Genomic DNA, 144,179 nt, shown 5'->3' with positions numbered 1-144,179 from the left:
AAAAAAAGAGAAGATGCAACTTATCTAAACCAAAAATGAGACTCAACAGAAATCAAAAGGAATAGTACAAACAACTTCATAACAATAAAAGTGTCTCAAGAAGAAACAGAAAATATGAAGAGATCTATATCAAGTAAATAAATGAAATTTTATTAAGAACTTTCCACAAAGAAAATCCTAGACCCAGAATACTTCACTGTTGGAGTCTATCAAACATTACAATAGAAATAACATCAGTCATATAGGAATTCTTTCATAAAGTAGCAGAGGAGGAACCGTTTCCCCAAACCATATTGTAAAGCCAGCATTATCCTAATAGTAAAGCCACATCACAAGAAAACCACAGACTAATATTTCTCATAAACATAGGCATAAAAATTCTTAATAGAATATCAGTAAACAGAATCTAGCAATGAATAGAAAAGATTATGCACCAAACCAAATAGAGTTTATCTCAGGCAAGTAAAATTGCTTTAACATTAAAAAAGTCAGTTAATGAAATATGTTACACTAATAGAATAAAGGATAACATTCATGTAATCATTTCAGTAGATATTGAAAAAGCAATTAACAAAATCCAACACCTTTTCATGACAGAAATACCAATAAACTAAGACCAAAAGGGAATATACTTATACCTATAGCTAACATGATACTTAATGGTGAAAGACTGAATGTTTTCACAGTAAAATCCATAGGTTTATAAAAAGGAAAGAAGGAAGGAAAAAAAAAAGAAATATACGAAGAAAAAAAGAAAGAAGTCTTTTGAGTCTAATCTAATGCCGTTGCTTGAAATAGAGATGGATAAGGAAGTTTGGGAGGGAGAAAAACTATCATCTTTGCAACCAAAGATTCTGTATTGATCCTCTAGGAAAGAACATGGTATATCTGAAGGGGAAAGTGGAAGTGACGGCTAAATGACCCTAAGAAATTCTCATACGCATGTTCATTCTTTTCCATGTGGAGACCTGACTCCATATTTGTTTGCATAAGTATGGTCAGCATTATAATGAGAAACTACACCAATTCTGTGCTGTCTTTCACATTTTGGCTGGTATATTTATACTGGAAAATGCTCAACATTGTTACTGATCCTATTGCATTAGCATCTACTCACACTAAGGAACTAAACCTTCTCATCTGAGTTTGAGCTTTGATGAAGGATGTATTAGAATTTGTTTTAGAAAAGGCTAAGACCACCTGATCTATCCCATAAGAAGGGTTATTGGGTCTCTTGTAACAGGTATTATTGGAATCTATCCCCTGAGAAGGGTTATTGGTTTAAGATCAACATTTTAATCAGCGTGCTGAGTGATGAAATAGTCCAGCAGCGCTCATGCCCACTGACACTGAACAAGGGACGAGGCTGGCACCATGTTAGATGGAATCTAAATTCACAGTGAGCTACTTGAACTGGAGAACTAGTCATAAACAGAAATAACTTAGATGGGTACTTTCTTGGACAGGTGAATACTAGCACAAATACAAAATGTAGCAGAAATGTTGGAGGGTTCCTGTACCTAAAACTTAAACACAGTTACACGGCATGCCAAGTGAGGATCCTCTCTCACATTTTTGTTCATTGAAACATTGAAGTTACCCTTAAAACTCATCTTTAAATTTTAGCTCCAGTCCTATTGCTAAAAACCACATCAACCATTACTTTTTAAAAGTTTGTCTATCTGAGAGATCTGGGGGACTTCCCCCGTGGTCCAGTGGTTAAGAATCTGCCCTCCAATGCAGGGGACACAGATCCCATCTCTAGCTGGGGAACTAAGATCCCACATGCTGTGGAGCAACTAAGCACACCTGCCACAACCACAGAGAAGCCCATGCACCGCAGCAAAAGACCCCACGTGCTGCAACTAAAACCCAGTGCAGACAAATCAATATTTAGAGACAGAGAGAGAGACCTGCACAGTGGTAACAATGCAGGCTAACATTTACTGAGCACTTACAATGTACCAGGCCCTGTTCTATGTGCTTTACAGGTATTAATTAACTGTCAGAATAGCCATAGAAGTAGTTGCTATTATTCCTCTCCATATTCCAGATGGGAAACTAAGGCACAAAGCGGATTAATAATTTGCCAATAGTTGACTAGCTAGTAAGTATCTAAACTCGTATTCAAATCCCATGGCCTGCTTCCAAAGCCTATGTGCTTGACCCCTATGTAATCAGCCTCTAGAAGCGCAGTTTGGTGTGAAAACTAGGGCTCTCAAACTGCTTATTCAAGGGTTTAAAATCTTTGCAGGAAAGAAGTTTAGATGTAGGAAAAACTCTGCTTTCCTTGCTGGTGAGCAGGACTCTGTGCTTGTGTGCGTGCGTGCATGCGTGTGTGTGTGTGTGTGTGTGTGTGTGTGTGTGTGTGTGTGTGAGTCAGATCCAGTAAGCATGCAGGTCTGTGAGTGATGAGTTGAGGATTTGGTAAAAATTGCTGGAAATGGTAGCTGAATTGTAGTGTTTGGGTTCAAAATACATCATTTTCTCTGCTTGGCAGCTGAGCTGAAAACAGGAGGCCATCCTCAAATAAGAAATTGGATTGTCCAAAAGAGGGTGTGTATTTTCAAACAGAAATAGAGAAGGGGTCTGCTTCTCATCGTTTGAGGGAGACAAAGCTCTAGGGGACAGTGGCCACCTAAGCCTCATGAGAGAAGCCCAGATGGTGACTTGGTGTAAAACGAAGAAATTGTGCTGTGTCACAGCCAAAGGTGAACCCAGTCCTAACTACCCACTTGAGACAAACCAAGCAGAAAGGACAGGATTAGAGCCAAAGTAAGATTTCCAAGGTCAGAGCCATAAACATGACCTGGAGTGCTAGAGCTAATTCCAAATGAATATTAGGGGCTGAATCTTTGCAATTCAGAGGGGAGGGGGTGTTTAACTTAGAAAGACAGAGAAACAAAACTGGGCCAAAAATTCTGGGATTTGTATGAAGGAAAATCAGTTGAGCCCAAGCTGGAACTGACAGTTAGAGAGCTGATCCCAGAGAACAGACACAGAAGCAAACCACAATCCTTCCCCAGATTCCACCAGAGATAGTTTGTTCCAAAGGAACGTGGGGCCAGAAATCCGAGGAGTTCAGTCTAGCCTCCACCCTATCAGGCCAGATAGTGAGGAGGCCAGGAAAAAGAGCTGGAGCTGGGTAAGCTCCACTAACCATGCCAATCTAACTAGGCTGTAGCTAAACCTTGGTGAGATTAGGATACAAAAAAATCTGGGTTTTGTAAACCTATCTGTTTCTCTGCTCTCATACTTGCTTTCTTTTCCTTCAGTTCTTCCCCCTCAAACTCCAACAAAGGCTCAGCTGAGCCCAGAGAAAAACTGATCTCTCACACCTGAATCAGGATAAATGAAATACTGCATAGGCAGCAGAGGCTGGGAATCGGAGGCAAAGAGAAAAGTAAGAAAGTAGGATGTGGAAGAGTTCTGAACAGCACGTTATTACCCCCTCCTTAGGGATTTTAACCTTATCTTTACGGTTTTCCTTGAAGCTTGTGCTTGCGCAATGACCTTGGGTAAGAAGTGAAAGAGGCTTTGTGACTTCCCATTGTCAGGGCCAGAGGAACAAATAAAGGATTGACTCCATGGAATTGTGGAATGTTTATTATCCTAAAGAAAAGCATTAGTCTTCGCTCACAGGGAAATCCTGTCATCTTATCTGAGAACTTCCTCTGAAATAAGTAGTTTTCAGTGCCCTTATTTTATCTTTCCCAGCTTTATTGAGCTCTAACTGACAATGTTGTCAGCTTAAGGTATACAATAGGATGATTTGATGTAAGTGTAAGAACTGACTCATTGGAAAAGACCCTGATGCTGGGAAAAATTGAAGGCAGGAGGAGAAGGGAACAACAGAGGATGAGATGGTTGGATGGCATCACCGACTCTTTGGACATGAGTATGAGTAAGCTCTGGGAGTTGGTGATGGACAGGGACTCCTGGCATCCTGCAGTCCATGGGGTTGCAATGAGTCGGACACAACTGAGCAACTGAACTGAACTGATGTTGTGACCACAATAAAGTTAGCACTTTAATGCAAAAGAAAAGCAGCATAGGAAGGTTTGGTGACCTACCTGTGGGCACCCATCCATGGACAGTGGCTAGATTTAAAGGAAACCCCCACTGCTGCTCAGGTCAAAAATGATCATGAAACTAAACCCTCTCCCCTGATCCCAGCAAGTTTCTGCCCTGTCCCTTCTTCCTCCTTCCTCCCCAGAGAGCAAGATCTGGGAGGCCATGGTCTCAAGCAGAGCATCAAGGCTTAACCCCAGAGATGAGAAATGGAACTCACTAACAAATATTGCTGTGATCTCTTGGTATGTTGAAAAACTTCAAGGAAGCCAGGAAAAGAGCAGGCAACCCCAGCTTGCCTTCTTGTTTACCCTGTCTTGCTGATAGAGAGTGCCTCTTACCCTTACAGGACACACAGCTGCTTTCATGATTCTGAAATTGCCCAGAATGTGAAAGACTTTTTAAAAATTTTATTTCTAGTTTAAAAAGCAAACAAACCTTTTTCTCCTTTGTGTTATAATTTATACATTTTTTTCTTAATCTCTTCTGTAGAATCTAAACAAATAAAATGTGACATTAACAGAAATCCATTATCATTTTCTGTAACCAATATGTAAATAATTTCCAGTCCTACTTTCTTTTTTACTTTTTTTTAATCCGTGCCACACAGCATGTGGGATCTTAGTTCCCTGACCCGGGATTGAACTCGTGTCCCCTATGTGGAAGTTCAGAGTCCTAACCATGCGATTGGCAGGGAATTCCCGACTTTTTCCTTTTCACTTTCTATTTCTGATGCTCACTTTTCAAAAATAGCTTTCCAAAGTGAATTTAGGAACTGAATGCAAGTTTTATGTCTTTGTCTTTCTGTTTTCATTGTCCTTTGCAGTCTGGCTTCCCAGGTGGCCCAGTGGTAAAGAACCTGCCTGCCAGTTCAGGAGACTCGAGTCTGATCCCGGGTTGGAAAGACCCCTTGGAGAAGGAAATGGAAACCCACTCCAGCATTCTTGACTGGAAAATCCCATGGATGGAGGAGCCTAGAGAGCTGCAGTCCCTGGGGTTGGAAAAGTCAGATACAACTTAATAACAAAATAACAACAAAGTATGTTACATACTCATGCACCCAAACCAAAAGTAGACACATTTATAAGTTTACCTAGAATAATATCTGAGCTGATGTCATCACTGTTTTATAAGTGCACAGTTAGAGATTTGTAAAATGGCAGTTTAGCAGATTCAGAGTCTAATTTACAAAAAATACTTTGTATTTCTAAAAAGGGCAGAACTGTAGGATTTTGTGCTTAAAATAGTAAGAAGAAATTTCAGCAAAATAACTATGAAATCAGGTCCCTTTTTGCTTTAAGGTTTTATAATTTTGTAACACTGTCACTAACTCTGTGTGCTGGAGTGTGTTATCTTACATTTTACCAAATAGACAATAGAAAACAATTTAAACAAGAAAAAAGTCTTATTTTAGTGAAATCTAAAATGATCCACTGTCAAATCAAAGAGTGGAGAAAATGCCTCTACCAAAGGTAAATGTAGCTGATTTTATAATTTTTCCTAAGGCAATATGGTTTTACACATTTTCTCTGTTTACAGTTTACCAGCCACATGTGAACCTTGCAAATATTATTAAATGTATGTTTATTAAACAAATGAATTGTTTCAGACAAGTAGAGAGACTTCTAAGCCTCAGACTTTTGATAAATGGCAGAAGCCGTCATAACTGCAGAGCACCAGTCTGACAGGAACTGGCAACGATAACACAGAGAACAATGAAGGTCGATTATCTCACCGTTCGCAGAAGAATGGCTTGGCATCTAGCCAGGTGTATAATAAGTCTATTTTAGTGTTTATCATACAAACCGATGGATTTTTCCAAGGAATAGTAAATTTGGTGTGGCTCTTTTCTTTCTTATTTTAAAAAGAGGATTTCCTGACAATCTGTCTAGAAGTTATGATAATATCTTTGTATATTTTCATAAAATGGTACATCATGCACCTGTGATAAGAAACAATGGGACTTTGGTATCAGCTTTTTGATTCTGAGTGTTTGAGGAATTTTATTTTGAATGGTTCTCTCTAGACTCTTGTTAGAGACTCTCTTGTTAGTCTCCATCAAGGCTGACTAAATGTTCCTGATCTAAATCCCTTAAAATATGTGCTTTGTGATGCCCCATTGCAATAAATAAGGGGAGTCACATTGCCTATAATGCAGCCAGGTCTGCACTCAGTCAAGAGGAGAGCAAAGCAAAAACAGCACTGCTACTCATACATTGCCTTCAGTGTGTAACTCTAGGGTCACATGTGTGTTTTTGAAACCAAATATCTGTATTTATTAGCACATTGCAGTAATTCCTGTGTAATTAACTTTCCTCACTGTTGCAACATATGGAACTAAAATTTAAATTGTTGATTGTGAAAAGAAAACTGCAGCCTCAAATCACTTAACATTCTATTTATTATTGAAGCTGCCAGAAAGAAGTCAAAATTTTGGTTTTTAATATTAATGAGAAAATTCCTCATTTTAGAAATTGGATATACTATAAATCCATTTGACAACAAACTGTGGAAAATTCTTAAAGAGGTGGGAATACCAGACCACCTTACCTGCCTCCTGAGAAATCTGTATGCAGGTCAAGAAGCAACAGTTAGAACTGGACATGGAATGACAGACTGGTTCCAAATCAGGAAAGGAGTACATCAAGGCTATATATTGTCACCCTGCTTATTTAACTTATATAAAGAGTACATCTTGCAAAATGCTGGACTGGATGAAACAGAAGCTGGAATCAAGATTGTTGGGAGAAATATCAATAATCTCTGATGTGCAGACACCACCCTTATGGCAGAAAGTGAAGAAGAACTAAAGAGCCTTTTGATGAAAGTGAAAGAGGAGAGTGAAAAAGTTGGCTTAAAACTCAACATTCAGAAAATTAAGATCATCACATCTGGTCCCATCACTTCATGGCAAATAGGTGGGGAAAACATGAAAACAGTGATAGACTTTATTTTCAGTTCAGTTCAGTTCATTTCAGTGGCTCAGTCGTGTCTGACTCTGTGCAACCCCATGAATCGCAGCACGCCAGGCCTCCCTGTCCATCACTCACTCCCAGAGTTCACTCAGACTCACATCCATTGAGTACGTGATGCCATCCAGCCATCTCATCCTCTGTCGTCCCCTTCTCCTCCTGCCCCCAATCCCTCCCAGCATCAGAGTCTTTTCCAATGAGTCAACTCTTCGCATGAGGTGGCCAAAGTACTGGAGTTTCAGCTTTAGCATCATTCCTTCTAAAGAAATCCCAGGGCTGATCTTCAGAATGGACTGGTTGGATCTCCTTGCAGTCCAAAGGACTCTCAAGAGTCTTCTCCAACACCACAGTTCAAAAGCATCAATTCTTCGGTGCTCAGCCTTCTTCACAGTCCGACTTTCACATCCATACATGACTTTATTTGGGGGGCACCAAAATCACTGCAGATGGTGATTGCAGCCATGAAATTAAAAGACGCTTGCTCCTTGGAAGAAAAGCTATGACCAACCTAGACAGTATATTAAAAAGCAGAGACATTAGTTTGCCAACAAAGATCCCTCTAGTCAAAGCTATGGTTTTCCAGTAGTCATGTATGGATGTGAGAGTTGGACTATACAAAAAGCTGAGTGCTGAAGAATTGATGCTTTTGAACTGTGGTACTGGAGAAGACTCTTGAGAGTCTCTTGGGCTGCAAGGAGATGCAACCAGTCCATCCCAAAGGCGATCAGTCCTGAGTGTTCATTGGAAGGACTGATGCTGAAGCTGAAACTCCAATACTCTGGCCATCTGATGCGAAGATCTGACTCATTGGAAAAAACTGTGATGCTGGAAAATATTGAGGGCAGGAGGAGAAGGGGACGACAGAGGATGAGATGATTGGATGGCATCATTGACTCGATGGACATGAGTTTGAATAAGCTCCGGGTGTTGGTGATGGACAGGGAAGCCTGATGTGCTGCAGTCCATGTGGTCACAAAGAGTTGGACACAACTGAGTGACTGAACTGAACTGAACTGATAAAGCCACTGCAAATTTTGTAAATAATATTAAAACATTACTCACTCTGGTATTTGGTGCAAAATTTAAAATTATTTTAAAATAATTGCTAACACTTCAAATAATGTTCAAAATGCTTAAAACTTCAACATCTATTAACAAAACTCTCAGCAAAATATGAATAGGAAGGAACTCCCTCAATCTTATAAAGGGCAACTATGAAAAACATAGAGTTAACATCATATTTCATGGTAAAGATTGAATGACTTTCCCCTAACACTGGGAGTGAGGCAAAAATTATCTATTCGTGTTACTTCTGTTCAAGATTGTATTGAAGGTCTTAGGTGGTGCAATAAACCAGAAACAAGAAATAAAAGGAAAGGAACAAATAAAGCTGTCTTTATTTGCAGATAACATAATCTCCTACAGGAAATCCTACAGAATTACAAAAAGCTACTAGAACTAATTATTGAGTTTAATGTTGCAGAATACAAGACCAATATAAAAATCAATTATATTTCTACATTCTAATGAAGATCTTAACTTGAAATTCAATCTCAACTTGAAATTTATAAAATCAATACCATTTATAATAGCATCAAAAAATATTTAGGAATAAATTTGACAAAACGTGTTAAGAGTGATACATTGAAAACCATGAAACATTTTTGAGACTAAAATTAATGGAGACATGCAGTATGTTTCTAAATTGGAAGACTCAGTATTTTTAAAATATCAATTATTTCCAAATTGATCATTAGATTCAGTGAAATTCCAATCAAAATATTAGCATTATTTTTTCTATAGTAATTCAAAAACTGATTCTAAAATGTGTATGAAAACATAACATACCTGGAATAGTTAAAACAATTTTTAAAACAAAGAATAAGGTTCACAGATATACACTACCTGGTTTCAAAATTACTATAAATCTACAGTAATCAAAGTTGTTTGGAATTCTCATAAAATAGATATTTAGATCTTAATGATCTAAATGTAATGGTAGATAGAGTCCAGAAATATATTTGACTGATTTTCCAGAAAGGTACTAAGGCAATTTAATGAAAAAGGGGAAATCTTTTCAATAAATAGTATGAGGAAAATAACGCCCAAATGAACTTCTAAACTTTCACATCACGTGTAAAACTTAACTCTGAATGTATTATAGACCTAAATATAAAAATTAAAACTATAATAGATCTAGAAGAAAACATAGAGAAAAATCTTAATGATGCTTAGTTTATTAAAGAGTTCTTAAATATGACACAAAAAGCATGAACTAGAAAAGAAATAAAATAGTATATGTAAAAGTAAAAATTTGTAAATTTCATCAAAATAAAAAGCATTTGCTCTTTAGACACTGCTATGAAAATGAAACAGCAGGCCACAAAGTGGGAGAAAATCTTTGCGAAACTTTTATCACGCAAGGGACTTTATTTAGAATTTTAAAATATCTCTTATAAACCAATGAGAAGGCAACCTTTGTTAAAAATGGGCAAAATAGGGCTCCCCTGGTGATCCAGTGGTTAAGAATCCACTTGACAATGTAGAAGACACAGGTTCAATTCCTGCTCAGGGAAGATTTCACATGCCCTGGGGCAACTAAGCTGGCGGGGCACAGCTATTGAACCAGCGCTCTAGAACCCAGCAGCCAAAACTGCTGAGGCCACGCACCACACATACTGAAGCCCAAGTGCCCAGAGCCCATGCTCCACAAGAAGCGAAGCCATGGCAGGGAGAAGCCCACACCCTGCAAGGAAGAGTAGTCCCGCTCGCCGGAACTGGAGAAAGCCTGCCTGCAGCAACAAAGACCCAGCACAGCCAAAACTAAATAAATAAATCTTTAAAAAAAGGAAAGAATTTCCAGGTCTGCAGAAAGCACTGCTCAAATAAAACTACCTTGCGTATGTGCGTGCATGCTCAGTCACTTCAGTTGTGTCTGACTTTGTGACCCTGTGGACTCTCAACCGCCAGGTTCCTCTGTCCATGGGATTTCCCAGGCAAGAACACTGGAGTGAGTTGCCATGCCCCTCTTCATGGGATCTTCCCAACCCAGGGATCGAACCTGCATCTCCTGTGGTGCCTGCATCGCAGGTGGATCCTTTACTGCTGAGCCACCAGGGACGCCCTGAAACTACTTTACCTATAAAAAAAAAAAGAACAAAATAATTGAACAGACACTTTAGCAAAGTAAACATATGGGTGACAAGCACATGAAAAGCTCATCATGAATCTTTAGAGAAATACAAATTAAAATCATAATGTAATATCACTATACAACCACTAAAATGCATACAATTTAAAAACTTAAAAAACTGACTATATCAAGTGTTAGTGAAAATATAAAGCAAGTATAATTTTCACACACTGGTGGTGGAAATATAAAGTGGTACACCACTTTGAAACTAGTTTGGCAATTTCTTAAAAAGTTATACATATACCTATAATTTGACCCAACCATTTCACTCCTGGGTATTTACTCAAGAGAAAAAAACTATATTCCACATAAGACTTATACACAAATGTTTATGGCAGCTTTAGCTGTAATAGCTCCAAACTGGAAATAATTCAAATGTTCATCAACAGCGGAAAAACAAATTACAACACATCCATACAGTGAAATACTATTCAACAATGAAAAACAACAAAGCACTGATACATGCAATAGCTTATATAAATCTCAAAATAATTATTCTAAAGTGAAAGAAAAATGACCAACAAGAAAAAATGACCCTCTGAATGATTCCATTTATATAAACTTCTAGTAAATGCAAGCTAACCTATAATAACAAAAATCAGATCCAGTGGTTGCCTGGGCCTGGGTTGGGAACAAGGAGGAATGGATGAAAAAAGGACATGAAACTTTTGCGGAGGGTGCATATTCATTACCTGAATTGTGGTGATGGTGATGGATTGTGAGAATAAAAATGTCAAAACTCATCAAATTTAAACATTAAATGAGTGCAATGTACTGTATGGAAAGTATAGCTCAATAAAGCTGGGAGGGAAATGCTTTTTAAATATTGCTCTTTTTACTCCTTTGTCTGTGACTTATGTAATGTTAGTGATTCAAGCACATGTGCTTGACACAACATTTGAAAATTTATACTTAGATAGAGTATACTTGTTATACTTAGATAGTTAAGCTAAAGTTATATATAAGTGTCTAAATGTGGTCTAATATATTATTATTAAAGTTACTTTTAAAATATAGAAAACAGAGGGAAAATATGAAATATATTTCTGACCACTCAGAAATAACAGCTGGCATTTTTATTCTCAGGCTTTTCATGCATAGACAAAAATAATAGTTTTTAAATTTGGGGTTATATGTAATGTTTTGTATCTTGATTTTAATTTAATATTACATTAAATTTCCCAAAATGCAATTTTTCTATTGTATAATAAATATTACAACATTACATTATTCATTGTATGGATATGCCATAATTTATTTAACATTTCTTATATAAGGACATAAGGACATTTAGATTGTTCTCAAGTTCACACTAACATATATAATGCTGTGTTGAATGTCTTCGAATGTGTGTATATTAAACCATGTCCTTATTTTTTAATATGGATTCTTAGAAATGGATTACTAATCAAATAGTATGAATGTTTTTAGGTCTCCTAATCCATGGTGCCAAACTATTTTTCAGGAATATTGTCCCAAGTTACATTCCACTGGAAGTATATAAAAGTATATGAAAGAAGAAATCTTACAATATTCTCCAAAGTACTTAATATTATAGAGCTTTTAAATTTTAACACCATACCCCCTTACCCATTGTCTAAGGAAAAGGAATTTCCTTCAAGGAAATTATTATTTTGATATGACATCCTATTTAAAAGACACAAGTCAGGTTTGCAGAAAAGCAAAAACTAAAGTATTATATTTGTATTTTGACACCATAGTGTCAAATTCATTAACATTGTACTACACTGTAATATATATATATATACATATATATAAAGCTTCTGATTTTGATATCAGTTCAGTTCAGTTCCTCAGTCATGTCCAACTCTTTGCCACCCTATGGACTGTAGGATGCCAGGCTTCCTTGGCCATCACCAACTCCTGGAGCTTACTCAAACTCATGTCCATTGAGTTGGTGATGCCATCCAATTATCTCATCCTCTGTTGTCCCCTTTTCCTCCTGCCTTCAATCTTTTCCAGCATCACAGTCTTTTCCAATGAGTCAATTCTCCACATTAGGTGACCAGAGTATTGGAGTTTCAGCTTCGGAATCAGTCCTTCCAATGAATATTCAGGACTGATTTCCTTTAGGATTGGCTGGTTTGATCTCCTTGCTGTCCAAGGGACTCTCAAGAGTCTTCTCCAACACCACAGCTCAAAAGCATCAATTCTTTGGCACTCAACTTTCTTTATGGTCCAATTCTCACATCCACATGACAGCTGGAAAAACCATAGCTTGACTATACAGACCTTTGTTGGCAAGTAATGTCTCTGCCTTTTAGTATGCTGTCTAGGTTGGTCCTAACTTTTCTTTCAAGGAGCAAATGTCTTTTAATTTCATGGCTCCAGTCACCATCTGCAGTGATTTTGGATCCCCTTAAAAATAAAGTCTCTCATTGTTTCCATTGTTTCACCATCTATTCATCATGAAGTGATGGGACCAGATGCCATGATCTTCATTTTCTGAATGTTGAGCTTTAAGTCAACTTTTTCACTCTCCTCTTTCACGTTCATCAAGAGGCTCTTTAGTTCTTCTTCGCTTTCTGCCACGAGGGTGGTATCATCTGCATATCTGAGGTTATTGATATTTCCCCCCAGCAATCTTGATTCCAGCTTGTGCTTCATCCAGCTCGGCACTTCATATGATGTACTCTGCATATAAGTTAAATAAGCAGGGTGACAATATACAGCATTGACTTACTCCTGTCTCGATTTGGAAACAAGTCTGTTGTTCCACGTCCAGTTCTAACTGTTGTTTCTTGAGCTGCATACAGATTTCTCCAGGGGCAGGTAAGGTGGTCTGATATTCCCATCTTCTGAAGAATTTTCCACAGTTTGTTGTGACCCACACAGTCAAAGGCTTGGACATAGTCAATAAAGCAGATGTTTTTCTGGAACTTTCTTGCTTTTTTGATGATCCAACAGATGTTGGCAATTTGCTCTCTGATTCCTCTGCCTTTTCTAAATCCAGCTTGAACATCTGGAAGTTCACAGTTCATGTATTGTTGAAGCCTGGCTTGGAGAATTTTGATCATTATTTTGCTAGCGTGTGAGATGAGTGTGATTTGTGTGGTAGTTAGAGCATTCTTTGGCATTGCCTTTCTTTGGGATTGGAATGAAAACTGACCTTTTCCAGTCCTGTGGCCACTAAAGAGTGCAGCACTTTCACAGCATCATCTTTCAGGATTTGAAATAGCTCAATTGGAATTCCATCACCTCCACTAGCTTTGTTTGTAGTGATGCTTCCTAAGGCCCACTTGACTTCACATTCCAGGATGTCTGGCTCTAGTTGAATAATCATACCATCAGGGTTATCTGGGCCTTTAAGATCTTTTTTTGTATAGTTCTTCCATGTATTGTTGCCACCTCTTCTTAATATCTTCTGCTTCTGTTAGGTCCATACAATTTCTGTCCTTTATTGTGCCCATCTTTGCATTAAATGTTCCCTTAGTATCTCTAATTGTCTTGAAGACATCTCTAGTCTTTCCCATTCTATTGTTTTCCTCTGTTTCTTTGCATTGATCACTGAGGAAGTCTTTCTTATCTCTCCTTGCTACTCTTTGGAACTCTGCATTCAAATAGGTATATCTTTCCTTTTCTCCTTTTCCTTTAGCTTTTCTTCTTTTTTCAGCTTTCTGATTCTGATATACAAACAAGTAAATTTTAAGGCATAATTTGTGAAATTATAAATTTATGTTTCTTTTATGTTTATTTTCCAGCAGAAAATTGTCATCTGGCAAGAAGTGACAATAACTTAGCTACAGATATCAAGTATAAATTTTATAGACTATGAATATGAATATAGACTATGAATAGTTAAAAACATGAAAAGTCATCCTTGGATCTACAATCTAGATGTCTTTCCTAGATCTAGATATATATCCTGTAACTTCACAGTTTCTTCAACTGTTAAATCAGGAAAAAAATTAAGACACAAATCAAGTGCTAGCGCTTTTTCACTTTTGTGTATTCTATAGACTGCTGAGTCTTTTGGGTCTTTGACAAATCTGACCTCACCCCAGTGATTGTCCTTGCTGGTCCAGCACTCAGAAAAGGTTATAACCTCAGTCTCTGGTGCTGCTGGGCCAGGATCACAAGAGAATCCAGTCCAGGCCAAGGTCCATAGGTTCAATGTCAGTTTTTGGTGGGGTATTCAGAAAGAAAAATGTTAAAGAAGCAGACAAAAAGTTACACCATTTGAGGCCAAAGAATGAATAAAGATACTATGAATGAGGTCTACAGGAACCTGCTTAGAGAAATTATCTAAAATGTGATTTGAAAGTAAATAATGTGCATGTTTATTAGAAATTGCAGTATGTTATAAAGTGTGCCGAAATGATGAAGGGTCATGTTGAAATGATAGGTGTAATTATCTTTCCCTGGTGCAGTTCATCGTGCTTTGCAATGCTTTACAAAAGTTTGTGGATGAACAAATGACTCCTATCTTGGAGTCAAGACAAAAGATAGAGAAGAAAACAACAATAAAGAAGATTGATATTATGCTCAGAACAGCCCTAGATGGTTTTCTGTGAGAAGGAAAAAAAGAGATGAATGTGAAGATGAGCAGTCTGGGTTTTCTACCAAGTTTAAATAAGTCACACTTGAGCCTTTGTCAACTTCTTCCTCTCGTCAGTATTTCTGTTTGTTTGTTTGTTTGTTTGTTTTTCCATACAGATTTATAGAGAGATTTGGTGGAGTGGAAAAAATGATGACTTCCTTAGCAAAGGAAGGAGGTCTCAGAGGCTTCAGTCCTAAGAGTAGATAAGAGATCAAGGAATTGGATTGTCTAGACCCAGTTTTTACCAAAATGATGGGTCAGAGAGAAGAAGGTTGTCTTCTTATATAGTTTGACCTAGTTAGTTTGCATTCTAAGAAAAAATGAGTGAGTATTATAGCTATCAAGTTTTAAGACTTGTAAGTTTTTGAAATTTCTCTGAGGTGCTATTTTAACTGCTCCCCCCAACCAAATGCCTTTCTTCTTTTGAAAGCTGTAAAACTCAGAAACACTCTTCTGAGTCATTTTCTGGCATTTGGACAAGGAAGGGAGGAAATAAACAATTACATTGTTTTCAGAGGAAGAGGGAAGAAACCTCAGGTTGAGAAATGGGGGGTGATGCCAGAAGAAAGCTAGGGTCAGACTTGGATCATCTGGGAGAAAAGGATGAATGAGGGGCCAGGCCTGGCAAGGAGACATGTCTTCAGGAGTTATCACTAGGAGGAGAACTTTGCCACCAAAGGCACTGCTCGTTTCTGGGTAGGAATAGATGGGTGTACCCTGCAGCGGAAAAGAAAAATCATTAGCATTTTTTTCCACCAGATACTGACATGGTTTTTAAGATTATGAGGTTTCCATTACTGAAAATATCTTCTTTTAATCCCACACTGATTTTGCAATTTTCTCATTATTTATGCCCTACCTCAGAGTATCATGCAAACAAGTCTGAGTGATTTCCTGAGTATTTATCCTGGCCCCACTGATTACTAGCTATGTTAATACGCCTGTTCATTTCCTCCTATAGAAAATTAAGAGGAAAAAAAAAAAAAGAAGAAGAAGAAAAGGATAGTACCCACCATCTGGATCTTTTGTGAGAATTCAAAGAAATAGCACATACAAAACTCAGCAGACTACCTGGCCTAGAGCAGGTGGTTGCTCAATGCAACTGCTGCTGCAAAGTCGTTTCAGTTGTGTCCGACTCTGTGCGACCCCATAGATGGCAGCCTACCAGGCTCCACTGTCCCTGGGATTCACCAGGCAAGAATACTGGAGTGGGTTGCCGTTTCTTTCTCCAATGCATGCATGCATGCTAAGTCACTTCAGTCATGTCCAACTCTGTGTGACCCTATGGACAGCAGCCCATCAGGCTCCTCTGTCCACGGGATTTTCTAAGCAAGAATACTGGAGTGGGTTGCCATTTCCTCCTCCAGCTCAATGCAACTGCTGTTACCATTCCCGTTTTATAAGTATCTCAGTTTTGGCTATATAGTACCAGTGGCTCACTGACTGGTAGACCCCAATTTAGAGTGGTGTGGCAGAAAGACCACTGGATGTTTGTTGCATCAGGTGTTCCTTGAGATTTGTCAGCCTCACCTGTCTCCAGGGCTTCAGCCTCTTGGTTGGGCCCAGCTGATGCTGCAGTACCGACTCTGACTTCATACAGATGCCGTGTGATGTGATGGTGACTCCCCTCACGCCCATGCACATGCCTACTGACTCTCTTGCTGAAGCTTCTCTATGGATGCTGCTGATGAGATGCCATGGGACCCATGCAGCACTCAAGGCAAACAGCTGGAATTGCAAGGAAGTTAATGCCTGATGGGATGAACCTCAGCTGACCAGAGATAGGAACCAGTGGTTGAATTTCTCCTCCTTTCTCACTGGGCAGAATGCTCTGCGATACAGTCATTTACACTCCTCTCTGAGACCTACTATAAAATCAGGTGGTTACTTGTGCTTGATACCAAGTGATGCCAGTTCAATAAAGACCCTGACATTGGCTCTCCCTCCTTCCCTGACTCTGCTGCTGCTGCTGCTAAGTCGCTTCAGTCGTGTCCAACTCTGTGCGACCTCATAGACGGCAGCCCACCAGGCTCCCCCGTCCCTGGGATTCTCCAGGCAAGAACACTGGAGTGGGTTGCCATTTCCTTCTCCAATACATGAAACTGAAAAGTGAAAGTGAAGTCGCTCAGTCGTGTCCGACTCTTCGTGACCCCATGGACTGCAGCCTACCAGGCTCCTCCATCCATGGGATTTTCCAGGTAAGAGTACTGGAGTGGGGTGCCATCACCTTCTCCATTCCCTGACTCACTTGCCTTCTTTTCACTCTTTTCTCCTGGTTTTGTCCTGTATGGTAAATAGGAGCACATTTACTTCTGCCTCAGCTTCTGCTTTCTGGGAACCCACACTAAGACATTTATTATATCCACTGTTACTTATTTTATATAAGATGGTATTTTTAATTTGTAGCTAAGCACATCAGAGAACGCAATGGCACCCCACTCCAGTACTCTTGCCTGGAAAATCCCATGGATGGAGGAGCCTAGTGGGCTGCAGTTCATGGGGTTGCTAAGAGTCGGACACGACTGAGCGACTTAACTTTCACTTTTCAGTTTCATATATTGGAGAAGGAAATGGCAACCCACTCCAGTGTTCTTGTCTGGAGAATACCAGGAACGGGGGAGCCTGGTGGGCTGCCGTTTATGAGGTCGCAGAGTTGGACACGACTGAACCGACTTAGCAGCAGCAGCAGCTAAGCACATGGTTATCCAGAGTAAACACTATAGTATCCAAATTTTCTTGCAGCTACACTTGGTCATTTGACTAAGTTCTGATCACTGAATGCAGTTATTTACATCAGTTCAGTTCAGTAGCTAAGTCGTGTCTGACTCGTGCAACCCCATGGACTGCAGCATGCCAAGCCTCCCTGTCCATCACCAACTCCTGGAGCTTGCTCAAACTTATGTCCATTGAGTCGCTGATGCCATCCAACCATCTCATCTTCTGTCCTCCCCTTCTCCCCCTGGCTTCAATCTTTCCCAGCATCAGGGTCTTTTCCAATGAGTCAGTTCTTTACATCAGGTGGCCAAAGTATTGGTTTCAGCTTCAGCATCAGTCCTTCCAATGAATAGTCGGGAGTGATTTCCTTTAGGATTGATATTATTATTATACAATATTATATAATACAATATACAATATTATATATTATTACATATTACTATATGTAATAATAATATATTACATTTTAATAAGACATAATGTATATAATAAGACACACACACACTTTGGGAAATGTCTTTAAAATAATGGGAGTGGTTTTTTCCTTTTCTTTAGTTCTGCCTCCTGGTTTTAATGTAAGTATGATGGCTGGAGCTGAGGCAGCCATATTTTACCATGAGGTGGAAGCCACATATTGAAAATGGTGGAACATAAAGGTCACAGGGCTGGGGCTGGGGCTCCTGAAGATTGCACAGGTACCACACCAGCTCTAGAATGCCTTCCTGGATATCATTTATAAGAGAGAACTTTCTGCCTTTCCAAAGTCACTATTATTTTGGGCTTCTGTAAATTTCTGCTGAGCTTAATCTTAGCAAGTAAAAATTTGACTTTCCATATGGATAAAATGAAGAAAAAGAAAGAACAAATAGCATCTATATGCTTTACATGGCAGCACTTGATGCAAAGGCCAATGTTTTTGTCCTTACATTATACTTCCTCTCACAAATTTAGATTATATAAGCTAGATGTCCAGTGACCTGAACACCTTTGAGTTACCAGAATGTTGACATTCCAGACTAACATAAAACAAACAAAACACTCCCCCCCCTTCAGAAATCTGGCCTGTCAGTATTTCTCATCAGCATTAATACATGGCATTAATTACAATAGTGTTTACTATGGGTCAGGCCCTGTGCTAAGCTCTCTAGTTAGAAAACTTAAGAAATAGCACTCTATATCAGACAAAATAGACCTTAAAATAAAGAATATTATAGGAGGTAAGGAAGGACACTACATAATGATCAAGGGATCAATCCAAGAGGAAGAATAGCAGTTGCAAATATCTATGCACCCAACATAGGAGCACCTCAAAACATAAGACAAACAGACATAAAAGGAGAAATTGACAGCAACACAATAATGGTAGGAGAATTTAACACCCCACTCACACCAATGGATAGGTCATCAAAACAGAAAATTAATAAGGAAACACAAGTCTTAAATGATACACTAGATGAGATGGATCTCATTGATACCTTAAGGACATTCCATCCAAATGCAGAAGAACACACCTTCTTCTCAAGTACACATGGAACATTCTCCAAGATAGACCACATCTTGGGTCACAAAAAAGACATCAGTAAATTAAGAAAATTGAAATTATATCAAGCATCTTTTCCAAACACAACGCTATGAGACTAGATATCAGTTACAAGAAAAAAGCTGTAAAAAACTCAAACACATGGAGATTAAACAATACGTTTCTAAATAACCAACAGGTTACTGAGGAAATCAAAAGGGAAATAAAAACTTTCTAGAAACAAAAAACAATGAAAACACAACTCAAAACCTATGGCATACAGCAAAAGCAGTTCTAACAAGGGAGTTTACAGCAATACAATCCTACCTCAAGAAACAAGAAAAGCATCGAATAGACAACCTAACTTTACACCTAAAACAACTGGAAAAAGAAGAACAGAAAAAACAAAATTAGTAGAAGGAAAGGAATAATAAAGATCTGAGCAGAAATAAATGAAAAAGAAATGAAAGAAACAAGAGTGAAGATTAATAAAACCAAAAGCTGGTTCTTTGAGAAGATAAACAAAATTGACAAGCCTTTAGCCAGATTCATCAAGAAAAAAAGAGAGAAGAATCAAATCAACAAAATTAGAAATGAAGAAGGAGAGGTTACAACAGACAATGCAGAAATACAAAGGATTATAAGAGACGAAACTCCAGTCCTTTGGCCACCTCATGCGAAGAGTTGACTCACTGGAAAAGACCCTGATGCCGGGAGGGATTGGGGGCAGGAGGAGAAGGGGATGACCGAGGGTGAGATGGCTGGATGGCATCACTGACTCGATGGACCCGAGTCTGAGTGAACTCCGGGAGTTGGTGATGGACAGAGAGGCCTGGCGTGCTGCGATTCATGAGGTCACAAAGAGTCGGACATGACTGAGCGACTGAACTGAATTGAACTGAACTGATTATGAACAACTATATGGCAATAAAATGGATAACCTGGAAGAAATGGACAGATTCTTAGAAAAGTTCAATTCTTCCAAGGCTGAACCAGGAAGAAATAGAAATTATGAACAACCCAATTACAAGCACTGAAATTGAAGCTGTGATAGGAAAATCTCCCCCAAAAACAAAAGCCCAGGACCAGATGGCTTCACAGGAGAATTCTATCAAACATTTAGAGAAGAGCTAATGCCTATCCTTCTAAAACTCTTCCAAAAAATTGCAGAGGAAGGAACACTTCCAAATTCATTCTATGAGGCCACCATCACCCTGATACCAAAACCAGACAAAGACAAGACAAAAAAAGAAAACTACAGGCCAATATCACTGATGAGAATAGATGCAAAAATCCTCAAAAAAATGTTAGCAAACAATTCAACAACACATTAGAAAGCTCATATACCATGATCAAGTTGAGTTTATCCCAGGGAATATAGGACATAGAGAATAGACTTATGGACATGAGGAGAGGGGAGGAGAGATTGAGATATAAGGAAAGAGTAACATGGAAACTTACATTACCATATGTAAAATAGACAGCCAATGGGAATTTACTGTATGTCTCAACCTAGAGGGGTGGGATGGGGAGAGAGATGGGAGGGAGGTTCAAAAGGGAGGGGCTATATGTATACCTATGGCTGATTCATGTTGAGGTTTGACAGAAAACAACAACACTGTGTAAAGCAATCATCCTTCAATTTAAAAATGAATAAATTAAAAAAAAAAGAATCTACCTAACTACTCAAATAATCCTATTAAAAATAACTTAAAAAAAATAGCTCTCTATGAAGGATTTTTTGAGAGAGACAGAACACTGTTCTGGGATTTCAGTTGGGAGACTTACCAGCATCCTAGATTAAGAAAGTCGTAGGTAGCAGAGTTAGAGAGGAAGAGTGGGCTAGAAGACTCTTTTAAGAGATGTTAGTAAGACTTGATGACTGAGAGAATGTGGGGGTTGAATGAATTCAGGATTATTCTCAGGTTTCTATGATGGATGGCTCATCAGAAGATGGTTTCACAAATTGGGGTGAACATATACAGAAGGAAGAAGAGGAGAAGAGGGAGGAGGGAGAAGAGAGAGTTTAATGAAGAAGATGATGGGTTCAGCTCTGCATGTTGAATTTGAGATATTCATGAGTACCAAGTACAGACGCTAAGTAGAAAATAAATATATCAGCCTGGAGCTCAGGGAAGACAACTTACCTAGAGTACTTTTCAAATTATCTAGAGTACTTCTCAAATTATTAATTTTATAATTATCTGCTGTAACATTGCTCCTTCCAGTAGACTGAGTTTCTTAGGGGAAAAGTAGTCGTATTTAATCTTGGATTCCCAACACCTAGAACAGAGCTTGCAGCATAGCCAATGCTCAAGAAATGTTTGTTCAGTGGTTGAGCGACAGATTAAATGAATGAAAGCATGAATTTCAATCAGTCAAAAAAGGGACATATTTTTTCATTTCAAGTTGAATCCCCAACATACATTACAGTGGAAACATGATTACATACTTCAGTTGGTTGCACAGTACTGTGGGTACAGGTACATCATGTTTTAATAAACTTCTGAAGACCAGCTTCAAATTGAAACCCCTTCCAAACCGTTTTCATGGGGATGGGGAGGGGGACATCTTTCAAATATCAAATTAGTTTATAGCTTAACTTTGAACCAAAAGGTCCTTCACTAGGTGGGAATGTCATTCTTTCATGTTTCTCCTGAAGAACTTACATAAGGCCTTGTACCTGCACTCTGGAAGCCATCATATTTTCTCTCCACCTGAGGGTCAGCCAGAGCATTGAGTGGTCATTAACTCAACCCTTCAGCACCACGTTGGGCACCCTCTTTTGGAATCAGGTCACTACAATGCCTATAGAAGAAGTCTTGAGGGAGGGGACAGAGACACAACCCCATGACTTGACAGAACTCCATAGACTAATAACTGGACTAGATCAAGGACTCCAGGGGATTTGCAGAGGGTTTGTCCCCTTTCTTCACACGCAGCTGTCAGTAGCAGTTAGATATTTATCAGCAATACCATCTCTGATTCAGACAGCCCCTCCAATTTTTCTGTAATCATTACCTTATATTGTATATCAGCTGCTTGTGTAAAAAAGTATCCTTACTTTTATTTACTAACTTAAATCTCATTTTGTGTAAAGCAATTTATAGGGCAAGTTGTTTTTTAGTTATTTTAAGTAATGATTGTATCATTCTGTGTTCTCAGGATACAGAACCAATAGGATATACAGAGATATGTATGAGAGAGTTTTTTCACATGGAAATTGGCTCACATGTAATAACAGAGATAAAGAAGACCCATGGTCTGCCACCTGCAAGCTGGAGAATCAGGAAAGTTAGTGTTGTAACTCAACCCGAAGGCCTGGAGACCAGGGGCCTGCTGGTAAAAGGTCCAGAGTCTAAAGGCCTGAGAACCAGGAGCTCTGAGGTCCAAGGGCAGGAGAATGTGCATCCCCCAGTTAGAAAGAAAGTGACATATATAGAGAGAAAAGTCACCCTTCTTTCATATTTTTGTTCTCTTTGGACCCGCAGTGGGTTGGATGATTCACCAACTTTGATGAGAGTGGATCCCTTCACTCAGTCTATTCAATCAAATGCCAACCTCTTCCAGAAACACCTGCACAGACACACCAAGAAATAATTTTTTACCAGCTATCTAGGCTTCAAGTTAACACATAAAATTAACCATCACAGTTATATTTCAGGAAACAAGTGGCAAAGTCACAAAGTAAACAAGTCTACGTGACAGCTTTGTCATAATACAATAACTATGCCTAGATATTGTATACCACTAGTGTTGCCAAAAACAATATTTGAGGAATGTCAATGATTTTCTTTCCACTTAATAAATGCATTGTATTGTGCTTAGAGTTGAGTACATCAAATTGAGAGCAGCAGATGGGTGATAAATAACACTAAATTCAGAGTCGAGAAACCTAGATTTTAGTCCTACACTAATTTCGTGGGTAATTTCATTCATTCTTACAACAAATATTTCTTGGCCACCTTATGATATTGTGGACACTGTGCTAAGTGCTAGGGCACAAGAGTAAAAAGAAATTGGCATTGTATCTACATTTATAGACTTGTAGTCTAAAGGAGGGGCTTCCCTGGTAGCTCAGCTGGAAAGAATTTGCCTGCAATGCAGGAGACCCTGGTTTGAATCCTGGGTTGGGAAGATCCCGAGGAGAAGGGATAGGCTACCCACTCCAGTATTCATGGCCTTCCCTGGTGGATCAGATGGTAAAGACTCTGCCTGAAATGAAGGAGACCTGGGTTCGATACCTGGGTTGGGAAGATCTCCTAGAGTAGGTCATGGCAACCCACCCCACTATTCTTGCCTGGAGAATACCCCTAGAGGAGCTTGGCAGGCTATGGTCCATGGGGTTGCAAAGAGTTAGACATGACTGAGTGACTAAGCACAGCACAGCATAGCACAGTCTAAAGAAGAGGACAGACATCAATTTTGAAAAAATCTATCTGTTAACAATGCACCTGCTACTAAATACTACATGGAGATTTTACCAGGGTGGTAGGGTGGTCAGTACAGGCTTGACTGTGACTGAGATCTAAAGATGGGTAGGTGTCAACTAGATGAATGGGCAGAAGGAACTGCATAGGCAAATTGCCGGTACCCTGAGTGGGACATCAGGCATGCGTGCTGTGCTAAGTTGCTCAGTTGTGTCTAACTCTTTGCAAACCCATGGACTCTAGGCCACCAGACTCCTTTGTCCATGGGATTCTCCAGGCTAGAATACTGGAGTAGGTTGCCATTTCCTTCTCCAACTGATCACTTACGATCACTTACTGATCACCTCTCCTTGCTATTCTTTGGAACTCTGCATTCATATGGATGTATCTTTCCTTTTTTCCTTTGCCTTTCACTTCTCTTCTTTTTTCAGCTTTATGAAAGGCCTCCTCAGACAAGCATTTTGCCTTTTTTTTTTTTTTGCATTTCTTTTTCTTGGGGATGGTCTTGATCACTGCCTTCTATACAAGGTCACGAACCCCCATCTATAGTTCTTCAGGCACTCTATCAGATCTAATCCCTTGAATCTATTTATCACTTCCATTGTATAATCATAAGGGATTTGATTTAAGTCATACCTGAATGGCCTAGTGGCTTTCCCTACTTTCTTCAATTTAAGTCTGAATTTTGCAATAAAGAATTCATTGATCTGAGCCACAGTCAGCTCCCGGTCTTGTTTTTGCTGACTGTATAGAGCTTCTCCATCTTTGGCTGCAAAGAATATAATCAGTCTGATTTCAGTATTGGCCATCTGTTGATGTTCCTGTGTAGAGTCGTCTCTTGTGTCCTTGGAAGAGAGTGTTTGCTATGACCAGTGCATTCTCTTGGCAAAACTCTGTTAGCCTTTGCCCTGCTTCATTTTATACTCCAAGGTCAAACTTGCCTATTACTCTAGATATCTCCCGACTTCCTACTTTTCATCCCAGTCCCCTATGATAAAAAGGACATCTGCTTTTGGTGTTAGTTATAGAAGGTCTTGTAGGAACTATTCAACCTCAGCTTCTTCAGCACTGGTGGTTGGGCATAGACTTGGATTACTTTTATTTTTAATGGTTTTCCTTGGAAACAAACTGGGGTCATTCTGTCATTTGTGAGATTGAGCCCAAGTACTGCATTTTGGACTCTTTTGTTGACTATGTGGGCTACTCCATTTCTTCTAAGGGATTCTTGCCCTCAGTAGTAGATATAATGATCATCTGAATTAAATTCACCCATTCCAGTCCATTTTAGTTCATTGATTCCTAAACTGTCAGTGTTCACTCTTGCCATCTCCTGTTTGACCACTTCCATTTACCTTGATTCATGGACCTAACATTCCAGGTTCCTATGCAATATTGTTGTTTACAGCATCTGAATTCAGTTTCTCCACCAGACACATCCACAACTGAGCACTGCATCCGCTTTGGCTCAGCCTCTTCATTCCTTCTGGAGCTATTTCTCTGCTCTTCTCCAGTAGCATATGGACACCTATGGACCTGGGGAGTTCATGTTTCAGTGTCATACCTTTTTGCCTTTTCATACCATGGTGGCTCAGATGTTAAAGATTATGCCTGCAATGCAGGAGACCTGGGTTTGATCTCTGGGTTGGGATGATTCCCTGGAGGAAGGCATGGCAACCCACTCTAGTATTCTTGCCTAGAGAATCCCCGTGGACAGAGGAGCCTGGTCAGCTACAGTCCATGGGTTTGCAGAGTGGGATGTGACTGAGTGACTAAGCATGCACTGTTCATGGGGTTCTCAAGGCAAGAATGCTGAAGTACATCATGGGAAATGCCAGGCAGGATGAAGCACAAGCTGGAATTAAGATTGCCAGGAGAGATATCAGATATGCAGATAATACCATTTTAATGGCATAAAGTGAAAAGGAACTAAAGAACGTCTTGATGAAGGTGCAAGAGAAGAGTGAAAAAGCTGGCTTAAAACTGGACGTTCAAAAAATGAAGATCATAAAAAAATTTTTTTTAAAATGAAGATCATGGCATTTAGTCCCTTCACTTCATGGCAAATAGATGTGGAAACAATGGAAGCAGTGACAGACTTTATTTTCTTGGGCTCCAAAATCACTGCAGATGGTGACTGCAGCCATGAAATTAAAAGAGGTTTACTCCTTGGAAGAGAAGTTATGACAAACCTAGATAGCATATTAAAAAGCAGAGACATCACTCTGCCGACAAAAGTTTATACAGTCAAAGTTGTGGTCCGCCCCCCCCCAAGTAGTCATGTATGGATGTGAGAGTTGGACAATAAAGAAGGCTGAGCTTCAAAGAATTGATGTTTTCCAACTGTGGTGCTGGAGAAGACTTTTGAGAGGCATTTTGACAGCTAGGAGATTAAACCAGTCAGTCCTAAAGGATACCAACCCTGAATATTCATTGGAAGGACTGATGTTGCAGCTGAAAGTCGAATACTTTGGCTACCTGACGTGAAGAACTGAGTCATTAGAAAATACCCTGATGCTGGGAAAGACTGAAGTCAGGAAGAGAAGTGGATGACAGAGGACGAGATGGTTAGATGGTATCACTGACTCAATGGACTAGAGTTTGAGCAAACTCAGGGAGATAGTGAAGGACAGGGAAGCGTGTTGTTCTGTAGTTCATGGGGTCTCAGAGAGTCAGACATGACTTAGTGAAGCAAGCAACCACATACGAAGTGTAATAGACCATAAAGTAGTGGATATTTGAGTCAAAAATTATGAAATATCATGTTAAGTGACCCTTTAAGTAAATGCTTTATGTTGTAAAATAGTTAATTCTAGAAATTACACTTTGTTATGTATATACGCATGCATGCTCAGCTGTGTCTTCTTACAACCCTACAGACTGTAACCCATGGGAATTTTCAGGCAAGAATACTGAAGTGGTTTGTCATTTCCTCCCCCAGGGGATCTTCCCAACCCAAGGATAGAACTCAAGTCTCCTGCATCTCCTGCATAGGCAGGCAGATTTTTTACCACTGTGTTACCTGGGAGTCAAATATTTTATATGTGAATCAGAGTCAGAGTTGAAGAATTTTAGAACTTGAAAATTTACAGATGGTCCGTCGAATCCAGCTCCCTTGTTTAGTAGATGAGAAAGCTGAGTCTATTTTAAAAAAAGAAAAAAGATGTTCCTAGAGTCTCACACAATTAGCGGCAGGAAGCCACTGTTGATGGGATGGATGGCCATTTCACAGTAATACCGGTAAGGGAATTACTGCTCTTTGAGCTCCTCTTCTAGTTCTGAAAAACTACAATGTCTTAAAACAATCTCTGGGACATGCTCAAAAGGTATATGTAATGTTCTCCTTCTTTTAACATTGTTTGCAGGTAAATTACAGTCTAGTCCATTTGATCTTTCAGGGTTACCTAGCAACTTGTTAGAAAGAACTGGGAAGAAAGCCAAGGCTATAGATTTCCTCACTCGGACCCTTTCCACTTCATTTACTACTTACCTCTGAAATGTTGTTGTTTATCATGAATTAAATTGGCTTTACTATCTAACCAGAGAGGATTAAGCAATAACTTTTACCTTGTCATTGTTGAAGACTACCTGCTCATATCTCTGAGGACATTATGAAGTGTGTACTTATGTAATTTAATCTTAGATAGAAAGAGAATAAAGATATGAAAATACCTGTGGTTTCTTGACTCTTAGTTTAGGCACATTGGACATCAAACCTCTATTGACTGTACTGAAATTTTATAGCTTATATCAGCAGTTAAATTTGTATGGCTTACTAGACATACAAAGAGATGATAAGATAGTTTTATTTATCTTGCCTGTTTTTAATGAGGTCTATTATATTGGTGAACACATTGTGAATATGTACTTGAATGTGTAAGATAGTGTGAATGGCATGAAATATCACAGTTACAACAGAAGACTCTCATTTGTTTTTTTTTTTTTTTTCTAGGTATAGGTTTTAAAAATAGTGACTTTGCTGAAGCTTTTTAAAATTGTGAATAAAAATTTTTGATGGAAAAAATGTTTTAGTTTGTTATGCTGCTTCAGATAAACTTAATTCTAATATTGTTGTATTAAGTTCAGTTCAGTTGCTCAGTAGTGCACAACTCTTTGAGACCCCACGGCCTGCACCAATCCAGGCCTCCCTGTCCATCACCAAGTCCCAGAGCTTGCTCAAACTCATGTATATCGAGTCTGTGATACCATCCAACCATCTCATCCTCTGTTGTCCCCTTTTCCCCCTGCCTTCAATCTTTCCCAGCATCAGGGTCTTTTTTAATGGTCAGGTCTTTACATCAGGTGGCCAAAGTATTGGAGCTTCAGCTTCAGTATCAGCTCTTCCAATGAATATTCAGGACTGATTTCCTTTAGAATTGACTGGTTTGATCTCCTTGCTGTCCAAGTGACTCTCAAGAGTCTTCTGCAACACCTCAGTTCAAAGCATCAACTCTTTGGTGCTCAGCTTTCTTTACAGTCCCACTCACATCCATATGTGACTACTGGAAAAACAATAATTTTGACTATATGGACCTTTGTTGGCAAAGTAATGTCTCTGCTTTTTAACACACTGTCTACTTTTGTCATAACTTTCCTTCCAAGGAGCAAGGGTCTTTTAATTTTATGGCTGTAGTCACCATCTGCAGTGATTTTGGAGCCCAGAAAAATAAAGTCTGTTATCATTTCCATTGTTTCCTCATCTATTTGCCATGAAGTGATAAGACTCGATGCCATGATCTTAGTCTATTGAATGTTCAGTTGGAAACCAGCTCTTTCACTCTCCTTTTTTACCATCATCAAGAGGCTCCTTAGTTCCACTTCACATTTGGCCATAAGGGTGGTGTCATTTGGATATCTGAGGTTATTGAAATTTCTCTCCAGCAACCTGGTCCAGCATTTTGCATGATGTACTCTGCACAGAAGTTAAACAAGCAGGGTGACAATAGACAGCCTTGACGTACTCCTCTCCCAATTTGGAATCAGTCTGTTGTTTTATTGTTCCATATCTGGTTCTAACTGTTGCTTCTTGACCTGCATACAGAATTCTTAGGAGGCAGGTAAGTGGTCTGGTATTCCCAGCTCTTTAAGAATTTTCCAGTTTGTTGTGATCCACAGAATCAAAGACTAGCGTAGTCAAGGAAGCAGAAGTAGATAATTTTATGGAATTATCTTGCTTTATCTATGATCTAACAGATATTGGCACTTTGATCTCTGGTTCACTTTGTTTTCTATATCCAACTTGAACATCTGGAAGTTCTCTGTTCACATACTGCTGAAGCCTTGCTTGGAGAATTTTGAGCATTACTTTGCTAATGTGTGAGATGAATGTAATTGTGCAGTAGTTTGAACATTCCTTGGCCTTGCTTTCTTTGGGATTGGAATGAAAAACTGACCTTTTCCAATCCTGTGGCTACTCCTGAGTTTTCCAAATTTTCTGGCATAAAGAGTGCAGCACTTTCACAGCATCATCTTTTAGGATTTGAAATAGCTCAGCTTCACTAGCTTTGTTCGTAGTGATGCTTCTTAAGGTCCACTTGACTTTGCATTCCAGGATGTCTGGCTCTAGGTGAGTGATCACAGCATCATGGTTATCTGGATCATGAAGATATTTTTTTGTATAGTTCTTCTGTGTATTCTTGGCACCTCTTCTTAATAGCTTCTGTTAGGTCCATACCATTTCTGTCTTCTATTGTGCCCATCTTTGCATGAAATGTTCCCTTGGTATGTCTAATTTTCTGGAAATGCTCTCTAGTCTTTCCCATTCTATTCTTTTCCTCTATTTCTTTGCATTGATCATTTAGGAAGGCTTTCTATCTTTCCCTGCTAGTCTTTGGAAGTATGCACTCAGATGGATATATCTTTTCTTTTCTCCTTTGCCTTTTGCTTCTCTTTCTTTCTCAGTTATTTGTAAGTCCTCCTCAGACAACCACTTTGCCTTTTTGTATTTCTTTTTCTTCAGGGTGGTTTTGGAAAAGCCTCCTGCACATTACAAACCTCCATCCATAGTTCTTCAGGCACTGAATCAGATCTCATCCCTTGAATCATTTGTCACTTCCACTGTATAATCATAAGGGATTTGATTTAGGTCCTACTTGAATGGCTTAGTGGTTTTCCCTACTTTCTTCAATTTAAGTCTGAATTTTGCAATAAGGACTTTATGATCTGAAACACAGTTAGCTCCCAGGCTTGTTTTTGCTGACTGTATCCAGTACTCTTGCCTGGAGAATCCCATGGAGGGAGGAGCCTAGTAGGCTACAGTCTATGGGGTCGCAAAGAGTCGGACACGACTGAGCGACTTCACTGTAGAGTTTCTTTAATGTGGAATAGCTCCTCTAGGCCCTCCTGCGCTCTGTGGACATGGGGCTGCTCCTCCTGGCCACTGTCCCTGGCCTCAGGCGTGGGGTAGCTCATGTGGAATGAGCTATTCCACGTTCAAGGTCAGGAGGGGCGGCGGTGAGGAGATACCCCTCGTCCAAGGTAAGGAGCAGTGGCTGCACTTTGCTGGAGCAGCCATGAAGAGATACCCCACATCCAAGGTAAGAGAAACCCAAGTAAGACAGTAGGTGTTGCAAGGGGACATCAGACGGCAGACACACTGAAACCATACTCACAGAAAACTAGTCAATCTAATCACACTAGGACCACAGCCTTGTCTAACTCAATGAAACTAAGCCATGCCCATGGGGCCACCCAAGACGGGCGGGTCATGGTGGAGAGGTCTGACAGAATGTGGTCCACTGGAGAAGGGAATGGCAAACCACTTCAGTATTCTTGCCTTGAGAAACTCATGAACAGTATGAAAAGGCAAAATGGGATAGGATACTGAAAGAGGAATTCCCCAGGTCATAGGTGCCCAATACGCTACTGGAGATCAGTGGAGAAATAACTCCAGAAAGAATGAAGGGATGGAGCCAAAGCAAAAAGAATACCCAGCTGTGGATGTGACTGGTGACAGAAGCAAGGTCCAATGCTGTAAAGAGCAATATTGCATAGAAACCTAGAATGTTAGGTCCATGAATCAAGGCAAATTGGAAGTGGTCAAACAGGAGATGGCAAGAGTGAACATCGACATTCTAGGAATCAGCGAACTAAAATGGACTGGAATGGGTGAATTTAACTCAAATGACCATTATATCTACTACTGTGGACAGGAATTCCTCAGAAGAAATGGAGTAGCCATCATGGTCAACAAAAGAGTCCGAAATGCAGTACTTGGATGCAATCTCAAAAACGACAGAATGATCTCTGTTCGTTTCCAAGGCAAACCATTCAATATCACAGTTATCCAAGTCTATGCCCCAACCAGTAATGCTGAAGATGCTGAGGTTGAACGGTTCTATGAAGATCTACAAGACCTTTTAGAACTAACACCCAAAAAAGATGTCCTTTTAGAACTAACACCCAAAAAAGATATCCTTTTAATTATAGGGAACTGGAATGCAAAAGTGGGAAGTCAAGAAACACCTGGAGTAACAGGCATATTTGGCCTTGGAATGCAGAATGAAGCACGGCAAAGACTAATAGAGTTTTGCCAAGAAAATGCACTGGTCATAGCAAACACCCTCTTCCAACAACCCAAAAGAAGACTGTACACATGGACATCACCAGATGGTCAACACCAAAATCAGATTGATTATATTCTTTGCAGTCAAAGATGGAGAAGCTCTATACAGTCAACAAAAACAAGACCAGGAGTTGACTGTGGCTCAGATCATGAACTCTTTATTGCCAAATTCATACTTAAATTGAAGAAAATAGGGAAAACCACTAGACCATTCAGGTATGACTTAAATCAAATCCCTTATGATTATACAGTGGAAGTGAGAAATAGATTTAAGGCACTAGATTTGATAGATAGAGTGCCTGATGAACTATGGAATGAGGTTCGTGACATTGTACAGGAGACAGGGATCAAGACCATCCCCATGGAAAAGAAATGCAAAAAAGCAAAATGGTTTTCTGGGGAGGCCTTACAATTAGCTGTGAAAAGAAGAGAGGCGAAAAGCAAAGGAGAAAAGGAAAAATATAAGCATCTGAATGCAGAGTTCCAAAGAATAGCGAGAAGAGATAAGAACGCCTTCCTCAGCAATCAATGCAAAGAAATAGAGGAAAACAACAGAATGGGAACGACTAGAGATCTCTTCAAGAAAATTAGAGATACCAAGGGAACATTTCATGCAAAGATGGGCTCGATAAAGGACACAAATGGTATAGACCTCACAGAAGCAGAAGATATTAGGAAGAGGTGGCAAGAATACATGGAAGAACTGTACAAAAAAGATCTTCATGACCCAGATAATCACGATGGTGTGATCACTCATCTCGAGCCAGACATCCTGGAATGTGAAGTCAAGTGGGCCTTAGAAAGCATCACTACGAACAAAGCTAGTGGAGGTGATGGAATTCCAGTTGAGCTGTTTCAAATCCTGAAAGATGATGCTGTGAAACGGCTGCACTCAGTATGTCAGCAAATTTGGAAAACTCAGCAGGGGCCACAGGACTGGAAAAGGTCAGTTTTTATTCCGATCCCAAAGAAAGGCAATGCCAAAGAATGCTCTATTTACCACACAATTGCACTCATCTCACATGCTAGTAAAGTAATGCTCAAAATTCTCCAAGCCAGGCTTCAGCAATACTCGAACCGTGAACTTCCTGATGTTCAAGCTGGTTTTAGAAAAGGCAGAGGAACCAGAGATCAAATTGCCAACATCCGCTGGATCATGGAAAAAGCAGGAGAGTTTCAGAAAAACGTCTTTCTGCTTTACTGACTATGCCAAAGCCTTTGACTGTGTGGATCACAGTAAACTGTGGAAAATTCTGAAAGAGATGGGAATATCAGACCACCTGACTTGCCTCTTGAGAAATCTGTATGCAGGTCAGGAAGCAACAGTTAGAACTGGACATGGAACAACAGACTGGTTCCAAATAGGAAAAGGAGTACGTCAAGGCTATATATTGTCACCCTGCTTGTTTAACTTCTATGCAGAGTACATCATGAGAAACGCTGGGCTGGAAGAAACACAAGCTGGAATCAAGATTGCCGGGAGAAATATCAATAACCTCAGATATGCAGATGACACCACCCTTATGGCAGAAAGTGAAGAGGAACTAAAAAGCCCCTTGATGAAAGTGAAAGTGGAGTGTGAAAAAGTTGGCTTAAAGCTCAACATTCAGAAAACGAAGATCATGGCATCTGGTCCAATCACTTCATAGGAAAAGATGGGGAAACAGTGGAAACAGTGTCAGACTTTATTTTTTTGGCTCCAACATCACTGCAGGTGAAGACTGCAGCCATGAAATTAAAAGACACTTACTCCTTGGAAGAAAAGTTATGACCAACCTAGACAGCATATTCAAAAGCAGAGACATTACTTTGCCAACAAAGGTCCGTCTAGTCAAGGCTATGGTTTTTCCTGTGGTATGTATGGATGTGAGAGTTGGATTGTGAAGAAGGCTGAGTGCCGAAGAATTGATGCTTTTGAACTGTGGTGTTGGAGAAGACTCTTGAGAGTCCCTTGGACTGCAAGGAGATCCAACCAGTCCATTCTGAAGGAGATCAGCCCTGGGATTTCTTTGGAAAGAATGGTGCTAAAGCTGAAGCTCCAGTACTTTGGCCACCTCATGAGAAGACCTGTCTCATTGGAAAAGACTCTGATGTTGGGAGGGATTGGGGGCAGGAGGAGAAGGGGATGACAGAGGATGAGATGGCTGGATGGCATCACAGACTCGATGGATGTGAGTCTGAGTGAACTCCGGGAGTTTGTGATGGACAGGGAGGCCTGGTGTGCTGCGATTCATGGGGTCGCAGAGTCCCACATGACTGAGTGACTGAATTGAACTGAACTGAACTGATAGAGCTTCTATATCTTCAGCTGCAAAGAATATAATCAATCTGATTTCAATATTGTCCATCTGGTGATATCCTTGTGTAGAGTTGTTTTTCATGTTGTTGGAAGAGGGTGTTTGCTATGACCAGTGAGTTCTATTGGCAAATCTCTGTTAGCATTTGATCAGCTTCATTTTGTACTCCAAGGTGATACTTGCCTGTTACTCCAGATATCTCTTGATTTCCTACTTTTGCATTCCAGTCCCTTTTGATGAAAAGTGTATCTTTTCTTGCATTAGTTTTAGAAGGTCTTGTAGGTCTTCATAGAGCATTTCAAATTCAGCTTTTCGGCATTAGGTTGGGGCATATACTTGGATTATTGTCATACTGCATGGTTTGCCTTGGAAACGAACAGAGATTATTCTGTTGTTTTTGAGATTGAGTCCAAGTACTGCATTTCGGACTCTTTGTTGACTATGAGGGCTACTGCATTAGCTTTTCCTTTCTTTTTTATATATATACTATGTGCAATACAGGAAAGTTTTTCTTACAACTATTGATAATATTAGGGTTTTTTCTTTTTAAAGTAGTTTTTCACAAGTGTGAGTTTTCTTTTTAACACTTAAAATCTGCACTGTTGTTATTAAACTGAGAAAGAAAATTTTCAATTAAGCCTTAAAAATAAATTTTTTTTTTTCACTGCAAACATAGTACAGTATATAATGAAGACTAGAATAAGGGGCAGGGGGTAATGGATGCCCGTAGAAACACTCCTGAGACAACTCTGTGTTTCAATTTTTCTTTTTGTCTAACACCTCATAGGTGTCTTTTTTTTTTTTTTTAAAAGAAAAACATAGATGTGATCATACTGCATGATTAGTTTCACAACTTGTAGCGGTTTTTTTTTTTTAACCAGTTAATGCTATAGATTTTAAGTTTTTACCTAAAATGCTACCAAATATTTATAGCTATCTTCAAGATATTTAATTTCCACAATATTTATTTTTGCATCTTGTAAATTGTGACATACAGTTTATGAATAAAACTTTTGCTCTATTACAGATTATTTCATTCAGCAAGAATCCCAGATATGAGATTATGGGTTACAAGGGTACGAACATTTTTATAGGTTGAATCACAGTGCCAAATTTTTTTAAACAGGTTGTTTCTGTTTACACTCCACTCACAATGTCTCTCAGCACCTTTTTAATCTCACCAGCATTGAATATTATCCTTCATTTAGTTACTAATATGATAGCTGACTGAAGTGTTACAGTTTCTTCTCTGTTTGCTGTTGAAGAGTATAGGATAAAATCAAGGCTTTGGAATCAAATGATACTGGGTTGGTCAGATTGCACAACTTCCTAGCTGTGTTACACTAAGCAAATTACTTAACTCCTTTGAGGCTCTATTTCTGGGTTTTTAAAAACGTCAATAACATTTACCTCAAACTCAGGGTTGTTATAATTATTTTAAAAAGCCAGTATTACAAAGCATTTCATACCAGTGCCTGTCATGTGACACATGATAATGAATGCTTCATTTTCTGTCACAAAAGTATGTTTGATTAGTGTACTATCTAGGAATTTACACAATAGTTTGACTATCTTTATGCATGCAGCTTATTGTAGAAGTCTGAAAAATCACCCGGATAATTGTTCCACCCCAGGGGGAAGGTCAGGGAGTAATCCTATAGTTAAAGAAAAGCACACACCTGGTTCCCATCTTCGAGGACTCTGCACTCTAAAGGCCTTAGAATTAACTTGGGACTTTTAATTGTTCCGAGTGGTCTCAAAGGGCAATGGTGGAAACACGCTGAAGAGTAAATTTAATGAAAGTGATCAGAGAAGAGTTTCCGGAAAAAGCTATAGTCTCAGGGAAGACAAACAGTAAAACAAGAAGGATACAGATTATTTGTTCTAAAAAAGTTGAGTACACTGGGTGAGGTTGTATTTGAATGGGCTTCTCTGGTGGCTCAGACCCTTTAAGAATCTGCCTGCAATGCAGGAGACCTTGGTTCCATCCTGGGATCAGGAATATCCCCTGGAGAAGGGAACTGTTACCCTCCAGTATTCTTGCCTGGAAAATTCCATGGACAGAGAAGCCCGGCGGGCTACAGTTCATGGGGTCGCAAACAGTTGGACACGACTGAGCAAATTTTTCAAACTTTGTTAATAAAAAATAAACTATATAAAGCAGGGCAAACTAGGCTACTCTGATTTTGTGCACTTGCTATTTCCATACGTAGAGCAAGTTTTGCTCTCTGAATCCCAGAAAATACCAGAGGAATGGGAGTAGATGACAGAACATCGACCCTAAGTCTGTCTAGCCCCGACCACTACTAAAACGAGTGGGCTAGTCAGACCATGATCAAATGCCTAACTTCACAAAGTCAAAGATAATTTAGGTTTGGCTGCTCTTTGCGGTGTCCCACTTCCATCATTTTTCTTTTACTGACTTCTTCCTTGCCCGGATAAAAATTTGCACTCTCGATTGGGGTTTTGGTGGGGCCTAAAAATTGTCCCTGAAAAAGCAAGTTTACTGGTTGGGTAAACACTGCCAAAATAAAGTTCTTCATTGTATATATAAATCCCTCTAAGGCAGGCCATTTTTTCTCTCCCGATCCAGGATTTTCAAGCTTTCAAGAGCCAAGTAACGCGCTCCACTCGGTCGTTGATTCCCTGGGAAAGAATGCCTTCTTGGGGGCGATGGAAACGCCCTCTGAATTTTCTGGCACCAGCGGGAGTTTCAAGTTTCCACCGGTCGCGGGGAGGCGGCAGGCCCACTCCCAGCTCTGGGTTTGGGCGGTTCCGCTTCGCCGGCCATCGGGCTTCACTCTAGCCCTGACCCCCTCACGGAAGGAGGGGCCCACCCCCGCGCTCGGCCCCGTTCCCTAGGGACTCCGGAGCCGCGCCCGGGTCCTCGCGCGTCCCCGCCCCGGACGGAGACCCTCCCTGCCCGCGGGCGACGCCCGGGCCGGCGAGTGGCCGCGAGCCCGAGGGGCTGGGCGGGGCTGGGCCGGGGCGGGGCGCGGGCGGCCGGGTGGCGGCCGCCGCAGCGGCGTTGGCTCTCGGGCCGCGGCGCGAGGCCGGCCGGCCGGCAGGGGGAGGCGGGGGGCGCGGGGCGCGGGGCAGCCCCGCCTCTCCCCCGAGGAGCCGCCGGGCAGCCATATTGCGGAGCTGTCTGCGGTGGCGGCGGTACCTCTACTCTCCGGCGTCCCGGCGCTCGCTCCACCGCCGCCTCTCTCTCTCTCTCTCTCTCGCCTTGCAGCAGCCGCGACGCCCGCCGCCGCCGCGCAGCGCCCGGCCACTCTCGCGGCGGGAAGCAGCCGCCCGCTCCTGAGGTAAGCCCCCGGCGCGCTCCCTTCCCCCACTGCCGCTCCCGGGCTCCGCCGGAGCCGCTGAGGTGGCGGCGAGAAGTCGCGGCGCCCGGTGCTGCCCGGTGGCCTCGCCGCCAGGGCCGCGGCGCCGCTTGTCCTAACGGTCCGGCAGGCCAGGCCGCTCCTGGGGTCGCGGACGCCGCGAGGCTTGGCCGGCGTCTCGGCCGCGGCCTGAACACGCCGCGGCTAGCTGCTCCCCCCCGGGCGCGGGTCCGCCCTCAGCGTCGGCCCCGGGCTCGGTCGGGCTCCCGCCGCTCGGGCGCCGCCCCGGGCTCGGCCTGGCTCGTCCCTTCTAGGCAGTCTTGAGAATGCAGATTTAAGCGTAGAAAAAAATGACATAATTATTATTATTTTTTGCTGTGGTAGGAAAGGAATTTATTACCATTTCTTCCCGGTCTCCGATTTGAAAGTAAAGGTGTTGAATTACTAGAGAGCGTGAGTTCCGCCGTGGCGGCAAAGGGAGGTTGCGTGACGGGGCTCGGGGCGCGAGCGGCCCCCGCACCCGCGCGGCGGCTCCGGCCCCGGCCCTACCTGCTGCTGCTGCTGAAGTTGCGGGCGCCCCCCGAGCCCCGTAACTTTCTCCGATTTTGGATCTTAGACCCCAGTAGACAAGTTGAGTACATTACAGCCCCCTCTTCCTTTAAAGGGTTGTAAACGTAATTCTCAGGCTAACTTTGAAAGGGGCGGGGGGGGGGCGTGGTGGAACACTATATTATTTTAGTTTAAATAGAGCGCATCACATCCTATACAGATGTAGCATGGTTCTTTATTCACACCATGTATTGAGCGTTTTTTTCTTTTTTTAAAATACCATTAAGGACTGGTTATTAACTAGGCTGGAAATGTGTTGAAAGTCAGCTTCATCAACGATATGTTTTAAAATCTATCTACTTGAGATTTTTGTCGAAATGTTAATGAGTTCTGTGGCAATAGACAAGCATGATGTAAATGTAAATACCTAAGATAGTAAGCATTTGTTTGATAAACGAGCGCTCGAAAATAGGCATTGCAATCTATTGTTTACTGAGCATACATTTTTTTTAGAGCACTAAATACTCTTTTATATTTCGGATGGGGCTCTGAATGAACAATTGCCCCGTTCATTTGCTGGATAAATAATGGCTTAATCCGTTTACCATAACAGCATTATTAGAATTAAGAAGAGAGGCTAATATTCAGGGTTGCATTTAAATTTTTTTTTAGTACTACATTATTTTCACGTGTACTTTATCTTCCAAAGACTAATAATTACCGCAAATGTGGTAAAAACGTAAAAGATTTCTTTTGAAGTTAGTGGATTATAATTCATCTGTAAAATGAATTGCACTTTGTTTCTTTTGCTTAATTACTTTTGTAAAGTGCATAATGGTATTTAATCAACAACGTTTTTTTTAGTGAGAGATGAATAGATACTCATTGAAATTCTTTACAGTATATTTAAATGAAACAAAATTTGTGGCATTTAGGAATGTTGGAATTCTTGCCCTTGTGGATTATACATCGTTTTGTTCACTCCTGTGTTCCCAAGCATGGCAGAGCGTAGGAGAGGCTCAGAATTGAAATTAATTTCAGCATGGGGAAAATATGTTTGGTCTGTCCTTTGTTTTGGACATTTGCATTAACTGGAAATTAAATTGATATGTTTTTTCTGTGTGGTGACAAATGACAGACTGCTATTCTTTCTCTCTTCTGCTAACACTCAGTAGTATCAGAGAACAAGGGTTATTTCTTGATTTTTTGCTTCTCTATTCCCAGGAGCAGAATTGGCTTTTAGTATCCATTTTTATCTTTGGCAGGCGGTTGAAATGAAAGTCTGTATGCATTTTATCTTAATTTCAGATCTGAATCTTCTAATATAATCTAGTGTAATTTTCTAGTACAGTGGAGTCTGAAATCTTCAGTTAGGATGGGAGTCAAGTTTTTTCATTTATTTTTAACTTAATTCAACTTAACATACATCATTTCAAAATGACAAATTTTAATCAATATTTCCCAAAGACCAAAGCCTAAAACAAAGTGTCCTGTTAAGACTGTGAGGATAGTCATGTTGGGGAACATACTTGATAGGGAATAGTTAATATAATACTATGGTATTGGTATCGATCTGGGAAGTCAAGAAAGTCACCCTTTCTTGGATGGCTTGGACATCCTGCAGCCCAGTAGCTCTTCTCAGGACCCCGATAACTACCCTTGGCTTACTGGAGTCAGTGGAACTGGATTGGACTGCTGTAGATTCCACTCTTACAAGGTGATTTTAAACCTCATGGTGTCAGAAGCCTTTTAGGGGAACTTCCCTAACTTCTGCAGCAAGTATATGTTCGGTTGAGTGGTAGGTGGCTCGTCTGACCCCAGAGATTTCCTCAGTTTCTAGCCTCTTTCAGAGGAATCCTGCTTTACTGTTTATATTAGTTCTTGGTATATTTTTCAATATTCATTTACATTGCATATATTTTAAACCACTTTAAATGACTGTAAAATTAATAAATTTTATGACAAACTTAAAAAAATCAGAAAGATGTTAAAAGTTCTCCCCAACTTCCCAGAACACCCCCCAGACTTGTTTTTCAGAGGTAATTGCTATTAGCCATTCCTCCTATGTAGAAAATGCCAATATTTATGGAAGGGTAAATATATACTTTATATATATATCCCTTATTTGCAATTTTAAAGTCTTTAAAAGTAAGGTTATTTTGTAACAAACAGTGAAAGGATGTTTGCTTATTACTGTGTTTAGTATTCAGTACTTAATATTTCTTGGATTTTTCATCATTTAAAGTCAAAATGGAATTTCCTATAAGAAGTGTTTACGTACCTGTGTAAATTTTTTTCATGATTGAAGGTGAATTCACTTTTTGTTTTCTTCCTAGGGTATGGTATATAAGTGACACTGGAAAATATCCTTTAAAAAAGGGTTTATGATTTTGGATAGTGAAATGTCTCTATGATAGATGTAGCTTTTTGCCTGGAAACTGTTTGGAAAGAAAGTATGGTTCATATGATTCACTTATTTATTTCTTCGTTCTTTTTGATAGTGAATCCAGTCTTTCACTTCTTAGAAGGTTTTTTTCAGGTTAGCATTTGTATAGGTTGTTTTTTTTTTTTTTTTAATATTACTCATTTTTGAGTACATTGGGCCTTAGTTGGTGTCTTTGTGCTGCATGAGGGATCTCTCCTTGCTGAGCACGGGTTTCTCTCTAGTTGAAGTGCATGGGCTCCAGAGCGATTGGGCTTTGTAATTATGACTTGTGGGCCTAGTTGCCCTGTGGCATGTGGGATCCTAGTTCCTTCTCCTTTGGAAGGTGGACTCTTAACTGCTGGACTACCAGGGAAGTCCCTGTATAGGTGTGTTTTTTTGTGTGTTTTTTTGAATAGTCAATATTTATAGAAGTTCTTGCAAATTCATAGAATTTTAACTTTTTTTCAGCAGAATTCTAAAGTACATTTTATAGAGGCAAGTTATATATGTCAATAAGGTCATTGGACTTTTCTTTTACATCAGGTGCTCTAATATAAATAGGATGCTCTAGAAACATTGGTTGCTTTTCTGCATAATTTACATATATTTGAAATAAAAAACTTTTAGCTCTGGTAAAGTTGATTTATTGGAAAATGACATTCTCTTTACTGTTAACTGGAGAAGAGATCAGCAAGCTAATTTGTAGGCCAAATTCAGCCTACTACCTGTTTTTGTAAATAAAGTTTTATTTCAACACATGATTAACTCATTGATTTGCCTGTTGTCTATGGTTGCTATTGTGCTACCACAGAGGGTAGTTGCAAAAGGTTTTGTGGGCCACAAAACCTAAAAGGTTTACTTAATCTGGCCCTTTGCAGAGAAGTTTGCTGACTCCTTCTTTAAGGTATCATTCATACATTTGAACGTTTATAGTCATACGCCAGATATTCTTTGCATTTGTTAAGTAAGATAATGAGACTATCACACTTTAATGGGAATATACTTGTGCCATTTTATATACCATAACATGTATTTAAATGCTGTTTGTTTATATAAACTGTAATTCATATTCAGTGTAACATCATGGTAAGCATAGTTTTTTGTGATGTGAATTTTTGTTTTGTACTAAAAGAAAGAAAAAAAACTTCTTGTGTTTCTGCAAATTAGCTAATAACCTTTTGATAACCAGAGTAATTTTTTGTAATCAGAAATCCGGATAGTACTCAGAATGATGTGGGCACGAGTGTAATAGAGGGACCGTTAAAAGGGAGAATGGGGACATAGGAGATCTCAGCCCTGGTTAATTGAATCCAGTCATGCCTTGGCTTTTATTGAAAGTGTGGGATGGGCTAAACTTTCATGAGCCATCCTTAGCAGTCTTGATATTTAAGCTGTTTCTAGATTCTAGACTGAAGGAAACTATAAAATTTTAGTTTGGTTATTAAGCAAAGTTGGCACTCCAAATCTGTGCATTCTCCCAACCTTGATTGAAAATATTCCGTGGGGGTGGGGGAGAGTTCCTGAAAGTTCCAAAAAGTAAAACTTGAAAGCCACATGCTGGCAAGTATTTACATTGTATTTAGAATTATTTACATAGCATTTAACATTGGGCTTCCCTGGTAGTTTAGCGGCTGCTTGCAATGCAGGAGACCCGGGTTCGATCCCTGGGTTGGGAAGTTCCCCTGGAGAAGGAAATGGCAACCCACTCCAGGATTCTTGCCTGGAGAATCCCATGGACAGAGGAGCCTGGTGGGCTACAGTCCACGGGGTCGCAAAGAGTCAGACACGACTGAGCGACTTCACTTCACTAGTATTGTATTTACAGTTATTTACATAGTACTTACATTGTATTAGGTATTATAAGTAATGTAGAGATAATTTAAAGTATATGGGAGGATTTGTATAGGTTATATGCAGATATATTTTATATGTATGTGTGTGCATGCTAAGTCTCTTCAGTTCAGTTCCTTTGCTCAGTTGTGTCCGGCTCTTTGAGACCCCATGGACTGCAGCACGCCAGGCCTCCCTGTCCATCACCAACTCCCAGAGTTTACTCAAACTCATGTCCATTGAGTTGGTGATGCCATCCAACCATCTCATCCTCTGTTGTTCCCTTCTCCTGCCTTCAGTCTTCCCAGCATCAGGGTCTTTTCAAATGAGTCAGTTCTTCGCATCAGGTGGCCAAAGTATTGGAGTTTCAGCTTCAGCATCAGTCCTTCCAATAAATATTCAGGACTGATTTCCTTTAGGATGGACTGGTTGGATCTCCTTGCAGTCCAAAGGACTCTGAAGAGTCTTCTCCAACACCACAATTCAAAAGCATCAGTTCTTCAGCGCTCAGCTTTTTTTATAGTCCAACCTCACATCCATACATGACTACTAGAAAAACCATAGCTTTGACTAGATGGACTTTGTTGGTAAAGTAATATCTCTGCTCTTCAATATGCTCTTTAGGTTGGTCATAACTTTGCTTCCAAGGAGCAAGCATCTTTTAATTTCATTTTTATTTAATTTTTTAATTTAAATTTTAATTTAAAGTCTCGTCAGTTGTGTCCAACTCATTGTGACCCTATGGATTGTAACCTGCCGGGCTCCTCTGTCCATAGAATTTTCCAGGCAAGAATACTGAAGTGGGTTGCCCTGCCCTCCTCCAGGGGATCTCCCCAGCCCAGGGATTGAACCCTAGTCTCCTATGTCTCCTACATTGGCAGGTGGGTTCTTCACCACTAGTGCCACCTGGGAAGCCCATATATGTATAAAGATGTACATGTACATGTATTTTGTATAAGGGGCTTGAACATTTCTAGATTTTGGTGTCTGCAGGAGGGTCCTGGAACCAATCCCCAGTGAGTACCAAGGGATGACTGTATACCTGAAGTGCTTACCATTTATATCTAATTACTAAGCAGCATGACAATTATAGATATTAAATGTGTCGAATTAACTGGCCTTTAAATTTGATTGTCAAATTAAATGAGATTATTGAAAGAGTTAAGTGGGATGATAAAGGCCTGAATTTGGAAGACGTAGTTAGAGTTTTTATTTTTTCCCCAACATTCATGGTTGCTGTTTCTTGTAGCCTGTTGCTTACTGGTTCACTCATCTGAGAGGAAAATAATTGACCTTGATAATAATCAACAGAAAAGTTCCAGTGAATATTATGTACTTAATTTACTAACAAACATCTGAGGCCCTACTGTGAGCCAGACACCATTCCAGTTTCTCAGAAGGGAGATCAAATATCTCAGAAGTTAGAAACTTAGTGATAGGACTGCCATGAAACCTTGATGACTGCATCACAGAGTACTGTCTAATTTTAAAGATATTTCAGAAACATACTGACTTTATTCTGCTTTGAAAATTAAGTTACTGTAATAGCTGGTGTTTCAAAACATGTGGAGAGAATTCCTCAGGTGAGTTTGAGATGTTTCTTCTTTCCTGTACCTAGGGAACTTTCTTGAACCTATCTTTGTTTTCCCATTTATATATTATATGAATTTTTGATGTTTCTTTAAATGTAAAGTGAAGAAATTGGACTGGATTTAGCTTTCTTACCTTTCAACATTTACAATTAATATTTGCAAATGATACTGTGTTGTTTTTCTACCCTCCTAGGAAATAATACAGGTATAGTGTTTTCTTTTTTAAGTTTAAAAAATTCATTTAGAAAAGAATTTAGATACAGTGTAAAACCTAGCTTTCTGCTTTATGTTTGTTTTAGGTTTTAGAAATTTGCTTTGCATTTCCAGTAACATGTATATTGCTCAAAAATGTTGAATATTTTATTTCCTAGAACAGAAATCAGTTCCTACATAAGTACTTAATACCTTATTTAGAACTGCATGTCTCCCTTACAGGAAATTATTTTACAAAGGTAATTACATCAATATACCCCACTCCAGTACTCTTGCCTGGAAAATCCCATGGATGGAGGAGCCTGGTGGGCTGCAGTCCACGAGGTCGCTAAGAGTCGGACACGACTGAGCGACTTCACTTTCACTTTTCAGTTTCATGCATTGGAGAAGGAAATGGCAACCCACTCCAGTGTTCTTGCCTGGAGAATCCCAGGGATGGGGGAGACTGGTGGGCAGCCGTCTATGGGGTCGCAAAGAGTCGGACACTACTGAAGCGACTTAGCAGCAACAGCATCTTTAGAAGTAGTCTTTTTGACCTGAAAACAATAGAGGAAAGAGCTTTACCTTCTTGAAGTGCTCTGGTAATTGGGGTGAGCTTCTCTAGAATGATGTCAGACAAACGCAGAATAGGATAGCCAAAAGAGCACAGGACTTGGACAAAGAGGACTTCTGGCTTTGTTGACTAGCCTTATTACCTTGGGCAAGTGACTTATTTGAATCTTCATTTGCTTAGTTAGAAGAACAAGGGATTGTGACTCTTAACCTTGGTCAGAAGGAGGAAGGGCAGTTATTAGGAAGATTAGATAATGTAGGTAAAGTGGCTGAAGAGTGAGCTTTCTGCACATAATTCCATTTACTACCCTTGTCCTTGCTTTTGGCCTTGTTTCTTTTTTGGAGCTAAAATTCTTGTCCTCTGCTTCTCTTGGAAAGTCACATGGCATTATGTAGGTAAAGTACATTATTACTGCTATTAGATTCAGTACTTAACAGAGCTAAAAAATTTAATAAATAGTTCTTCGTATATTTGAGGTTTTAAAACTGTAGGTCTGTAAACTTGAATAGAGAGAAAAGTTACATCTTTACATGTTTTCTTCCATTATGAATGTGGGCAGCAGTAGCAGAGACTGTTTCTAATAGAAATTGTAGATATTTTCATGATGCATTATTGTTGCGTATCTCAGAATGATGTTTAATACCCATCATTACTTAAAGTTTAATTATTAGATACACTGGTAGATATTTATTTAAAGATTAATAAAGCACATATATTACTGTATCATAAATTTGTGCATTTTATATTTTTGATAGTTATAGTTCAATATAACTGGCTTTTTATGTGATACTGTGTTATTTTATGTGTTTAAAAGATACTTTTCTAGGAAGGAGTTCATAGACTTAACAGAGGTCCCATGTTGGGGGAGAAAAGTGATTAAGAACTCTTTTTTGGTAGATGCCATTATTCCATTAATTTGACTGCCAGAATTACCTTACTAATTCAGTTTGTACTTTGTTATCCTGTTTCTCAATCTCCAGTAAGATGGCAGAGGAATCCTTTTGTAATTTTATGGTCTTTGGAGAGACCACATTTATATTCAGAGATGAGGTCTCAAAAGACAGAAAGAAAAAGTACAGTTATGCTTGTGGAAAAGAATATCTTAAGAATAAAATTAGGCATTCTCGTATAAATTATTGAAGCATCGTTGTAGGCCCAGTATGGACAGACTTAACACCTGTTTTACCACCTGACAGGTGGGGAGAGTCTACTGTTGTGGAGGTGTTAAATGTGAGGCTGTTTTTCCATTGTAGGGAAGAAAAGAGGCTGTTTTAGGGTCACCCCCAGAGTTAAAGGATGAAGAAGAGAAAGTTTTATATGAATGTTTTGTCTCTGAAATACGGCACTGTGTTTGAGTACGTGTTTATGCATTTTCTGGAAATGAGAGATGTGTATGTTGGCGGCGTCTGTTAATCCCTTTTGCCATGACTGCCTCATTGCTTCTGTGGGAGCCAGTGTAGAAAAGAGGTTGGGTGAGACCCCTAAGAAATTTAGAAAGAGCGGGGAGGAAGGAGTAGATTTTTTTTCAATAATTATTTGTTATGAGGGTAAGGGGAGAAGAGTTTGTTTTTACTATATATCGTTGATATACAGTGGTTAAGTGATTATATGCTGTCATTTTTCTAGAGAAGAAAGAAAGGAAGACACAGTTTTCAAGATGAACCAGTTAGAGGTATAAACTGAGGACATGTATCTAGGTACCTTGGCTTTTCATGTGACAGTTTATTAAATTGTTCATTCTGCTACTAACAGGTGCCATTTTCAAGGGAAAAAATGTGCTAATATAATCATAGGAGGACTAGAAATGTACTATTGAGGTTGAATAATATTATGATAAATATTTTTTAATGATCCCTAAATTGGCTAAAATCTTAGGATTTAACTACATTTATACACAGCCTGGTGGGCTGCCATCTATGGGGTTGCACAGAGTCGGACACGACTGAAACAACTTAGCAGCAGCAGCAGTATACACAGATTCATCCTAAAAAATTTAAGGTAGAATTCTTATGTATAGCATGATAGAAATAAATTGGTATGTAGTGAAATATATTTTTAAAATTCTTATTTGATTTTTAAAATTAGTAGTGTGATGAAAAATAAGACTCTAGTTAGTATTAAATGCTCAGTTCTGTATATCCAAAATCCTTTGTAAGGATACCTGCTTTTTTACTTAGTTATAATAAGTGGCTATGTATTCTGCATTTTTACTTATCCTTATGTAAATGTTGACACAGTTTGTCCATCTTATCATGTAATTTCAGCATTACTTTAATTGTGATTTTGATTTTAATCATAGGCTGCTATAATATCTTTGTACTGGTGAGAATATCTTAGTACAGTTTGCTTTGTTTTATATATTTATTTATTTGGAGTATACGCCAAAGTAGATTTCCTGTTCAAAGAAGCTTTGTTGCTTTTGTTATATATTGACAACTTATTTTCCAGAAATATGGAGTCAGTTTATGATGCTACTTGATTTTCAAGAGAGAACGCTGGTCTGAAAATATGTATTTTAGAAACTTCTTTTAGAAGTCAACTATATCCTTATTTGCAGAGGCTTTTTGTTAGGCCATTCACTTTCCACAGTTCATATAGATCAGTTAGGCTTGTTGGAGATTTTAAAAGCTTACTTAGCGTGTGTGTAAACCTGGTTTTGTGTATGTTTGCCTGTGATATATCTGTTTTATGTCACCAGAGGGTTCATACTAAACCTAAAACTTCAATAGGGTTATTTTGCTTAAAAAGTCCTTTTCTAAAGAGTGTAACTTGAAGTAACTCTAATATGACAAACTTGGATAAATTATTTCTTTAGGGAAAAGGAAACTTAATTATTTACCTTTAACTTTTTTATTAAATAAAAAAATTACCTTTCTTATTTACCTTTATTTAATTCCAGTAATTGATTAAAACATAACTTTAAGAAGTTCTGCAAAATCTTACGTATGTGATATTTACTTACCTGCCTAGCTGATCCTATGTTTGATGAATACTCTTACTGTAATTTGAGTGCTTCAACTTAGTTTATAGTCTGGCATGCAAGTAATGCTCATTTTTTCCCTTTGTTCTTGTTTACCAGTGAGACCTGGCACAGGAAGGGCTCCGCAGCCATATGGTTTAGCAAATAACAATGATCAGAAGCAAGCTCTCTTGAGTATCTGCTGACTTCTCTAGGGTGTGGCCATGGGGTCTGATATGGTAATAGAGTGCTAAATCAAGAGGGTAAAAATTGATTGGTTGTTGTTCAGTTTCTAAGTACTTTCTGGCTCTTTGCAACCCAATGAATTGTACTGTCTCCCAGAGTTTGCTCAAACTCATATGCTTTGAATCGGTGATGCCATCCGACCATCTCATCCTCTGCTGCCGCCTTGTTCTCCTGCCCTCAATCTTTCCCAGCATCAGGATCTTTAACAGTGAGTGGGCTCTTTGTATCAGGTGGCCAGAGTTTAGGAGTGCTTCAGCATCAGTTCCTTCCAATGTATATTCAGGATTGATTTCCTTTAGGATTGACTGGTTTGATCTCTTTGCAGTCCAGGAGATTCTCAGGAGTCTTTTCTAGCACCATAATTCGAAAGCTTAATTCTTTGGCACTCAGCCTTTTTTATGGTCCAGCTCTCACATCCGTACATGACTACTGGAAAAACCAGAGCTTTGACTATATGGATTTTTGTCAGCAAAGTGATGTCTCTGCTTTTTATTATGCTGTCTAGGTTTTTCATGGAGCTTCCCTTGTGGCTCAGTCGTAAAGAATCCGCCTGCAATGTGAGAGATCTGGGTTTGATCCCTGGGTTGGGAAGATCCCCTGGAGAAGGGAATGGCTACCCGCTCCAGTATTCTGGCCTGGGTGATTCCATGGACTGTATAGTCCATGGGGTTGCAAAGAACCAGACACGACTGACTTTCACTGGGTTTGTCAGTGAAAGCTTTTCTCCCAGGGAGCAAACGTCTTTTAATTTCATGGCTGCAGTCACCATCCACAGTGATTTTGGAGCCCAGGAAAATAAAATCTCTCACTATTGCCATGTTTTCCCATCCTGTTTGCCATGAAGTAATGGGACCAGATGCCCATGATCTTAGTTTTTTGAATGTTGAATTTTAAGCCGGCTTTTCACTCTCCTCTTTTACCCTCATCAGGAATCCCTTTAGTTCCTCTTCACTACCTGCCCATTAGAGTGGTATCTGCATATATGAAGTTGCTGATAAATTTTCCAGCAGTCTTGATTCCAGCCTCTGAGTCATCCAGCCCAGTTTGTTGCATGATGTACTCTGCATAGAAGTTGAATAAGCAGTGTGACAATATACAGCCTTGACTTACTCCTTTCCCAATTTTGAACCAGCCTATTATTCCATTTTTGGTTCTAACTGTTGCTACGTGTCTGAATACAAATTTCTCAGGAGGCGGGTAAGGTGGTCTGGTATTCCCATCTCTTTAAGAATTTTCCACAGTGTGATCACACAGTGTAACTTTGTGATCCACACAGTCAGAGGCTTTAGTGTAGTCAGTGAAGCAGAAGTAGATGTTTTTCTGGAATTTCCTTGCTTTTTCTATGATTCAACAGATATTGGCAGTTTGATCTCAGGTTTCTCTGCCTTTTCTCTGCCTTTTCTAAATCCAGCTTATACATCTGGAAGTTCTTGGTTCATAGACTGTTGAAGCCTATCTTGATGGATTTTGAGCATGACCTTGCTAGTATGTGAAATGAGCACAGTTGTATGGTAGTTTGAAATTCTTTGGGATTGGAATGAAAACTGACGTTTTCCAGTCCTGTGGTCACTGCTGAGTTTTCCAAATTGGCTGGCATGTTGAGTGCAGCACTTTCACAGCATCATCTTTTAGGGTTTGAAATAGCTCACCTGGAATTGCATCACCTCCACTAGCTTTGTTATTCATGATGCTTCCTAAGGCCCACTTCATGCTCCAGGATATCTGGCTGTAGGTAAGTGACCACACCATTGTGGTTGTCTGGGTCATTAATATCTTTTTTTGTATAGTTCTTCTGTATATTCTTGCCACCTCTTCTTAATCTTTTCTGCTTCTGTTAGGTCCTTGCTGTTTCTGTCCTTTATTTTCTTGAAGAGAACATTGATCTAGGGCAATTAAAATTTCCGGTTCTGTACTCTGGTAGGAGCAAACCTGAAATACCTCTGTAAGGTTACATAGACAGCTCAGGGCTTACAGAAATCCCACACTGGGGAGTGGGTTAGGGACATGAGCTTTCTGACCAAAATTATAAACTCCATAAAGAAACAAATCATAATGAATTGGAAACAAAGTTTTATAGGGATATAAAATAAACATTGTAGGGATAAAAGGATTCAGTGCAAATTATAAAATAGTATAGCATTAAAAATTTTTTAAGAGACTAAAAGTGAATTTTTAGAAGTTTATATAATTACTTAAACGTTTAATGTTGTGTACAGGTAAAACATTAAGAACACCTGCAGAGAATTAGTGACTGGAGGAGTGTTACACAGAAAGGTAAAGAGATGAAAAATATGAATTTGTAGCCATGGGTTAGAAAACAAGACAGTCATTATGTATCTAATTAAAGAATTGCTGACTGGGAGAGACAGTGGCTAATAATTTTCCAGAATTTGAGACAAGCATGAGTCTTCAGAATAAGAAAGCTTACCAAATCCTCAGCAAGAGAAATAGAAGCAAATCTGAAGAATGTGCTCACACACACAATCTTACAGGAAAGCAGAGAGAAAAAGCATACCTGGAATAGATTAAATTGATAGCAGACTTTTCATCAGTAACAGATGCCATGAGAAAACTAGTATTTTCCAAATACTGAGAGAATAACAGTTGATTTAGAATTTTATATGCTATTGACTTATTAATGAAAAAAGGAAGAATTTATTACAAAAATACAATAATTCTAAACCTTTACTTACCTAATAACATAGCGTTAATTGCTTGCTAGGTCACACAGTCGTGTCTGACTCTTTGCAACCCCATGGATTGTAGCCCGCCAGTCTCTCTGTCCATGGGATTCTCCAGGCCAGAATACTGGAGTGGGTTGCCATGCCCTTCTCCACGGGATCTTCACAACCCAGGGATCAAACCCAGGTCTCCTGCATTGCAGACAGTTTCATGATGTTCTGAGCCACCAGGGAAGCCCAATAACATAGCCTGTTCAGTTCAGTTCAGTCGCTCAGTTGTGTCCGACTCTTTGTGACCCCATGAATCGCAGCACGCCAGACTTCCCTGTCCATCACCAACTCCCGGAGTTCACTCAGATTCACGTGCATTGAGTCGGTGATGCCATCCAGCCATCTCATCCTCTGTTGTCCCCTTCTCCTGCCCCCAATCCCTCCCAGCATCAAAGTCTTTTCCAATGAGTCAGGTCTTCACATGAGGTGGCCAAAGTACTGGAGTTTTAGCTTTAGCATCATTCCTTCCAAAGAAATCCAAAGGCTGATCTCCAGAACGGACTGGTTGGATCTCCTTGCAGTCCAAGGGACTCTCAAGAGTCTTCTCCAACACCACAGTTCAAAAGCATCAATTCTTTGGCGCTCAGCCTTCTTCACAGTCCATCTCTCACATCCATACATAAACCATATAAAAAATGAAATTAAAAAACTGGCAATTCATAAGAAGAAATTAACATCCACAATCAGTTGAGAAAAGGTAATACATTTTTTTCTCAATTTGATCAGCTAAACTGAAGGGACTTCCTGAGTGGTGCTAGTGGTAAAGAACCCACCTGCCAATGCAGGAGACTTAAGAGACACAGGTTTGATTTCTGGGTCGGGAAGATTGCCTGGAGAAGGAAATAGCAACCCACTCCAGTACTCTTGCCTGGAGAATCCCATGGACAGTTGGAGGGCTACAGTCCTTAGGGTCGCAAACAGTCGCACGGCTAGAGTGACTTAGCATACAAACTAAACTGAAAGTAGACTGGAAACACAACATTAAATACTTGATCCGGCCTGATCTAACTTATCGAATGCAAGCATACATTATTTTCATTTATATCCGGAACAGTCAAAAAGGAAACTAAACTGACCAAGCACTAGATACAATGGAAATGAATTCTTTGACTGTAGAATATAATAAACGTAGAAATAAACGTAGTCTCTGCCCCCAGGACTCTAACCATTCTGTTTGAAAATTTAAAACTTAGTAGTGAGTAGAAATTATAATTGGACACTGAAGCATCTAGAGTTAAATAATAATGAGAGTGGTATAGAAAAATAGAAGAGTTTTAAATATAAGATATTTTTCCCCCTAGTTATTTCCCCCGAAAGGAGACTTAGATTTGTTTTCATAGAAACTGTCTCATTGCAAGATGTTTTGTCTTAAGCATGGATGTACTGTTTAAGAAACTGACCTGAAATGCCTTTAGTACATTTCAGTTTGGAAAGCTCATAGAGCCCATCTGATAAGTGATTTAAGTGTGAAAAGGAGGCTGAGAAGTTTAGGGGAGAACTGGTTTTTAAAAAGTCACTTAAAAATAACACACCTAGTTATACTGTGTGGATATTAAAATATATTCCAACAATACAAATAGGAAAATAAAAAGTCCTACTAAGGTTTTATATGAGTGAGTAGTTGTGGCTTAAGATGAAAATTTTAGTGATAGAATCAAAAAGTACTTTATGTAATCTGGAAAACACCATGACTTCAAAAATTTGATTAAAATGTTCATGTTTTGTGTTTGAGGAATTTAGATTATTTTACATAATCAGGTAATGATTTTAAAGTAGTCTCAGTGGCAAAATAGGGAGATCACTTTAAATTTGGAATATCCTTATGGTGGGATGTATTTAGTTTGTGACCTTAATGCATGTATTAGAAAAAAGATTGGAAATTACTTAGGTAGACTTTCAGTTTCAGGGATTAGAAAATTAGCCACAGAGTCAAAGCCAACTACTGAGAAGAAAAGTTATGAGAAGTAGGACAGAAATTAATAAAGCAGAGAAATAAGCAGATTGATAAAACTGAAAGCTGGTTTTAGACCAATAAATGAAGCAAACTCCTAGCAAGATTAATTGATCAAAAAGAAAGACAAAATGGACAGTATTAGGAATGGAAAGGGGATCATCATGTAGATGTAGTAGAGATACTTAAGAAACATAGGAAAGGTACCGTGAATATAGAAACATGTCACTAAGGCTTGCAGAAAAAACAGATTTGACTGTGGGCTGTAGAGGTTTAAGCTGTGTTATAGACATGCTCTATTTGAGGTGTCATTTAGATGCTGAGCAAGCCAAGTTAGCTAAGCAAGACTAGAGATACAGATTTGGGAGTTACTAGCTTGTAAATGGATGTCCCTGGTGGCTCAGATGGTAAAGAATCTGCCTGCAGTGCAGGAGATGGTGTAAAAGGTTGGTTGTGTGGCTGTTTCAAGACCTGAGATGATCTGATAGTAGGGATTAAAGGGAGGACTTAGAAGTGGAAGCTAGGACTGAAGTACAGTAAAGTTCATGAAAGTAGGTGATCGCAGATACGGAGTATCTGTCATTTCCTGCAGCGAGAGAGAGATGAGATAGTTCATGCTTCTCACTGAATTTCATACCCAATTGTATTAGGTGACAAATTTCTCATGATGAAGTTCCCTCTGTAGGGAGGTGTATTAGCATGTGATCAGCTAAAATTTAGAGAAATGACCTTATTTTGATCCTTTGTTTTTATTTTAATTTGAAGAATTTTCATTTTTATTAAAGTAGTATCTTAAAAGGGAGTTAATATATTTTTTAAATTCAAAATTATTTGTATGTTTATCAGTAGTTCATAGTGTAATGAATAAAAGTTCTTGACAGAGAATACTTGTATATAGTGATTTTCAGGTAATTATATACTACTTAAAATAGGTTTTCAAATTGGAACGATAATCAGTTTTTTTCTGGACAGTTAAATGTTTAAGAATGTTAGATCTTTTGGTAGTTTTATATAGGGAAAACCCAATTTTGTTAGATGTTTTTAAAAAAACTTACCCTAAAATAGCATGTTTTCCCTGGATTACGATTTAGTTCTGTTGCCTTAGTGGGTGAAGGTATAATTTAACGTTGGTCTTAAGGACACTTCAGTATTTTAGTGAAGGCCATTATCTTGCTGGTGAGTAGCGTGCTGGTTGCTAGTGTGGAAACTAAGGCTGTTTATATCCACCTTAGGTGAAAAAGGTACTTTTAACATATTTGTCTCTACTTGGACTTTTAAACCTTCAAGGAGGAAAAGTAATTTTCTTTAAAAATTTATCTTTGTGTGGTTTACATTAATCAGTATTTCCTTTTTTGTCTTTGACAGTGTTCTGGAGTTGATTTCTTTAGACTCTGAATCAGTTCTCTGCTGTCCCTCCCTCTCCCAGTCTGGGCACAGGGGAGGACTTGACTTGGAAAGAGAGAATTTGGGCTGTTTGTAATCTTTCCTTTTTACTGTGTGTTATCTGTAATTAAATAAACTTTCAGTTGATAATCAAGGTGCTTTTATATTTTTATATAGTATGTTATTTGAGATGTGTGCTATTTTAAATCACCAATGTAAGTATTTTTAAAGCATGAGAAATAATAGAAGACATTGAAAATCAGAATAAAATGAGAACTTAATTGTTAACATTTTAAAATGTGAGTTTAAAATTTTATTTAATCTGTACTAATTATATTGTTAAAAACCTTATTATATAAAATAGATCAATTATGCTTTCTTTTCTTTAACAGACATACAAGAGAATTCATAAAAGTGAAGAATTTTAGAAGAGGGTGACAAAAAGAGAAGAAAAATGCCGAAACCAGTAGGTGTATTTTATTACTTTGACACTGCTTATATTTACTTAATGGCATTAAGTTCCTTTTGGAACAAGGCAAAGTATTATGGTAGAGTTTTGGTGGGAGAAAAGGCACTGATATTACTGTTGTTTGTTTTAAATTTATGTGGCTAAAGTAACATGTTATATGGACCAGTGATAGAGGTTTAAGTATCATGTATGTATTAAGATTACCATAGGTTGTGGGGTCAGACTTAGTTCTTATCCTCACCCTGCCACTTAATCTGACTGACCTTTGTTAGATTCAGTCCCTCCTGGTCTTAATTTCTTCACATGTAAAATGGAGATGTAATTAGTTACGTGAGAGTCCGGTGAGGATTAGAAGATCCTGGTACATACACATTCAGTGCTCAGTAAAAAGTTACTTATTGTTAAACAGGAGAACATAATGAGAGGTCAGAAGGATTCGTGCAGAATTAATTTTCTCATAATTCTAGCTTTGATACTAGTGATAACAGTGCTGATGTTATATATAGTTGTGAAAGTAAAAGTGTTACTCAGTCGTGTCTGACTCTTTACGACTCCATGGACTGTAACCTGCCAGGCTCCTCTGTCCATGGGATTCTCCAGGCAAGAATACTAGAGTGGGTAGGTATTTCCTTCTCCAGAGTGTCTTCTAGACCCAGGGATCAAACCCAGGTCTCTTGCATCGCAGGCAGATTCTTTACTGTCTGAGTCAGGGAAGCCCATATATGGTCTTAGGTTTTTGATTTAAGGGCCTACATACAATAATTTTATTGTTTTATTATTATATAATTTGTGACTGAGGTTTATCTTTTTATCCTAGGATCAGTGTTCCTTTCTTCATCTAACATAATGTTTTTTAATGAACTTTTTGGCCAGTTATTTTTTGAAGGAAATCATTGTTTTTTGGTTTTTTGAACTTTCTGGCATGAATGTCACTTTTGAATTACTTTTCAAGATTGAGCAGGTAAAAAGTGCATTGTTGGAGGGAGAGAAGAATAAAAAGATAAAAGGCATAATCGGTAGAAAGCAAGGATTATGTTTTTCTCTATTTACAGATGACATGATTATGTAAATAACCTGGAATTTACAAAACAGCTATTAGAAGTAATAACAGAATTCAGCAAGATTGTTGGGCATAAGGTTTTGTTTTTTAAAAATCAGTTTTATATACAAGCAGCAAAATTCAAAAAATGAAGTAAAAATTCCATTTGTAACAGTGTCAAAAACATAAAATATTTAGGAATAAGTTTCTAGAAAGTGTTTAAAATCTCTATACTGAAAACCTTTAAGAAATTAAAAAGACCAAAGGATATAGAAAAATACACATTGATCATAGATATGTCTAGAGCATACTATTAAAACACTTCTCCCCAAATGTGTTGGTAAGTTGAATGTAATTCCAATCAGTTGAATCCCAGCAGTTGCATCCCTTTGGATAAAATTGGCTAGCTAATTATAAAATGTTTATGGAACTACCAAAACTTATGTGGAATATTTAAAGCAATTTGGAAGAAAAATAAGGGTGGAACAGTTAACACTCCTGGATTTCAACATTTATTTTCAAGAGACAAAAATAAGACAGTGTGGTATTGAGAAATTACTTAATAGGATCAGTGGAACAAAAGTGTACCTATACATACATTCTTACTAAATATTTTTAACAAGATGTCACACAATTTGGTAGGGAAATTAAATTCTTTTCAAGAAATGATGTTGTAGCAAAGAGTTATCCATACAGAAGAATATGAATGTTGACCTTTATATCACAATTTACACACGTCTAACTCTAAACGGATCATAAGCATAAATTAAAAGCCCCAAACTATAAAACTTACAGAAGAAAATAGAATATTTCTACAGTCGTGAGGTAGGCAAAGATTCTTTGATAATACACAAAAAGTTTGTAGCAGTTTAAAGAAAATTCATCAAAATTAAAAACTTCTGCTGTTTGAAAAACAGCAGTAAGAAAGTGAAAAGGCAAGGCAGAATGGTACAAAATAATTGTAGTATATTGTTATTTTAGAACTCTAATAAGACAACCCAGTTTTTAAAAAGTGGGCCAAAACTTTGAGCAGATACTACACAAAATAAACTTCACGAAAGAAGATATATTAATAGCCAATAAACACTTGAAAAGATCCTCAGGGAAAAATAAAACTACAGTGAGATACCATTTTATACTTACTAGAGGGGCTAAAATTAGACTGAAAAGACCATGTCTGTAAGGATGTGCATCAACTGGAACTCTATTTTTGGTAGGAATGTGAAATTTACAGCTACTTTGGAAAACTGTTTGAGTAAGTACAGAAGGCATGGATCAAGACCATCCACAAGGAAAAGAAATGCAAAAAGGCAAAATGGTTGTCTGAGGAGGCCTTAACAAACATCTGTGACTAGAAGAGAAGCAAAAGGCAAAGGAGAAATAGAAAGATATACCCATTTGAATGCACAGTTCCAAAGAATAGCAAGAAGAGATAAGAAAGCCTTCCTCAGTGATCAATGCAAAGAAATAGAGGAAAACAATAGAATGGGAAAGACTAGCAAGCTCTTCAAGAAAATTAGAGATACCAAGGGAACATGTCATGCAAAAATGGGCTCAATAAAGGACAGAAGTGGTATGGACCTAACAGAAGCAGAAGATATTAAGAAGAGGTGGCAAGAATATACAGAAGAACTATACAAAAAAGATCTTCATGACCCAGATAATCACGATGGTGTGATCACTCACCTAGAGCCAAACATCCTGGAATGTGAAATCAAGTGGGCCTTAGGAAGCATCACTACAAATAAAGCTAGTGGAGGTGATGGCGTTCCAGTTGAGCTGTTTCAAATCCTGGAAGATGATGCTGTGAAAGTGCACCCAATATGCCAGCAAATTTGGAAAACTCAGCAGTGGCTACAGGACTAGAAAAGATTAGTTTTCATTCCAACCCCAAAGAAAGGCAGTGCCCAAGAATGCTCAAACTACTGCACAATTGCACTCATCTCTCACGCCTGCAAAATAATGATCAAAATTCTCCAAGCCAGGCTTCAGCAATACGTGAACCATGAACTTCCAGATGTTCAAGCTGGATTTAGAAAAGGCAGAGGAACCAGAGATCAAATTGCCAACATCTGCTGGATCATGGAAAAAGCAAGAGAGTTCCAGAAAAACATCTACTACTGCTTTATTGTGGAGAAGGCAATGGCACCCCATTCTGATACTCTTGCCTGGGAAATCCCATGGACAGAGAAGCCTGGTAGGCCATAGTCCATGGAGTTGTGAAGAGTTGGACACGACTGAGTGACTTCACTTTCACTTTTCACTTTCACGCACTGGAGAAGGAAGTGACAACCCACTCCAGTATTCTTGCCTGGAGAATCCCAGGTACAGAGGAGCCTGGTGGGTTGCTGTCTTTGGGGTCGCACAGAGTTGGACACGACTGATGCGACTTAGCAGCAGCAGCTGCTTTATTGACTATGCCAAAGTCTTTGACTGGGTGGACCACAACAAACTGTGGAAAATTCTGAAAGAGATGGGAATACCAGACCAACTGACCTGCTTCTTGAGAAATCTGTATGCAACTCAAGAAGCAATAGTTAGAACTGGACACATGGAACAACAGACTGGTTCCAAATAGGGAAAGGAGTACGTCAAGGCTGTATACTGTCACCCTGCTTATTTAACTTATATGCAGAGTACATCATGAAAAACACTGGGCTGGATGACAACACCCTTATGGCAGAAAGCGAAAAAGAACTAAAGAGCCTCTTGATGAAAGTGAAAGAGGAGAGTGAAAAAGTTGGCTTAAAACTAAACATTCAAAAAACTAAGATCATGGCATCCGGTCCCATCTCTTCATGCCAAATAGATGGGGGAAAATTGGAAATATTGACACATTTTATTTTCTTGGGCTCCAAAATCACTGCAAATGGTGACTGCAGCCATGAAATTAAAAGGTGCTTGCTCCTTGGAAGGAGTGTAAGTGAAAGTCGCTCAGTTGTGTCCGAGTGTTTGCGACACCATGGACTTAGTCCATGGAATTCTCCAGGCCAGAATACTGGAATGGGCAGCTATGACAAATCGAGATAGTATGTTAAAAATCAAGGATATCACTTTGCTGGCAAGGGTCTGTCTAGTCAAAAGCTGTGCTTTTTCCACTAGTTATGTACAGATGTGAGGGTTGCACCATAAAGATGGCCGAGTACTGAAGAATTGATGCTTTTGAATTGTGGTGTTGGAGAAGACTCTCTTGAGAGTCCCTTTAACAGCAAGGAGGTCAAACCAGTCAATCTTAAAGGAAATCAACCCTGAGTATTCACTGGAAGACCTGACACAAAAGCTCCAATACTTCAGCCACCTGATGCAAGGAGCTGACTCATTGGAAAAGACCCTGATCCTGGGAGAGATTCAGGGCAGGAGAAGGGGGCGACAAAGGGATGAGATGGATGGATGGCATTACCAACTTAATTGTGACGAGCAAACTCCAGGAGATAGCGAAGGACAGGGAATCCTGGCATGCTGCAATCCATGGTGTTTCACAGCGTCTGACACAACTTAGCAACTGAACGACAAAGGAATTACTCTTAGAATCAAATGAAACACCTCTGACGTTAGCCTTCTGGGCCTTTTTTAAACAAACTTTTAAGTAGACTTTTCTGAAGAGCCTACTTGATGTTTTCTATGTTAACGTGATAGGTTTATTCTTGTTACATTTAATATCTTAAAATTTTCTCAGTTTTGATTTCTAATGTGAATATAGATGGAGAACTCACGTAAAAGCCTTTTGGGAAGAGCATAAAGAGATCCTGAGACTGTGAAATTGGAGAAATTCTAACCTAAGGCATTATTATTGTCTTTTTAGTTAAAGGTAATTTACTGTTCAGAGAAGCTTGGTGGGCTACAGTCCATTGGGTTGCAGAGTTGGTGAGATTAATTCAGATCCACCCACAATAATTTTACTATCTTAAGATCAACTGATTGAAGTGAAGTGAAGTCGCTCAGTCGTGTCCGACTCTTTGCGACACCATGGACTGTAGCCTACCAAGCTCCTCCATACCTGGGGTTCTCCTGGCAGGAATACTGGAGTGGGTTGCCATTTCCTTCTCCAGGAGATCTTCCCAACCCAGGGATTGAACCCGGGTCTCCTGTATTGCAGGCAGACGCTTTACCATTTGAGCCATCAGGGAAGCTCTTAAGTACATCTTCAAGATCCCTTTTATCATGTAATGTTAATGTAATCATGGGAGTAAGTTGTAGGGGTTGGGGGAAGTCATGAGGGATGTCTTATAATTCTGCGTATACACATAAGAAAATGTTCCCAACTTCATTAGGAATCAAGAATCTGTGTATTAATAACATACTAAGATATCAGCTTATACCTACTAAATTGTTAAACATTAGCAAATCTGATAACTACTAGTGAAAATACAAAGCAGCAGCAATTCTTATTCACTGTTGGTGGGAGTGTAAATTGATGCTGTCATGTTAGAAGAAAATTCAGCATTACATTGTGAAGTTGAAGGTGTATACTTGGTCACCCAGGGATTCTTCTGAGTTATACTTCTAGAGGAACTCAGACACTTGTACTAGGAGACATGTAAAGAATGTTCACAGCAGTTTTGTTCTTAATAACCAAAAAATTGGAAACAATTTAATGCCAATTTATAGGAAAATGATAAATGAATTACTGTAGTCACATAAAGATGAATGAATTGAAACTACTAACAAAAACATCAATGAATCTTAGAAATAAAACTGTGAAAAGGCAAATTATAGTTCGGCAAAATTTTTGTTTAAACCTTTTACCGAATTAGAATATACAAAAAAATAGAATATGCATATGCAAAAGAATATTTGTGCTGCTGATGCATTTTCATGAGGTAAATACATATTGTGATCATTGTCCACATCAAGGAAGACTTTATTAGCAAGTATTATACAATTTTAGAAAGATCCCCTGGAGAAGGAACTGACAACCTGCTCCAGTATTCTTACCTGGAAAATCGGAGCCAGGCAGACTACATACAGTCCATGGGGTCGCAAGAGTCAGACATGACTTAGCAACTGAACAACAACAAAACAGCTAAAAATCAAAAACTAAATAATATTTTACCATAGATGCCTGCATTTGTGATAGAACTATTGTATTTTAAAAAACTAAGGATCAAAAACAGAAAATTTAGGTTAGTGCTTACCTGTGGGGATCGAGGTCCCAGAAATTCACAAACAAGAAATACACTGATGACACTGCTTTGTTTCTTCTAGTTTTTAAGTTGAATGGTAGATTTATGGGTAAAGGAAAACACTTTGGTAATTCAAAATGTTCTGATACCGGATGGGTGGGTTTTCCATACCAGTCAGTTCCCGAGTTCTGTGTGGATACCAGGTGTATGTCCTGCACTTTAATTTATTCTGACACAGCTACTCAGAGTTAACGCAAACCCCAGAGATTAAGGGCCCCGACCACTAGACTGCTGAAGCTAATCACAGGTAATGCATGTGACTCTCTCTCCTGGCTAACGTGGCTAAGATTTGGAGATTCCCACAGTCCCCTCTTCAGATTCTGTAATATGCTATAACAGCTCACAGAACTGGAGGAAACACTTTCTTGCTGTTGCTGACTGGTTAATGTAAAGGGAACTATAAAGAATATGGATGTAGAGGATGAGGTCCAGAAGGGTCCTGAGTAAAGGAGCTTCTTTCTGTCTTTGTGGAGTTCGCGATGCACCACCCTGTCAGCAAGTGGGTGCATTCTGAACCCCTTTGTTTAGGGTTTTATAGATTCCATTTCATAGGCATGATTGATTAAATCATTGGACCTTGGAGATCAGCTCTCTTTCCTCCCCTTTCACCCTCCTGGGTAGTTGGGATGGGTGGCTGAAAGGTTCACTCCTCTAATGGCATGATTGGTTTCTCTAGGTACTGGCCCCCATTCTGAAGCTCTTAGGGCCCATCTAGAGTCACCCATTAGCATAAACTCGGGTATGATTGAAAGGAGCTTGTTGTGACTAACAAAGTCCTCTCACATCTATCACTCAGGGAATTTAAAGGATTTTAGGAGCTCTGCTGGGAACCAGGATAAAGACCAAATATATATTTATTATTATATTACCATTGTTTATTTTATTATGGTTCATTGTCTATATATGTTACATACATTTTATGTGTATTAATATTTTCTAAAAGATTATATAAAGGAGCTCTATAAGATATTTTTGATCAGAGAAAGTATTTCAGATAAAGGTACATGTGGTTTTTAGAAAGAATTAAAGATGAGGGGAAATAAGTCTGATTTAGAGTTCTAATAGTGCGAGTTAAAAGGTTTTTACCATGTCATGGTGGATTCTAGGTGAAGATGCTATTCTGGAATAAAAATTACTTTGGTTAAGGCATGTTACATTTTTGGTGAGATATCTACCTAGGAAGGTATTTACACATAAAAATTAGAATTTGAAAAAGTCTAGCAAGTAAAAGGCAATAGATGAATGATTTTTATAAAGTAAGTAATACATTTACAGTATAAATAAAACAATTTGATTTTTGTGTCGAAAGAAATGTGGAATAGTGAACGACAGTCAAAGAATTTGGAGTTGTACCTCAGTGAAATACCTGCCCGGCTTTTTAATATCTGTGTGTTCTTGGGCAAGTGATAAAGAATTTTCTATATAAATGAATACTTCTGTGGAAATGCACATATCTCCTGGTATTGTTGCAGAGGCGAAATAAGAATGTGAAAAGCACCAGGCCTGGCACCTACTGTATATTAAGTATTCAATAAATCAAAAATATAAATAAATCAAACTATCACTTTAATAAAGAAAATATTAGGTACATTGAGTTGTTTTTTAATTGCTAATATATTTTCTCATACCAGACATTATACTTAAGTATTTTCTTTTTTCTGCTGATTATACCTTATGTTTTTATTGCAGATCAATGTAAGAGTAACAACGATGGATGCTGAGCTGGAATTTGCCATTCAGCCCAACACAACTGGCAAACAGCTTTTTGACCAGGTATCATTCACTACATGAAGGATGCAATTTTGACACCATAATGTGCATGCTGTTGCATACTTCTTTCTGTGTTTTTCTATACCTTTACTTAAAATGCTACAGTGTAGCATTTGGAATTTTTCACAGTACTTATTCAGATGTCTTGAACAACTGTAGGGATAGTCTTTCTCATTCCTAGATTTGAGAGATGGGACTTTTAAAAAATAATTATTAGCAGGTATTTATTAAACATCTGATATGAAAATCATTGTAATGAGGACTAAAAGGAATTCAGTGATATTCTCCATAGTCCATGAGTGGAATAGGTGGAGATCCTAGACAGAGGATGTAAACGAGCAATGGGCTTGTGTGCCCAATGCACAGAAAGTCAGACTCTTAACAGCGAGAGTTTGCAGTGGAATAAGGGTTTATTGCAAGGCACCAAGCAAGGGAGTGGGAGACAAGTCTCAGATGCACTCCAACTTGGTCTTTGAGTTAGAGGTTTTTTATAGATGGGAAAGAACAAAGAAACTGGGGTTAATCATCATGTGATATTTCTGTGACATTTCTTAATTGTAGTTTTGGTTTGGTTAGTTAGGATGTCTCTGGTTTTGTTACCTGAGGGTCTCTTAGCTTATCTTGCCCTGGAGAAGTAACTTGTGTGTTAATGATGATAAATGATGATACAAGAGCAGTTTTACTACATTATTGGTATTATCAACAATGGCAGCAGTTTTGGCGATCTGACTCTGGTTGATTAGTGTTCAGTTAGCACAAGATTAAGGTCAGAGGGGACAAGAAAGGGCATAAAGTTGGATTGAGAGATTAATCATAAACTCGGCAGGGGAACTTGGGTTTCAAGGAGATGGCAGGAGCAAAGGCATAAGCTATAAATAGGGCCCTGATAGCAGTTTGATGTCGTAGGCTCATAATAAGCTAGCCTGGAGTTAGAACATGGATGTCATGTTAAAGAACTTGAACTATTGATTTTGTCTTTTTTTATCACTCTTGAGTGCGCACTTGAGCCACCCTGGGGAGCTTTAAAGAGAAAAATAAAGCAGTGCCTGGAAACCACCTCTAGAGATTCTGTTTGATTGTCTGGGACCTACTCTAAACTATTAGCACTTTTATTGAGGCTCCCCAGGTAATGCTGTCTGTAACAATTTAAGTAGTCAAGTTTTATTGAGAAAAGGAGGAAAGAGATTGGTGACTAGGGGTCAAGTGTTCAAGAAGTGAATTGATTGCAGAAAGGAGGAGGTAGCTTTTACATGAACTTTTACATGAACATGATCAGAAGAGCAGTAGTCTGTGGTCATGCTAACTATTGACCTTAGAAAATGGGAGAATTCCTGGTATTACAGCAATAAATAACATACTAATTACTTACTGATCCCAAATAATGATGAAATAAAAATTCAAAACTCCTGGGAAGTTGTTTCTTCCCTTGACCAGGTAATAAACTTAATTTACTAATTACATAATTAGTGAACTTGAACATCCAGATAAAATCTTTTTGGAGATGAAAGGATTTTTTTTTGTTGTGAGTGAGCAATTTTTTATGGCAACATCCTAAGCAATTGCATTCAATTTACATTACAGATATTTTACTTTTGTGAACTAATACTTCTGTTGATTCTTCTAGGTCTCATGTTTGTAAGTACATAAGCTGTCTTACTTGAATAAAAATGTGGATGGAGTTAGCATTTACTGTACTCATAGCAAATTGAAATGTTATTTATAGCAAATTGAAATGTTATTTATAGTGAGCAAAATGTTTTGTGTTAGTCAAAAATTAGCACATGGGCCTTTTGGTAGTGGATAGTCAGAAATAAAATATTTGGTTTTTTTCTAAGCAGAATTGCTTTAGTTTAGATGCCAGGGAAAAGGAAACTACATGTTTTATGATGCAGTAATGTGTAGTAGTTGAAAACCGTGGGCTCTGGAACCACACTGCTAGAGGTAGAGTCCCAGATGTTGCTGTTTGACTTCATACAAATTACTTTCTTTGTCTCATTTTTCTCATTTATACAATTAGGAGGGTGGTAACATTATTCCTTCAGAAGGTTTTTGTCAGAATTAATTGAGACTTCATGTAAACTAATGCCATTCTATCATGTATACTATCATGTAAGAATTGAATCGCCAGTCTATGTCTGACGCAGGATACAGCATGCTTGGGGCTGGTGCATGGGGATGACCCACAGAGATGTTATGGGGAGGGAGGTGGGAGGGGGGGGTTCATGTTTGGGAACACATGTAAGAATTAAAGATTTTAAAATTAAAAAAAATAATAAAATAAAATAAAATATGTAAAAAAAAATAAACTATGTAGAACAGTGTTTGATACACAAACACACACACATACACACACTTCATATTGTAAATGAAAAGATCTAAGTTAAAGAGCGTTGCTATCTGTTACGGCCTGTCTCAGCAGTTACTTCCTGTAGTCCTTGTTCTGTGTCTTGGCAACTTGAGCCCAAATTCCAGATCCAAATCTGATGTTACCTTGGGTGAAGTTGAGTATATGGGTGAGCTAGCTGTCAGGTCAAGGTCAGTAGGTTCAGGGTCAGAACAGCAGACATAGGGGCAGGAGTTCTCTCAGATGAATCCACCTGTAGCAAACCCTCACTTCTGATTAGGATGTCAGCTTAAAGCCATCTGCCATGTGGAGGGGCTCTGGTTGAGTTTGTGAGGTCCTTTGGTTTGCTGCCTGCTGAATTTCTTCACTGGCCTCTTCCAGCTTCTGTCTGTGGGATTAGAATAGTGCTATCCCCAGGAGTACTCAGCATCGTCTGTTACGGTGCAAGAAAAAAATACTAAAATGTTTGTTTGTATTTTTATCTTTCTTTTAATTTTTTAGGATGGGCTTTCTGATATATTAAGTGATAGCATATGTATAACTTATAAATAAATATACATATATTGTAGTTATGTGCCCAAGTATGTTTTTAATTATAGATGCATGATTTAAAGTTTCCTAGAAGACTTTCAGAAATAGGAAAAGATGGAGCCTGTTAAGGAATTTCACAACTGTGGTCTCTTACTTTTCTCTTGTGTGTTGTGACAGTCTGAAGTTAAGAGGCTGTCCCTTGTGCCCCACTGGCAGATCCCTTTTTTACTTAGCAGTGTTGTGACTCACAGAAAGCCTGGAGACAAAACTGAGACTTGCTGCTTTGGTACTGCTTTTGACATTTCTTGTTCCTGTCACTCTGAGCTGAAATGTTTCCTGTGGCCCTGTTGGGACAACCTATCTTTTGACAAAGTTAAATTATCTGGGGTCTCCTTTGTCCACGTTCAAGTTTTGGTTGTTTGGCATTGATCAGCTTTTGCTGTCACTGTGGATATTTATATACCATATCATTCAGAGAATTCTGTCTTTTTTTTTTAAATGTGGTAACCTTTCCTCTCACAGCTAATTTTTTTTTTCCACAACTAAATTTTTTTTCTTATTTTTAATTTTTGTATGTGTCATTTCAGTGAAATTTTTTCAAGAGGGAGAGTAAACTGAAGGGTTCCATTTACTGTCTTGAAACCAAAAGCCTGGCATGTTTTTAGATTTTTGTTTTAAAAGAGATATTTATTATTTGTTTTAAACTAAGAATGTTTACTACTTAAGAACTAATATTGAATCTTTTTGTAAAGCTTTTAAAGTCCTAATAAACTCTCACCTCCCTCATTTTAAATACAGATTTAAAAATATGCTTTTGTTGGCATAATCCTGAGTGTGAGTTAATAATTCTAGTTTACCACTTTGGTTACTCTGTATTCTTGAGTACCTACCGCAAGCTAGTCATTCTTGGAAATGACATGAATATTAAGATGAGTAAGGCAGTAGTCTTTGTCCTTAGTTTTAAACAGCCAAGGAAGGTAAATAGACACTCTACTAATAATAATTAATTATGATAAAATAAGTGTTTAAGCAGCAGTATAAATAAAATACTGTGGAGTTACTAAGGACCAAGTGATTAATTTTGTCTAGATGATACGAAAGCTTCATTCACAGAAGCATGTTAGTTGACCTGGGCCTTGAGGAATACATTGCTTAACAGGTGGTAAAAGTACAGAAGAAAAGCAGAGAAAAATAAAAGTACAGAAGAAACATTCTAGGGAGGGGAAGAAGCATGAGCACAGGTATAGAAGGGTAAAATTCATGGCATGTTCAAAGACTGGTTTCTTGCTCAGTGAAAGTAGAAGAACATAGAATATACGATGCTGAGTCAAGTAGGAATGGAGGTGAAAGCGGCAGCTGGATAGCCTGAGGCAGGGCATTTACATGTCCTCAGAGAGTCTTATTACCAAAATGATACTGTTTGTTTGCGCTACTTGATAGTATAGTTTGGGTTGGGGGCAGTGGTAAATTGAAATAGGAAAGTGGGATTAGGACAGCTCTGTATCTTTTCCCCAGATTCTTCTTTTTATCTGTTAGGGTCTTGTTGGCAGATGAAAAGGAAAAGGGCATACGGAAGAGTGGATGAGATAAGATTGAAATGACATTATGAAATTTAATAAAACCTGAACTTAAACTTTTAGAAATATTCCTTTAATCAGTATGTTAAATTTAGGAAAGATCTTTACTATAGCAAAGGAATAAACCTATAATTTCCATGTGGTTTTGTTCTTCCTTTGAAGTATAGTGCCTTCTGGTTACAATGTGAGTGTTGAACTGAAACTTTTTTTTTTAAGGTGGTGAAAACAGTTGGTTTGCGTGAGGTCTGGTTTTTTGGGCTGCAGTACGTGGACAGCAAGGGCTATTCTACATGGCTTAAACTAAATAAGAAGGTAAAGTGTGTATGATAACATCTAGCTAATAATTAAGTTGCTTTGAAGTTGATCTTGATCATGTTAAATCAGTCAGATTGAGCCAGAAGAACTCAGACTGATTTTAAACCTCTTTTTATAGTTATCTCTGTGAATCATTAGAGGTGTCATGTCTTAATTTATTAAGGTACCATCACCATATCATCCTCAAAAAAGAAATGTTCATTTTTTTCCTATTTGAAAACTCAGCAGTAAGAAATACTATAAGGTATTGCTTAGTACTTTGGTCTTAAACATCTTCAGGATAAGTTGCTCTGGAGAAATTTCAATTAGGTTATTAATTAGGATCTGTGAGTTATCAGTCACATTCATAAGTATGGAATCTTTTTCTCATATTTATTACTTAATAGATTTAGAATCTCATGTTTTATATCCTATTTTGTACCAAAAGAGAATATTATGTGACTATGGTCAGTTATTGTGAACCTAAGGTTTTTATTGACTATACTTGAAATTACTATTACAGGTGACACAGCAAGATGTTAAAAAAGAGAATCCTTTGCAATTCAAATTTAGAGCTAAATTCTTTCCTGAAGATGTTTCTGAGGAATTAATTCAAGAAATAACCCAGAGACTTTTCTTCTTGCAAGTTAAAGAAGCTATATTAAATGATGAGATATATTGTCCACCAGAAACTGCAGTTCTTTTGGCTTCCTATGCTGTCCAGGCCAAGTATGGAGACTATAATAAAGAGATTCATAAACCAGGCTACCTGGCTAATGATAGACTCCTCCCCCAGCGGTAAGTGAAGCATGCTTTTACCCTATAGTCTCTGAAAAGTCATATTTTAGAAGTTTGTAAATGGTTGTGTTTGGTTTTGTTTTTTTTTTTTTTTTTTAGATTTTTAAGTTGCCAGTTGGGTTAGAGTATACTTTTAAAAGTTATGACCCAGAAGCTACATAGATTTATGTACTCTGTAATTACTTAAACATTTTGTCTCTTCTCATTCTCACAGATAAGCAGTAAGTGGAGGCAGTGATAATTTGGGCTTGAGGAGGCATGACTGTTGCTACTTATTAGTAAAAATTCTCATGCAGGTAGACCGTTGCTTAATAAATGTTTTTGAAAATAATAAGTTCCAGGCTATATTTCCTCCATAGAATTAAAATTAAATTTCTAACGTTCCAAAAGACTTTTTAAACTTGGTTATTGGACTTTTAGTCTAGTGCTCTGTTCTCATCTGCAGCATACTACTACCTGTTCTGAACTTGGGTCTGTTCCCCAGACGCAGGAAAGCCAATCTACTGACACCTGTTTGTGGTGAAGGAAGGTACAGCATTTATTGCAGGGTACCAAACAAGGGAGTGAGAGACAAGTCTCAGGTCCACTCCCACCTGATCTTTGAGTTAGGTGCTTATTAAAGGGAAAGAACAAAGAGGCTAGAATTTAATCATTGTTTTGTGACAGCTTGGGAGTCAGAAGTCTGTGGTTTAAGATTCTCTGGCTAGGTGGCCTGTGACTTGGGGGCTGCCAAATAACCTGAGTTTGTACATTAATGATGATATCTATAATCTATATCTATTGAAATTTTAGTATAGTAACATTAATATTGTTATTGACAACAGCAGCTTTAGTTATCTGGCTGTTGGTTGATTAGTGTTCAGTTAGCACAGGGTTGAGGTCAGAGGGGACAAGGAAAGGCAGAAAAGTTTTGCATATAGAGATTAATAAAAAACTCAGTAAGAGAATTTGGTTTAGGGAGACCTGGTTTCAATGTAACAGCTATTTTAAGGTAGCATGCTGCAGGAAAGCATCATTAGCAGGCCTTGGTTTTAAATGCTGATTCTATCCTTTGCTAATTATGTGGCCTCACGTATATAAGAGCCTTAGTGTCTCACTCTGCACAACGAGGGTAGCAGTTTTGCTCTGTCAGCCTTATGTTTATGATTACAGTTCATGAACAGTGTGCTTTACAGTTTTAATTGTAAAGTGTGATACAACTGGTAGTTGGTAGTATTATTTACAAAATCTAGAAATTACATCAAATATTACTTTTAAACATTTCAGTTCTTAATGGTAGTGGTATACATGACCCTGATATTAGAATGTAAATAGGGACTTTTCTTCAAAATCCAGAGAAATTATTACTATTTGCACAAGATTCCTGAATTTTAAAATTTCTAATTAAAGGCAAAACTACATATTATTAACCTAAAATTTAAGTTCTGTATCACTTCCTCATAATATTTAAGCTCTTAAGTGTAATTTCTTTTTTGTAGGTACTAAATATGAAGACATCAAAACTACTTTTTGTTTACTTTTATTATTAAATTCCTTTGTAGCATTAACAATTAATTTTGGTTAGTAAATTACATTCTGTTGCTGTATGCTTTATAGGTACCATTAAGTACAGTAGATTTAGTAATTGATCATTAAATGTCATGTACTAAAAAAAAATAAATGTCATGTACTGTTCTGCTCTTTAATACTATAATAATAATAATAGTTACAATAGTATATATTATTCACTGAAAGAATCAGGAGTATGAGATACTTGTCAGTCTGTTTATAATTATTGGTCCAACCCCAAAATCAGTGTCTCAGATTTTTTAAGCATTGAATTGAGTAATTGATTACCAGTGTAGTAGAATTACATTTCAGATGATTTTTTCTTAATTTTAAAAATTATTATTATTTTATTTTAAAAATTGTTTGTTTTTTTTTAACTTTCTGTTTTGTATCAGAGTATAGCTGGTTAACAACATAGTGATAGTTTCAGGTGAACAAAGAAGGGACCCAGCCATACATATACATGTATCCATTCTGCCCCAAACTCCCCTCCTATCCAGGCTGCCACGCTACATTGAGCAGAGTTCCATGTGCTATACAGTAGGTTCTTGTTGGTTATCCCATTTTAAATACAGCAGTGTATACATGTCCATCCCAAACTCCCTAACTATCCCTTCCTCCCAGCAACCGTAAGTTCGTTCTCTAGGTCTGTGAGACCTAGAGAAACCCAATCTATTTAGGAAGAAGCACATGCTGCTCAAGATTTGGTTTTTAACTTTGAAGGTCCAGTCAGGTGTCCTTCAAGTTGTTAGTCTCAGGATGATTAATTCAAGTTGTCTAAAACATAAATCCATAATGTCAGAATACTAAGTTTTTAGTTTAGAATAGAGGAGATACTTTTAGTCATTGATTTTATTCCAGATATGAAAGTGAAAGTTGCTCAGTCATGTCTGACTCTTTGCGACCCCATGGACTGTCCATGTAATTCTCCAGGCTAGAGTACTGGAGTGGGTAGCGTATCCCTTCTCCAGTGGATCTTCACGACCCAGGAATCAAACCAGAGTCTCCTGCATTTTAGGTGGATTTTTACCAACTGAGCTATGAGGGAAGCCAGATTCCATGTATAATATATAACAAACTTTTATCACTTAAGTGCCTGGGGGAAAATTAGTAATCTGGTTATTTGGTGAACCTAAATCAAATATATAAATTTAATGATTTTGATGGATGATTATAATCCTTGTATTGAAAAACCCAGGTAAGCAATCTGGTCTCCCACAGTAGAGTTTAGCAGTCTGCTGATAGGAATAGTCAGCCCCACCAGATACTATCCCTCTCTTTTGAAAAGAGCTAGATGTGCATGTTTCGCTGTACCAGGTTTCTGACTTGGGTATCTGGGTGGTTTGCAGTAGCTTTTCAAGGTGAGAAGGAACCCATTTCAGAGAAGGAAGATGTCAGTTTTGAACCTATTGACATCACCAGTGTAAGAGCAGTTTTAGTAGAACGTTGGGGGTTGAAGCCAGATTGTGGTAGACTCGGGGCAGTGATGTGAGGTATAGAAATAAAGGACAGTAAATACAAACAGTTCCTGAAAGGAATTTGGCTGTGATAAAGAAAAAAACTAAGAGGAGGGAAACATGGGTTTAAAGTGTTCCTTAAAATATGGAAAATAATTAATTCCTTTATTCACTCTACAAATTTTTGCCTCTTCTGTTTGGCACTGGGCATAACTGGTGAGCAACATGCATGTGATTGGTGCGAGCTTCACGCAAATAAGTATACTGTCATACCTCCTTTTTTTTGTGCTTTGTTTTATTGTGCACTGTAGGTACTGGGTTTTTAACAAATTGAAGGTTTGTGGCAGCCAGCATCAAGCAAGTCTGTTAGCACTATTTTTTTTCCAGCAGCTTTAGCTCACTTCATGTATCTCTATCAGCTTGGAGCTTCCTGAAATATTTCAAACCCTCCACTAACAAAATGATTATGACATTTTGAAGGCTCAGATGGTGGTTACCTTTTTTTTTTTAACAATAAAGTATTTTTAAATTTTAGTGTGTACATTGTTTCTATGGACAGAATGCTGTTGCACACTTAATACAGTATAGTATAACCATAACCTCTGTATGCACTAGAAAACTGAAAATTTTGTGTAACTTGCTTTGTTGAGGTGGTCTGAAAATGAACCAAAAATATCTCTGAGATGTGCGTGTATCTGGTAATATAGATAGGCAGGGATGATAAATAATGGAATGAGAACATATTTCCTGAGGAAATAGAGGAATAAGTCATTTAAAGGGATTTCCAGGCAGCACAGCGGTAAAGAATATCCACCTGCCAATGCAGAAGACACAAGAAACGCGGGTTCCCCCCCTGGGTCAGGAAGATCCCCTGGAGAAGGAAATGGCAACCCACTCCTGTTTTCTTCCTGGGAAATCCCATGGACAGAGGAGCCTGAGGGACTGTAGTCACGGGATCGCAGACCGAGATATGACTTAGTGTGCGTGCAGGCACTCACACGCACAAGTTGTTTAAAGGCCCAAGTAGATTTAAAGTCAAGGTGAAACATATTAGCCTTATCATGAAGAAAAGACTCCTTTTTTTCTGGACAGAAGATTTAGCTTCCCCACCCACCCCTCAGTAATTTTTTTTTTTCTTTTTAAAATTTTTTCAAGTTTTTTCTTTTTATTTTTGGCTGTGCTGAGACTTCCTTACTGTGCACAGGCTTTCTCTAGTTGTGGCAAGTGGGGGCTGCTCTCCAGTTGTGGTGCATGGGTTTCTTATTGAGGTGGCTTCTCTTGTTGGAGAGGACAGGCTCCAGGGCACGTGGACTCAGTAGTTGCAGGCTCTAGAGTCATTTAGAGTCAGCTTTTTTGGCGGGGGTGAGATTTAATAACCACTTTATTCCATGCACTAGGGACTCTGGAAGGGACTGGGGCTGGGCTGAGAGCAGAGAAGGTACAATCCTAGAGCAACGAGGGCAGGGAGAAGGATGGAAACCAGGGAAATATGTATTATCTGCTAAGTCACTTCAGTCGTGTCCGACTCCGTGCGACCCCATAGACGGCAGCCCACCAGGCTCCCCCGTCCCTGGGATGCTCCCCCGTCCCTGGGATTCTCCAGGCAGGAACTCTGGAGTGGGTTGCCATTTCCTTCTCCAAGGCATGAAAGTGAAGAGATGCTCTAATTTTACAGACCACATCTCACCCGCAAGTGACCACTGCCCTCCCCAGTGCCTCCTCACCCGGATGCTGGGTCCTCTCTGCTGCCCTCGGGCTAGAGTCTCTTCCCCATCCCCCACCCACCCTGCAAAGCGGCGGTGCCCTGGGGCCCTGTCTTGTCCTTGAGGCCTGAGGCTGCGGCGGCAGTCTGGTGAGGGGGCCCGCCACTCCAGAATGCCCGGCTCTGGGGGCAGGGTCCAGCCCATGCGCAGTATGGGCTGGGCTGGGGAGGCCCTAGTGCACTGGGCGCGGTGGTGAGCGCTGGACCAGGCTCTGGGGTGTCACAGTCCAGCGGGAGGCGTGGCGCTTGGGGCCTTGACCGACGAGTTCCGCAGAGAACCGTGCAGGGGAGAGCTGGGTGCTGGTGGCTGTTGGCCAGGTTGGCGGTGTGCGCGAAGGCACCCAGGCGAAGCAGGCACTTGGCGGATCCGGACAAGTGGCCCCTGGCTAGCGCCTCACCGTCCTGGGCTGGGGACAGGGAACCCTGGGGGCTCTACCTGGCTTCCATTGCCTCAAATAGCCCACAGCGAGCTCCACTAGGGCTCAGTAGTTGCGGCCCACCAGCTTAATTGCCCCACGGCATGTGGGATCCTCTCTGCACAAGAATCAAACCTGTGTCCCCTGCTTTGACAGGAGGATTCTTTACCACTGGACAATGAGGGAAGTTCTCTTTTTTTTAAATTTAATTTTTATTTTATATTGGGATATTATATTTGATTTACAGTGTGTTACTTTTCAGTGTACAGCAGACTGGTTCATTTATACATAACATATGTCTATTCTTTTCCGTATTCTTTTCCAAAGTGGGAATTTTAGATACCTGCAAACCAGTCATGCATATTAATAATACAAGTACATTATATAAAATGGAAATGAAGGAGATTTGAGATGCTTAATATAAAAAGCCAGAACATAAATTGTAGTGGCATTCAATTTAATTAACTTGTGCATTCAGATTTTGTTAACATTGTCATTTCTGCAGTTGGCTGCATTGCATTGCATTACATTGCCCTCAAGGCTTGCCTCTTGATGAGCACAGAGGGCAGATGGCAAGAGTATTAAGACAAGAAAATTGTGAAAGTTTAAGTGCTGTAATGAAGTGTTCAATTTAAGTGTTGAAAATAAGAATGTTTGTTCATGTTTGCTTATATTTGTAAAAGAGACACTGAAATGATACAAAAGAAACTAATAAGTTACTTGCAGCTTGGAGGGTGGTGGTGGAAAAAAATGCCTTTTCACTTGTAAACTTACCTAAAAGTATACCTGTAGAAAATATAAAAATTAAATTTAGCAGCAAAGAAAGTAAATACATAGAAGCAAAGAAGAATTCTGATTTTTGATCTGTTCCTCTCAAATCTTTCCTAATATTCATGAGAAAGTTACTTTCCCTGTTTTTGGTGCAATATTTCATTCATTGCAAACATTCCCATATGCTACCCATGTAACTATTTCTAAAACTTAATGTAAAATAATTTTAGGGTCATAGAGTCTTTTTATTTTGAGTTAATTGTAGTTTCACACATAGTTATAATAAAAAATGGTAATGAGGTCTGGGTCCTATGTGTCCTTCTCCGAGCTTTCCCGAATGGTAACATCTTGGATGACTTCAGTACAATATCACAACTAGGATGTTGGCGTTGATGCCATCCACTGACCCCATTCGGGTTTCATTAGTGTTACTGCAGTCATTTGTGTATATGTATGTATGTATTTGTGCAGTTTTATCATATGTATAGTTTTGTATGACTACCACAGTTAAGGGACTGAATAATTCTAGACTTTTTAAAAGCATATTGACTTTGAATCTAAGGGACATTTTTATAGATTCTTTTTTTTTTCCTTACAGTGTTTTGGAGCAACACAAACTGACAAAAGAACAGTGGGAAGAAAGAATACAGAATTGGCATGAAGAACATAGAGGAATGCTAAGGTATTGAGTGGTTATTTTCTTAGTGTTTTTCCTCAAATTAAGGTTTTTTTTATAACACTTTTTATTATATCAGATTATCCCTCAAAGGTTATTAGACTTATATGAATACATGTAAAGCACTAAACTTTAATCCAAAATGTTTTGTAATTTGTTTGATCTTATTTTTATATATGTTAAAATCAGCTTTATTTCAATAGGGAGGATTCTATGATGGAGTACTTGAAGATTGCACAGGATCTAGAAATGTATGGAGTCAACTATTTTGAAATAAAAAATAAGAAAGGAACAGAATTGTGGCTAGGTGTTGATGCTTTGGGTCTGAATATTTATGAACATGATGACAAGTAAGTAAATTAGTTGAATAGTGAATAAGTCTTTATTCAGCAGCCTGTGTGGCTTTAATCTTACGTGTAAAGTCCTCTTGGGGCCTGATTACTCTTAACTCCTTTTCCCTTGCCCCCAAATTAAAAGATTAGTTAATGTCAGATAGGTTCTCAGATAATATACCTGTTTTCTCAACATCTTGTAGTTTCAGAGTTCTACTTCTCAAGAAGTATGTTTATCAAATAGAGTGATTTCACTTCTATTTGAAGTATGCTTCCTGATGTCTTGTGAGTTATGTCTGGTAACTTAAAATTTGTTTTCTCATAGATGAAAAGTGATTGCTTAAATGTTTTGCCTGCCCTGTAGGTTGTAATTGAAATTAACATACATAAATAGCAACAGTGAGACAATGAATTATAGGTGCATAATTTACTGTATTTTGTAACACTTTTTGTTTGAACATTTATATGAACTATTTTGTATATTTTTAGACATCAATAAAGTAGAACATTGCTGTATCATACATAGTGAATAGTGGCATTTTATTTTGAAATCAACCCAAAATGTATAATATGTCAGGCTCTTAGAGCACTTTTAAGTAATGATAGCTACAGTTATTTTACACCTTCCTTTTATTTACCATGTCACATGAGCATCTAAGTCTATGCCAGTAATGCTTTTTTCTAAGATGTTTCTTTTTATCCTGGCCTCAGAACTTTATTTTCATTATTTGCAGGTATCTAATAAAGTACACATTCCTAAGCAAATACAAATTCCGAAAGAGAGTGTTTTACTGATTTTACTCTATTTTTTCATATATTACAAAGCAAGTTAAAATGCTATGTTATTCAGAAGAGAAAATTTTGAAAGTTTTGAATGAAAAGCAAAAATGACCTGAAGAGTAAATTTTGTAGATAAAATCTTTTCTTTTTCTTCCTTTAAAAATTTAGAGTACCTGTTAGAGGTGTGACTACAGATAAAGATGGGGAATGTGAAAGAGGGGTGAGCTCAAGATGGGAGGGAATGGGACTGGGGATTCTGGACAGTGGGGACTTTGGGCTTAATTGGAATGGGTCAGTTTCTTTTTATAATGAGAATATATTCATCTTAAAGGGTGCTTTTTTTTTTTTTTAAGGTTGACACCTAAAATTGGTTTTCCTTGGAGTGAAATCAGAAATATTTCATTTAATGACAAAAAATTTGTTATAAAGCCGATTGACAAAAAGGCACCTGTAAGTAAAATTCTTTTATTTTTATGTATTAACTCTTTAAATTTCTGCCACTTTGCTATGCTAGCACTTGAAGAACGACAATAGTAATAATAGATATTATTGTGTATTCATTGAATTGCTTCTGAGAAGTAGCCCTTTTCACAGTTTTATTTTAACTGAGATTTAACTATAAGATAGGCAGTATTTATTAGGAGATGGTTGGAAACAATCGCCATTCCTATTTAAAAAAAGCATGTTGGTGGCTGGAATTAGTGGAGGTAACCTCCTCTACGTTAACTTGCTTAGAGAGTATTGCATAATGAACTTTGGGTTTTTGTAACTCAGAGCCTTGAACGTAAGAAATATTTATATTTAAATAGTTTTTTAAATTGCTCTAGTGTCAGGTATACTCTAGTACTTTAACTCAGTTATTGAAAACACAAAGGTATGGAGAAAATTTCTAGGTTAAAAAGTTTAACAGACTTGAACAAAGGTCCAATTTTGAGGTTAATGGCAAAGGCAAAACAAACAAAAAATCCTCCTCTGAGGTGAAGGAATTGATGTTCATAGTTTTTTTGGAGAAGAAAAAAGAATAAAGGTCATTTACCATATTGAGAACATAAGAATGTTAGCTTCTCCACAAAACCAGTAGGGAACAAAACGGGGAGGAACCAGTTTTCTGAAAGTATGGCATAAGGAGTGAAGAAATTCCATGATTTCTAAAATATATAGAATATGACATTAGAATTCATAGGAAAGCCTGGAATTTTGTAGAGATTATTGTGGGAAGAAATATCCTTTCATGAAGATTTTAAATTCAGGCTCCTTTATATTTAGGATTTTGTTTTTTATGCACCTCGTTTGAGAATCAATAAGCGGATTTTGGCCTTATGCATGGGAAACCATGAACTGTACATGCGAAGAAGGAAGCCTGACACTATTGAAGTACAGCAGATGAAGGCCCAGGCTAGAGAGGAGAAACATCAGAAGCAGTTGGAAAGGTATGGAGTTTATGGCCTTTCTTTTTCTTAATTCTTGACTGCTGGGTCTTCATTGCAGCACATGGGCACTTCTCTTCTTTTGTTGTGGAACATGGGCTCTAAACACACAGGCTTGTAGTTGGGGTGCATGGGCTTCTCTAGTTGGAGCACATGGGCCTGGCTGTCCCAAGATATGTAGAACCCCAGTTGCCCAACCAAGTGTCAAACCTGCATCCTATGCTTTGGAAAGTGGATTCTTAACCACTGGACCACCAGGCAAGTCCCTAGCCTTTCAGTTTTAGTTGATAGCAGTAGGTTATCTAAAATTTAAGAATCCTCATCAGTTTCTGTGCTTCTGCTGCTAAGTTGCTTCAGTCGTGTCCGACTCTGTGCGACCCCATAGATGGCAGCCCACCAGGCTCCCCCATCCCTGGGATTCTCCAGGCAAGAATACTGGAGTGGGTTGCCATTTCCTTCTCCAGTGCATGAAAGTGAAAAGTGAAAGTGAAGTCGCTCAGTCGTGTCTGACTCTTAGTGACCCCATGGACTGCAGCTTATCAGGCTCCTCCATCCATGGGATTTTCCAGGCAAGAGTACTGGAGTGGGGTTCCATTGCCTTCTCTGAAATATAAGAATCCTATCAGTTTCTATAGTATACTCTAAATTTACATTTTTACATTATATTCATTTAATACTATGATATATGGTTGGCCAAAAAGTTTGTCCAGGTTTTCCCAAAAGGTGTTACAGAAAATGTTCTTAAAATTGAATGACAGCATGTGTTATCACTGTTCTCTTTTAAAGTGAGTGTATACCGCACACAAAAATAAACTCAAAATGGATTAAAGATCTAAATGTAAGACCAGAAACTATAAAACTCCTAGAGGAGAACATAGGCAAAACACTCTCAGACATAAATCACAGCAGGATCCTCTATGATCCACCTCCCAGAATTCTGGAAATAAAAGCAAAAATAAACAAATGGGATCTAATTAAAATTAAAAGCTTCTGCACAACAAAGGAAAATATAAGCAAGGTGAAAAGACAGCCTTCTGAATGGGAGAAAATAATAGCAAATGAAGCAACTGACAAACAACTAATCTCAAAAATATACAAGCAACTTATGCAGCTCAATTCCAGAAAAATAAACAACCCAATCAAAAAATGGGCCAAAGAACTAAATAGACATTTCTCCAAAGAAGACATACGGATGGCTAACAAACACATGAAAAGATGCTCAACATCACTCATTATTAGAGAAATGCAAATCAAAACCACAATGAGGTACCACTTCACACCAGTCAGAATGGCTGCGATCCAAAAATCTGCAAGCAATAAATGCTGGAGAGGGTGTGGAGAAAAGGGAACCCTCCTACACTGTTGGTGGGAATGCAAACTAGTACAGCCACTATGGAGAACAGTGTGGAGATTCCTTAAAAAATTGCAAATAGAACTACCTTATGACCCAGCAGTCCCACTGCTGGGCATACACACCGAGGAAACCAGAATTGAAAGAGACACATGTACCCCAATGTTCATCGCAGCACTGTATATAAGAGCCAGGACATGGAAACAACCTAGATGTCCATCATCAGATGAATGGATAAGAAAGCTGTGGTACATATACACAATGGAGTATTACTCAGCCGTTAAAAAGAATTCATTTGAATCAGTTCTGATAAGATGGATGAAACTGGAGCCGATTATACAGAGTGAAGTAAGCCAGAAAGAAAAACACCAATACAGTATACTAACACATATATATGGAATTTAGAAAGATGGCAATGACGACCCTGTATGCAAGACAGGAAAAAAGACACAGGTGTGTATAACGGACTTTTGGACTCAGAGAGAGAGGGAGAGGGTGGGATGATTTGGGAGAATGGCATTCTAACATGTATACTATCATGTAAGAATTGAATCGCCAGTCTATGTCTGACGCAGGATATGGCACGCTTGGGGCTGGTGCATGGGGATGACCCACAGAGATGTTATGGGGAGGGAGGTGGGAGGGGGGTTCATGTTTGGGAACACATGTAAGAATTAAAGATTTTAAAATTAAAAAAATAAAAAACTAATAAAAAATAAATTAAAAAAAATAAAAAAATAAAGTGAGTGTATATAATTTTCAAGTTAGAAATCTTTGATAGATATTTCTGAGAAAATAGCTTTTTGAGACTTCACAGATGTGCTTTTCCTGTATTGTGCTTGCTTTTTACTGACAGACTTTGGTGTGGACATAGTATGAAATTTTCAAGCTTGTTTTGCTTGTGACTTGTGTGTCTTCATTTTTCAGGGTAGGAATATGCTGAATATTTTGATTTGAAACAGTGTCAGTGACGTGAAGTGAATAGTCACTATTCATAGTTAAATAACTCTAGTACTCCCTGCCAGTGACACTGATCTTTTTAACCAGGGTTCACTTGACTTTCAAAAAAGATGTTAAATATTAAATTAAGACTTCTGAAACATAAAAATATTGAATAAATTCCTTGTTTACCTTGGAACCACATTATTGGCTCTGGCACTCATAATTCCCAAATCTGATTCTATACTAACTTAGACTTTATGCTTTATTTGAAAAAATTTAGAGTCCAAATTAAAGTTAACATCAATTGAGGAAATCATTGCAGAATAACACAATAATCTTTAGAGTAGGTTCTAAAGAAAACAAAATTGAGGACCCCTAACCATATACATAAAAACATATTGTGTTGGAAATAACATAATTTGAATCCAGTAATTAAATCAGCCCTTTGCCAGAAATAGTTTTGCTACCTATATTTTTAGTCATTGTATTAGATACATTTTTTTTCTTAAATGTTCTGTGTAATTTAGATATTTTATTAATTCACATTGTTTCACTCAAGTTGTCTGCCTTAGAGAAGTTAGTTCAGTTCAATTGCTCAGTCATGTTGGACTCTTTGCAACCCCTTGGACTGCAGCACACCAGCCCTCCTTGTCCATCACCAACTCCCAGAGTTTACTCAAACTCATATCCATTGAGTCGGTGATGCCATCCAATCATCTCATCCTCTGTTGTCCCCTTCTCCTCCTGCCCTCAGTCTTTCCCAGCATCAAGGTCTTTTCAAATGAGTCAGCTCTCCGCATCAGGTGGCCAAAGTATTGGAGTTTCAGCATCAGTCCCTCCCAATGAATATTGAGGACTGATCTCCTTTAGGATGGACTGATTGGACCACCTTGCAGTTCAAAGGACTCTGAAGAGTCTTTTCCAACACCACTGTTCAAAAACATCAATTCTGGCGCTCAGCTTTCTTTACTGTCCAACTCTCACATCCATACATGACTACTGGAAAAACCATAGCCTTGACTAGACAGAACTTTGTTGGCAAAGTAATGTCTCTGCTTTTTAATATGCTGTCTAGGTTGATCATAACTTTTCTTCCAAGGAGCAAGCATCTTTTAATTGCATGGCTGCAGTCACCATCTGCACTGATTTTTGGAGCCCCCCAAAATAAAGTCTCTCAGTGTTTCCCAGTCTATTTGCCATGAAGTGATGGGACCGGATGCCATGATCTTCGTCTTTTGAATGTTGAGCTTTAAGCCAACTTTTTCACTCTCCTCTTTCACTTCCATCAAGAGGCTCTTTAGTTCTTCACTTTCTACCACAAGGGTGGTGTCATCTGCATATCTGAGGTTATTGATATTTCTCCCGGCAATCTTGATTCCAGCTTGTGCTTCCTCCAGCCCAGCGTTTCTCATGATGTACTCTGCATATAAGTTAAATAATCAGGATGACAATATACAGAATTGACGTACTCCTTTCCCTATTTGGAATTGGTCTGTTTTCATGTCCAGTTCTAACTGTTGCTTCCTGACCTGCATACAGATTTTTCAAGAGAAGTTAACTGCTTCATAAAACATGTTTTAAACAGGCATGAAACTGTCCTGTAATTCCTGACTCCACCATTAAAGATGCTAAGTTGGAATGTTACTTTGAGCTCTGTCATTTTTTACTGTTCTCATGTGGCTTAGGATTATATTGTAGTTCTTGATTTACTTTTAATTGAAGGATAATTACAATATTGTGTTGGTTTCTGCCATACATCAACATGGATCAGCCATAGGTATACATATGTCCCCTCCTTCTTGAAGCTCCCTCCCACCTCCCACTCCATCCCACCCTTTAAGCTTGCAACTTGCCCCAGTTTTAGGTCCCTGAGTTATATAGCAGATTCCCTGACTGGCTGGCTATTTTGCATATGTTAATGTGTATGTTTCTGTTCTATGCCTCTCTCCATTCATCCCACCCTCTCCTTCTTATATTCATCTCACCCTCTCCTTCTTCCACCCCTTGTGTCCATAAGTCTGTGTTTGCATCTCCATTGCACCTGGGCAAATAGCTTCATTAGAACCATCTTTCTAGGTCCCATATATGCCTTAACATAGGATATTTGTTCTCTTCTGACTTACTTCACTCTGTGTAATAGGCTCTGGATTTATTCACCCCATTAGCACTGACTCAAATGCGTCCCTTTTGTGGCTGAGTAATATTCCATTGTGGTATATGTACCACAGCTTCTTCATCCATTCATGGACATCTAGGTTGCTTCCATGTCTTAGCTATTATAAATAGTGTTTCAGTGAACATCGGGGTACATGTGTCTTCAGTTACAGTTTTCTCAGGGTATTTGCCTAATGGTGGGATTGTTGGGTCATATGATAGTTTTAGTCCTGGATTTTCAGGGAATCTCCTTACTGTCTTCCATAGTGACTGCATCAGTTTACCTTTCACCTAACAGTGCACCAACAAACATGTCATGTCCCTTTTCTCCACACCTTCTTCAGCTCCTGTTATTTGAAGATTTTTTTGATGATGGCCATTCTGACAGGTGTAAGGTGATATTGTAGTTTTCATTTGCCTTTCTCTAATAATGAGTGGCTGACTTTCTTTTTCTGGGCTCCAAAATCACTGCAGATGGTGATTGCAGCAATGAAATTAAAAGATGCTTATTCCTTGGAAGGAAAGTTATGACCAACCTAGATAGCATATTAAAAAGCAGAGACGTTGCTTTGCCAACAAAGGTCTGTCTAGTCAAGGCTATGGTTTTTCCAGTAGTCATGTATGGATGTGAGAATTGGACTGTGAAGAAAGCCGAGTACCGAAGAATTGATGCCTTTGAACTGTGGTGTTGGAGAAGACTCTTGAGAGTCCCTTGGACTGCAAGGAGATCCAACCAGTCCATTCTAAAGGAGATCAGTCCTAGGTGTTCATTGGAGGGACTGATGTTGAAGCTGAAACTCCAATACTTTGGCCACCTGATGCGGAGAGCTGACTCATTTGAAAAGACCCTGTTGCTGGGAAAGATTGAGGGCAGGAGGAGAAGGGGACAACAGAGAATGAGATGGTTGGATGGCATCACCGATGCCAATGGACATGGGTTTAGGTGGACTCTGGGAGTTGGTGATGTACAGGAAGGCCTGGCATGCTACAGTTCATGGGGTCGCAAAGAGTCGGATATGACTGAGCGACTGAACTGAACTGAATAATGAGTGATCTTGAGCATCTTTTCGTGTGTTTATTAGCTATCTGTATGTCTTCCTTGGACAACTGTCTGTTTAGGTCTTTTGCCCACTGTTGGACTGAGTTATTTGCTTTTCTATTATTGAGTTGCATAAGCTGCTTATGTATTTTGAAAATTAATCTTTTGTCAACTTTCATTTGCTATTATTTTCTCCCATCCTTAGGGTTGTCTTTTCACCTTGTTTATTGTTTTGCTGTGCAAAAACTTTTAAATAGGTCTTACTTTTTTTTTTTTTTTCTGTTACTCTAGGAGGAGACTCATAAAGGATTTTCCTGTGATTTATATAATAAAGTGTTCTGCCTGTGTTTTCCTCTTAAGAGTTTTACAGTTTCTGGTCTTACATTTAGGTCTTTAGTCCAGTTTGAGCTAATCTTTGTATATCATGTTAGGAAGTGTTCTAGTTTCATTCTTTCACATGTAGCTGTCCAGTTTTCCTAGCACCACTTACTGGAGAGACTGTCTTTGCCTCAATGTATATTCTTGCCTCCTATGTCAAAGATAAGGGTTTATTGCTGGCTTTTCTGTCTTGTTTCATTGGTGTATATTTCTGTTTTTGTGCCAGTACCATACTCCCTTTATGAATGTAGCTTTGTAGTATACTCTGAAGTCAGGAACGTTGATTCCTCCAGCTCCGTTTTTCTTTCTCAAGATTAATCGCAGCACTGTTTATAATAGCCAGGACATGGAAGCAACCTAGATGTCCATCAGCAGATGAATGGATAAGAAAGCTGTAGTACATATACACAATGGAGTATTACTCAGCCATTAAAAAGAATACATTTGAATTAGTTCTAATGAGGTGGATGAAATGAGCCGATTATACAGAGTGAAGTAAGCCAGAAAGAAAAACACCAATACAGTATACTAACACATATATATGGAATTTAGAAAGATGGTAATGATAACCCTGTATGTGAGACAGCAAAAGAGACACAGATGTATAGAACAGTCTTTTGGACTCTGTGGGAGAGGGAGAGTGTGTGGGATGATTTGGGAGAATGGCATTGAAACATGTATAATATCATGTAAGAAATGAATCGCCAGTCTAGGTTGACGCAGGATATAGGATACTTGGGGCTGGTGCACTGGGATGACCCAGAGAGATTATATGGGGAGGGAGGTGGGAGGGGGGTTCAGGATTGGGAACTCAGGTACACCTATGGTGGATTCATGTTGATGTATGGCAAAACCAATACAGTATTGTAAAATAAAAATAAAAAAAAAGATTGCTTTGGCTGTTTGGGGTCTTTTGTGTTTCCATACAAATTGTAAGATTTTTTTGTTCCAGTTCTGTGGAAAATGCCATTGGTGATTTGATAGGGTTCACATTGAATCTGTAGATTGCATTTGGTAGTTTAGTCATTTTCACAATATTGATTCTTCCAGTGCAGGAAAATGGAATATCTCTCCATCTGTTTATGTTGTCTTGTTTTCTTTCATCAGTGTCTTATAGTTTTCTATGTATAGCTCTGTTTCTTTAGGTTGATTTATTCCTATGTATTGTGTTCTTTCTGTTGCAGTAATAAATGGGATTGATTCCTTAATTTCTCTTTCTGACTTTTTGTTGTTAATGTATGGAAATGCGAGTAGTTTTTGTGTATTATTTGGTATCCTGTGATTAGCTCTAGTACTTTTCTGATGGTATTTTTAGGATTTTGCAAACAGTGAGAGTTTCACTGCTTCTTTCCAATCTGGATTCCTTTTGTTTTCTTTAACTCTCTGATTGTCATATCTAGGACTTCGAAAATTATGTTGAATAATATTGGCGAGAATGGGCACCCTTGTCTTGTTTCTGATATTAGAGGGGATGCTTTCAGGTTTTCACCATTGAGAATAATGTTTACTGTGGGTTTATCATTTACGGCCTTTATTATGTTGAGGTAGGTTCCTTCCATGCCCATTTTTTTTTAAAGAGTTTTATCATAAATGAGTTCTGAATTTTTTTCAAAAGCTTTTTCTGCATCTATTGAGATGATCTTATGGTTTTTATCTCTCAGTTTGTTAATATGGTATATCACATTGATTTGCGTATATTGAAGAATCCTTGCATCCCTGGAATCATGGGATTTTTTCTTTTTCTCCAAATAAGTTTCACATATTTATTACTGAGCCTCATAGACTTCTAGTAAGGAAACAAGAAACATTAGGAGCCAAGCATTCCATCTCTCCCGTAAGTTTAGACAGTTGTGATGTTCCAACTGTGATTTGGCTGGTTAATATGCAGATGGTCTTAACACACAGCATGTGTTCCACTTTATATGTGACACTTCTTATAGACCCAGCTTGGTTTTTCTGCAGTGTCTTCTCTTGGAATTGTCCCTGATCTTACTAGTTTTTGTTCGAATCCATTGAGGAATGGGACAATTCTGCTTTTGTTTCTTGGCCAGAAATTGCTTGACCCTGAAAGTCTTATGAGAAGACATCGTGAGAAGCAAACTCAACCATACATAGGATAGTGGAGAAAACAAAAGCACATGTATGATCTTTATAATGTGTTGTTGAATTCTGTTTGCTGTTTCTTGAGGATTTCTGCATCTATGTTCATCAGTGATATTGGCCTGTAATTTTCTTTTTTTGTGATGTCTTTTTCTGATTTTGGTATCAGGGTAATGGTGGTCTTGTAAAATGAATTTGGAAGTATTCCTTCCTCTGCAAGTTTTTGAAAAAGTTTCAGAAAGATAGGCACTAGCTCCTCTCTAAATGTTTACTAGATTTCACCTGTGAAGCCATCTGGCCCTGAACTTTGGTTGGTAGGGAGATTTTTGATCAGTTTTCATTTTAGTGCTTATAATTGCCTTGTTCATAGTTTCTGTTTTTTCCTGGTTCAGTCTTTAAAGCTTGAACTTTTCTAAGAATCTGTCCATTTTTTCCAGGTTGTTCATTTTGTTGGCATATCGTTTCTTGTAATAGTCTCTTCTGATTCTTTGTATTTCTGCATTGTCTGTTGTAACTGGTCCTTTTTCATTTCTAATTTTATTGATTTGATTTTTCTCCCTTTTTTCTTGAGGAGTCTGGCTAATGGTTTGTCCATTTTGTTTATCTCCTTAAAGAATCAGCTTTTAGTTTTACTACTCTTTACTATTATTTCCTTCATTTCTTTTTCATTTATTTCTGGTCTGATCTTGATGCTTTCTTTCCTTCTACTAATTTTGGAGTTTTATTGTTCTCCTTTTTCAGTTGTTTTAGGTGTAACGTTAGTTGTCTATTTGATGTTTTTGTTTCTTGAGATAGGATTGTATTGCTATAAACTTCCCTCTTAGAACTGTTCTTGCTGCATCCCATAGGTTTTTGGTTGTCGTGTTTTTGTTGTCATTTGTTTCCAGGAATGGTTGATTTCTTATCTTACTTCTTCGGTAACCTGTTCATTTTTAAGAAATGTATTTAGTCTCCATGTATGTATGTTTTACAGTTGTTTTTTTTTTCCCTTTTAATTGATATCTAGTCTCATATTCTTGTGGTGAGAAAAGATGCTTGATATGATTTCCATTTTTAAAAATTTACTGAGAATTGATTTGTGACCTGAGATGTGGTCTGTCCTGGAAAATGTTCTATCTGCACTTGAGAGGAAAGTATATTCCTTTGCATTGGGATGGAATGTCCTGAAGATATCAACTAGGTCCATGTGACCTAATGTGGCATTTAAGGCTTGTGTTTCCTTAATTTTCTGTTTTGATGAACTGTTCATTGGTGTAGGTGGGGTATTAAAATCCATACTGTTGTGTTACTGTCAATTTCTCCTTTTATGTCTGTTAGTGTTTGCCTTATGTATTGAGGGGCTCCTATGTTGGGTGCATAAATATTTGCCATTGTTATGTCTCATTATGTAGTGTGCTTCTTTATCTCTTATAATATTGTTTAAGGTCTGTTTTGTCTGATAGGATTTTGATTTCCATTTTGCATGAAGTGTCTTTTTCCATCTTTTCACTTTGTGTGTGTCTCTAGGTCTGAAGTGGGTGTTGCATATGTATGGGTCATGTTTTTGTATCCATTCAGTCTGTGTCTTTTGGTTGGAGCATTTAATCCATTTACATTTAAAGTAATTATTGATATATATGTTACTATTGGAATTTTCTTTTTGTTTTGGGCTTATTTTTGTAGGTCTTTTCCTTCTCTTGTGTTTCCTTCCTGTGGAAGTCCCTTTAACTTTGTCTGTAAAGCTGGTTTTGTGGTGCTAAATTCTCTTAACTTTTGCTTGTCTGAAAGGTTTTAATTTCTCTGTCAAATACAAATGAGATTCTTGCCAGGTAGAGTTAATTTTGCTTGTAGATTTTTCCCTTTTAGTACTTTAAATATATCCTGCCATTCTCTTCTGGCCTACAAGGTTCCTGCTGGAAGATATCTGTAAATCGAATGGGGTTTCCCTTGTATGTTGCTTGTTGCTTTTCCCTTGCTGCTTTTAATAAATAGTCTTTCTTTGTGTTTAATCTTTGTTAGTTTGACTAGTACATGTCTCAGTATGTATCTCCTTGGATGTGTGGGTCTCTGCACTTCTTGGACTTGATTGTTTCCTTTCACATATTGGGGAAATTTTCAAATATAGTATCTTCAAATATTTTTCTTTTTCTTTTCTAGTACTGGGACACCTATAATCTGAATGTTGGTGTGTTTAATATTGTCTGAGAGGTCTCTGAGACTGTCCTCAATTCTTTTCATTCTTTTTCCTTTAGTCTGCTCTTCAGAAGTTATTTCCACCATTCCATTCTTCTGCCTCAGTTAATTCTGGTATTGATTGCTTCTAGAGTATTTTTGCTTCCCTGGTGGCTCAGGTGGTAAAGAGCTTGACTGCAACATGGGAGATATCTGGGTTCAATCCCTGGGTTGGGAAGATTCCCTGGAGAAGGGAATAATAACCCACTCCAGTATTGTTGCCTACAGAATTCCATGGATAGAAGAGTCTGACGGGCTACAGTCCATGGGATTGCAAAGAGTCAGACATGACTGAGCTACTAACACACAAGAGTAGTTTAAATTTCATTATGTATTGTAGGTCTCTGTTTATTCTTTATTACTTCTTTGCATTTTGTCCATTCTGTTTTTGAGGTTTTGGATCATCTTTATTATCATTACTCTGAATTCTCTTTCAGACGGTTTGCCTATTTCTTCTTCATTTATTTGGTCTTATGTGTTTCTGTCTTGTTCCTTCATTTGTGCAGTATTTCTCTGCCTTTTCATTTTTATTCTAACATACTGTGTTTGAGGCTTCCTTTCCCCAGGCTTTCAGGTTGTATTCCTTCTTCCTTTTGCTTTCTTCCCTCAGTGGGTAAGGTTTGTCCAGTGGTTTGTGTAGGCTTTGTGTTGGGAGTGACTTCTGCTTGTGTTCTGGTGAAAGGAGTTGAGGTGTTTTTTTCCCCCCATTCTGATGGGCTTGGCCATGTGAGGTGGTATATTTTGGGATGTCTGGTAATCCTGTCTGCTGATTAATGGTTGGGTTTATGATTTTGTCTTGTTCATTGTTTGGGTGAGGTGTCCTGCACTAGGGTGCTGTCAGCAGTTGGGTGATGCTGGATCTTTTTAACACAGTTAACAACCCCATGATTCCTTTCTTGGATTCCATGAAAGGTTCCAACCTATCATTAGTGAGTATTGATTGCCTGCTTCGTATACAGTAGGAATTCATTAACTTTTTATTTCATTTGAACACCTGAAGGTTGTTTTATGTTAGTCCAGCCACATGGGGATTGGTGGTCTTTCAGAAGTGGCATGCCAAGTCTTCATTTATTCTCTGCTTTGTAGGTCAGAGAGAGAGAAGTGACAACTGTGTATGTGGAAACAATTCCGGTCAAGCCCAATGACAAAGGAGCCAGTGACATACTTGGGGGAGTGCCCAGAGGTGCTGCTGGAGTCTCGTGGGCAAGAACAGTAGTTGGGAAGAGGCAGCAGGAGGCCTCTTTCCCTACAATACATTGGCATATGTAGCTATGTCCTCCTGCGTAACTCTCATAACTTTTTTAAAATAGTGAAAATGATGTTCTTTTCCACGGGTTATTGGTCCTTGTAGTCTGTGTTCTTAAGTTACTTGCATCCAAATTGAGTTTGCAATTTAGAGTGAGATAGCTACATACCAGTTGTAGATTAGCTATGGAATAGTCTGTCACAGCTGACTGCCTTTATGCCTGGGACTCAGCTGATGTCATACCAAAGAATCCAGGCTTTGGAATTAGATACATCTGGGTTTGAATTCTAATACTTGTTGAACAAGTAACTTCTTATCCACTATTCTCTTATCCTTACTGTGAAAATAATAGTCCTTTCAAGAGTTTTTGTGAGAAATAATAGTGTCAGTATAGAAACATTTAGCAGAGTACCTAATACATAATTAAGTAGCAGCAGTAAATAATTTTTAATATTACTAGTACATAGTTTAAATAGAAGTTGGATATATGTTGCTTTTTAGTCTTCATTTTAAGAAAAATGTAATTGGTGCCATCTGATATTCTTTAAAAAGTAATGTATTCTAATATGGGGCTTCTCAGGTGGCTCAGGGGTAAGGAATCTTGACCTGCATACAGGTTTCTCAGGAGGCAGGTGAGGTGGTTTGGTATTCCTCTCTCTTTAAGAATTTTCCACAGTTTGTTGTGATCCACACAATCAAAGGCTTTAGTGTAGTCAATGAAGCAGAAATAGATGTTTTTCTGGAATTCTCTTGGTTTTTCTATGAGCCAGCTAATGTTGGCAATTTGATCTCCAGTTCCTCTGCCTTTTCTAAATCCAGCTTCAACATCTGGAAGTTCTCAGTTCTTGTATTGTTGAAGCCTAGCTTGAAGAATTTTGAGCATTACTTTGCTAGTGTGTGAAATGAGTGTGATTGTGTGGTAGTTTGAACATTCTTTTGCACTGCCTTTCTTTGGGATTGATATGAAAACTGACCTTTTTCAGTTCTGTGACTGGTTGAGTTTTCCAAATTTGCTGGCATACTTAGTGCAGCACTTTAACAGCATTATCTTTTAGGATTTGAAAAGGCTCAACTGGAATTCTATCACCTCCACTAGCTTTGTTCATAGTGATGCTTCCTAAGGTCCACTTGACTTCACACTCCAGAGGAGCTTTGGCTCTAGGTGAATGATGACACCATCATAGTTATCAGGGTTGTGAAGATCTTTTTTGTACAGTTCTTCTGTGTATTCTTGCCACCTCTTCTTAATATCTTTTGCTTCTGTTAGGTTCACACTGTTTCTGTCCTTTATTGTGCCCATCTTTGCATAAAATGTTCCCTTGATATATCTAATTTTCTTGACGAGATCTCTGTAGTCTTTCTCATTCTATTGTTTTCTTCTATTTCTTTTCATTGCTTACTTAGCAAGCCTCTCTTATCTCTCCTTGCTATTCTTTGGAACTGCATTCAGATGGGTATCTCTTTCCTTTCCCCCTTTGCCTTTCGCTTCTCTTCTTTTCTCAGGTACTTGTAAGGCCTTTGTATTTCTTCTTCTTGGGGATGGTTTTGATGACCGCCTCCTATACAGTGTTACGAACCTCCGTCTGTAGTTCTTCAGGCAGTCAGTCTTCGTCTCTTAGATCTAATCCCATGAATCTATTTGTCACCTGCACTGTGTAATCAGTCATAAGGGATTTGTTAAGGTCATACCTGAATGGCCTAGTGGTTTTCCCTACAAAAAGAAACTAGGTATCACTAAGAAGTGTGGAGAACCGAAGTCATTTGTATTAATTGAGTGGGGTATTCGTTGGTGATGGCTGTCGGCAGATGAGAATTCTTGTGAGATGAGAAATACAAACTTTGTAAGAGTGCAGGATAGTAAACTTTACAGAACACTCTAACTGTCATAATCAAGTTAAATACTGGCTATACATTTATTTCATTTTTCAATATAAAGACTAAAATTCCTCCCCCCAACTTGCTTGCTATCTTCAGTCTTTATCTCTTGCTTCCATGTCTCCTTTACCTCCATCCTTGAGGAAGAGCAAATGAAACATCAATAGGGAAAAGGGAAACAGCACCAGTGCCCACCTCCAGAAGGGGCCATCTGTGTGCCAGAGCATGACTTGAAAAGTTCTGAGTTTGTGGAATATTATTGTAGCCTTTGGTCTTCAGATCTAGTGGGATGTAAGTATTCATGAAGTGTCTCAGTGTCTCAGGGTGTAAGCTAACTGTCTTGGAGACTGTGGCAGCTCTGGATTTGACTGAGGAGTGATGTGGGCAGGCTAGTCAACATCTTAGAGTAGCAGGCAGCCTGGCATGGAAAAAGTAGCTCTTGGCCATACTAGCAATTACTTGAGAAATACTGTGCTCTTGATGTCACAGACAAGACTGCTTTTTCAGCTTTCTAAGGAATACAGGAAGGGCAGCAGTATCTGTGGGGCCTGCAGGCCCTTGTTTTTCTCAAGGAAATCAGGATGCTCAAACTTCCTTAAACCTGTGTAAACCCTGACTCTTACAGCGGTGGGGGCTGTTTACCTGTATATACTCTGTCGATTGAGATAGGATGAAAGAGGTGAATGTGCTAAAAGTGAGTCCAAGTCTTGGGGGCAGAGGGGCGCTTAGTTATTCAATCTTCCTTCTGGCTGTTGAGAAAGTACCTTGTAGGGAAGTCTAGAACAGAGGTGGAGTTCCCCTTTCATGAATGAACTCCAGGCCTTAGATTATTAAATGCTGTGAGGATTCATTAAAACCAGTTGGGAAGATATGGTAACCCTTACACTTAATACATAGGCCTACTTTTCTTGCTGACTTGTTACAACTCTGCCTGTTTGCCCCAAAGCTGGAGTCTCTTTTCATATTGAAAGCGATAGGTGTTAGTTGCTGCAGGAAGAAATAGGTAGTAAAACTTTGCTGACAAGCTTATCAGAGATTGCAAGTTGAGAAATTATGTGATTTGGGCTTGAAATTCAGAACTGACATCAAATGGCAGCTATGTCTTTTGTAAATATTTAGGTATATTTAGATAAGTTTTAGATGAAAGCATAATTATTATTTTTTTTAACTAAAAAGAGAATATTATTCCCATTGAAGATAATATTATCTGATAATTAAATCTTATTCATCATTATATTTCTGGCCTTCAACATAGAGTCTGATCCACTGTAAGCCTTTGGTAGATGTTTGATAAATGAATTTGGCTATATTTAGGCCCATGGTAGATGCATCTAAATGACAAAAGCATTCGTTCCCACCAAACTCTCAGGAGGATCTTTTTAGGTAGCACTAGATGGTGGGCTCGGAGAAGGCATTGGCACCCCACTCCAGTACTCTTGCCTGGAAAATCCCATGGACAGAGGAGCCTGGTAGGCTGCAGTCCACGGGGTCGCAAAGAGTCGGACTTGACTGAGCGACTTCACTTTCACTTTTTCCTTTCATGCACTGGAGAAGTAAATGGCAACCCACTCCAGTATTCTTGCCTGGAGAATCCCAGGGACGGGGGAGCCTGGTGGGCTGCCGTCTATGGAGTCGCACAGAGTCGGGACACGACTGAAGTGACTTAGCAGCAGCAGCAGCAGCAGCAGCAGATGGTGGGCTGCCGTCTATGGGGTCGCACAGAGTCGGACACAACTGAAGTGACTTAGCAGCAGCAGATGCATACTGTCGTTCTAAGGGATTTGTCAAAGGAGATAAAACTGATTTGTCATCTTAAGTTGATACTACCTTAAAAATTAAACTTGTATTAATTGTTAATGGTTGAAATATTTTGCCCTTCCATGTTAATTTGCTTTTTAAAGTGAAACAGCCTGTGCACTCCCTTCAAACCTTGCTGTTTATGCCAGTGGGTGGTTTCAGCTAATCTAAAGAAGGCATGTTCTTGGGTATGGCAGCTGTGCAGAGTTAACTTGTTTTGTGCTCACATATAATTAATTGTCAGGAGTTCAGTTTAAACGGTCACTGACTATAGTTTTTGTGACCTTAAAATAAAATCTATATTTTAATCCAGTGTGTGTATATGTAACAGTGTTATAGTCCTATATTCTTAACTATATGACTTTTGAATACATCTGAATATAATGAATACTTAAAATATTGATATGCTGTCATTTCTTCTTAGTTGATTTACAGTTAGTACTTAGGTTTCATGTATATATTTTCATATATTAATTTGTAACAACACAGTTTAATTCCTTTTAAGGGCTCAATTAGAGAATGAAAAGAAGAAAAGAGAAATAGCAGAAAAGGAAAAGGAAAGAATAGAACGTGAAAAGGAAGAGCTGATGGAACGTCTGAGGCAGATTGAAGAACAGACAATGAAAGCCCAGAAAGGTAAAAGTTTCTTTTTGATACTGGATTCAAAATTGTTGCTCTGTCATCAGATAATATAGTATTTCTTAATACTATTACATCTTATTTGTCTTTTTTTTAAATATATTTTTTAATCAGAGGAAAATTGCTTTACAGTGCCATACAACTACATGAATCAGCAAAATTGTACATACGTCCCCTCCGCCTTTAGCCTCCCTCCCTTCCCACCACCCTGCCCCTCTAGCCCCTCACAGGGCACCAGGCTGAGCTCCCAGTCTTCCCTAGCTACTCCCCACAAGCTGTGTATTTGACTCGTGATGGGGTGTGTATGTCGATGCTGCTTTCTCTATCCATCCCACCCTCTCTTTCCCCCACTGTGTCCACAAGTCCATTCTCTGCATCCATGTCTCTATTCCTTCCCCAAAAATAGGTTCATCTGTACCATTCTTCTAGATTCTACATGCAATGCAAATTATTATGCCATGTTTGGTTTCCTCTTTCTGACTTAATTCATTCTGTATAACAGGCTTTAGGCTCATCCACATCACTACAACTGATTCAAATTTGTTCCTTTTTACGGATGACTGATATTCTTTTGTTTTTATGTACCACAGCTTGTCTATCCATTTATCTGTCGAAGAACATCTAGGTTACTTCCATTTTTTATGTAGACCTCAGTTCAGTTCAGTTGCTCAGTCGTGTCTGACTCTTGGCGACGCCATGAACCGCAGCACGCCAGGCCTCCCTGTCCATCACCAACTTCCAGAGTCCACCCAAACCCATGTGCATTGAATTGGTGATGCCATCCAACCATCTTATCCTCTATTGTCCCCTTCTCCTCCTGCCCTCAATCTTTCCCAGCATCAGGGTCTTTTCAGATGAGTCAGCTCTTCTCATCAGGTGGCCAAAGTATTGGAGTTTCAGCTTCAACATCAGTCCTTCCAATGAACACCCAGGACTGATCTCCTTTAGGATGGACTGGTTGGATCTCCTTGTAGTCCAAGGGACTCTTAAGAGTCTTCTCCAACACCACAGTTCAAAGAAAAGCATCAGTTGTTTGGCGCTCAGCTTTCTTTATAGTCCAACTCTCACATCCGTACATGACCACTGGAAAAACCATAGTCTTGACTAGACAGACCTTTGTTGGCAAAGTAATGTCTCTGCTTTTTAATATGCTATCTAGGTTGGTCATAACTTTCTTTCCAAGGAGTGTCTTTTAAATTCATGGCTGTAATCACCATCTGCAGTGATTTTGGAGCCTCCCAAAAGTAAATTCTGACACTGTTTCCACTGTTTCCCCATCTATTTCCCATGAAATGATGGGACCAGATGCCATGATCTTCGTTTTCTGAATGTTGAGCTTTAAGCCAACTTTTCCACTCTCCTCTTTCACTTTCATCAAGAGGCTTTTTAACTCCTCTTCACTTTCTGCCATAAGGGTGGTGTCATCTGCATATCTGAGGTTATTGATATTTCTCCCTGCAGTCTTGATGCCAACTTGTGCTTCCTCCAGCCCAGCGTTTCTCATGATGTACTTGCATAGAAGTTAGACAAGCAGGGTGACAATATACAGCCTTGACGTACTCCTTTTCCTATTTGGAACCAGTCTGTTGTTCCATGTCCAGTTCTAACTGTTGCTTCCTGACCTGAATACAGGTTTCTCAAGAGGCAGGTCAGGTGGTCTGATATTCCCATCTCTTTCAGAATTTTCCACAGTTGATTGTGATCCACATAGTCAAAGGCTTTGGCATAGTCAATAAAACAGAAATAGATGTTTTTCTGGAACTCTCTTCCTTTTTCGATGATCCAGCAGATGTTAGCAATTTGATCTCTGGTTCCTCTGCCTTTTCTAAAACCAGCTTGAACATCCTGAAGTTCACGGTTCACGTATTGCTGAAGCCTGGCTTGGAGAATTTTAAGCATCATTTTACTAGTGTGTGAGATGAGTGCAATTGTGCAGTAGTTTGAGCATTCTTTGACATTGCCTTTCTTTGGGATTGGGATGAAAACTGACCTTTTCCAGTCCTGTGGCCACTACTGAGTTTTCCAAATTTTCTGACTTACACTTTCACAGCATCATCTTTCAGGATTTGAATATATATAGACCTAATTCCATTTAATTGCCAATTTAATACTTAGTGGAATTAAATCATAAACATTTTTAAGGCACATTCATGTATCCAGTGCTCATATATTTGTTTTTCATTTTCTTTAGTACTCAAATATTTTTATATGTACTTTTATTATACATTAAAAATGACTGTATGTGTTAATTTTTTTCTTTGGACTCTCCAGGGTTCCATACACAGAAATACATTTTCAGTGCTTTCTGGCATTTAAACAAAATCTCTTTATGGATATTTGAGTACTTTAAGGCATCTAGGTAATTTAAGGCATTTTAAACTATTCTGATTATTTAAACTCTTCTAGAACTCAGTCTCTAGTTTCAGTATATTAAAAAATACACAAGTATATTCAGTATATTAAAAAATATGTAGCCATGTTTTGTTTGTTTTTGGTACCATGTTTGAAAGAACCTTCTTCCTAGACAGTAGGTAACCAAAATGTTACATTATATTAATGTTTTATTATTTTAATATTTTTATTTGGCTGTGTCAGGTCTTAGCTTTGAGAATGCAGGATCTTCACTTTGTCACACGGAATCTTTTTTTGTGGTGCATAGACTGTAGTTGTGTTACATGGCATGTGGGATCTTAGTTCCCCAACCAGGGATTGAACTGCCATTCCCTGAATTGCAATTCAGATTCTTAACCACTGGACCACCAGGGAAGTCCCAACTACAATGTATGTTTAGAAGGGCTACATTTATATTTAGCAAGTGTGGTTTATATAAAGTAACTTTATTATTTTTTAATTTTTTTATTTTTACTTTATTTTACTTTACAATACTGTATTGGTTTTGCCATACATTGACACGAATCCACCATGGGTGTATACAAGCTCCCAATCCTGAATCCCCCTCCCACCTCCCACCCCACATCATCTCTCTGGATCATCCCCCTGCACCAGCCCCAAGCATCCTGTATCCTGTATCGAACATAGACTGGCACTTCGTTTCTTACATGATAGTATACATGTTTCAATGCCATTCTCCCAAATCATCCCACCCTCTCCCTCACAGTCCAAAAGTCCGTTCTATACATCTGTGTCTCTTTTGCTGTCTCGCATATAGGGTCATCATTACCATCTTTCTAAATTCATTGCAGCACTGTTTATAATAGCCAGGACATGGAAACAACCTAGATGTCCATCAGCAGATGAATGGATAAGAAAGCTGTGGTACATATACACAATGGAGTATTACTCAGCCATTAAAAAGAATACATTTGAATCAGTTCTAATGAGATGGATGAAACTGGAGCCGATTATACAGAGTGAAGTAAGCCAGAAAGAAAAACACCAATACAGTATACTGACACATATATGGAATTTAAAGTAACTTTAGAATAGACAAAAAAGATACTGAGCAAAATAAAATACTGTATTCCTTTTTAAGAGGTAGTACTTGCTTTCCTGATGACTAGTAGAATCAGACATTCAGTTCTGTTGAAAATAGCTATCAGTCTTATTTAAGGTTTATTTTTGCTCCTTGCATCAGCTGATGGTGGGATGATGCTCTTGAGCAGTGGGTAGAATAATTTGCCCAGATAGGTAGCTAAAGGAGGAAGTCACAAAGATTGTTACAAATGTACAAATTGATCATCCCAATTGTAAGATGATTGGAAATAATATTTCTAAGAGAAGAAATAGATTTTTAAAAGCCCTGGGTTTTACTCTGACTCATGAGGAACCATACTTCTCAGAGCTGTAAGAGACCTAGAAACTGTTTAGTTTGAAACCCCGAGGTAGTAAAGAGACTTGTTTGCAGGCCATAGTGCAAGGATAAAACTTGTTTCCTGAGTTCCGACTTGATGCTGTTTATACCACTCTTGGGCTCCCCTGGTGGCTCAGCTGGTAAAGAATCCTCCTGCAATGTGAGAGACCTGGGTTCGATCTCTGGGTTGGGAAGATCCCCTGGAGAAGGGAATGGCTACCCACTCCAGTATTCTGGCCTGAGGAAGTCCATGGGGGCACAAACAGTTGGACACAACTGTACGAGTTTCACCCACTCCAGGTGGTTTTTCATCAATTAAAGCAGATATTCACGATGTGCCAACTTTGTGCTGAATTTTAGACAGACAGATACATAGTGTTCATGGGAGTGAAGCCTGTGTGCTTGATAGAAATGAGATGGATACATAAAAATTTTAATACAGTTAGATAACATGTGCTAAGTGCTATGTGAAGAGTGTAAACAATGTTTATATTAGAGGAAGAATCTTGGGAAAAAAGCTAGAATGTACTAAAGTGTTTTTTATAAGGAAAGTTTAAAGAAATTTATGATACTGCTTTGATTTTAAAGAAAAGATTGAAGGATAGCAGCTTTTCATTTATATAATAACTTTTCTGAGAGAATAGCTATTCACTAAATCTTTCAATCTTATTTATTTAGATGTGTGATAAAAATATTGCTGATTTACATACAGACAAGTACTTAAGTAAGTGAACACTAAAGAATATAAGGAAGATAGAACGCAAGAAAAAATATAGAGCATCCTTGTCAAGACAGTTTCAAATCAGTCATCTTAAGGTGAAGGACATCCAGTTTTGCTTGTTTCCTCTTTTTTTTTTTCTAATAATAAAACTTTTCCAGGCTGTCCTAAACTCTGCATCAGTTGTCTTGTAATTTATGCTAAGTTCTCATTCAAATGATAAATAGCTCTAACCATTTCTAAATCATGATATTTAGTAGATAAACCAGTAATTTTTGTTTGAAAAGAAACGTATTTCATTATTGTCGTTTTCTTAAAAATTTGATATTGATGGTATTATTTGAAATTTGAAATGTCACAAATAATTAAACAGAATCATGCTAACAGTTTGCATTGCCATATTCATTATTGTTAGATTATTTAGCTTCCTTTGTCATTCTTTTAACTATTTTTAAGATAACATTGGTAACTGTATTTGAGATATGACAGCCAAACTTGAATTTAGTTTCTGTTCTAAAAAAATACCACATTTCAAAATGAATTTCCACTTTCACAAAAAACAAGCCATAGGAAAGAGTTAGGGGTATAGTGATTTCATTCTGGATACTTGCTATCATAATGACCCATATAACCGTGATGGTGTCATCAGTTACCTGGAGCCAAAGTGTGAAGTCCAGTCATCCTTGAGTGCGAAGTCAAGTGAGCCTTAGGAAGCATCACTATGAACAAAGCTAGTGGAGGTGATGAAATTCCAGCTGAGCTATTTCAGATCCTAAAAGATGATGCTGTTAAAGTGCTGTACTCAATAGGCCAGCAAATTTGGAAAACTCAGCAGTGGCTCCAGGACTGGAAGAGGTCAGTTTTCATTCCAATCCAAAAGAAAGGCATTGCCAAAGAATGTTCATACTACCACACAATTGCACCACTCATTTCACCCATGCAAAGTAATGCTCAAAATTCTCCAAGCTAGGCTTCAACATCATGTGAACTGAGAAATTCCAGATGTTTGAGCTAGCTTCAGAAAAGGCAGAGGAACCAGAGATCAAATTGCCAACATCCATTGGATCATTGAAAAAGCAAGAAAATTCCAGAAAAACATCTACTTCATTGACTGTGCTAAAGCCTTTGACTGTATGGATCACAACAAACTGTGGAAAATACTTCAAAGAGATGGGAATACCAGACCACCCTACCTTCCTCCTGAGAAACCTGTATGCAGGTCAAGAAGCATGGAACCACAGACTAGTTCCAAATTGGGAAAGGAGTACATCAAGGCTGTATATTGTCACCCTGCTTACTAAACTTCTATACCGAGTATATCATGCGAAATGCTGGGCTGGATGAAGCACAAGCTGGAATCAAGATTGCCGGGAGAAATATCAATAACCTCAGATATGCAGATGACACCACCCTTATGGCAGAAAGCGAAGTGGAATTAAAGACTCTCTTGATGAAGTTGAAAGAGGAGAGTGAAAAAGCTGGCTGAAGACTCAACATTCAAAAAACAAAGATTATGGCATCTGGTCCCATCACTTCATGTCAAATAGATGGGGAAACAATGGAAACAGTGACAGACTTTATTTTCTTGGGCTTCAAAATCACGGCAGATGGTGACTGCAGCCATGAAATTAAAAGGTGCTTGCTCCTTGGAAGAAAAGCTATGACAAATCTAGACAGCATATTAAAAAACAGATTACTTTGCAGACAAAGTTCGGTCTAGTCAAAGCTGTGTTTTTTCCAGTAGTCATGTGTGCATGTGAGAGTTGGACAGTAAAGAAGGCTGAGTGCCAAAGAATTGATGCTTTTGAACTGTGATGTTGGAGAAGACTCTTGAGAGTCCTTTGGACTGCAGGGATACCCAACTGTTCCATCCTAAAGGAAATCAGTCCTGAATATTCATTGGAAGGACTGATGCCGAAGCTGACACTCCAGTACTTGGCCACCTTATGCAAAGAGCCGACTCAATAGAAAAGACCCTGATTCTGGGAAAGATTGAAGGCAGGAGGAGAAGTGGACGACAGAGATGATTGGATGGCATCATTGACTCAATGAACATGAGTTTGAGCAAGCTCCAGGAGTTGGTGATGGACAGAGAAGCCTGCAAGGCTGCAGTTCAGGGGGTTGCAAAGAGTTGGGCACGACTGAGCTACTGAGTAGCAACGACAACTTGTTAAGCACTCAGTACTGTTCTAGGCCGTTTTCTGGCTGTTGGGCATATAGTATTGAACATATAAGATCCCTACACTTGTGTAGCTTACAGTTTATTGATGAAAGACAGAGTAATAAATGTAACATAATAAAAATCATTTTATGTAGTTCTAAGTGCTGTGAAGGAGATAAACAGGGTAATGTGATAAAAGTAATAGTTGTGAGCAGAAGGGGGTTTATGTATGCATTGTTTACAAATAGAAGTCAAGCTTTAATTCAGATATTAATTTACAGTATGACCATAAGCAAGTCATTTTTAGCCTCTAAATTTTCTTAGGTTCCTAACTTCTAAAATGGAAGTAAATAATTTACTTTACTGATGTTTTTTTAAATACAGTTACAGTAAAAATTTTTTGTTGAAATTTTTTCATAGGTATAATAATGTGCATACCTCTTAGATGTAAGGCTCAGTGAATTTTTATTAAATGAATCTATTTTTGTAACTGCCCAAAACAAGATAAACATTACCTGCCCTCAGGGAACCCCCTCTTGTGTCTCTTCCAAGTCAGTTTTTCATCCCAAATGTGAGATATCTTTCTGATTTATATCATCATAAAGTTTAGTCTTTTTTTTTTTTTCTAGTAGCTTTGTTGAGATACAGTTTGCATACCACACAACCGTTTGAAGTGTATGAAATGATAGGTTTTAGTATTATTCACAGGAGTTATGCAGCTGTCGCCAAGATTTTAGAACAATTTCATCACCCCTGAAAAAAGTCCCATACCTGTTAGCAGTCACTCCCATTTATTCCCATTTCTCCCTGCTTCCCCACCCCCCATACCTGGGCAGTTACTAATTTAATTTTTTATCTCTATAGACTTTGCTGTCCTGGACATTTCACATAAATGCAGTCATGCAAAACATGGTCTGTTGTGACTTGTGCTGGGCATAATGTTTGCAAGTTTCATCCTGTTTTGGCATCTTTGAAGGACTTCATTGCTGAATAATATTCTATGCATATGATGCTACATTTTACTTTTTCATCAGTTGTTGAACTTGTGGGTTGTTTCTACCCTTTGACTGTTGTGAATATGCTGCTGTAAACATTTGCGTACAGGTTACTGTGTATCCATATGTGTTCACTTCTTTTTGCTGTAAGCCTGAGAGTGGAGTTGCTGGGCCATATGTTTAACTTTTTGAGGACTTGCCCATCTGATTTCTAAGATAACTGTTTGCCATTAACATTCCTACCAGCAAGACATGTGTTCTCCACGTCCTCACCAGCACTTGACAGTGTTTGTCTTTTGGATTATAGTCATCATAAATGGCAGTGATGTGCTGTCTCATTGTGGTTTTGATTTGCGTTTTCCTAATGGCTAATGATGTTGAGCATGTTTCCATATCCTTATTATCTCTTTGGAAAAAATGTATTTTCAAATTTTCTCTGCAAATCAAGTCTTTTTGTTGTTGAGGTATAAGACTTTTTAAAAATTTCTGTGTAAATCTCATATCTACATCACATATATAATATGCAGATATTTTCTCCTGTGGGTAATCTTTTCATTTTGTTGATGGTATTCCTTGGTTTTAAATTTGGATAAAGTCCAATTTATTATTTATTTTGGGCTGTTATTAGTTGAGTTTTTGGCACAATGTCTTAGAATCATCTTGCCTGTGTTTGAACACATAGAAATTCATGTGTACTTATTTTTGGCTTCTTTTTGCTCAGACTTACGCAGATAGCTGTAGTTTGTTGTTTTTTTTTTTTAACATTATTGTATAATATTTGACTGCACGTATTTAACTGTTTATTCATTCTACTGGTGATAGATATTGGGGATATTTCCTGTTTGAAGCTATTATAAAATCAGGCTGCTATGAGCATTCTTGAAAATAGTAGTTGGTGTACTTACCCACTAATTTGTTGAGTGTACACACCTGGAATTGTGAGTGGAACTGCAGGATCACAGCTGTACAGAGCTAATGTAGATACTGCCATCAGTTTCCCAAAGTGGTTGTGTCAATTTTCATTCCTCCCAGTGCTCTACATCTTCATCGTTACATCCCCCACTCGTTATTGTCAGGATTTCTTTTTTGTTTGTTTTGCCATTCTAGTGAATACAGTTAGTACAATGTATTTCCTTGATGACTGATGACTTTGAGTACCTTAGGAAATCCTTATAGCTCTCTCTGAAGTGCCTTTTCACTTGTTTTGCCCATTCAAAAAAAAACATTGAATTTTCTTCTTTTTCCTATTGATCTATTGATCCTATTAATCATGTAAAGGAAATCTTTACATGTATTATTAAAAAAAAGAATCTCTCCATGGTATACCTTTTTACTCTCTTAGTGGTTGGTGTCTTTTAATGAAAAGACAGTCAACTTTAAGCTCTGTTTATAACTCTTTTTCCTTATGATTATGAATGTGTTATTCTTTACTATTCTTTACTATTTCTAGAAATTTTGTTTTACCTTTCACATTTCGGTCCATAGTCCATATATGTGACTTTTGTAAGGGTCAAGGTTTATTTTTTACCCACATGTATTTCTAACTGACCCAGATCCATTTATTGCTAAGACTTTGTACCGTACATAACATCACCTTTGTCACAAATCCAGAAGTCTCTATGTATAAATCTATTGCTAGACTTTGTTCCACCTACTAGTTTGCCTGTTGAACTGCCAGTGCCACAGAGTTCATTTACTAGTTGTATCTAAAAAGATTTTTAACTGATGTGTCTCATAAATAAGTCATAGGTATACAGTAAAATGGTAGGAAACATGTTTCAAAGTAAGGTGACTCTTGGGCTGCCATGTTACTTTACCTTTAATCTTTTATGGTATTAGTTGTTAATGGTTATATGTTATATACTTTTATAATCCTGAGGTTGAGAAATGGAAAATATTAATTACTTGAAAAACATTATTAGAGAGCCATTTAGTTTATAAGAAGACATCTAATGTCTACAGAAGAGTTTAATATCTGCCAAGATTAGGCTCTTCCATTTAAGTCAACAATCTGAATATGCTGCTGTTTCACAGAATAAACCCTCTCCTCCCAGGGTATTGTGAGGTGATGCACATCCTGGTTCATTCCTAGGTTGGTAGTTTTCTCTTTGCTGTATTAACTGTTCCTTTCCTCCAATCTCTGTGACTTCCTATTCTAGTTATTCGCAGTACTTTTTTGAAGAGAGAGCTTCTGGAGAAGATATTCTGGAAATGGAAACTCCAGGAGAGGAAGATCAGCTGTTGAAATGTTTTTGCTGCAAACTTCTGTGGCTTGAGGATGTGATAACAGTTTTTGAATGTGATGAAAGCTCCATAACTCTGATTTATCTTCTGAGTTGGCACTTATAATCATGCTTTTCTGTTAAGTTCTCCACCACTGCCCCTGTGTGTGTGTATACATTTTTTTTTCTTTCTTTCAGATTTTCTTCCTTTAATGTTTCATTTTCAGGCACAGGAGGAGCTTAACACACTCTTCACATTTAAAGTTCTGCTGTTTGTTTGGTGGCTATAAATGTTTTATCTTTTTCGAGATGGCTTCTTTTTTCTCCTTTAATGCATGATTCTAGTGTGTGGCTCACTGTTTTGCTAAAATAAAATTAGCAGTGTGTTTAGTCTCTGTCAAAGAGCTGAGTGTTTAGCTGGTTGTCTTTAGCAATTGTAGATGGTGAGCCTAAAGGTAAAGGTGGTATGGAGTTTCTGGAAGGTAGTAAAGGAAAGACTATATTCATAGTCATAAGAAAAAGGTTGGTAAATTGAACTTTTATAGTTACAAATGGGACTCTGGCCCTTGGCATCTTTGCAGAGGGTTTTTTGGACTTCTGAAAATCCATTTCTGCATTATTGCCAGTGTTTGTCTGGCTTTTGAAATTTTCCTCATGCTTTGCTTTTTTTCCAGGTTCTCCTAGATGAGCAGTATCAGTCATAGTTCTTTTAATGACCTTGCTTGTTAACTCCAATGTCTAGCTAATTTATGGGTCTATTCTGTAGTCTGTTTTCCCTTTTTAGGGTGGAGGAGGGGATTTTAAAGGGCCTCGTTTGGTCCTATCTGGTATGCCTGGTAGTTTTGATTAGATGCATGACACTGTATGTGAAAAAGTTATAGAGACTTTAGATGGTGTTATTTTCCTTCAGGGCTGGTGAGGGAGGGAAGTGGTGTTACTCAGTTGTATCTGACTCTTTGCAACCCCATGGACTGTAGCCCATCAGGCTCCTCCATGGGATTCTCCAGGCAAGAATACTGAAGTGGGTTGCCATTCCCTTTTCCAGGGGATCTTCTCAACCCAGGGATTGAACCCAGGTCTCCTGCACTGCTGGCATATTTTTTTTACCATCTGAGCCACCAAGAAAGGCCTACATTTTTTTTTAGAGAGGGTTTAATTTTCTTGTGACAGGCAGAATATGTGCAGATCACCTTGAGGGAGTTGTGGTTTCAGGCTTTGTTAAGGTTGGTCTCTTTCTAGTTTTACTGCTAGTCTGTAGCCATTTGGAGGCATCATCTGAAAGACAGTTCTATGATCTTAAAGGGCCTTGAATCCAGCCTTTGATTCCCAAACTGCAAGAGAGTGTTAATCTCTGAGATCAGCTCTTTGCACTCTTACAGCTACTTTTTACTTGTTTCTGTAGTATTTGAGCCCATATGTGTACATTTTAGGAGGTGGCAAATATCTTGAGGGGAAATAACACACAGATTTTGAGACTTTTCTATTTATTTCTTTTCAGGATCTTGTCCTTTCAAGTCTTGGATGCTTTTGCGGTTTCAGAGTCTAGATCTCTGTTTTCTCAGCTTGATAGAATATTGCAGGCTCTGCCTTTATTCCACTCTGCTAGGACTATTATATACCATTTTTTAAATATAAAATAAGCAAGCACATGATATACACACAAAGATATGCTTTTCTCGCCACTTGTTTCTTAAACAAATTGCACCTTGCTGTTTTCAATTAACGTAATCTTGAAAGTCCATATGTATTCAAAGATATCTTCCTTACTTTTTTACAATAACACAATACTTCATTGTGTAGATGTAGTACAGATACTTTAAAATTGCTTTTTCAGCGAGTAATTTATGATCATATTCTTTTTCTGTGATTTCTAAGAATTTTAATAAGAAGACTTTTGCTTTTGTTTTATAATATCAGTAGTATTAGTTCTTTCTCCAGTGTGAAAATAAACTATTGCCCTAGATTGGAAAGAGGAAGAAAAAATATATATATACTCCTTCTGAGATTTTTTTTTAATTAATATATTTTTTACTTATAACTTGCAATTTTATAGTTTCCCATCTTTGCCCTTGGGGTAACATTAGAGATCATTTGGCTTGTAAAGTCTTAGACTTGTCAAAATCAAGTGGTACTTGTATTCAAACCTGGTTAAGAAGAGAAACTTTCACAAATTTTATTAGCTTGAACTTAGAATAACATCAGTATGCTGTGTACTATTAGTGAGATAAACAATTTATTCTGGGAACTTTCCCCCTTCATCCTGAAAGAGCTGAGATTCTAAAAGAAGCCAGATTCCTTGGCTTCCCACTTGCCAGATCCTCAAATATTGTAGGTTCTAGATTTTTATGACCCAGATGGGTAAAAACATTGATGTTATTCACTTTCCCTATCTAATCCTTCTCCTCAAGCACTTCTAACTTGACCCAAGGTCTGGAGGGATGTTTGTTTCATAGAAATATTCTCTTCTTTTTTTTTGGCTGTGTCACGTGGCCAGCAGGATCCTAGTTCCCTCCACCAGGGCTTGAACCTGGGGCCAAGGCAGTTAAAGCACTGAGCCCTAGCTGTTGGACTGCCAGGGAACTCCTAAAATATTCTAATTCATGGGTTCACAAACTCCTGCTGTAAAGGGTTGGATAGTAAATATTTCAGGCTTTGCAGGCCACATGATCTGTTACAGCTTTCAACTCTTCCACTGCAGCATGAAAGCAGTCATATAGAATACCTAAATGAGTGAGGGTGTGAGTTCCAGTAAAACTTTATTTACAAAAACAAGATATTGGGTTGGGTTTGATCACTGAGTTGTAGTTTACAAATTACAGTTCACTGGAGGGGAAAGCAGGAGGATCTTTGTGAGATGTATGGCATTTCAAAATCTTACTTTCTAGAAGAGGCTAGAGTAGATTTGAAGTTCTCAGTTAATTTCTCAATGTTTAAAAAATTAGACTTCTGTGTAATTCTTAATATACCACAAAGCAATCATTGCTTTATCTCCTGTTCCTCAAATTAATACTTACTACAAAAAAAAAAAATGATAGAAAATAAAGAATACTGGGAAATATTTATTTTGAAAGTTAACTTTGTAACCCAGACTTATTTTTCATTATTGTATCATAGTACAGAAAGAATTTTTATTATGAGAGAAAGCTTTGTTTTCATTTGTAAACTTTTCTAATTATTTGTTTACTTTTTTAGAAGGATAAAGTCATGAACTTTGTAAGCTTTATTTTATATGTCAGTCAACCAGATAGAATATTATAATAAGAGTTAGAGAGGTTAGCTAGCTCTGATGTCTAAGTTTTAGAAGACAAATACTAAAATGAATTAATTCTAGACTTTAGCTTCAGTAACATCCCTTTTTACATACATTTCATCTTTATAGCCAAATAGCCACATAGAATTTTTCACTTTAGAGTTTAAAGTCATTTTTCTTCCCAGTCTTCTCAGACCCTCCCAAGTCTTAACTGCTACTGCTGCTGCTAAGTCACTTCAGTTGTGTCCGACTCTGTGCGACCCCGTAGACAGCAGCCTACCAGGCCCCCCCATCCCTGGGATTCTCCAGGCAAGAACACTGGAGTGGGTTGCCATTTCCTTCTCCAATGCATGAAAGCGAAAAGTGAAAAGTGAAAGTGAAATTGCTCAGTCGAATCTGACTCTTAGCGACCCCATGGACTGCAGCCTACCAGGCTCCTCCATCCATGGGATTTTCCAGGCAAGAGTACTGGAGTGGGGTGCCATTGCTTTCTCCCAAGTCTTAACTGTAGTTACTTAAATTAGTTCTGACCAAAAACAGCAAACATAAGAACAGTAAGGTGATTTGTATGTGACAGTTAGATTTCATACCTTTTGACTTACAGATTTTTAGGTTTCCCTCTTTTCTAAAGTATACAGAATGGGAGAGTCATCCTTTGTAGGACATTGCACCCATCTTCATAGACGACATTCTCTTGTCTTCTGTCACAGATGTCCTTGCTACTTAACATAGATTGTCAGAATAATATTTAAAATTAGTACTTTCAAATTGTTTTAAACTCTTGGCTTTATGCTAGTAATATTTTCCTGTCTCACTCAGCTCGTTAGAATAAGAGAATTAACTTTATGATCTGTATACTTAAGGATTAAAATTCATCTCATTCATCACCGAATGCTAGTTTCTTATCTTCCTGCTTGAGGAATGGATGTGTACTAATAATTCAAAATTTTCAGGAATTCATACAATCTACATCAAAATTTCTATTTAGAGTCATTAAGTATTGTTTTCAGTCTTAATGTCTTGGGTTTACTTATCTAATACTTAGTTTAGATAAGTAAAAATTTCCACAAGTTTTAAAGTGTGCTATTTTATAGATTTTTAAAAATAGATAGCAGTTTGTTTGGTCAAAACTTTGGAGAGGGAACTTCCTTGTTGGTCCAGTGGTAAAGCATAGAATCTGCCTTCCAATGTAGGGGACATGGGTTCAATCCCTGGTCAGGGAACTAAGATCCCACTTGCCACGAGGCAGCTAAACCTGGACGCCACAGCTAGAGAGCCTGAGCACCACAACTCCTGAGCCCAAGTCCTGTAGGCTCCTGTGCTGCAACTCGAGGAAGCCCACACGCCACGAGTACCCAGCATGAATGAAATAAAAACTTCAAAAGAGCGATATATCTTTTCTCAAAAAACTCTGGAGAGAGCATTTGTTTTTTTTTGAATTTTCATTGAATTGTAATTGATTTACAGTGTCATGTTAGTTTTAGGTGTATTGCAGAGTGAATCAGTTATACATATATCCCCTCTTTTTTTTCTTAAAGATTCTTTTAACGTATAGTCCATTACACAGTATTGAATTGAGTACCCTGTGCTATACAGCAAGTTCTTAATTTATCTGTTTTACATATAATAGTGTGTGTATGTCAGTCCCAATACCTCCCTCCACCCCCATCCCCTGGTAACCATAAGTTTGTGACTTTACTTCTGTTTTGTAAATATGTTTGTTTGTACCCTTTTGCTTAGATTCCACATATAAGCAGTATCATATGATATTTGTTTTTCTCTGACTTACTTCACTCAGTCTGACAATCTCTGGTCCACCATATTGCTGCAGATGGTATTATTTTGTTCTTTTGATGGCCAAGTAATATTTCATTGTATGTGCGTACCACATCGTCTCTATCCATTCCTTTGTCTGTGGACATTTAGGTTGCTTCTGTGTCTTGGCTGTTGTAAATAGTGCTGCAGCGAACATTGGGGGGCATATATATTTTTAAATTATGGCTTTCTCTTGGTATATGCCCAGGAGTGGGATTTTGGGGTCATATGATAGTTCTGTTTTTAGTTTTTTGAGAAACTTCCATACTGTTCTCCATAGTAGCTGTACCAGTTTGTACATTCCCACCAACAGTGTAGGAGGGTTCTCTTTTGGAGAGAATATTTTTAAAAAATAAAATAAATAATATGTTTCTAGAGTTAGGATAGAACTTGAGTTATAAAGAATTTTCATTTCTTTGCATTTTTGGAGTGTAAATAGAGTTTTAAAATGTATTAGGCCTTTTTCAAGTTAAAAACGAGGTGTATGTTCATTTAAAGATGTGCTAATTTTTAAAAACTTTACAGATTATATTCCTTGCTACTGTTTCAGCTTCTTTTCATAATGAGAAAATTAGAATTAATCATTGTTTTGGGGGATACATATATTTGACAGAACTGGAAGAACAGACTCGAAAAGCTCTAGAATTGGACCAGGAACGAAAACGAGCCAAAGAAGAGGCAGAAAGGCTTGAAAAGGAGCGTCGAGCTGCTGAAGAGGCCAAGTCTGCTCTAGCGAAACAGGCTGCCGACCAGATGAAGAATCAGGAGCAGCTGGTAAGGTGACCTGAGTTCTATTGGGGAAAAAGAAAAATTCAGGCAAAAGCATGGATAAAATCTATCCCACAATTTCAGACTGTATATTCTCTGAACACAAATGCATCATCCCATGCTCAGTAGCTCAATCATGTCCAGCTCTTTGCAACCCTTTGGACTATAACCTGCCTGGCTCCTCTGTCTGTGGGATTCTCCAGGCAAGAATACTGGAGTGGGTTGCCATCTCCTCCTCCAAGGGATCTTCCCGAACCAGGGGTTGAACTGGCGCATCTCCCTTGTCTCCTGCCTGGCAGGTGGACTCCTTCATTACTGAGCCACCTGGGAAGCCCTCTGAACACAACGGTGTTGGTTAAATGTTTTCAGCTCTCCTCGCTATGGTATATGTGCACTCACTGCAAAGACATATCTTTGTGAAAGTGAAAGTCATTCAGTCGTGTCTGACTCTTCATGATCTCATGGACTATCCAGTCCATGGAATTCTCCAGGCCAGAATACTGGAGTAGGTAGCCATTCCTTTCTCCAGGGAATCTTCCCAGCCCTGGGATTGAACCCAGATCTCCTTCATTGCAGGTAGATTCTTTACCAGCTGAGCCACCAGGGAAGCCAAAACATGAACTCCTAAAATACATTCAAATACCTTTTTATTTGAATGTATTTTAAAGCAGTAAGTAGAACAACAAAGAAACATGAAAACCATGAAGTAAATGAACCATTTTCTGTATTCAGACAGAGGAATACCTGTCATCATAAAGGTAGTATCAGTGTAAAAACAGACAGTTTGGAGGTTGTAGTATTTATTTACTGTAATAAATAAATGATCAATATTGTGCAGCCACTGCCAGAAGTGTGTTGTACCCAAAATCAACAGTAAAAATTTTGTTTGCCAATGAGGACTAATAAGAAAATAAGTTCAGATAATGGAAACTGAAAAAAAGAAAAGGAAGAAAGAAAAAACTTCTGTAAAATTGGGTATATTATACTTTCTTTAAAGCAAACCAAAGATCCATGTAACTTAATGACAGAGTTCGGAAATAAGCCTAAACTGTTTGTTTCTTCTTTTAAAAAGAAACCTAGAAATAAAACCATAAAAGATACATAGAGCTTGTAGCTAACAAGGGATTCTGATCCCTTAGATTTTATATAAGCTACTGGCATGTTTTGCTTTAGATAAATTGCCATTATGTATATTCTAAATTTTATAAGATAATCATAAGTTAACTATAAGATGGGTCGTGATTGGATTTTTTTGTGTGTATTTTCTAGACCTGCAAATGATGAGTATGCATGACACCTAGAAGAATTGGGATTTAAATATTGGTTTAGGCATTTCCTTTCTGTATGTCTCTGGGTCTTTCTGAGCCTCAGATCCCTCCCTTTGATCTAGTAAGGAGTCAAATGAGATTATTTGACGAAGTGCTATAAAAAGCATTATGTAAACAGTTTGTTCTTTTTTTTCCTTCTGTAAGCATTAGCAAATATTTTATTGACAAAAGTTAAAAAGTAGCTCCTAGGTTCTTGCTATGAAAACAGGAGTAACTTTGTGTACATAGAATAATAAAAAAAGTCTCACTTTGTCTCCTTATGAGCTTATAATACAAATAAGATTTTTATGATCTTAAAGAAATAGTTCCTTTTTTTTTTAAACAGAAGGCTCTATGAGAAACGTATAAAGAGAGTCCATGTTGGAATTCCCTGGCAATCCAGTGGTTAGGACTTTGCACTTTCACTGCAGTGGGCGTGGGTTCTGTCCTTGGTGGGGAAACTAAAATCTTAAAAGCCACATGACGTGGCCAAAAAAGAAAAAAACAGTTAATGTGTATTAAAGCTTTTTTGACTTAAATTATTGAAACTCTATTATGTTTTTTAGTATTGGCAATTGTTTCATTTATTTTAGGCAGCAGAACTTGCCGAATTCACTGCCAAGATTGCACTTCTAGAGGAAGCCAAGAAGAAAAAGGAAGAGGAGGCTACTGAGTGGCAACACAAAGTAATCATTTGTTCATCACTGTCATTTACCGAACACCTATTTTGTACCCAGCGTATGCTGAACTTACAGAGATTAAGATACAGTCATGATTTAGAGGGGAAGAGATACCACTGTGTGAATGTGTACATATTGTAGTTTAATATTAATCTAGTGATAAAAGCTAATAAGTACTTTGAGAACACATAAGTGTTAGTTTCTTTAGGAATGAGGAAGGTGTTGGGGACACACACCCTTAAAAGTTTAAGCTGGCTCTTGAATGACATTCAGTTTGGGGGTAGAAAAGATGGGGACTGAAGAGATAGTCATTCCAGATTGTAGGAATTGAATGAGCATAGGAAGAATCTGATTTCAGGAACTTTGAGAGTTGAGGCTAGAAAGTTAGAGAAGTCATTAAGCTGTGAAAGGCTTTAAGTAAATGCCCTGCTCAGAGGAAAGATGTTGGGAAGTATCTGTAGACTTTGGGCTCTGAAGATTTCAAAACACGTTTGTAACATGATTAAGCATGGTTTTATAAAAACAGCTTAGCAATCAGAATGATGGATGGATTATGATAGTGGGCAGGATTACTTATGAGCTAATGACTCACTAAGGATGTGGCATTGAGAAAAGAGAGGGACAAGAATTGTTGAAGGACATTTTTTGATAGACTCAAAGGGGCATGGCAACCAATTGATTGGCTATAAGGTTGAATTAGAAGAATGTAATCAAAATGATACTGAGATTTTGGAGTTCCTAAGTATGTGAAACCACTGTTGTCTGAAATGGCAAAAAATGTGAAAAATTAGGCTTTACTTGGAAGGGTGGGGAATATAAGGTAGGAAGATTTAATTCAGACTTTAAACTTTTAAATGAAACTATAATAATTATTTTTTACACTCAAAGGTATATAGTTCTGTGACTTTTCTACAACAACATGTACTTATTAGCTAAAATGGTTTTCTTTCACTCTTAAATTTTCTTTGTAGCACTTTGGGTTTCATAGGGGAGTTTTTTATATTGAGAGTTATGTATATATGTACATGTTGTTGTTTAGTTGCTAAGTCGTGTCTGACTCTTTTGTGACCCCATGGACAGTAGCCTTCCAGGCTCTGCTGTCCATGGGATTTCCCAGGCAAGAATACTGGAGTGGGTTGCTGTCCTTCTTCAGGGGATCTTCCAGACTCAGAGATCGAACTCACATCTCATTGGCAGGCAACATGGGAAGCCCATATATGTACATAGAACTCCACAAAAGTGAAAGCACTGTTAACTTATGTTAACTCTTCCTTTATTAGAATTGTATCCCTCTTAGGAATGATTGATGAACTTCAGGGACACATAAACTTATAAAAATAATGTATCACAGAAACACATCCTGTGAAGTATAGAAATTAGAAAATGCATGTAAAAAAAAATCACATTCCCACAAACTAGGATCAGTATTTTAACATTGCAGTGCATAGCCTTCCAGGATCTTTTCCTATGTGCATATGTGTGGTGGTGGTGTTGAGTCACTGAGTTGTGCCCCGATGCTTTGCAACCCCATGGACTGCAGCATGCTAGACTCCTCTCCCCTCCCCTATCTCCGGAATTTGCTTCAGTTCATGTCCATTGAATCGGTGATGCTATCTAACTATCTCATCCTGTGCTGCCCCCTTCTCCTTCTGCCCTCGGTCTTTCCCAGCATCATGGTCTTTCCAATGAGTTGGCTATTCCCATCAGGTGCCCAGAGTATTGGAGCTTCAGCATCAGTCGTTGCAATGAATATTCAGGTTTGATCTCCTTGCTGGACTTGCAGGATCTTCTCCAGCACCACAATTTGAAAGCATCAGTTCTACAGCTGTCAACTTTATGGTTCAACTCTGACATCTGTACATGGCTACTGGAAAAATCATAACTGACTACACAGACCTTTGTTGACAAAATGATATCTCTGTTTTTTAATATGCTGTCTAGGTTTCTCATAGCTCTCCTTCCAGAAAGCTAGGCATCTTAATTTCATGGCTGCAGTCATCGTCCCCAGGGATTTTGGAGCCCAAGAAAATAAACTCTGTCTCTGCTTCCATTTTTTCACCTTCTGTTTGCCATGAAGTGATGGAACTGGATGCCATGATCTTAGTTTCTTGAATGTTGAGTTTTAAGCCAGCTTTTTCACTCTCCTCTCTCACCCTCTATATGAGGCTCTTTAGTTCCTCTTCATTTTCTGCCATTAGAGTGGTGTCATCTGCATATCTGAGGTTGTTGATATTTCTCTGGCAGTCTTGATTCCAGCTTGTGATTCATCCAGCCTGGCATTTCACATGATATGCGCTGCATACAAGTTAAAATAAGCAGGGTGACAGTATACAGCCTTGTTGTACTCCTTTCCCAATTTTGAACCAGTCCGTTGTTCCATGTGTGGTTCTAACTTCTTGTCCTGCGTACAGGTTTCTCAGTAGACAGGTAAGGTGATCTGGTATTCCCATCTCCAAGAATTTTTCAGTTTGTTACGATACACACAATCAAAGGCTTTAGCGTAGTCAATGAAACAGAAGTAGATATTTTTCTGGAATTCTTTTGCTTTCTCCATGATCCAGTTAATGTTGGCAATTTGATCTCTAGTTCCTCTGCCTTTTTGAAACCCAGCTTGTACATCTGGAAGTTCTTGGTTCATGTACTGCTGAAGCCTAGCTCGAAGGATTTTGAGCATTACTTTGCTAGCATGTGTAATGAGTGCAATTGTGTGGTAGTTTATACATTCTTTGGCATTGCCCTTCTTTGGGATTGTAATGAAAACTGACCTTTTCTAGTCCTGTGGCCACTGCTGAGTTTTCCAAATTTGCTGACATATTGAATGTATGTATGTGTATACATATACATTGGTATCGCTGAAGAATTGATGCTTTTGAACTCTGATGCTTTTGCACTGTCATGCTGAAGAAGACTCTTGAGAGTCCCTTGGACAGCAAGGAGATCAAGCCAGTCAATCTTAGAGGAAATCAACCCTGAATATTCATAGGAAGGACTGATGCTGAACCTGAAGCTCCAGTATTTTGGCCACCTGATGCGAAGAGCCAACTCACTGGAAAAGACCCAGAATGCATGGAAAGATTGGAGGCAGGAGAAAAGGGTGACAGAGGATGAGATGGTTGGATGGTATCACCGATGCAATGGACATGAACTTGGGCAAACTCTGGGAGATAGTGAGGGACAGGGAAACCTGGTGTGCTGCAGCCCATGGAGTTGCAAAAAGTTGGACATGACTTGGTGACTGAACAACAACAGTACAGTTGTATGTCCAGAGTGAGCTCATGCTGTACATACTGTTCCATTTTAGTCAGTTTTCATCTCATCTTAGACTATTTTCAAAAGTTTTCCATTTAGATATAATTGACATATAATGTATTTTCAGGTGTATAATATGGTTCGGTATTTGTATCTGTTGTGAAATGATCATCATGGTAAGTCTTATTAACATCCATCATCATATAGCTACAGAAATTTTCATCTTGTAATGTAAACTTTTAAGATTTGCTTTCTTAGCAACTGTGAAATATAGAGTATATTATTAACTATAGTCCATGTTAGTCCATATAATGCTGTACATTATATCCCCATGACTCATTTATTCTATACATGGGAGTTTGTACTTTTTGATTCCCTTCTCCCATTCCTCTTCCACTTTTGTTTCTGGTAACCATTGGTCTGTTCTTTGTGTCCATAAGCTCAGTTGTTTTGTTTTGTGTGTTTTTTGATTTTTTAGATTCCACATATAAGTGAGGTAATTTGGTTTCTCTGTCTGACTTATGTTACTTGGCATAATACCCTCAAGGTCCATCTGTGTTGTTGCAAATGGCAATATTTTCTTTTTATAGCTGAATAATATTCCACTGTATATGTGTACTGGATGGAAATCCAATATCTTAAGATTTTGGAAATCCAAAATCTTAATATTTGAACATATTGTCTTTATATTTATATTTGCATTGTATGGGGACTTCCGTGGTGGCTCAGCAATAAAGAATCTGCCCTCAATGCAGGAGACTCGGGTTTAATCCTTGGGTCAGGAAGATACCCTGGAGAAGGAAATGGCAACCCACTCCAGTAATTCTTGCATGGACACTCCTACAGACAGAGGAGTGAGGAGTCTTACAAGCTTCCGTCCATGGGGTTGCAAAGAGCCAGACATGACTTAGTGATGAAAGAACAGCAATACAATATTGGACACTTAGGTTTCTTCCCTATCTTGGCTGTTGTGTAAATAAAGCTGCAGTGAACATATTGAGGGGATGCATGTATCTTTTTGAGTTAGCGTTTTGTTCCTGTGGATAAATACTCAGAGGTAGAATAGCTGGATTATATATAGTAGTTCGGTTTTAAAATTTTTTAAGGGATCTTCATACTCTTTTCCACAGTGGCTACTCCAGTTTACATTCCCAGCGAAGGTGAACAAGTGTTCCCTTTTTCCACATCCTTACCAACACTAATTATTTCTTGTCTTTTTGATAGTAGCCATTCTTACAGGTATGATGTGTTATCTCATTGTGGTTTTGATTTGCATTTCCCTGATGATTAATGAAGTTGAATATCTTTCCGTGTGCCTGTTGGCCATCTCTGTCTTCTTTAGAAAAAATGTCTGTTTATATCATTTGCTCATTTAAAAAAAATACTATTAGGGTTGGGTTTTTTGGATTTTTTTTTCTGTTGAGATGTATGAATTCTTCACATATTTTGGGTATTAACACCTAATCAGACCTATAATTCACATATATTTTCTCCCATTTTGTATCTTGCCTCTTCATATTCTTGATATATATATATGTGTGTGTGTGTGTGTGTGTATATATATATATATATATATATATATTGCTTTGCAAAGCCTTTCGGTTTAAAGTTGTCCCACTTGTTTGTTTTTGTTTGTATTGCTTTTGCTTTTGGTGTTAAATCCAAAAATTTATCACCAAGACCTATATCAAGGCACTTACTGTCTATATTTTCTTGAAAAGTTTTATGGTTTCAGGTCCTATGTTCAAGTCTTTTGATCCATGTTGGGTTGATATTTCTCTGTCGTGTGTACAGTAGGCGTCCAGTTTCATCCTTTTGCATGTGGCTGTGTAGTTTCCCTTCCCTAATCTATATTCTTGGCTGCTTTGTTGTAAGTTAATTAACCATATATGCGTGGGTATATTTCTGAGCACACAGTATTCAGAATTGACCCAAAAAGTCTATTTGCACTAATTTGCCAAGCCAGTGTCCAAAGTAGGACTTTGCATTGCATCTGTTTGCTCTGTCTCTTTTAGTAGGGCAGTTCTTCTTTTTGTGATACTGATTTATTAAGAGGATCCACATTGTCCTTCCTTCTGTATTTTTCTAGTTTCCTTATGATGTCATTCAGCTTGTCTTTTTTCCTTCAATATTCTTGTAAGCTGAAAGATAAATCTAAAAGCTTGAAGGATTCAAGTTAAAAGTTTCTGGCTATGATGCCTTATAAGTGAAATTTTCATATAATTTACTATCCAAACTGGAACACTTTTTGAGAGTATAAGGGAGTGTTGTTAATAATTACACCAGGACTTTTCCAGGCAACCCAGCACGATATAATTACTCAGACGATTGGTGATGTTCGATATTTCCTGTTGCATTATATCAGAAGACACTTAATATCTGATTGGCCCACCATTAGTTATTTTAATTGATCATGGGATTAGAGTAATAACAGTCTTATTCTTCCCATGTCTGATTATATTTTATCATAGCTAAAATGTAATCTATAACGTGAATTTCTTTGTCATTATACCTATATCCATTTTCTCATCAACCATTTGTACAACAGTTTTAGCAGCAATTGATAATCCTTGCTAGAATTAACAGTTTTATTAGGATTTGCGCAGTCGTGTCTTTAATTCTGAAAATAAGCTTCTATCACTGGGGCTTGTTTTTATTATCTTGACATATAGAAAGAAAGGATGACTTGATTCTTTTAATTACTGGTTTTCAAAGTAAGTTGCTGATAAGCTTATTTTTTCTGTTTAGGCTTTTGCAGCCCAGGAAGACTTGGAAAAGACCAAAGAAGAGTTAAAGACTGTGATGTCTGCCCCGCCTCCACCACCACCAGTCATTCCTCCGACAGAAAATGAACACGATGAGCATGATGAGAATAATGCTGAGGCTAGTGCTGAATTATCAAATGATGGGGTAATGAACCATAGAAGTGAGGAGGAACGTGTGACAGAAACACAGAAAAATGAACGTGTTAAAAAGCAACTTCAGGTATTTAAATTTGCAGTTTGTATGCACATTTAAATATAGTTTGCATTTCCCCCATTTGTTAAATCAAACTTACTAAAAAGGAATACTTGATTTTTGGAAGCGTTTGGCTCTAGCTGGCCTTGTGGTTGGTTTGTAAATGCTTGGCCTACAGGCATATTATTTTTTCCGTTGTTATGTCCTTGTTACCAGATGTTTGTTAGCCTTGTGTAGAGACCTTAATTAGTAAGTTATTATTTAATTATAACTTTTAACCTAATGTTAATACTGTGTTTAAGAAGCAAACTTTGTTTTTAAACAGTATACGTATAAAGCAATGATAATTTTAAAAACTACCGGTAAGACATTACAGAATCTAAATTTTTTGTTCAGATTTTATAATGGCAAAAGATCAGCTTATTAAATGCATAATTAGGTCAAAATAGTAAATTTTAGTAGTATTATACCCATTGGAGAACTTGCTAAAATAAGTTCTCTAATTTTTAAATTGTGAAATTTTAAATATTAATAAGAAAAATGAGGTGATAGTGGTAATATTATCCTTTTGGAGAAAGTTTCTCTCATGGTATAGATTTTAGATCTTACGGTAACACAAACCATAATGGCTACATTGAACCTTTTTAAGTCATTTCAGGTATTAGATGAGAAGGTTAAGGAAATTTAGAATAACACACAAATCATAGTTGCAGAGTATAGAAATGAAAGGCCATGGATATTCCTTTCTAACCACTATCCCCCCCACCATTACTAAAAGTAAAACACACAAACAACTTAAAGAAAAAGATTTCACAGTGGAAATTTTAATATAGTACAGAGTCAAAGATGTGTTATATATGTATTTTTGTCTTTAAACCTTTTCCATAGATTTTTTTTTAAATCTAAGAAAATAATAATAGTCATACTCTTTATTTTTTAAACAGGCATTAAGTTCAGAATTAGCCCAAGCCAGAGATGAAACCAAGAAAACACAAAATGATGTTCTTCATGCTGAGAATGTTAAAGCAGGCCGTGATAAGTACAAGACTCTGCGACAGATTCGGCAAGGCAATACAAAGCAACGTATTGATGAGTTTGAAGCAATGTGAGAGCTGTTATTTTGCATACATGTTCTTCATAAGCTGAACCACCAACAGAGAAAAGCAGGCCTTTGCGGATGTGATGGAACGCATCCCACCTTGCCAAAGCACTTACACCAGTTTGACTGTGGTGGCTAAAAGACATTTAAGGGGAGCTTTTCAGCATTAAGGCAGTGTGATACCATGCTTGATTTTCTTTTTCTTTTGGGCCAGGGAATGAAGAACAGTGCTCCATCACCTCCTTTTTCACATTTTTCATTTTCTGTTTTTTTTTTTTTTTTTCTGTTGAAGATTAACACTAATTATCATGTCTGACAAATGTGTGTGTATGATTTAAGCACTTTGTACATTTTATAGGATGATGGTGACTTAATGAGTGTTTAGGTAGAGCACTCTTTCCTTCTCTTCCCATATTTTAGCTGCATATATTTCCAGATTCTCTCTCATTCTCCTTTTCTCAGTGTGTACTTTTCATACCTTAATATGCCCTCTAACCATAGCACTGCACGTTTGAATCATTGGCAGTGATTAAAATAAGCATAGGTGAAAAGTCTTTGATTATTGTGTAGAAGATGGCTATGAATCATGAAAAGGATTAGAAAGTTTAATAAATAGTGTAGTGTACAGCTTGTGGTTAATTTTTTAAAGCTCAATTTAAAACATTATTGGATTTTTAAAAATTACAGTCCTCTTTGACAGCTGGATTGATTGGTGTTTCATCTCCTGTCATCCTTTGGTTTTCTTTGCCCACTGATTTCACAAAGGTATAGACAGCAGGTAGTAAGTGGTTCCCTAGGAAAGTTTATTGATGAAACACTACTGCAGATGACAGTTGTCTCTGAAATATTTCATAGATTGGTTTAGAAAAACAGATATTTAATAAAAGAAATTATACATTTGTTGGTAATTGATTGTCATCATTAAAAAAAAACCCTGGACCTCTCTGGAAGGGCAGCGTATGAAAACATCAGTCCCAAGAAAGGGACAGTAATACTACCTCACTACTATACCTGCAGTGACTGGTCATTCAAACACAGTGAAATGTGTAAGCTGTATGCTTTATGACACACAGAGATACTTTCCATCATAAAGGAATATTTTTGAGATTTCTTTTTCCTTCAGAATATCTTAAGAGTGCTAAATTTTAACTGCCTTTTTGTTGAACTGAACTGTGGGACTCTGATTTGTATTAAAATTGTAAGCTCTCACTGGTATACTATCTTCTGGAAGGGTGTTGTATGTCTGAGGAAGTGTGTATGTGTGTGTGAATGTATGAGAGAGAGGTTGCCCTTGTAGCATATGACGAATGTCTGTACCTTCATTCTTGATGTAATTATTACATAATCATTTTAGCATATTTGGTTTCTAAATCATTGTGCTTATTTTTTTCAATCTCTAAAGATACTTAAATTCTATTAGCTAATTGTATTTTAGAAATTATAATTTTAGGTTATATTAATTTCATTAATGTTTTACAGAGAAATCTTTCCAGTTTAAAAGATGTTGAATATTCACATGTTCTAACATTTTCTTTACTGTAAAACATCTAGATTTGAAGATAAGGAAAGCCTTGTTTTCTCTGTGTGGTTCAGCTACTTTCCATCTGGTATTATGCGTTCAAATTTACATTTATCTATTAAAATTGCCATTTTGTTAGACATTTTTCATGCACAGTAGATTTAAGTTGTGTCTGAAAGTATCTCTTGTGCTTTTTTGATTTTGCTGACTTTAAAAGGATTAATCTGGGCAGACATTATGAAAAGGAAAGGTTGCATTTAATATATTTTTTTGGATTTAGTAGGAGAAATAAGTAACTGGTTAACCTTGAAGTGACTGTTGTACAGTGGTTGTGCACATCCTTCAAAACACGGTGGAAGAGGATGTTTCTTCTTGTAGCACATGAGAGGAATAGATGGTGAGCCCTGATATTCATGGTTTAAAGCATGTGTTCACTTCAGAGCATTAAACAATTGCCATAATAGGTGAAAATTTGGATTTCTATTGGGTTTTTATTAATTTGCTTCATTTTGAATTGTGTGCACTACCATTCCTACTTCAGTTTGATATCAGTGTTGAAAAATTACCAGTTATATTTGCTGTTTATAATCTATTTGTAGATTAGGATTAAAATGGATTTAATCCATTTTTAAAGCTGTGTGAATTTTTCTAAACAGGAACAACTATTTGCAGTATGGGTTTTCATTAAACCAATTATAACTTTTATTATTAGCAGTTGAGAAGCACATGTTCATATAGCAATGTAAAAATATATTAATGAGTATTTGGTAAATTCCAACAGGCTTTTCCCATTAGCATAATTTTGTGTTGTATAATTAAGTTACATTACATCTATAATTTTGGATAACATTCATTGATTAACAATAAAGTGACAAAAGCTCATGCCTTCACAGTTCACTGTTGTTATTTAACATGGACTTCTTATATATATTTCCTGAAAATTATAATTTCTAATCTGTAAATTATTATATTTTTAAAATGAGAAGTGAATAGGAAAAAGTTTAAAATCTTCATACATTTACTGTTTCCCTAAAATAATATATCTCTTTTGGTATGGATGTAAGTGATTGTTAATTTTCTAGAGAAGTTAAATTATTAAAGATCAGCCCTCTTCCTAATAGAATATCATACAAGATTTCTAGTCATTGCTCTTACTGTATAGTGAGTGTTTAGTTTTCCTAAGGAAGAAACAGTTTCATTGTCATTGATTAATCTCACTGTTAAAATGTTAGTTTTCTTTAAAGAGCTATATACTAAGTGCTTCTTAAAAATCATAAAGATTATTCCTAAAGAAACAAGTGATAAATCTATTCTAAGAAAAATAAAAGCCAGGTGTCTTCTCAGTTTATAATAATATTTTGTCACTTTATTATTTCTGCTCTCAAAAACAGGTAGTGATCTCTTTATTCTGACCCTGTTAGAAAAGAAAGGGGAATTTTGTGTTACTAGATTTTGCTTTTTATATGAGGAGAGTTTTTCTCTTAGAACTAGAATTAGCACTTAGGAAGTTATTTTAGACTGATTAGAACTCACTCCTGGTTATCATTAGAAAAGAGTTCCAATGTTATGATTAAAAATACCATTACTTTCTGTCTCAGCTCTTACCACCTGTTGATTAGTGATATTTTTATAATTAAAGATAAAAAGATTTTTTAGGCCCCAGAGCATCCCATTTTATGTATGCATGCATAATAAAAGTAATTAGTCTTTTTGAAATCTAAAACTTTAAAATATAGGGATTATTGCCTTTAGCATTAATTTACTGAACTGATTAGTAAACCAGAGCTTTGGTATCTGTCTATAATAAGGGGAAACATTAAATATGGAACTACACTGGTAGTTCTCTCTTGTTTGTTCTAAATATAACTTTAACTTTCCTTATTCTGTACTTCATTCCTTTTTTTTTTTAACTAGGAGATAGTCTATTAAATAGTCCTGTGTGGTTTATCATGTAGAATGACAAATACTCTACTACATTTTAAAAGCACTATGGATTCAGCAGATAGCATAACTTCATAAACTGTCAAGGCAATATGACTCCTTATGTATTACACTGTTAGCAAGGAAAAATTGGCCTGCCATATATTAAAGCCTGTCACCTTCTCATCCCTGGCTTTTCCAGTTAATTTTAACTCCCCTTTTTTCTAGTGGGCCAATTTCTTAATGTCTCCATCTTAGTGATTTTAAGAGCTACCATTTTCCCTCTGGAAAGACGATGACTTCTTGCTTTGCTGCCTCAATGTTTCAGCCTCCCTTAAACTGTGATAACAAAAGTTTTCTGATTTGAGGTTACATACGCTGCTTTAGGGGATTCCCTGATAGCTCAATTGGTAGAGAATCCACCTGCAATTCAGGAAACCCCAGTTTGATCCCTGGGTTGGGAAAATGTGCTAGAAAAGGGATAGGCTACCCACTCCAGTATTCTTGGGCTTGCCTTGTGGCTCAGCTGGTAAAGAATCCACTGGAAATGCGGGAGACCTGGGTTTGATACCTGGGTCGAGAAGGTCCCCTGGAGAAGGGAATAGCTAACCACTCCAGTATTCTGATCTGGAGAATTCCATGGACTATATAGTCCATGGGGTTGCAAAGAGTCAGACATGACTGAGTGACTGTCACTTTCATGCTGCCTTAGGAGTTGAAATATTCTTTATTATTTCTTACAGAATTTTAGGGTTAAAGATTATGACTGAGATAATTACCCCATGGCATGTCTTTAAATTCAAACTTATGTTTGGCTGTGGAGATCCCTAGCTACTAAACAGTTCCAGGTTCTTAAACGCCCTTCTTCTACCCACGAACTGAGGTAACTTAGGACACACACACATTTAGCCAATATACTTTTATTCAGTATGTTGTATATTCTAGAATATAGAAGTATGATTAGAATGACTGTGACCCATTGTTTTGGACTATATTAAAGTGTGAAACCTCAAATATTTATCTTAGCTCTTGGATCATTTGCAGTAATCTGTTACAATACTAAATTTCTTTTAAGATGGCAACACCATTTTATTGATTCATGGTATTTGTATGCCCAGATTCCTCCGTGCTTATATCTAGTCAGTTGCTTCCATCCTTGTAATTTATTAGTTTTAATTGTTCAGTTTTATTTGATGAACATTTTTAAAATTTAGGTTTGCTTTGATAATTATGCATGTCATTGAGTTTGCTCCTAAAAGTAGTTGACTGGTGTTGTTCAATTAAGTCTATATAGCCATATGTCCATGTTCTTAGTGGTAACATGGGATCAGAATTTCTGAGATTTATGTAATAATCCTTGGGGAAATTCCTTTTGATAAAATATGGATTTATTATATCAAAGCCTTCTAGCACTGTATTATAGTGTATGCAACTTAAAAAGATGTTTTATAGACCTAGAAATGCAGGAATGTCTTAAGCTCATAGGGCAACACTACCCCTTCCTCTCTTTCCTTTTGTTTATACTCTAAAGTCCATGTAATTCAGATGTAGCATTTTAGTTTTATATACCATCATTCCATTTATGTAATTATTTGCTTTTAAATGTTAGCTGATTTGGATAAAAAGATACACTGTGTGATGAAGGAGACGACTACAACATAAAGAAGAGCAATAGAGGAAAATGAGCAACTGGTAGAGAATAAGAATATACAGTACAGTTTCTTAAGTATGGTTGTTCTCTGATAAATGACTTAATTTTCATTTTATAGGTCAAATTTTAAACACTGATCAATGTTTAAAGATCCTCTAAAAAAATAAAGTGCCTAATTTAAAAAGTTTTTCTAACTTTAAAGACTCATTTTATACCCAGTTGACAACCAGTCAGTATAGTTATCTGTGTTCAATACTGAGAAGGTTAGTAGAGTTAGATTTCAGCTGAATCTTCATTACTTTATTGTATTAAAGTATAAGATTTACCATTTTAACAATTTTCAAGTGTTGACATTAAGGGTATTCACATTGTTGTGTAACCACACATCACCACTATCCCATCTCCAGAGCTTTTCATCAGCCCTAACAGACTCTCTCTATCCTTTAATTAACTTCCCATTCCTCCCTTTTCCCAGTGTCTGGTGATCATTATCCTAATTTCTGCATTTTTGAATTTGACAATTCTAGGTACCTCATATAAGTGGGCTGACTCCTATATTTATCCTTTTGTATCTAAATTATTTCACTTAGCATATTTTTAAGGTTCATCTGTATTGTAGGACATAGCAAAGTTTTATTCGTTTTCAAGGCTAAGTAATATTCCACTGTACACATATACCACATTTCCCTTATCCATTCATTAGCTAATGGACATTTGGATTATTTCTGCATTTTTACTGTTGTGAACAGTGCTGCTATGTACATTAGTGTACAGATATCTGTTTGAGTTCCTGCTTTCAGTTCTTGAGTATATACCCAGGAATGTAATTGCTGAATCATGTGGTAATTCTGTGTTTAATTCTTTAAGAAACTTGCCAATACTGTCTTTCTCAGCAACTACACTATTTTATATCCCCACTGGCAATGCATAAGAGTTCCAGTTTCTCCACATCCTCAGGTTGTTATTTTATTTTATTTTATTTGGCCACTCTGCTTGCAGAATCTTAGTTTCCCAACCAGGAATTGAACCCAGGCCACAGCAGTGAAAGTGCTGAGTTCTAACCACTAGACAGCCAGGGAAATCCCTTTCATGTTGCTTTTGCTAATAGCAATCCAAGTGGATGGAGTGGTATCTCATTTTGATTTTGACTTTAATTTCCTTATGATGCATTTCTCTCTGGTGTTGAACATCTTCTCTTAGACGCTTATGGACCATTTGTATCTTGTTTGCTGAAATGTATATTCATGTTTTTACCATTTTAAACTTGTTGAATTATAGAAGTTCTTTATATGTTGTGGATGTTAGCCTATTACCAGATATATGAGTGCAGATAATTTTCCCATTCTGTGAGTTGCCTTTTTATTCTATCAATAGTCTTCTTTGATGCATAAGCATTTTTAATTTTGATGAAATTTAATTTATTTTTCTTTTGTTTCCTGTGCTTTAGTCTTGTGTTTTTTTAAGAGGAAAAAATACCTTTTAATGAAGGAACTATTAATGAGACAGAAGAGAGATTATGTAGAGTGGTCAAAGTCTAGAGAGATGAAAAGTAGACTGTTATAACTGGAATAGAAAATGTAGTTTCCTGTGTTCTGACTGCAGGATGGTAAAGCTAGGGAAGGTTGAGTCAGGAATTAATGGGGGCTTTAATCCTTCACTGAGGTGGTTTAGTTTGATTTGAAGACATCTGGTGCCTTTGGGAATGCAGTTACAGAAGGGAATAATAACTGAACTTTGCTCCAAAGGAAAATTCATGCTGCTCTGTACAATGGACTAGAAAGGGCTATAGTGTAATTAGCCTGCAGAAAGGCTGTGGTCATGGAAATGAATGGTATTACTACCTTCTGAGTGTTTAAAGGAAACATTTAGATGTAATTTGCTCTCATGTTTGCTATATGTGGTAATCTTTTTCCTTCCGTTTGTCTTCCAAATAACATCTTTTGAGGACAGTTAAGACCTCCATTTTATCCCTGAGCTTTTAAGAATGGGTTCTTTAGTGGGACAAAAAAAGAGCTGGAAACTAAGAACACCCAAGAACAAATAGACTAGATTCTGAGTTCTAATTACAAGTCGTTGCAGTCTGTTACACTCTAGTTTTATAAGCGATTTCATAGTTTCAAATCAGAATGTCTGTTTTGGAGCATTTCACTAGGATCAAATACAGACATTTAGATTCCAGACTCATTGTTTCATTGGCATGTGTTGACCAAATGTTAATATCCATGTACTTTTGAATTATTAAGAATTGTTTATAGTTGAAAAACTTACTGCAATGTGTGCCTACAGCAGTTCTATCAATATCCTTTCTGCTCGATGATGACTCTAATAATGTAGTGACTGGAAGAAACTTGAAGGTTTTTTCAAATAGGTTTTAAGGAGTCCAGGAAAAAGTTCTTTCAGATAATTATGAAGGGAGTATATATATCGAAACACAACTCAATGAGGATTATCTCAATATACATAAATAATTTTTCACTGGCTGTGACAACTTTGAACAAATTAATTTGGAAATTTCTGAAGGTTTTTTAAAGTTGAGAATCTGATTATGCTCATCAACTTAGCTTTTTTTTTTTCCCTCTGGATTCATATGCTTATGCCCAAATGATATGTTTGTTTTTTCCCCCCTTATTTTTGCTTATTTTCCCCAGATAATTTTAATATACTTCTCAATTTTTAGGCCATAAAATTCTGAATATAAATTGTATGCTCTTTTGGTAATCTGAGTTATAGGTGGATGGTCCCCCCCCCCAACTTTAAAATATGTTGATTTATCATTGGTATAGAGATTAAATATAGATGTTTGAAGCTTTTTAATTTGTGTTTTAAGAGTACTTTTTAAGACAAAATATATGTAAAAGGAAATCATAATCTGATGAATATGTTTGCTTTCTTTTAAATTATTTCATTAGTAATTTGCAAATGTACTACATGATCACACATTTTAGTTTCTTAGGACTTTCACTTTGATTAATTTTCTAAAATATTTAAAAACTAAAAATGTTGAAAAATATTTTTGTTGATTGGGGGCAAAATCAAATCACTTTTATTTAGCAGTTTACTTGTATTCTAAAAATACATTGTGAATACCTTCATTGTGTAAAAACTAGAGTACCAAACAGTAGAAAACCTGAATTAGAACCCAGAACCTAACCATGTATATTATTTACAGTTTAATGTGCTGGGCCACATTACATTTCAGTATACTTGATGCTTTAAGAATATAATGAATTGGGGGTGGGGCACATAGGCTGTATCAAAGGCTTTTAATCAGTGTATAGAAGATACATCCATTGGAAAAAGTAATTTCATTTTTAGAGCAGATTGTTGGCATTAACGTTTGGGGAATATTCTCAAGCATTAGGAAGACTGGAAGCCAGTATGTCTTCTACAGATTACTGATGTGATGTACAGAAGTAGGAAAATGTTCTCCACTACCTATTTTTGAGCCATTATGTGTTCGTTCTTAGGCATTAGAAATTTTAAGAGGCTTTCAGTTTAATGGTATTATGAAAGGAAAGATGAATGGAAAACTAGGAGGCATGGATTTTCTTCCATTAAGTAATAAGATTAATACATACATGCATATTCATTCATAGAGGCAGTCATTCTTCCAGTGATTTACAGAGCAGTTGCTATTTATGCAAAGCCCTGGTAGAGTTATGAGACAGATTTGACCCTGTGACAGTGTCAAGGAAACTGTAGACATGAACTTGAGACATGAACTCAAATTAAGGTATAGAAAGTAAAAAAATCAGAAGAGAAGTTGAGATAAGATGTTCAGGAGTTAAAATGAGAGGTTATTATGATTAGTATACAAAGAAACATGATATTGACTTGATTAATGAGACTGGGAAAATTTTCCTTCATTTGTAAAATTCAAGCTACTGGGGAGCATCAGAGTTCTAAATTAATCACTGAGTAGGTGTCCTAATATTAACTTGATTCTCTGCCACTAAATAATTGCATTTTCTTTAATATCAGTGTATCTGGTTTTCTTATAATAGAGTTTACTGAATAATAATGGTTTATGTTAGAATAGCCAGTATTGAAATATAATTTAATATTCAGTTTTCTTATAGCCCTTTTGCTAATTACTTAACTTTCCACTAAGTTTACCATTTTTTTTTTTACTATAAATTATTTTTTTACTTTAAGTAAATATCAGGATATCCATTACCCCAAACAGTACAGGTAGAATTTCCTTCTCAAACACTGGTTAATTGTTTGTGTTGATTTTTGTAAATATCCATATATAGCAACAGTTTCTATCACAGCTAAGCCTCAGAAAACTGGAGTATTGAAGGATTTTTGGTTATTTTTTTGAGATTATTTTAATCATTAAAATAATTATTATTGCCAGATTCCCTCTCTTTTTTATTAAAAGAATTTTGAGCTATGCATAAAGAAAATTTTAAAATCTAGGAAAGTAGCTATTAAGTTATAGCTATTTAAGACATACATTTTTCATTGTCTTTATTATCACGTGTTGAAATTGCCTTTGTAAAGGTGCTTTAGGTCATACTTAACTACTTTATGACTAAGTCTCATTTTTAAAGAACTTGGTTAAATCATTAAAATTAAAATATGTAACCATGAAACTGAAGTCAGTAGGTAGAAATAAGGTAATACAGAAAAGTTAAGCTTACTTCCCTCTGTCCTCTAGTCTTGCAGCTCTCCCCAAAGTTTACTATTGGGTTGGCCAGAAAGTTCAGATATTTCCATGAGATGTTATGGAAAAACCCGAATGAACTTTTGGCCAACCCAATATTTTTTTCCAACTTACACCTCCTGGAAATTACCTATACATACAGAAGCTTGCATATGTTATATACTTCTTGTTTACATGAGGTATAGCATTCTGCGTACATAGTTTGCACTTCTTTCACTGAATGGTGTAATTTGGAAATCATTACATAGAAGTACAAAATACCACAGTATTTAATTATGTGGATGCCCCTTATGAAAACTTATATTTTTACTAATACTTTGTTTTATAAACAGTACTGCCATGTATTCTTGTGCAAACACTGCTTGCATTTTATCCTGTTTAAGATATTGTGTCATAGTCAGTGTGGATGAGGTAAGTTTGTATAAGATTTAGATATTCCTAAAATACAGGAGGTTGTTTTGGTTTACTCAGATGACATAGGTGCACTTTTTACATTTTAAAAATGTAAGTAGTAATATGTGCTTATAGAAGCATCTTTATAAGAAAAGTAGACACTTTCCCATTTCGTAAATTGGATTTCTGTATTTCAGGTTTAAAAGGTGAGATGGCTGTAATGGTCTTTTTACTTTTGAGGACCAAAGGGTAAAAGATCAGCCAGTATATAAAACTCCTCTGACTTCTTCAAATTTTATAATCAGAAAATGTTATTTAAAGAAAAAAGAAGCAAATCAGTAGGGTAGGATTTTCTAAAGGTAGCTTGGGTAGCTTTTTGGTTTTTAATTTCATTTGAGTGCCACCATTTCTTCAGTGTAGAGTTTTCATTTGCTTACTTTTATTAAAATGAAAAATGGCAAGGTCAGATAATTGCAGATGAAGCACTTAACTGTGACACCAAGCAGAGGCAAAAGTATTTCATAGAATGTCAAAGTTTTCTTTGGTTTTTAAGAAGATAGATCAACTTAATTCATCCTGCTATTTATGTGATCTTCTTTTCTGACTTTAGGAAAACGTCCTTTGATTTCAGACTTTACTTTTCAGATTAAATATTGCTCTTGTACCTATAGACTTTTGGTTAAGTGATTTTCTTGGACCCCAAATATTTTAGGGGGATACAGCCTAGATTAGTTTCAAAGTGCTAATGATATTTCATGTTGATTAGAAGAAACAGTGATGTTAATGGTTTGCAGTCTGCCTCTCTTCCGATTCCCTTAGAGTCACAGTAAATTCTAAGCTAATACCAGAGAGGCTCATGAAGTCTAGGTCCTCAGTCTGTAGTAGTTGCCATCTTTCTATTGCTCTTCCAGCTGCTGAGTTCTGTTTTTGCGTAGGTTACAGGCATGCTTAGAAATGTTTAGTCAAGTCAGCATATAGACTTCCTAGCCCATGGTTATCCCCTTTCTAGGGGTGCAGGATTCTTTCCCAGATTCTCTTACTTTTTCAGCAGCAGTTTTGTTTTTTTACAATAGATATATAGATCCAGATGTTACCAGTCCAGATCAGGTTAGATGAACAGGCAGTCTGCTTGGCACTTAGAGTGTCTGAAATAGATAGATGGGAAGCAGCACAATGTAGTGAATTTCATCAGGGTTTGTATTACAGCCACTCAGCCATTTTGAGCCTCAGTTTCTCCATCTGTTAAATGGGAATACTACTGACTGTGAGCATTGACTGTAATAATATACATGGAATATTTTGTTTGCAGCCTGGTATATTAAAGGCATTTATTATGCCATTTTTGTTTTTCATAATATTTTTTGTTCATCTGTCAGTGTTGTATTAGTATTTGTACCTCCCTCGGTCCTATGGGTTCTGTTGTTTTTCTGTCTTCTGTTTGCCTTTTAAGGACTTTGTGATTCTCTTTAGAAGGTTCAGTTCAGTTCAGTTGCTCAGTCATGTCCGACTCTTTGTAACCCCATGAACAAGGTATTGCTCAGCATAAGTTTATTGAGTGTGTGCCAGGCCCTGTACTAAGTCTGTAGAGATAAAATAGACAGTTTGTCCTGAGCATGAAGAGTTTGTGATCTACTGCTAGAAAATAATGTGTGTGTTTGAATAAGTGAGGTTCAGGGAACCTCAACCTCTGAATGCTGGAGTGTACCAGGGCCCAGGCCTGCCCTGTCTTCAGTACTTGGCTGTCTTAGTGACCTCATGCCTTGTTGTTGCTTGAGATACCATCTGTATGCTAAAAACAAATCTCTAGCCGAAACCCTCTCCCTTGTACTCCAGACGTGTGTGTCTAACTATTTACCTGATATTTCCACTTTGATATCTAATAGGCATCTCAAACTTGTTACCTCAAACCAAATTGGAGGTCTCCCTCCTCCCCCGCCCACTCGTTACTGCCTTAGCCTTCTGCTTCCCCGGCCCTCCTTTCAGTGGATCTGGCCCAAACCTTGACTGTAATGCGATTCTTCTTTTCTTCTCTTAATCCACACCCAATCTAATCACCAACCTGTTGGCCCAACATTCAAAAATACATTTAAAAAATAACCATTCATACACCCTCCACAGCTGTCAGCCCGTCCCACAGACCAGGATTGCTTGTAGTGTTGTTGGAGCCTTCTGATGGGCTTTCTGGAGTCCTCTCTTGCTCTTCTACAGTCTGTGAAGACAGTAGCCTTGGAAAGGTAAGTCAGATCCTGTCACTTACGCCCAAATAACCCCCAGACCTTTTCCATCTCAGTGAAAGCAATATCCCTCTCAGTGGCCATTCAGAGCCCAGGATCTGATCGCTTGTCACTCTCAGACCTCATCTGCTGATTTCCCTGTTCTCACTGAGTTGAGGTCAACTGGCTTCAGTGTTATCTTCTAAACTAGCCAGTGCTCCTGTTTACCTCGGTCCAGAATGACTTTTTCCCCCCAGATATTTTTACGATGCACTTCCTTACCACTTCCAGGATTTTGCTTCAAGGTCACCTCAGTGCGGCCTTCCCTTTACCACCCTATTTAAAATTGCACTTTGCCCCAGTATTCCGTACCTATGTCTTTTAACTACTTCTCTATGTTGCACTTACTATCCAATGTACTATACATATATTTTTATATTTCTGTATATATGTGTGTGTATTTTTGTTAAATGAATGGGGGTGGATGAATTCTGGGAGCCTAGAAGGAAGGCATCTAATCTTGGTGGAAGGCTCCCTGGAGGAGATGATTCCTAAACCAAGTCTTTCAGGATGAGTTAGACTGTGGTTTGGGGTGAGAGGCAAAGCTAGGAGGGCCATCCAGATAGCAGGTGTTATGTGTGCAAAAACCTCTAGACAAGGGGTATGCTGAAACTACCTGTTTGTTCAGTCGCTAATTTCTGTCTGACTGCTTGTGACCCCATGGAATGTGGATGTCCAGTGGTATTCTCAAGGCTGGTTTACCCATGGGTTAAGGAAAAAATTGTACCTTAAGAGTAATTTCCAATGCTAAAACCAGGGGCGTCAGCCTGTGTAAGCAGAGGCTGATGAAGTCTGGGACTAAAGCCAGCTCTAGAGTTGAGGAGGGGCTAGACAGTAGAACTGCCTTGGGCTGTGGGTTAGGAAAGTTCACTTGGGTTACTTCTAGGGACCTGAGGACAGGTTAAGATGGCTTTTATGTATGTTCTGGAGCTACTAAGGAACTTCTTTGGAGGAGCCCTTGCATTTATTCACCCGAATATTTTAGTGCCTGGTACCTTCCAGGTACTATGTACATTCTAGTCACCGAGAATATAATAGTGAAAAAGACTAGATCCTTTTCAATGGGCTTACTTTCTATGGTAAAACATGAAACACACATGCAGAATAATTTAAAATTTGTAAATTGTATTAGATTGGGTCATGAAAAATTGACAATATTCAGCCATCTTTGACCTATGAAAGCAACAGATCTATATTAATATTTTGAAAGGAACAAGGGAGTGAGTTGAGAAAAATATGATAATTAGGGTAGAAAGGTCGGAAGAAGTCTCTGAGAGGAAGTGGCATATAAAAAAAGATTTTAAAGTAAATCAAGACAGTAAATGTAAATGCCCAGAAGGATCAAATGAGCACACTGGGCCGATGGGGAATCATCCACGCCTGTCCAGAGGGCTCAGCTCCTCAAAGCAGCACCCTCAGTGCCGCTGCCCCTTCTGATTCTCCAGGATAAGCCAGCAGACACCTTTTTTTAAAAAGTGTCCAAAGAGTAATGCTTTAAACATTTAAGTAGAAATGGAATTTTATGTGAAATCTCCTAAAGTTTGCATGTCATTTATTTCAAAACATTTAGAAAACATTTTGCAAGCCAAACAATGTGTCTGTCCTCCAAAAGTGGCCCACTGGACACTGCTTTATAAGCTTTGCTTTAAAGCATTCCAAGGGGAGAGAAAAGCATGTGCAAAGAACTTGAGGCAAGAAAGGGCTTCAACTGGTTCAAGGAACAGGAAAGAGGGCAGTATGTCCAGAGCTAAGTGAGCCTGAGGGAGAGTTATCTGTGAGATGAAGTTTCGGAAAGGAGCCAGATCTCAAGGAGCCCACAGAAGCACAGGGCAAAAGTGGAGGGACAGATGTGCAAATTTAGTGTGTGCCAGGCAAGCATGCACCTTGGGTCCACGTGCCTGGAGGGACGGACACCCTTTCCTAATCTGTACAAGGATACCATAAATGCTGTAGGCGCCCTTGAAGGTAGGTGCACTATCCCATTTCAGACTTCAGTAACCTGCTTCCCTGGTGGTTCAGACAGTAAACCCACAGGAGACCCAGGTTCAATCCCTGGGTTGGGAAGATCCCCTGGAGAAAGGAATGGCAACCCACTCCAGTATTCTTGCCTGGAGATTTCCATGGAGAGGGGAGCCTGGCAAGCTACAGTCCATGGGGTCCCAAAGAGTCAGACAAGACTGAGCGGCTAACACACACAAAAAACTTGCCCAAAGGCCAATATAATGGCAGAGTGTGCCGTGGGTATGGGTTTCTTTGAATTGAAAGTCGCCCTTCCCCTGCTTTTTAAAACTATAAAAGGTTAAGTTTCCAATCGAGACATTTTCACATGACTGTCCTTTGGAGGATTTTCCTGTCTACGTAACTTAAAGTGAATGAATTCATTAGAGGGCAAAGAAGAATGCTCTAAATATTATACTGAATACAGAGTAACACTGACCTGGAGACCAAACCCCATCAAATTAGAGATCAGACTTATTCTCGCGTGGGCTAGTAATGCCAACCTGTGAAGAGTTTAGTGCTCTCATTTTCAAGAAAAGGGGAGTATAGCTTAAAGATTTTAAGTTGAAATATGTGATTTATTCTTGTGAGGGTAAGAAAACATCCTTTTTTTAATTGAGTGTTAAAGCTCTCAAAATCAAGTGGGTCTGTGCTCAAGGAATCTTAGAAATCTAGTGGAAAATAAAATTTGAGATGAAGATGGTTATGGCTAGAAACAGGCCGTTTCAGCTAGTTAATAGATGTTAAATAAAATATATTTCTGGAATTTGGTGAGCAGGACTTCAGTAATAAGTAGTGAACTTGGTCTAGAAAAAAATTCAAGAGACTGAGGATCAGATTGCCTAGAGAGTTTCAGCCAAAGAAGAGCCACGGAGGAAGGCGGCTGCAGAGTGAGGCCTGAGAAACAAGTCTCTGCAGCCTTGAGACAAGTTCACACTTTAAGTGAGCCACCTGAAATGCCTATGGAGATTTCTAAGCTAATTTCCAGAGCTAAATGTGATGGAATATTTCATTAAAATTCACCAGCTGTTTTTGTTTTTGTTTTTTTTTCTTTGGTCACTTATTAGAATATTTGAAGACAGAGAAAGTAGCATAATTAAAAACATTCTTCCGATGCTCTGTGTGGGTTATTTGCTTTACCTTGTCGATAAAAAATGGATCTGATTTAACTTTCCTAAGAATTCTTTTAAACTACTATATTTTTGCCTGTGGAATTAAAAGGAAAATTGTACTTTTTGGAGAAAAATCACTAGGATTATATTGCGCTTTGAGGTATAGACTGTAATTACTGAAAAAAGTAGGAGTCATCAAACTTTTTTTGTAAAGATATTAAGTATTTTCAGGTCCAGATATTAAATATTTTCAACTTCGTGTGCCAGACATTTTCTGTCACATCTCACAGCCCCGCTGTTCTGGCATGAGAGCAGCCATAGGTGATGTGAGTGAAGGAGCCTGGCTACCTTCCAGTAAAACTTCATTCACAGACACTGAAATCTGACTTTTTTATAATTTTATGTGCCATGAAATCATCTTCTTTTGACTTTTAAATTATGGTCTCAACAACAAAAAAAAGATGAGCTGAATGGTCCTTGAGCCATAGTTTGCTGACCTCTGAATTAAAGGATTTTAAAAACCATTAGAATCTTCTAAGGGCCAGTGATACGGCTTTCTTAGCTGTCTAGATTGTTTAGTTCATGGTAGAGGGGTTTTATTTTGTAATAATGAAGAGATTTCCTTATAAATTTGAAAATTTTCCAGCAGGGATTCTCAAACTGGGTGCATCAGAATCATCTGCAGACTTTGTTAAAATGCCGATTTGCAGGGCTTCTCCCTCCCAAAGTTTCTGAGCCAGCAAGTCTATGTGGGGCCCAAGAACTTGGATCTTTAACCAGGAGGCTGATGCTGCTGTTCTGGGACTATACTTTGAGAATCACTTATTTAGAATGAGGGTGTGCGACCCTGTGAGACTAACACAGTTGCTTCTTTTACGCAGTGTCCTCAGAGTAGCTACTGACTTCTTTCTCTACCTAGAGGGTTTGAGACCTTCAAATTCTAATGATTAAAAGATCAAAGATAATTGGAACCAAATTTATAAGTCTATTATAGTATTTTTCCTCCATTGATTTCTGAAAGTTTTAAACACATACAAACGAGAGAGTGCTTTTCAACAGGGTTAGGGAAAGGAATGTGCCTAGGAGAAATATGAACAGAAATATTATATACAGTACATTTTCTTAGTAAATATATATATAATAGATACTCAGGCATCAGGTTTTAAAATAGTACATTGCCAGTTGCTTTGGGATTCTATATTCCTCCCCTATCACATCACCTTTTTTAAAAATTTTAACTGTTTGTATCTACAGTATGTCTTCTTTTGCATGCATAGGAATTTTACCTAATTTTGATTACACACACGCACATCTGTTTTGATGAACATAGCTGTGGTTCATTTTCACTGCTCTGAAGGTGTCTGTCTCATGAATGCACTACAATTTTTCTACTCTCTTGATGATGCCCACTTGGATTGTTTCTAGTATTTTTTATTTTACAAACAATATAGCCTGAAATCTTCTTGAACATGTTTCCTAGTAATGTAAGCAACAGTATCTGCACCTATGGAGGGGAATCGATCGGTTCAACTTTTCTATGGAAGCATCAACTTGTGTTTCAAAGGAAGAATATATCCACACTGACTTGAACACACTTGCTATCACTAGATTTTTAACTTTTTGCCAGTTTGAAAGGTTTAAAATGTGCTTTTAGTTTGCATTTTCTTGATTACTAATATAGTTCAGAATTTTTCTTAAATTTATGGACTTTTCATGTCTCCTTTGAAATAGCCTTTTTTGCCTGTTTCCTTTAAAAGTTTTTCCACCTTGTTTTGGTTTGGTAGTTGTGACTAGTTTTGACCCTTTCTTATTGTTCTACATAAATTTTAGAATTAGTTTAAATACTATGGTGGAGAAGGAAATGGCAACCCACTCCAGTACTCTTGCCTGGAAAATACCATGGACAGAGGAGCCCGGTAGGCTACAGTCCATGGGATCGCAAAGAGTCGTACACGACTGAGTCACTTCACTTCACTTCACTTAAATACTATGGGGAAAAAGCCTTTTTGTTTGAAATATATTAATAATTTGGAGAAAATTACATCTATACAGTACTTAAGTATTCCTAGTCAGGAATATGTAATATCTCTGCATTTATTTATGTCCTTAATACTTTTCAGTAAAGTTTAAATTTTCCATTAAGATCATGTATTTCTTTTGTTAGACTTATTATTAAGCATCTTATTTTTAGTATCTTTTTAGGTGTTACATTTTAAAGCTATTTGTGGCTGGTATATAAAAATGAAGTTGATTTTTGTTCGCTGATCTTATATTTAAGAATCTTGCTCAATTCTTACTATTTCTTATAATTTCTGAAGCCTTTCAGGCTTTCTGCATAAATAGGCCTCTTCTGCAGTTAATACCATTCTCAGTCTGTCTTCTCAATCCTTATAACTTCTTTTTCTTATCTACCAGCTTGATTTGACTAAAGCTTTTGGTACAATGTAGAACATATGTGCGCCTCATTTCTGATTTAAAAAGATCCTTCTAACATTTGCCATGACATATGTTTGCTGTTTTGGTAGATGACCTTTATTAGGTTAATGAAACTTCTTTATATGTATATGCCTATTTTGCCAAGAGTTTTTCTTACATAAAAAGGATACTTAAAATTTATCAAATGCAATTTCTTTGTATTTTGAGATAATATGTGTGTGTGCTTGTTTGTTAGCATATTGAATTAGTAGATTTTTCTAATATTAAACCAAATTTCATTCTCGGGATAACAGTATGGTTTACGTCCTAACCTATGGCTTGGCACTCCATGAACAGAGTCACTTGTATTGTGAATATCTGCCTCGCTGATGTGTCTGTATCTCTCACTCAGCCCCCATCCCCATCAAGAGTTGATGTTTTTCTTAGAGGCCTTTTAGTTTTATGGTGCCCCCTGCTGGCGAGCTTTCAACATTTCTGATACTCTTCACCTCTCAGGCAACTGCATGCGTGGTTTTCTCTGTTACAACTGTAACTCCTCATTTATTTTTATTTTCTTTCTTATACCATAATATTTATTCACTTTACTCCCCAATCCTCCTTTCTCTTGCTCTTACGAAAATTTTTTTCAGTATACTCATGAAAATCATTCTCTTTTCCTTCCTTTTCCTTCTCTCCCATTTTGTTCCTTTATGGGTACTATAAATCTACTTCGTTGTTAAGAATGATGAGAACAGTGCTGGTTACTAGGGGGAAATATACAGCAATACATTGTAGACTGACATTTGATACAGTAAAGTGCCAGCTCTGCTAACCTTCAAAGTCTTTGAAAATACTTAAAATTTTCTGTAAAGTGTTCTTAAATTTCAAATACTACTTAATCACCCTCTAATTAATTCTGCCTATTTAACATCAAAGTTCACTATAAAGAATAAATTGTAAAACTCCTTTGTTTCATTGTTTCTGTGTTCCTTTATCCAAGTTTGAGAGTTCTACTGTATTTTACTACAAAGACTCATGCATTAAACTGGTTGGAAACCAAACCAGTCATCCATAACATGGTTTCCATGGGAAACAGCCCACCACAGCTGCCCTTTTGATAAATAACCCACTTATAAGATAGAGATTATCAGTAACTGTGTTTCCAGTTGCTTAACCCTCAAGCATAGAAAATATGGTAAACAATATTTTCCATTCTCCCTGGTCATAAGACTAAGACTAGTTTGTGCGGAATGGCTGCAACTATGAGAATTCTAGCATCTCTTTAAAAAGGAGATTTAAAGTTATTCTTATTTTCGCATTGTAATAATTGTGGAGATTCAAAAGTGATTGAAAAAGAAAAGTTAGAGGTTAAAGATTAGGAAAGAGATTGCTTTGGCAATTTGGTTACCCAGACGGCTCTACAGAATGCAGGGGACAAGGGTGCTTCTGGCTTCTGTACTACAGCGTTGGCTTCCTTCTGTGTTGTTTTGCTGAAATGCTTTCTAACCTTTCTATGTCTCTTTTAAAAGGTGGGGACCCAAACTGTATGCATTGTTCCAGATGCGTTCTTGCCAAAGCAGTATAAAACAAATGTAACAGTTAGGAAGAAGGCTCTCTGCCTCACTGGGTAAGTACAACTGGTAACAGATTCCCAGCAGACCTGCCACACCCTCGCCACTTCAGAAATGCTGGCAGGACCCCATGAAACCTGAATCTGCATCCACAGCCCCGAGCTTTTAGTCTAGTGAAATGCCAGTCGAAAGAGTTGACCCAGAGCCAGCCCTCCCTGTGCAGCACCTAATCTCACCCACTCTAGATTCTTTCTCAGCTGTTTGTCTCTCTTCAGCTCTTTGCCAGTCAAGAACATTGAGGTCAGATAGAGTTTACTACAGTGAGATTTTAGCTGTAATCTTTATGAGGTGATTAGACATGCTACTTTAGACTGTTCTCTTACTTTGTGAAAGAACCTTCTTGATGTAGAGTAACACTGTGCCAGCTCACACATACGATACTTGTGTGTTGTTGGAAGGATTTTTTTTTCTTATTTGAAAAAATGTTCAGATATACTTAAAAATAAAGTGTCATACCTATATATTAAGTAAAAGAATTCCAGAATTGGTTCGTAAACCAGATTAGTATTGTGCATTGATTGCAATTTGGAAATATTTAAAAATCATTGATCAACGTGATTACCATAAGAAATTGTTTCAGAGTTATGTTTCGACTCATCCCATTTCTAAATAAAACTACAGCAGAACAGTTTATCTTATAGATCTTAAGTGGTACATTTAAGCCACCCAGCCCAACTTGCTGCTTAAACCTCCCCAAATTCTACACACAAAACTCAGTGAGAATATATGTGAGACAATACTTTAAGACGTGGAATAACTGTTATTTTTTAGATTCGTTTCATGTGACATTAAACAAATGGTGATTTATTTTCACTTAGCCTGGATAATTTTTAGAAATGATTTGCTTGTTTGGCCTTGCTATTTATTAATTTTCTAATCCCAAACTCCCAATACTTCCCTTCCCAACTCTTACTCCCCTTTGGCAATCACAAGTGTGTTCTCTCTGTCTGTGAGTCTGTTTCTGTTTCATAGATTTGTGTCATATTTAGATTTCAAATGTAAGGGATATCGTATGGTATTTGTCTTTCTAACCTATTTTGCTTGGTATGATATCTCAAGTTCCATCCATGTTGCTGCAAATGGCATTATTTCATTCTTTTTAATTACCTTGACTTCTGGATTGCTATGAATTGAGTTTAAGGTCATTCACTGAATCTCTGACATTCCATGACATCCCCAAAATATTTTCATTGTTTTGAAATCCACTCGAAGGGCTTGATTTGAAAGGCATGTAGCTGTTTGTGACTCCATAGAATCTAGTCAGTCTTATTCCTGATATTAGAGCTAAAATCCTTGGTTAAAACATGTTCTGAACAATCCAGATTGCCACAAATAATATTGTTCTTAGCTATTCATCTTTAAGCCATTAATTCCAATGCAGGCATTTATGTAACTCTTTTCCATTTTGGAAAGTAGGAAGTCAAGAGATATCTGGAATAACAGGCAAGTTTGGCCTTGGAGTAAAAAATAAAGCAAGGAAAAAGCTAACAGTTTTGCCAAGAGAACACACTGGTCATAGCAAACACCCTCTTCCAACAACACAAGAGATGACTCTACACATGGATATTACCAACTGTTCAATACTGAAATCAGATTGATTATATTCTTTCTAGTCAAAGATGGAGAAGCTCTATACAGTCAGCAAAAACAAGACTGGGAGCTGACTGTGGCTCAGATCATGAACTTCTTAGTGAAAAATCCAGACTTAAATTGAAGAAAGTAGGAAAAACCACTAGGCCATTCAGGTATGACCTAAATCAAATCCATTACAGTTATACAGTGGAAGTAAGAAATAGATTCAAGGGATTAGGTCTGATACATGCCTGAAGAACTATGGGCAGAGGTTCATAACACTGTACAAGAGGCAGTGATCAAAACCATCCCCAAGAACAAGAAATGCAAAAAGGCAAAATGGTTGTCTTGAGAAGGTCTTACACATAGTTGAAAAATAAGAGATGTGACAGGCAAAGGAGAAAAGGAAAGATAACACCCACCTGAATGCAGAGTTCCAAAGAATAGCAAGGAGAGATAAGAAAGCCTTCTTAAGTGAACAATGCAAAGAAATAGAGGAAAACAACAGAATGGGAAAGACTAGAGATCTCTTCAAGAAAATTAGAGATACCAAGGGAACATTTCAAGCAAAGATGGGCTCGATAAAAGACAGAAATGGTGTGGGCCTAACTGAAGCAGAAGATATTAAGAAGAGGTGGCAAGAATACACAGAAGAACTATACAAAAAAGATATTAATGACCCACATAACCACAATGGTGTGATCACTCACCTAGAGCCAAAAATCCTGGAGTGCAAACTCAGATGGGCTTTGGGAAGCATTACTACAAACAAAGCTAGCAAAGGTGATGGAAATTCAGTTGCGCTATATCAAATCCTAAAAGATGATTCTGTGAAAGTGCTGCATTCATTATGCCAGCAAATTTGGAAGACTCAACAGTGGCCACAGAACTGGAAAAGGTCAGTTTTCATTCCAATCCCAAAGAAGGCCAATGCCAGAAAATATTCAAACTACCACACAATTGCACTCATATCACATGCTAGCAAAGTAATGCTCAAATTCTCCAAACTAAGCTTCAATAGTACGTGAACCAAGAACTTCCAGATGTTCAAGCTGGGTTTAGAAAAGGCAGAGGAACTCAAGATCAAATTAACAACATTTATTGGATCATAGAAAAAGCCAAAGAATTCCAGAAAAACATTTACTTCTGCTTCATTGACTAAGCTAAAGCCTTTGACTATGGATCACAACAAACTGGAAAATTCTCAAAAAGATGGGACTACCAGACCATCTTACTTGCCTCCTGCAAAACCTGAATGCAGGTCAAGAAGCAACAGTTAGAACTGAACATGTAACAATGGACTGGTTCAAAATTGGGAATGGCGTAAGTTAAAGCTAATTATTGTCACCCTTCTTATTTAACTTATGTGCAGAGTGCATCATGAGAAATGCTGGGCTTCTTGAAGCACAAGCTGGAATCAAGATTGCAGGGACAAATGTCAATAACCTCAGATAAGCAGATGACACCACCCTTACAGTAGAAAGTGAAGAGGAACTAAAGAGCTTCTTGATGCAGGTGAAAGAGGAGAGTAAAAAAGCTGGCTTGAAACAACATTAAAAAAACAAAGATCATGGCATCCGGTCCCATCATTTCATGGCAAATAGATGAGGAAACAATGGAAACAGTGAGAGACCTTATTTTCTTGGGTTCCAAAATCACTGGGAATGGTGATTGCAGCCATGAAATTAAAAGATGCTTGCTCTTTGAAAGAAAAGCTATGACAGGCCTAGACAACATATTAAAAAGCAGAGACATTACTTTGCTGACAAAGGTCCATCTAGTCAAAGCTATGGTGCTTCCAGTAGACACGTGTGGATGTTGAGAGCTGGACCATAAAGAAGGCTGAGTGCCAAAGAATTGATGCTTTTGAACTGTGGTGTTGGAAAAGACTCTTGAGGGTCCCTTGGACTGCAAAGAGATCAAACTAGTCAATCCTAAAGGAAATCAACCCTGAATATTCATTGGAAGGACTGATGCTAAAGCTGAAGCTTCAATACTTTGGCCCCCTGATGCGAAAAGCCGACTTATTAGAAAAGACCCTGTTGCTGGGAAAGATTGAAGGCGGGAAGAGAAGAGGACGACAGGATGAGATGGTTGGATGGCATCACCGACTCAATGGACGTGAGTTTGAACAAGCTCTGGGACATGGTGAAGGACAAGGAAGTCTTCCATGCTGCAGTCCATGGGGTCGCAAAGAGTCGGACATGACTGAGCGACTGAGCAACACCACCAGCAAAATCCTTCCAATTGAAATTTGCCTGATGTTTTGCAATTTTTCCTCATTGCTTTTCTCGCATTTATGTTTTTGCTTTTTAGAGTGAATCCTTTGAGTGAGTTTAACTCTGCTATTGCCGTCAGACATACGAAAAGAAAGTTTCTGCAAGTGACAGACATTTTGAATTGTCCAAAGACAGATTTATCAAGGGAGATCAAGGGAGGTGGCAATCAGCACATCCTTCAGCTTGAAAAGTCACATAGTTGTCCGCCTCAGAACAGCTGGGCCCCTTCTTAGCTGATTATAGTGTTATTGACCCAAGGAAAAAGACAGGGACTTCTGACAGGTTTCGGGGACCTGTGGATTTCTGTATCAGAATCCTCACCCTCTTTGTGATTGAGTGGTCCTGAGGGATTATGATGGCGAGGAATTAGACATGACATGGATAGCCATGGACCAATGAACTATAGCTGGCAGATGTCTTCAGGGATAGGACACCTACAGCCTCGGGTGGCAGGCTGGATCTGAGTCCTGAATCAGCCCCAGAGGCCTCTGCATTCAGAGGCTGCATTCAGACCTCCAGGCTTCTTGTTCTCAGCCTTTAGGCCTTGCCATTTCTCTGAGGTGCTAGGCTGATTCTCGTTTAGGAGGCTGTGTTAGACCTGATCTGATGACCTTTCCTGGACCCCTGGTGGTGGGGGAGGGGGAGTGGCCTGAGGTGGGTAAGACGGAACTGGTGAAAATAAAGGGACTGATCCTTTGGGCACACCTGCTCACTACTTCTCTTGGGATTCACATACAAAGGCTTATCAGATTGTGACGTGAAGGGGAGTTTGTTTATACCATGATCTCGTATCTGCATCAAGATTCTGGATTTGAACACTGCAAGATCTATCATGTTAGATTCCTTCTGAGAACCAAAAGTAATTCTAGCAAGGCTGAGGTCAGAGTGTAGAGTCTGTGGAACCACCTTTGTTTTGTTGCAGTGTGTACATCATTGTGTTTCCTCTGTGGCATTCCATCCCCCTTCATAATGAAATAGTAAACTCAGTCTTGGCTACGTGTCACCAGAAAGGTGTTCAGGGTGGTGCCCTTTTCAACCGTATTATGGTGATATAGAAAAGTTTTGTTTTCTTCTCTCTTGCCTAATTTTCCTGTTCATTTTCTGTGTCTTCATGCAGGTCCCTGGCATTTGACACATGGCGAGTTTTAGGATAAGGTCATACCAAGATATGCCTGATGATTTGAATGTCTCTCTCCCCCAAAGTCCAGAATCTCAGCTGGAGCCCAATGGACAAGTGTTCCCTCAGTCAGGGCTCTTGGTGGTGGTTCTTTCCACACCTGTCAACTGTTGGCTTCCCTTTTCTTGCTCTTCTGTGTCTCTCCTCCCCCTTCTCGATCGTCTTTCCTAAGGACAGAGCTTAGAGAGCTGGGCCAGGACAGTCGAGCTCTGCACTGCACCCGAAGGTCCTAAGCCAGCATCCTGTCTTCAAGGCTCCATCCTCACAACAGATGCCTGAAGGCATAGGCTTCTGAGAATCCACTTTTTTCTGCATGACTAGCTTGTAAGGAGGAATAAGCTGAGAGGATTTCCAAGAACTTTCCATTAAAAAAAAAAAATGTATGTGACATTTTTGGCTTTGAACCAAGAGCAGACTCAGTGGTATATAGCTCTGTTTCCTGGCACACATCTGTGGAATCTGGAAAAATTGTTGCAACACTCTCTTTCATTCCTGGCTGTTTGTATAACTGTACATAAATGTAGCAATAAATATATTCTAACATCAGCCTGGGGCACTAGTTTCTGCTTGATTCTGCACACTGATGGTGGGCAGTAACTACCACATTCTAGAGGAACTGCCCTACTGGCCAGCGGGCTTGCCTGTCCCGTCTCAGATTCTCATCTTCTCTCATTTCACAAAGTGTCAGCTTGGAGTCAGCCAGTGTTTGAGAAAGAAGGCTGAGGGGTATGGTGGCAGAGCTGGGACGTGAAGCCACATTATTAATTCACTAGGTGGCACTATTCCTGACACTGCAAAGTGGCTTGAATGTCTGAGGACTGAAGCTTAGAGGATTGGGTAACAGGTTGCAACAGGAGTCGGCCTTTTCAATAGCCACTCTGACATCCTTGAAGAATGTATTGTGCTTCAGTTATGTGACAGGTGCTCACTGGCCAGGCACAGAATTACCTCTTAAAGACTTTCAGAAAAACCACACAAAGTATGCCAGCATGATATTGAATCTGTCCCTGAGGTTTTCCAAGGGCACTAAGTCAGTCTGGTTGTTATAGAAACTGTGCCCTTCCAAAGGGGACACATAGGAAACAACTTTTTTGTTATGCCGTTTGTCAACTTTCAAGAAATATTTGTTCCCAGACTGGTCTCATAGTTAATTTGAAGTCTTTGCTTTATCAGGCATTTTTTATAACTTGAAAGATAATCACATACTTTGTGTGGCTTCTTATCACACTGCGGTTTCCCAGGCCGCTCCTTGATGACAAGCGGCAGGTGGTGTAGAAGCATTCGGCCTTAAAGCCTGGGGGTGCAGTGGAGCCCGAAGCTGGGATCCTGCGGCCGGGGTTCTCAGGCAGCACTTGAGAGACTGCTGTTATGTGTTAGAACAATGCAGTCTGAAACACTTGAGGAAATCACCTGGTGGGGCCTTTGAACCACTGATCAGGTAACAACCCAAACAGTCAGCCAGGTATGTTCTTACTTTCACCTTTTAATAGATCCATCGGAGACCCCGAGGCTTGAGGTCAACAGGGAAAGGAGGCGCAGCGTGGGCTGCTGCTACTGCAGCCAATTCCCATGTGCTACCATCAGATCTTTCCACACACAGATTGGTCTGGCTGTGACTGCTGATACAGGGGGAAATACCAGAAAAGAGACAGGATGAATGATCAGTCACCTCTGTTACAGTGTGACTATAAGAGATAAACACAATTACAGATAATGCCATATAACCAGCTGCTCACAAGCTTGTTCGTGGAGATGGGGAGGGTTGCGGATTTTCAGCCTGTGGGTGTCAAACCTAGGCATGGGTCATGGTGAAGACCCTGGATGGGTCCCTACAGTGCCCTGGGCCTTGGATGCGTCTGCCAGAAAATGAGACATTTGGACTAAATGTCTAAGACCCTTTCTGTTCTTTGGGTTAGGAAGGGAGTTAGCCTCCTTTGGCCATGGGGGAGGCACAGGTGGGCAGCTGGGCGTTAAGGAGAGTTTGAAGCTCACTCATTTTCAGGTTATAAGAAATGCATGAAGATAACAAGCTCAAAGCACCACCTTTGTCAAACCCCTTCTGAGGAAACAACATACTCGGCTCTCACTTCCTGTGGGAGAGGAAACTGGCTGGACCTCGTCGTGAGCTCTCTTCTGCAGGGGCAGAGAGGCTGCAGTCTACACTGGGCCCTGGGACTGACGGGTGGGGAGTTGAAGCCTTAGCACAAGAAGCCCCTTTTCTTCAGGAACTGCTCACACCAATAGAGGCAGCGATGCCGTGGAGCGTCAAGGCCCTCGTGAACTGCTGGACTTCAGTCCTGGTCAAGCCAAGCTGTCAGGGCATAGCCACCCAAAGGGAGAAACGCCGATAACTCCCAGTCACTAAGGAACACACCGGTGGGCAGCGTGACCTTCACCCAGCACAGACGCAACTGCTCTAGCACAGTGCCTCTGCCCCCTTGGCCTCCGCTGGCCCCCTCCTTCCTTTCCAGGCAAGTGGGACAGGCCGCTTGAGTGGTGAGTTTGCAGAGGAGTCGTGTCCCCACTCCTGTTCTCTGTCTCCAGGAAGCACAC

At 38.1% G+C, this 144,179-nt stretch overlaps 2 protein-coding genes across 4 annotated transcripts; one reads left to right on the top strand and one right to left on the bottom strand.

Moving 5' to 3' along the window:
- The first annotated feature begins 53,485 nt into the window (after nucleotides 1-53,485).
- On the top strand, nucleotides 53,486-136,563 carry RDX (radixin). Of its 3 annotated transcripts, XM_068989023.1 has the most exons (14): nucleotides 53,486-53,544; nucleotides 61,459-61,542; nucleotides 66,208-66,303; nucleotides 66,809-67,083; nucleotides 73,636-73,719; nucleotides 73,917-74,063; nucleotides 75,179-75,275; nucleotides 76,092-76,255; nucleotides 91,851-91,981; nucleotides 107,570-107,730; nucleotides 109,625-109,717; nucleotides 115,709-115,945; nucleotides 116,863-117,023; nucleotides 136,497-136,563. In XM_068989023.1, exons 1-14 carry the CDS (start codon nucleotides 53,533-53,535, stop codon nucleotides 136,561-136,563), a joined length of 1,809 nt encoding a protein of 602 aa, XP_068845124.1. In that variant the 5' UTR covers nucleotides 53,486-53,532. The 3 variants fall into 3 exon arrangements, with proteins under 3 accessions (XP_068845124.1, XP_068845125.1, XP_068845126.1); XM_068989024.1 differs by lacking the exon at nucleotides 136,497-136,563 and having other exon boundaries at nucleotides 116,863-119,406; XM_068989025.1 differs by lacking the exons at nucleotides 66,208-66,303; nucleotides 73,917-74,063; nucleotides 75,179-75,275; ... (3 more) ...; nucleotides 109,625-109,717; nucleotides 115,709-115,945 and having other exon boundaries at nucleotides 73,636-73,668; nucleotides 116,892-117,023.
- LOC138093236 (large ribosomal subunit protein eL39-like) lies at nucleotides 84,051-84,239 on the bottom strand. Its single transcript, XM_068989360.1, has one exon. It carries the CDS (start codon nucleotides 84,201-84,203, stop codon nucleotides 84,051-84,053), a length of 153 nt encoding a protein of 50 aa, XP_068845461.1. The 5' UTR covers nucleotides 84,204-84,239.
- Nucleotides 136,564-144,179: the final 7,616 nt, after the last annotated feature.

The sequence above is a fragment of the Capricornis sumatraensis genome, chromosome 16 (assembly GCF_032405125.1).
Source record: "Capricornis sumatraensis isolate serow.1 chromosome 16, serow.2, whole genome shotgun sequence".
NCBI classification, from domain to species: domain Eukaryota; kingdom Metazoa; phylum Chordata; class Mammalia; order Artiodactyla; family Bovidae; genus Capricornis; species Capricornis sumatraensis.
This window is presented reverse-complemented; position numbering and strand designations above follow the sequence as displayed.

Coding starts and splice junctions, on each gene's coding strand:
- RDX (XM_068989023.1), top strand. Junction 67,084..73,635: donor GATAGACTCCTCCCCCAGCG/GTAAGTGAAGCA, acceptor TTTTCCTTACAG/TGTTTTGGAGCAACACAAAC. Junction 107,731..109,624: donor TGAAGAATCAGGAGCAGCTG/GTAAGGTGACCT, acceptor CATTTATTTTAG/GCAGCAGAACTTGCCGAATT.
- LOC138093236 (XM_068989360.1), bottom strand. CDS start 84,203: ATGTCTTCTCATAAGACTTTCAGGGTCAAGCAATTTCTGGCCAAGAAA.